General features: G+C 39.8%; 9 protein-coding genes across 10 annotated transcripts; 5 read left to right on the forward strand and 4 right to left on the reverse strand.

Annotated features, from left to right (window-relative positions):
- Window positions 1–1,634: 1,634 nt before the first annotated feature.
- Window positions 1,635–10,804, reverse strand: znf622 (zinc finger protein 622). Its single transcript, XM_038717245.1, has 7 exons — window positions 10,656–10,804; window positions 9,117–9,699; window positions 7,264–7,536; window positions 5,574–5,736; window positions 5,317–5,432; window positions 4,035–4,178; window positions 1,635–2,379 (listed from the first exon to the last, which is right to left on the reverse strand). Exons 2-7 carry the CDS (start codon window positions 9,691–9,693, stop codon window positions 2,249–2,251), a joined length of 1,404 nt encoding a protein of 467 aa, XP_038573173.1. The 5' UTR covers window positions 9,694–9,699; window positions 10,656–10,804; the 3' UTR covers window positions 1,635–2,248.
- A 1,155-nt stretch (window positions 10,805–11,959) lies between these two features.
- LOC119902945 (GTPase IMAP family member 8-like) lies at window positions 11,960–23,658 on the reverse strand. The gene is made up of 5 exons (XM_038719351.1): window positions 23,525–23,658; window positions 19,774–20,723; window positions 14,135–14,141; window positions 13,676–13,852; window positions 11,960–13,489 (listed from the first exon to the last, which is right to left on the reverse strand). Exons 1-5 carry the CDS (start codon window positions 23,547–23,549, stop codon window positions 12,543–12,545), a joined length of 2,106 nt encoding a protein of 701 aa, XP_038575279.1. The 5' UTR covers window positions 23,550–23,658; the 3' UTR covers window positions 11,960–12,542.
- Window positions 23,659–27,599: 3,941 nt separating this feature from the next.
- retreg1 (reticulophagy regulator 1) lies at window positions 27,600–59,921 on the reverse strand. The gene is made up of 9 exons (XM_038717246.1): window positions 59,164–59,921; window positions 57,744–57,850; window positions 53,864–53,894; window positions 36,021–36,138; window positions 35,321–35,405; window positions 34,524–34,646; window positions 33,980–34,050; window positions 32,383–32,506; window positions 27,600–31,956 (listed from the first exon to the last, which is right to left on the reverse strand). The coding sequence occupies exons 1-9, from the start codon at window positions 59,358–59,360 to the stop codon at window positions 31,430–31,432; spliced, it is 1,383 nt and encodes a 460-aa protein (XP_038573174.1). The 5' UTR covers window positions 59,361–59,921; the 3' UTR covers window positions 27,600–31,429.
- Window positions 59,922–63,510: 3,589 nt separating this feature from the next.
- On the forward strand, window positions 63,511–64,374 carry rnf182 (ring finger protein 182). The gene has a single exon (XM_038717248.1). It carries the CDS (start codon window positions 63,511–63,513, stop codon window positions 64,372–64,374), a length of 864 nt encoding a protein of 287 aa, XP_038573176.1.
- Window positions 64,375–72,688: 8,314 nt separating this feature from the next.
- Window positions 72,689–102,595, forward strand: ranbp9 (RAN binding protein 9). Of its 2 annotated transcripts, none has more exons than XM_038717240.1 (14): window positions 72,689–73,345; window positions 77,223–77,334; window positions 80,397–80,449; window positions 82,306–82,473; window positions 84,407–84,429; window positions 87,914–88,098; window positions 90,715–90,827; window positions 92,662–92,770; window positions 93,286–93,440; window positions 94,303–94,456; window positions 95,863–95,981; window positions 96,314–96,465; window positions 98,172–98,283; window positions 98,712–102,595. In XM_038717240.1, exons 1-14 carry the CDS (start codon window positions 73,129–73,131, stop codon window positions 98,840–98,842), a joined length of 1,803 nt encoding a protein of 600 aa, XP_038573168.1. In that variant the 5' UTR covers window positions 72,689–73,128; the 3' UTR covers window positions 98,843–102,595. The 2 variants fall into 2 exon arrangements, with proteins under 2 accessions (XP_038573168.1, XP_038573167.1); XM_038717239.1 differs by having other exon boundaries at window positions 72,690–73,345; window positions 95,860–95,981.
- A 1,033-nt stretch (window positions 102,596–103,628) lies between these two features.
- Window positions 103,629–109,013, reverse strand: nol7 (nucleolar protein 7). The gene is made up of 8 exons (XM_038717254.1): window positions 108,798–109,013; window positions 108,122–108,182; window positions 107,448–107,503; window positions 107,332–107,357; window positions 107,123–107,207; window positions 105,511–105,635; window positions 104,866–104,943; window positions 103,629–104,442 (listed from the first exon to the last, which is right to left on the reverse strand). Exons 1-8 carry the CDS (start codon window positions 108,980–108,982, stop codon window positions 104,369–104,371), a joined length of 690 nt encoding a protein of 229 aa, XP_038573182.1. The 5' UTR covers window positions 108,983–109,013; the 3' UTR covers window positions 103,629–104,368.
- An 880-nt stretch (window positions 109,014–109,893) lies between these two features.
- Window positions 109,894–114,637, forward strand: epdr1 (ependymin related 1). Its single transcript, XM_038717255.1, has 3 exons — window positions 109,894–110,278; window positions 111,328–111,536; window positions 113,630–114,637. Exons 1-3 carry the CDS (start codon window positions 110,043–110,045, stop codon window positions 113,821–113,823), a joined length of 639 nt encoding a protein of 212 aa, XP_038573183.1. The 5' UTR covers window positions 109,894–110,042; the 3' UTR covers window positions 113,824–114,637.
- Window positions 114,638–118,723: 4,086 nt separating this feature from the next.
- On the forward strand, window positions 118,724–120,380 carry LOC119902946 (tripartite motif-containing protein 16-like). Its single transcript, XM_038719352.1, has one exon. The coding sequence runs from the start codon at window positions 118,724–118,726 to the stop codon at window positions 119,804–119,806; it is 1,083 nt and encodes a 360-aa protein (XP_038575280.1). The 3' UTR covers window positions 119,807–120,380.
- A 4,513-nt stretch (window positions 120,381–124,893) lies between these two features.
- On the forward strand, window positions 124,894–125,943 carry LOC119902947 (tripartite motif-containing protein 16-like). Its single transcript, XM_038719353.1, has one exon. The coding sequence runs from the start codon at window positions 124,894–124,896 to the stop codon at window positions 125,878–125,880; it is 987 nt and encodes a 328-aa protein (XP_038575281.1). The 3' UTR covers window positions 125,881–125,943.
- The last annotated feature ends 8,306 nt before the right edge of the window (window positions 125,944–134,249 follow it).

Below are 134,249 nucleotides of genomic sequence, written 5' to 3' on the forward strand. Positions count from 1 at the left end.
TGTCTGCCAATTAGGAAGTGTGATGTAAATGTAGTCTTTAAATTAATCTAATCTGCCTTTAACTACATTTACTTGAAACATATCATGAACGGGAGTAGATGTGAAGGCAACAATATTAATACTGAAGGTATTAATACAAGTGAAGTAAATCAACAGGCTTGTGTCCAAAGTGGTCAGTATCTGCCTTCAGCATCGCTCAAACCATTCCAGTTGAAAGAATCACCTCCTCCCATGACTTCCACAGTGCTAATGCCTCTCTCAGCCTTCTGCCCTGTTTCTCTCTCCAAGTCCTGATCAATTAGTCTCCTTCTCGCCGTCGTCCTGTCTGCAGGGCCCCTCCCCCTCTCCGCTTTTCCTGTCGACTATGTCAAACAGTGGCGTACTGTACGGGCAGAGTGCCCTAAACCCCTGAAACCATCGCGCCACAAACACTCTCCCAGCCTGCAAAAGGAAGTGGAGAGGCTGCCAAAGATAAAGTGGAGGACCACAAACAAATGGAGTAACTGAGCTCATTAAAGGGGCGGTGTGGTGGGTCAGCATCCTGCTGAAGCCCGATCAGCTTTCCATGACATCATCTGCACGAGGCTGAGTCATTGATAAGTCTGACGTACCTGAAAAGAACTAGTGATGATGAAGATGAGCTAAAAAAAATAAAATAAAATCACTGTTTACTTAGTAAAAGTGAAGACATATTACCAGTAAAAAAGTACTCAAGTACCAAAAGTAAAGAGTACTCACTGTGAAGAAGAGTAGGGTGTAGTTTTGCTGGTGGTAATTAAAAATGTGTGAACTCCTGAGCTTTCAGATCAGGCAAGGAGGGAAAATAAGAAAGAAGGTTCAGGAAAGTCCTAACGTGAGAACAGAAAGGCCAGACCATCCTGGATTGTTTAGGTGATGAATATCTGACAGTTTAAAAAAATCTAATAACTACATTTTGGCCAGTTTGAATTTAACATGAACATTTTTGATAAATTTGGTTACGGTTATCAGGATGCACTAAGAGTGACATTTTAGGTAAAAACTGAAAAATAAAATGGACAGCCCTCACGGGTGGACAAACCTTTAATGAAGACACTGTTTCTTGATGACCTCAAATATATCTTTGGCATTTCTTTACTGCAATTTCTTGTTACTTATCAGAAAACATGCAGTTTTTACTACTAAACTTGGACGGTAATAAAAATCTACAATGACTTGATTGATCTTATCGGCTGAAAGCAGGAACAATCATTTAATTATATGCGCAATGTTTTCATGATGACGGGATTTGCCACCCATCATTGCCACGGCGGTTTGTCACGTCATAGGATTTTTACAAGAATCACTGGGACTAGTAAAGTAAAATCTAGGAGGTAAACAGTAGAAATTAGGCAAATCTACCAGGAAATGTGCTTTCATGCATTTGATTGGCCAACTCAGCTGGATTACGTTGTGTTGCTTTGCAAAAGATGCAAATTTAAACATTTCTGTGGGATGACACGCTGTTTTACAACGACACAGGACTGCTCAGTTTGAACGTAGCGTTACAGCCTCACAGGACAGTGTGGCTATAACCTCTCTGGCAGTTTTAGCACTGAATAAGCTTATTCCACCTGAAAACGTTTTTTATAATTATTAAGGAAGGAAGACTGGAATGTATTCCATAAAAATGAAACATTTATTTGGGTGATGTATTACGAATCCTGTCATCACTTAAAAAAAAATAATAATTATTTTACTGATTAGATTCCAAAAACTGTAAAACCACCTGATTAGTATTGATCTACTGTAGCTTTTACATGATCCATAGAGTTTCAAAATAATTTTTGAAATGTGATCATGCTGGTGATCTCCACCTGTGTGGTTGTTCATGAGACGACAGCGCTTCCACCTAGATTCTTATCGCAAGTCAATTTCAAACAGATTTACAGCGGACCAACCAACACTTTCCACACAGTGATGCAGCCGTCCAGAGATGAAACTTGGTTTCCTACTATGACTACATTTAATGTAACAGCTCATGAAAGATTTACAAGCAGCTGGTAAATATTCCTCCCCAGCAAGGTCTTTACTATAGTTATTAAACCTCAAATCAACATGACTGCATTTACTTAAAGCACAATACAGCGTCACCGACATGACGTGATTTTCCACCGTTTCTGCAGCTGTTCTTGATTCTGCATACAAAGTCTTGTTGGCTGGGAAACAGCAAAGCTCTTGTCAAGTCCATGTCACATTTCGTTCCTCGTTCGGTTCCTCCAGCTTGAGTTTAGAACATGACTTGGGCTCTGAAGTGCTTCTGCTTGGTGGCGTTGTGGCTCATGCCCATCTTTAGCATCCACTTTGACTTCATCATCTGTACGTACTGCATGTCTCTCGGTTTCTGAAAGAAGCTGTTCCCTAAGAGAGAGAAAGGGGAGAGGCAGCATGTGCATACAGTGTGTCATTATGTTGTTTAGAGAGGTTTTCTTGCAGTTTTTATGAGAATAATGAAAAGCGAACACAAGGGGGAGCCCTTTCTACACCACTCACCGTGGACTGGACACAGGACGGAAAATAAACAATACACATGTTGCGCTGCCCAAACAGACAAACTGCTCTACAGAGCGTGTTTCATTACAATGTTGAATACATTCAAAGAAGAAGACGACGACGATTGGTTTATTGGAATTAAGAAAAGAAGAGAAATCTGGACAAATATTGGACCACACTTATTTAGCACAAGAGCCGACAGAGCGCGTCAGCCACCGTAGCTTCTTCAGATGCGCTTTGCAGCCCTCACCACTAGATGCCACTAAAACTTACACACTGAACTAGTTTGACGTCTATCGTTTACAATTATCGTTTATATAGCTGTGTCGCAAATTCCACACTTTAACGTAATATTTTGGTGAGGGAACGGCACTTTGCATCGTGGTGAAGTTAGTTTGATGTTGGAATTTGACATCTATCAAATCTCCAACATAAAAAAAAAAAAAATCCAACTTTAATCTAACTTTACCGCGGTCCGTTCTTCCACACATTTGCAGGGAAGACATTTGCATTAAAAATAATGGACGAGCCACACCACACTATCCAGCAGTGCCAGCCATGATGTGTGTGTCAGTCAGGCAAAGTTAAATGTCTTGCGGACACTGTTGTGATGATAGCTGTAGTAGCAGCAGAGCTTCAAGTGTCGCTGTCTGGAGCTGCTGTGCTGCTCTGGGACCGTCTCATCCTCTCATGTTAGCTTTGCAGCAGCAAGTAGCGTCAGTTTGCTAACCCACACCCTAACTAACATTAGTTACATTACTTGCTGTGTCGTTGTTCACTCTAACTTCGTATTGACAGACACAACTAACTGCTCCTCAGCCAAAAACGATGTCCCAACATTCTTCATTCCCCAAGCTTTTTTAGGTAACCACCATAACTCTAAACTAGCGTAAGACACTAGTGCAGGGTGAGAAGCTCTGCACTAAAAAGTACTGAAACTCGAGTTCCATAAAAGGTTTCTACTGCCTTTTTGTGGATTGCTGGTAAAACAGAAAGTTACAAGGGCTTTCTGAGCTTTTTCATGCCATCGACAACTTGGTAAGTGCATTTTACATGCCTCATGTTAGTTTTTTCCTCCATTTCCATAGATGACAAATAACCCTACAGTATGACTTTAAACAAAAGAAGAAGCAGGAAAATTATGATTCTTAACTATTTTGTCAGCTGACTAACTTTTTCCATTATACCCATCTCAACAGCCACATACATGATAACAATCTCCACAACATGGTTGTGCAAGTTAAGCAGAGTCAAATTCCTGGCATAAGTTAATATGTTCTGTTAATTAGCACCTTTACTTAAAAGACTTACATCTCAAAGTGCTTTACAGTTGAGAAAAACAAGATGAATGCCTTAATAAATGAGAGGAAAGAGAAAATTTGAATGTTCAGGAGCCACTGTCAGACTGATGCAAACCCTGGTTCAGTTCTCTTAACCTTTTCTCTCTTAAAATGGTTAAATATTAACCAAATGGCTCCAAAGAACTATTCTATTGTTGTCTAAAGGTCCTGGTTGAATCTTACCTCCATCTCCTCCCCAGCCCAGAGCTTTGTACTGCCGGAGGACTCTGCCAACAGCGTTCTTATTGTGGGTCAGTGCCACCGCTCTCTCAGCTCCAAACCTCTGTTTGTAGTACCTCATGAGGGAGCGGTGACCGATCTTAGCGCCTGAACAAACACACAGCAAGGGCATGCATTCTGTTACAATATGAACACATTAAACATAAACGATGAAGCCACACTATTATATACATACACACACACACACACACACAAACAAGCCAATGAGAGCAGAGATCCAACAGAACCGTCTAGTAAGAGAGATTACAATTTAGCTGACGCTTTTTATTGAAAAGCGACTTCTCTACATATGTCAGAGGTCGCACGGCTCTGGAGCAACTAGGGGTTAAGTATCTCGCTCAGGGACACAATGGTGGATGTGTCACAGTGGGGAGTCAAACCCTGGTCTCTCACACCAGAGGCAGGTGTCTTATCCACTGTTCCATCACCACTCATACATACAGCGTAAATGCTGTATGTAGACCAACGCAGACAAACAAGCACAATTCAAACACACAATTAAATGTGTGAAAATGGATGATATAGTCCAATTACACAAAAATTTAATGACACAGTCCAGACACAAGTGGCATTTAATCTAGTTTTAGGTTTTTGCCATTTGTGAGAGTCAGGTTTAGCTGATCAGTGAACATACTGGATGCTGTACATCTGAAGTTAGATTGTATTGACTGTTTTGATGTGATCAGAGCACTAAGGAATTTATTTTCAAACAAGACAGTTGTCTAAAAAATTGGAGAATACTGGGCCGAATTTTCATGATCCATAAATCAATTGAGTTTTTCCCCCCAATTCATTGCTTAGTTAATAAAAATGTCAGAATATAATAAATTCCCTCAAAATGTCATCACATTGCTTGTTTTTGTCTGACAGACTGTCCAAAGCCCAAAAATATTACATTTACAATGATCTGAGAGATGATTAGAACCAGAGAATCTTAAGCATTTTTGTTGTTATAACAATTTATCAATTATGAAAATTGTCCATGATTCATTTTACATCAACAGACTATTCAATTTGTTAACTAATAATTTTTGCAATAACGGGATTATGAAGCACGCTGCATACCAACATCTCCAACGCATTGGAACCCTGCAGAAGATCCTGAGTGGCAATAAGGCAGAAATAAAGACCCTATATTACAGGAGCCCTATATTCTGTTCATTCAATTACTCTATTACACTATTGAGCGCTGCTGATTATAAAAACTAATTTCAAGTCAAGTCACCTGAAGGGAGAGTCAGCTCCAGCGTTTCGTCGTCATACTCCAGGGTCTTGTCATGGGGAAGCTCTTCTTCGTCCATTTCAGCATCCTCTCCCTCCTTCCTGTCAGGGTAGCTGCTCCTGTTGACAAAAACAAAATGTGACTCAGATGGACAAAGACTAAGCATTAATGCCTTCCTGTTGCCTTTAGATACTGATAACCGTCAACAACTGGTAACTACACAAGGAGATAGATCAGTAGGTCACAGAGTAATTTATTACCTGAAGTCGTAGAAGTCTGCAAACTCCAGGGCAGCGTCGCCGTCCGTGAAGAGTTTACAATGGCTTTTGTCTATCATGTGACTCTGTACTGCTTCTGCAGAGTAGAACGAACGGCCCTTCTCGTTACACCATAAACACACGTTCCCTGCACCGACTTTCTCTCCTGTAACACAATAAAGAAGAAGGGGTTGGAGAAACACATCTTTCACTCATAACAGGAGCACCGAGTAACAAATATCAACAAAAACTCTTTATATCAGGAAAGCTTAATACTGTTAATACTGTTGTGGTGAAGCTGGGAAAATCCTTAATCTGACATTTGGAATGAAGGCTGCATGTGGTGCAGTGATCGGATGAATCAGTCTGTCAGGTGTTCATATTACTTTGTCTGATATCACCGTGTTATTATACTGTAAGTCACTTTCACAAATCAGGCCCCAAATGTAGTCTCCCATCATGTTCTTGTTTTACTGTGTAATTGTAAATCTCGAGCGACTACTCACTTCTAAATCTTTTGTAGTCATCTTTGTATTACTTTAGTATAAATACATGTTCAATTGGATTCATATGTTGTTGTTTTTTGTCTGACTTTCTGTGAATGAAAAGACACAAATTTGCCCGTTTTCTCACTGGAGATAGGTACATTTCAAAATGTCACTGTCCTGGTCACAAAAGCAAAGTTTGTGGGTAATAATAGCGACTCAATACTTTTGAACACTTACTACCCAGGAACAAAAATTGTTATAGTGTATTCATAGACATAAAAACTAAATAGCAAGAGATCTTTAGATGTAGGGCTGCAGCTAACGATGATTTTAATGATTCATCGATGCGTCGTTTAAGAAGTACTTTTGCTTAGCAACGGGATCAGCTGTGTACGTTGATAGGTGATATTTATTCCTCCTTTTCGGGAAATTCATTGTGTGTCATACAGCAAACATCAGACCAACAACATCAACAGACCAATAAGCTGCTTTACAAACACAAACTTATTGCTATACAAGTTATACTAAAAGGTGCAGCTCCCCGACACCCAGTTAACTCTTGACATCCCAGACTTTGAACACTCGCTATTTTCTCTCTCTTCCTCCACTTTGCAAACAGCTCCATCATAACACGTCGTGTTCACAGCGTAAGCACGATGTGCAACAGGAATAAATGTCCGTGTGAAACACTGTGCTATATAGTTATATGGATTAAACGAAGCATCTTCGCATCGATGCATTTTAGTAATCGATTTAATCGATGAATTGTTTCAGCCCTATTTAGAGGTTTTCCAACATATAAAAAATATCAACAACTACAGCCTCAAAGCATCAGAGCTGAATCAACACCCCCAAAACAAGAAGATGTTTGGTACATATAAAATCAAAAGTATTAGATCGAGTTTTATCTAAAAACACAATCAGGACATCTCTAGAATAGACTGAAAACCTTTGACATTACACAGATAAACTGGAAGCTGTTTTTGGGAATGAAAAAATGACCATATCATTCACATTATGACACTGAAGTGGGACTATTTCCTCTCCTCACTACTTCCCGCAGGATTTTCATTCTCGACACAATACAGTTTGACAATACAGTAGATTGAGCATTGACAGATTAAAGTCTGAGCCTTGACTCTGTGCAGCTATAATCTGCCTGAATGGCCACGTGGAGTTTCCTCACATTTACACCACAAACTCACCGAGGTAGCGAATGAGGCCCTTGAGATCAACAAGGAACTCCACATCGGGGATGAAGAAGCCGTGGACTTTGGTCATGTGGGCGACGCTCTTCATGAGTGACTTGGAGTGGTGGGAGCAGAAGAGGCAGTCTGTGACGGGGATGGAGCCAGGCAGAGCAGCCAGCTGGGGGTCCGACGGAGCCGCAGAGTCACCACCCTCTTGATCCATCGTCTCCTCTTCATCTTCATCCTCCTCCATCTCATCATCATCCTCGCTAATGTCCTCCCACTCTTCTGAAAGATTTTAATTGGGACATGTCACTTTTTAACACATAAAAACAAAGATCTTAAAACTCTAATGAAAACGACCTGACATTCAGTACCTTTATCTTACAGCCTAGATAGATGGATAGATAATTCTGATTCCAAACTAACTAAAGAGGAACTGTTGTTGGAGTTTGTGTTCTTCAAATGTGAATAGTTTTGTTTGAAGTCTGATAATATTCTATATTCTTCTTCTCGTCAGCTAATTCCACGAAGAGACCAAAACAAACCATTAATGTGTCTACCAACAAGTATTCTCTGTGTATCACAGATATATCCTTCCTCTGAGCCACAGAGCCCTGCTGTTTAAATACCTCAGTGAGCCTCACTGTTGCACTGGGTGACATGTTCCTTCATCACCATGAACACACAGACTGTAGTTTATTCTGACTCAGTCCCACATACACCGTCCTGCCGCCCCAAATACTCACTAGAACAGTGGTTCTTAACCTGGGGGTCGGGACCCCCAGGACCAGGGGAATGCTGCTACTGACAAAAATAACTTAAAAATCACTAGATGGACTATAGTTGTGAATGGAATCACTTTGGGTGGACACTGTAAATATTTTGCACTGTTTAATCCAGCAGCTGGCGGTGATGCCAACTGCTATAAAACGACAAAGAAGCATCAGGCCCCGATCAGACATAAAGCGCTTTGCAGGTTCAAAAACGCGAGGCACACAGCAGCGGCTTTTTTGGTTGAATTTAGAAAAGCGCTGTGGTTTTTTAATGTTGCTAGGAATCAGCTGTCCTGTCAGTCTAATCAAAGATTATAGCTGGCCGATCTGTAATCTTTGGTTTGCCGCTAAGTAATAACGGTCATATTAGCAGAAACTTGATCACAACTCACAGGTCTGAGTCTTTTGTTGCTAAAAACATCCGTTCAAACGGAGGGCGCCTGCTCTGGCACTGTTTTGAGTGTGTGAGGAGTAAAAACACGCAGGAGACAGGGAAACTGAGATCCGTATGGGCACATGAGACCCTCAGAAAGGGGAGACACTGATGGTCCAGGAACTTCGTCTTAATGATGATCGGTTCAAGGTATATGTTAGGATGAGTCGGGGAGAGTCCGGACAATCCAAGCAACTGTAAACTTCCGTCAGCACAACTGAGGCCCGTCTCTCCATTCATTAGATTGGACAATGGGGAAAAAAAAAACACGAATGATGTCGGGCACGAGTTAAATTTTTTTCAACTCAGAGCGCTCATTCAAAAACACGGCGGCCAAAAGGTGATGCGCACAGGGCGCATTAACAGCGGGTAGAACTGCCAAAAGAAAACAATCTTAAATCCTCTCACTGCAAAAAACGCATTCTGTCTTGGGTCGCGAAATATTTTCTACTTCAAAAAGGGGTCGGACTGCCAGAAGGTTAAGAACCCCTGCACTAGAGCACCACATGTGGATTCCTCTAAGGCTGAAAACAGTCTCCAACAAATGCACTTTTTCCTCCTGCTCAACATTTCAATGATCAAGATGTGGCCCATTTGTAAATAACAAAACAATCACAGTAAGAAGTATATTCAGTGATGGTTTTATTCCTCCTCCTTACCTTCCGCAGCTGTGGCTCCCTCTTCTGTCTCTCTCCTCTTTGCTTGCTCCTCCAGCCACATCATCCTGGGAGGTTTCTCCAGCTTCTCCGTCCTCTGCCTTTTCGCTCCTTCTGAAGTCTGGGCCATCCCTTGGTTGGCTGGGCTCGACCTCTGCTGCTCTTTCAGGGCCTGCTGCAGGGCCTCGTTCCTAGCGTCGTGATCCACCTTCTCATCACCCAGTCCTTTCTCCAGGTTCTTCTCGTTCATCTTCTCCACTTTCCTCTGGGCGGCAGCCAGGGCCTGCTTCTCAGCCTGTTGGTGTTTGTGGGACTGCAGGTGGTTCTGGTAGGCGTTGGCGCTGGAGAACTTCTTGTTGCAAACGGCGCAGCTTTCGGTGGCCGCCGCCTCGCTCAGCTGCTGGTCGGCGGCCGCCCGCTGTGCCAGGACGCGCTCCTGGAAGTTTTCAGCAGTGACTGGTGGCATTTCAGCCACCTTGCGCTTCAGGTTGTAGCGGTGCCAGTCGGTCTTGTAGTGCGCTCTCTGCACCTCGCCGTCTGTGAAAGCCACTCTGCAGCTGATGCAGGTGTAGGAGGCCATGGCAGCCTGAAGGTAAGAGAAAGTCAAATTAAAAGTAATTTTATATATGGCTTAAAAACACAAATTTGTTTTAGAGGCCTTTACAACATACAAAACTCTCTCCTTATTCAGAACCCAAGTATGTGACATTCATTCAGGAAAGGAGAAAACAGACTCCTTTTAAAAAACTGCCAGTTTTATTTTACCTTTAGGTCTGCAACTAACAAATATGCCCAATATTGATAACACTGCATGTTATTTTCCAAATAATCAGTCTGAAATTTAAACTTTGTGAGATTTTATAGACCAAACAACAAAAAATAGACTAGTCGATAACAACAATAACCATTAGTTGCAGAAGTATACTATTCTACAGAGAGGTGTATCAAATATTGAATCCATCCCATTTGTATCAATGAATATAGAAAACACCTCTCAGTATAACAAAATACAAATTAACAGTAAGTTACCACAAACTACAGCCTCCAAAATGAACACCAATCAACAGAAACTGAGCAGTATAACTTCCAGGATGGTTGGATTTAGGAGCTACATGGAAGAGACATATCATTGTTTAGCTGTGATGTTAGTTAAAGTAGTGACTGGTTCTGGGATTCATGGCAGTAATTTATTCATTTCAAGTCTGGTTATTTGGTTAGCCTATCCTAGCCTACCTGCTACGCAGCAGCTAGCTGTCGGGTAGTTAAGGTCACTAACGTTAGCTAATAAAGCAGGTTGAACGCAGTACCTAACGTTACCAACGAAACATTTTAATATAAAATTAAAATAGACTGTAAAACTGTGTTGCTGCGTCAGTATGAGACAAACTATGCAAACGTCGGGTAGCAGCCAGATATCCAAAGTGCACACATTTGAGTGTAACGTTAACGTTAGATATCTGCTTATAACCGCTAAAAGTCTAGACAGACACACAACGACAAAAAAAGGTGACAACAGGCGACTGGTGTCTAATGTTTACTTACTTATTCAGTGAGCTGACTCCTGCGACAAAATGTGTTTTTATCTCTTTACTGGTAAAGTGTGCTCCTGTCTCACTCTTCTGTCCACACTACACGAGGGAACTTCCTGACTTCTTCTTCGTGTTCTTTTGCGGTTCGCAAACAGCTTTTCATTACCGCCACCTACTGCTTCCGAATATGTTCACCAGACACCTGCCAACGACAAAAAGTTTAGTACTTTTTAAAGGATAGGTTTATATTATGGATAAGTCTGTTTGGATAAAACGTACACTTGCTGTAAATATTCTTTGTGTTCATACTGGCCATGAAGTGATTCAAAATCTACAGTCCTCGTTCATATAAACAAACATATTCTAAAGTTCAGCTGAGGCAAAAATGAAACAGTCCGGTGAAGCACAAGAACTAAATATCTTACCAAAAACTTGAAAAACACATGCTTGATTTAAAGCCTAACTGTGACTGCTGAAACCTCATAGCTTACCTATGGCTAAATTTTAGTATAAAACCTTCACAAAATGAGGACTGTGGATAAAAGATTATAGCAATCAAAAACTCTTTCTCTGTCTGTACAGATAGGTATGTGAACTAAAAAATAAATATATATACAACCTGTTGTTTATGTAAACTGCGTTTGTGAGAATTATTAATTTAATTGTATTATTTTGAGTTAAAACTATACATAAATTCACATTTTTTACACATATTTTAAAAGTATTTAAAAAGAATTTTAATTTTAATTACTATTAGGCCAGGGCGACGCAGTGGTGCAGTGGTTAGCACTGTCGCCTCACAGCACAGGGGTTCAAACCCGGTTTCCCCGGCCTTTCTGTGTGGAGTTTGCATGTTCTCCCTGTGTCTGCGTGGGTTCTCTCCAGGTGCTCCGGCTTCCTCCCACCATCCAAAGACATGCAGGCTAGGGTAATTGTGACCCTAAATTGTCCTTAGGCGTGAGTGTGAGTGGTTGGTTGTCTATGTGTGGCCCTGCGATGGATTGGCAGCCTGTCCAGGGTGCCTTTCTCCCAATGGCAGCTGGGATTGGCTCCAGCCCCCCACAACCCTGTACGCAGGATAAGCGGTTGACGATGGATGGATATTTTCTCCTCCAATTAATTTCTCTGCAGCTTATCACTCACTGGCCAGTGGAGGGAGCTATTGTACAGTCTCTGTGTCCATGCAGTAGTGTAGCTTGGTGGCATCCATGGTGGATGAATAATTTTATTATATCATCACCTTATCAACATATTATTGACAATCAGTAGCACTGTTAAATATGAAAGGATCATGTTGTACAATTAACACAACAAACAAAAGTTTTGTTTGGTTTATTTGACATTATGAAGCAGAGGATATTCAACCACACACAAGAGAAGTTGTGATCCTTGATGTAAAGAGAGCAGGTGTCAGTTATTACATCATACACAACAAACCTACACGTTAAATGTGTAAATGATTAACAATAAAACCAAGTCAATCAGCAAAAGAAATGATATACAACTTCCATGGCAAGTTATATACATCTGTACTATACAATCCAATTTGATTGACATATTTATTAAAGTAACAATACTTGAGATATTACAGAAATCAAACCCTGTTTTTTATGTGGTCAGCATATTTTGAGTATTAGTGGAACACAGAACATTAGGTGAAATTTACAGACAAATTATAAACCAAGTCAAAAAAATAAAAGATAGACAAATTTTCCTGGGGCGGTGCAAACTATTATGTGGAGCACAATCGCAAGCTAAAGGATAGGTCCACATCGTGGAAGTAAATATCACACGTTAAAAATCTAAAGTAACCACAATTTTAATGTAATAAAATACTCAACACTATTATGATTACAAATAAGACCAGAAAACCAAAACCTGGAATGTGAATATTAACAAGTCAAAACTTAAATTTAGCTAATACTGACAAAACAAGAACAACAACTCCTAAAACTCCAGCTACTATTTCGAGTAATTTAGGGCTCTTCTCAGCTTTCCTTCTGGCCTCCTTGTTTTGCCTATATTTCAGTATTTTAATTCCCTCCTCCAGTTCTTTTTCACGAGCTGCCCTTAATTTCTCTATCCTCTCCTTGTCATCTTTCACCTCCCTCATTTGTTGCTCATACTTTCCCTTTATTGTCTTCTCCAGTTCCTCCTGCTCTTTGCGGATTGGCTCTTTATTCTCTAAAAGGATACGTTGTTTTTCCTCTTCAATCTTCTTCTCTGCCCTCTGGAACATTTCAGTGGTGTAATGGCTTCCTCCGTTCTTCTCGGTTATGTTTCTGATCTTCTTAAGCAGCTCACTTACCTGAGAACAATGTTTCAGGTCATTATTGAAGACATGGTACTGGCCGTTACATCTGCCCACAAGTGCCTGCAGGTCTTCACTGTCCCTCAAGAACTCCTCAATTGGTTCCCCTTTGAGCAGGTCACCATGGGTAAAGAGAACCATGCTGTATTTGTCTGCTTCCTCTCCAAATATTTCTTGAATTTTCTGCACCGTCTGCTTTTCTTCCTCTGTGTATCTGCCCAGTCTGATGACGACCAAGAAGATATGGGGTCCAGGAGACGCAAAAGAAAAGCACTGGGCAAAATCTTTAACTGTTTTCTCTTGATCACTCCTGGTGTCAAACAGACCCGGAGTGTCAATAACTGCAACTGTTTGTCCGTCCACCTCACCATCGGCCTTATCACAGTGTTCAGTTAAAGATTTAGGGGAGAACTTTGATTTGAAGTACTGTTTTCCCAGAATGGTGTTTCCTGTGGCGCTCTTCCCAACTCCAGTCTTCCCCACCATCACAATCCTGAGCTCCTCATTATTGTATCTGCACAGTTCAGATGGGATGGCTAAAAGAAATTAACATACAATTACCACTCTAGGTATTCATTTTTTTTCACATACATTTACTCATTTGGCAGACGCTTTTATAAGTAACAACAGATAATAGAAAGAGCGACAATATGTATAGGATTTGATATCTATAAATATTTTATCCATATAATTAAAATTATGAATGGTGTTTATCGACTTACCATTTCTGGTATTTTCGCTGGCCATCCTTGGGTTATGGAGGAAAGAGCAGGTCTGCTGCTGAGCTGAAGAACTAAGTCTGTCTGCAACAACACTATATAAGAACTTCATGTAATAAGCCACACCTACCAAACACTGTCCACCCCTCCCATCAGCATTTACAAGAAATGCTACTGGTTCTTTTAAAATGATGAATACAGTGCACATCTAGCGAGTTGCCAGCCCTTTGAATTGTAGTTCTCATGTTCACAACATGATGTCAGATGAACATGTGTGCTGCAAACCAAGTCACCAGTTCAACAGATGACTTTCACCAGATTGTAAGCTTTCAAAACAGTTTATACTGTTGGTCTGAGCTTTTGAATACATCAGCCCTATATGGTGCTGTTACTTTTAATCCCACAGATATAAAAGTGTCTGGTGCTGAAACAAGAAAACTGTACAGATTCTCTTCTACCAACCTGGTAGCTTGAATGCACAAAAGTGAGTTGTTATTAGTTTCAGATTTACATCTGTGACTGGTAAAAAATAGCATTTTGCTGCAGTTATACCAGTCTTTAAATGGAATTTTGGGATGCATTCATTTATGGATTACAATTAAGGCAAATGTCATCTTTCACAGACATGTTTTTGCATATTATATGAGTCTGAACAGTTCAATGCACTTCTTCATTCATCCATCATTTTAGGGGGGGTTCACTCCTTAAGCTCCAGTTCCTGAATGAAGCAATGTGAGGATGAAACATTGTTTCAATTTTCCAAAAGGTAAAAAGGCAAATGGTTCAGAATTGTCAACAAAAGCCATGTGGTTGAATGTTATTAGTCATATAATGGCAGCTTAAAAGACAAAAAACAAACAAATTACCTTCCTGGATGTCTTACATTACATTTTACATTACATTTATTCATTTAGCTGACGCTTTTGTCCAAAGCAATATACAATTGCTATATATGTTGGAGTTCGCATGCCGAGCAACTAGGGGTTAAATGTCTTGCTCAGGGACACATTGGCGGACGTCTCACAGAGTGAATGAACCCAGGTCTCCCACAACGAAGGTATGTGTCTTATCCACTGCTCACCACCCGTACATCATGGAGCACCATCATGTTCATGCCAGCAGACTAGAGAGGGTCATGCATGTGAAGATCTTGTAAGACAGCGGGTATTAAGTCATTTAATAATGCAGGCATTTTGAGAATGAAACTCTAAATGCGACCTAATCACAGATCATGCCACAACTTGTTTGCATTTGTCCTACAAAGTGGACCAGTATGTATGGGCCACAATTGCAAACATGCAAAAAAAGTCGCTCAAAATATGTGCATATTTGATCTGTCAGGTCCACTGCCTCTGCAGCCCTGTGAGCACACTTCTCTCTCCCTCCCCATGTATCTCTCTGTGTGAATGTACATGTAATGCTCTGTATTTGTACAGCGTCTTTCTAGTCTTTGTGATCAATTCATACACTGAGCCTAAATGCTCAAACAGAAACTAACATTCACTCAGTTCAGTATCTTTCCCAAGGACACACGCAGCCTGGAGGAGCCGGGGATTGAACCGCCAACCTTCCAATTAACAGGCAACCCACTCTTGCTCCTGAGCCCTGAGTGTGTCTGTGCTTCATTGCAGGAGTGGAGCCAGGAGCACAAGAGTCAGGTCCCAGCTGCTCCTCATCACAATCAAGTCCCCCCATGTATAGAGAGCCTAAGTCCCTCCCCTTCCGGTGGACTGCCATGGGACCTTACTTCAGAAAAAATATGTATGTAAAATGTGTACGTAAAACTGCTGAAGTATAAGACTGTGAAAATACATAACAACAAAGACCACAAACCCAAAAGTCGCTGAAAGAACTTACATGAGAGGACGATGTAATAAAAGCCGAGAGTTCAGGGGAGATATATTTCTGCATGGAACAACGCTAAGTTATCATGCTAGCAGCAACCAAGTAGTGAACGTTAGCTAGCATTACAGCGTTATTGTGCGAGACAAGAGATGTAGTTCAGTGAAAGGTTTTCTCACAAAACATCAAGCAATGTTACTGATTTACGACAAACTGCAACTTTCTTGACGGACAAAATTATCTTTTAAATTGACAAACATCATATGTGTTCATTCAGAGCACAGTTCAAACAGTATCAAAAAATAAGTTGTCTCTTGCCATTGACTACCATACATATGTTTTCCAAAATAAGGTAAGCGGAAGCAAGTGACTTAGGCTCTCTATAATCTCACAAGTGTTGTGCCGAATTCTGCACGCCTGCCGAGAATTGCATGCAGCTCGCAGGAGGCTGACAAAAGAGGTGGATGCAAATCTCGGCAGGTAGGCTTCACCATCTGTTTTGCTGAATTATGCATCCATCACCTCTCAAGGTCCTTTTCAGACACTTTGTTGTGCACATTTTGTTGAATCTCAAGGAATGGTACTTCTTCTATGTAATAAAGTATTTACGACTCTAAACGTTCATGACATTACATTTGTTCACACGCCTCTGGAGCAACTGTTGGTTAATTGTCTTGCTCAGGGACACATTGGTGGACGTGTCACAGTGGGTTATTGAATCCAGGTCTCACACCAAAGTTATGTGTCTTATCCACTGCACCATCACCACTCCTCATTAAACATATACTTCTAATCATTTATCACCATTGCTGAACCCCACAAAGAATATGATTTTAAAAGCAGTATTTGGAGGTGCATGCAATTCTCAGCAGGCCTGCAAAATTTGGCATAACACTGGTCATCCCTGCAACTTATGGCCAGATTGTAGACTATACTGCTCAGTCAGTCTCGCTTCTAGCCTGCATATTTTGTTCACTGCTCTCCATTGAAACCCTCGGGGTGGTTTGGCCCAGTAACATACTGTCTATGAATAAACCTTGTTACATCTTGCCATTTCCGCCTCTGTGTACTGAGTCTTGCATTTGAGTGCTGCTACTATTCCAACCTAACATTCACCAGCAAGGACCACACAATCAAAAGGTATGATTAAATGATTTATTGATGATCGAAACAGAAGATGTACGTCTTGCAGTTGGCGAGAGACATTTGAAAGCGTTGTGGGGAAGCTACGATAGGGAAATCAGCCGTAGCACCCGGGCACGACGGACCCCCTTATAATCCTATGGAGAGGAAAAAGATCAGGAGGCAGGACAGAGAAAGGGGTGGGGGGGAGGGATGCAGGATACGAGAGCGAAGGGGTGGAGTTAGGATGTGTGGGTATTTATGGTAATGCTGGCGATGACGTGGTTGATGTGTGGTCCTGAAACTCTGCTAAATAGCACCACTTAAATGGTTGCATTTGTAAGTTATTGCCTGGGAAAAGTAGTTGCTCTTAAACACTGCCCACTCAATCTACTGAGTCAGGGTACTAGTGAAGGGATAGATCATAAATGGTTTGCGAAGTGATTTCATGGCACCTAGGTAAAGTATATTTAGCAATTTTGAAATACAAAAATACAGCAGTTCAATTTGATACATGGGGTGGCTACTGTATTTTGTAGTTTATTTTTATACAAAATTATGGTATTTGGTATCTTATTTTAAAATACATTGTGCCCATCACTGCCAGTCAGTCTGTATAACTTCACATTTAATCCTCTTGTTTCTTAAAAACCTCAGAGTGAACATGACTCAGCTAATAACTAAAATGCAACAATCCAATGTTTTTCCCCCTGGTTAGCAGAAATGTAGCCCCAAACTCCTCCACTCTTCTTTACTTGCCTGCAGACATTCGTTTTTGTATCACTCTCTGGCCCTTCAGCAAACAACTGACTACTGCGGCCAAATGTTTAAAATTTTGACTAATCAGTCCAGAGAACATGCTGCCAGTAGATGGGTGTACCAGGGTCCCACTGTTTTCTGCAGCTCTGAGCTGATGGCACTGCCAGACATCTTCAGATTGTGAAGGGAAATAAGTATGATTTCATCTGCTGCAGTAAGTTTCCTTGGCCGACCATTGCCTCGTCCTCAACATTGCCTGTTTCTTTGTGCTTCTTCAAAACAGCTTGCCAATGCAGTTTAACTACCTTGTGTCTTGTTGCTGTGTTCTGTCTTGCCATTGCTTTATCCACTTTGTGCAATATATTATTATATATACTCTGCATAGTCTGTGTAGTATTTATTTTTGTATTAGTCCAATAGGACTACTTTTGTACAACTTTTATTCCACTTTTTTACTCGCAAAGTTTCTTTTTAGTATTGTATGGTTTCCCTTATGTATAGTGTCTTGTCTGTAGTGTTGTTATTTGTATCTGCCTTGTGTTCTATTTTATAGTCTGCAGCTGTAACTGATGCAATTTACAATTTAAGGTTTCTATCATCTATCTAACAATAAACTGAGACTGGAAAACGCTGCCTCTCCCCATGATGCAGGAGAACATGGTAGAGTCCAATTTTCCATCAACACTATTTAAGCATCAGATGATTCTACTAGGAGAGCTTTTGTTGACCAGCCAGACACTTCCGGCAGAAAACCCCAGGAACTGGTAAGGAAAATTTATTAATTTCACAGAAAATAATGAACAAAGACAATGAACCTAAAAAAATCAGCAAAATTGACAAGGAAAGTTGACTAAATGTGTGCACCACAAATAGATAACTTCCTTCAGAGATAGCTAATCTAACTGTGTGTTTATGAAACCAAAATATGTGTGCAGTCCAGTTATTTATATTTGCAGTGTGTGTAATGTGCTAAAACCAAAAAATGATTAGATTGAAAGGTTACCACCATGTGCTATTGTTTCCTTGTGTGGCTGCTAGTACGGACATCACACCCCTTGAGATGCACCATCTCATTTCTGATGGGTCCTAACATATATCACAATAACTACATAACAAAAGAGGAGTGAGACATAAATTTAAAAAATAGAAAAACTATTATCAAACCCAACTAACCAACCCACTAACAGACAACAATAAACTAAACTAATAATTAATGAAAACCTAGAAAGTATTACAACCAATAATAAGACAGCGTGGATCACCAAATTCAAATACATAAAGATTTATCTGCACAACTTTCTTTATTGAACAATAACATTTGTCTTTATAGACTCAATCTCTGAATGATGTCAGTAAAGAATTGCTCATTTATTATCAGTTTTATTTTATGATCACCATATCAACATATTCTTCACAATCTGTGGCACCACTAAACATTTATCACATACAATTATTAACACCTGTGAAATTTTAGGTTGGTTTATTAGATTACATTATGAAGCAGATGACATTAAACCTCTAACAAGATATTAAGGATGACACAAAGCCAAAGATGTATTTCAGTTGTGATCCATGCTGTAAAGAGAGCAGGTGTCCAGGTGACTGTAAGTGACATCCTATACCTTTGAAATTTTGAAAGTCAACTTTTTTTGGTTCTTTCGAAAGCAAACTGCTAACTAATTTATTTTAAAAGAAAGGTGAGCAAATAAGAAATGGTTTACGCTAGTTATTTAGATTGAAGGCAGTAAGCCAGGAACATGGGTTCACCTTAACCTATGAAAGTTTTTTTGAGAAAATCAAAGAATGTTGCTATGAATATTGTGCACCACACTGAGTTCTAGTTTAATTTTTGAATTTAGCTTTCAAAAGGTCAGCCAGCTGTTTGAATAGCTGTTTGCCAGCATGTGCTACTGGGTTTAAAGTCACCACAACCTCAACTTAGTTTTCTGTTTTTGTATCAGCCGTTTTAAGTTTTCATTGTTAGTGGTGTGGAGTCCACCTTTGCTGCATGCAATTCAAATTGCATTCACGCGCGCACACAGTGGATTCATTAAAAAAGATGCAGTTTGTTATCCAGCTCTCCTGCAGCGGTGTCAGAGGTGTGTTAAGTAGCTGCTCATGCAACCTGATCCTACAGCTACTGATTTACATTAAAAGCATTTAACTGGTGGAACAGTTGAAACTATGATGTGGAGAACATCAGCAAGTTCTTGAAAGGAGAGGACTACATCTTGTAAAAAGAATATTACACATAAAAATCTAACAGCAATTTGTATGTAATAAAATATGCATTATGTAACTGCTATTATTACAAATCAGGCCAAATGGGAAAAACAAAATTTGGAACGTGAACATTAATAGGTCACAGAAGCTAGTTATTTCAGGTATTTGACAGGAAAATTGCTGCCATAACACAATAACACTTGTTTAATAAGCTCAGCTAACAGTTCGAGTATTGAAGGGCTTTTCTCAGCTTCCTGTCTGGCCTGCCTTTCCCGCATGTCTTTTAGTTTTTTTATTTCCTCTTCCATTTTGTTTTCATGAGCTGCCCTTAATGTCTCCCTCTCCCTGTCAGCCTTAGCCTCCCTTATCTGTTTCTCATACATTACCTTTACCATCTTTTTCAGTTCCTCCAGCTCTCCGCTCATTTGTGCTTGTTTCTCTATAAGGTTTCGTTGTTTTTCCTCTTCAATCTTCTTCTCTGCCCTCTGGAACATTTCAGTGGTGTAATGACTTCCTCCGTTCTTCTCGGTTATGTTTCTGATCTTGTTGAGCAGCTCGCTGACCTGAGAACGATCCTTCGGGTCATTATTATTGAAGACATGGTACTGGCCATTACATCTGCCCACAAGTGCCTGCAGGTCTTCACTGTCTCTCATGAACTCCTCAATCTGTTCCCCTTTGAGCAGGTCACCATGGGTAAAGAGAACCATGCTGTATTTGTCTGCTTCCTCTCCAAATATTTCCTGTATCTTCTGCACTGTGTGCTTTTCTTCCTCTGTGTATCTGCCCAGTCTGATGACGACCAGGAAGATATGGGGTCCAGGAGACGCAAAAGAAATGCTCTGGGCAATATCTTTAACTCTTTTCTTTTCATCAATTCCGGTGTCAAACAGACCCGGAGTGTCGACAACAGCAACCTTTTGTCCATCAACCTCACCAAAGACCTTATCACATTTATCAGTCGAAGATTTAGCAGAGAAGTATGATTCAAAGACCTGTTTCCCCAGAATGGTGTTTCCTGTGGCGCTCTTCCCAGCGCCAGTTTTTCCCACCATCACAATCCTGAGCTCCTCATTATTGTAGGTTGTTCTAGGTTGAGGAAAGACTGAAAAACAAGAATACACAATTCATACTCTATGTATTTTGTTCAATGCAGTTCCACAGAAGACCTTTGTGGTTCTGTAAATGAATTAATAATTAGCCAATGCAGCGCTTGTTGGATCAGGTTTCCCAAACCTCTACTGGAGTACCCTGTGTCCTGCCTGTCTGACCTCCCTGCTCCAAAACCGCTCATTCAAATAATCATTATGATTATCAGATCTATCCATTAGTCCAGACCAAAACTTCTGGATGCAGATATGTTTAAATACCTTTAGAATGACTACAAATCCCAATCTACAATTTATACAGTATAAAACTCTCCATAGAACACACTATACTGGACAAAGGATGTTCAGAATGCACAAACTCATGCAGTCAAACATCTGCTGGAACTGCTCAGGTAACATATCTGATAGTTACATGCATGCTATGTAGCAATGTGCACCTGTTCAAAAGTTCTGGCAGAAGATATGTGAAGACCTATCGATATGGCTAAGTTACCCCGTCCAAAGTTCCCCATCACTCTGCGTGCTGGGGGACCTAAGTGACATTAGTATAGCGCTTGATACATCATAAATGCTTCTCACTGCCTTATGCATCGCCAAGAAAACTATCCTCATGAACTGGAAGGCCAAAAAGAATATAAGTATCACCCAATATCGGAATCACCTTATAGATCACATTAGCATGGAGAAAATGTCTGCTATAAAAAAAAAAAATTGACACAATTCCAATCTCTCTGGTTCCCCTTGATCAACTTTATCACTTAATGGGGGTGGCTGTGTACTGCCTTGCTGGTCAGGGTCCTGTGTGGCCGGTAGGTGTGTCGCAGCGGTCTGTGTGACGGCGGGAGCAGAGGACTCTGTGAGCCGGCGGCCTCACACGCTCCTCCTGCAGGTTGGCACAGGCTTCCCCCACAGCCTATTGCGGAGCTCCTCAACTCATTTTTGTTCCACCATCACTTCTCGTAAAAATGTCAATGTAAATCAGCTGTGAAGATTTCTAATCTACACAGCTGATTTAATGTAAAATTCATGTAATGTAAAATATAAAACTTTCTGTTACTCGCCTCTGTCTGGTGCAGCAGTGATGATGCAGTGAATAGTGAATATTCTCTCTGACCAATCAGCAGTCTGTCGTGTTTTCACGTTACATTTTAGTATCCCTCAGCTCGCTTGGAACCTCGATGGAGGTGAGGTGATACGAAAAAAAGTACCTGGAAGCAGGTACAGGTCCAACATTTCTACAAACCAAACAAAGGCGAGTCGAGCCAAAGGGCCTCTGCTCAGACTAGCTTGGTTTGAGGGCGTGGCTGACCCCGCTAGCCGCTTGGCAAGCTTATGACGCGTTTTCATTGTGATGTCACAAGTAAAGGAAGTGAAGGGCTGGACTACAAACGAGCTGTTTTCAAGCGGTTCAGAGCAGTGCTTTCTGTGGGAGATGGGAACTCCCTTTGGGCTGGACTTTGGGCTTTTTCACTTTGCAAACCTGTTACATGCACAAAAAAGAGAGATAACCCAATAAAGGAGAGGGGAAAAGCCAAAAAGCAGAATACCACCTCTTTAAAAGATTACCAGAAAAGAAGTCAGACAGCCAAACGTAACAACAATGATTGGTTATACAAAGCCACTGGAGATTTTTTCACCTAATTGGGAGAAGCTGCTTATTCAATATCACTTTATATCACACCAAGTCTTGTAACATTAATTTTGGTCTGTTGACAAGAGAAGATTTGACTAGCAGTTGGCTATGGCACACCAGCTAAAGTTCGCCCCTATGTGGGAAACTTATTTTCACCCCACCCAACTTCCACAATCAGTTCCTGATCAACAGGCCAGCTGGCAGCAGAGGGGGAAATCCCTTTGGATGGATGAAAGATATGCAAAGTGCTGAGATGAGAAACCCTGTTTACTCCTTTTGGATAACCACAAGCCTTATCTGTCCATTGATTGACTGAATTATGCAGAAATTTGCATAATTATGCTGTCGTTCCTACCCCACTGCTCACATCAGCTCCAACCATAAGAAATTAGTAATTGTGTTCTTAGTTTTTGACAATCCAGTGTGACAACTTACCAGCTGACAGGGCAAATTGTCACAGGTGCACACTCTCTATTGAGTATAAAACTCCATAATGAGATAAGATATGAAGATGAAATGAAAACAAAATACATGCCTTTCTTTTGATATGACATTTATACAATTGTGATGGATGGTGCCCAGTAAATGTTAGACAGTGTGAAAAGTATGACAACAGATACAATTTTGGTCCCATTACAAAAGACTTTATACCTATTTGTTCTTGACAATGTTAAATAAAAACAGGATCGACTCGTTATACTGTTCCTAAAGGTACCGAAAGCGTGTTACCTCTAACACATTATAACTCATTAGTAGGGCACATCATTCCCAGATGGGTGTAATGTGGTTCAAGTTTGTGCTTGAAAAATATAGCTTGTTTGTATTAAAATGCATTCGGAAGCCTTTATCATAAAATGCTGTTAACAGTCTTGAGAGGATCAGTATATTTAGCAATATGATCTAGGTCTCAAATGGAAACACAGTAAAAAATTAAAGCAACGAAATTATAAGGAAATAAATGGATGAAAAATACAAAACACCAAAGGCAGGTAAAAAATATGATAGCAAAACTGAGCACACAAAAGACTAAAAAAGAGTTTATAAATGAGGCTTGATTGGCATATAATGTGTAAAGGTGTAGTCTGCAAAAAGAAGCATACCTGGATGTCACTTGAGTCACCAATACATCAGGACTATTATAAATATAGCTGCATATTGACTTACCATATTCTGTACTTAGGCTTGCCATGTTTGGGTTGTAGAGAGCAAATGTGTTGCCTTATAGTGAAGTAAAGACCGAAAGTTAAGAGACTGAATGCAACAATGCTTCTTTCATTAAAGCTTCATGCAACAAACCACACCCATGAATACAATGACGACGTATTTTTGTGTTTAGTTCACAGGCTGTTTTATATAATCATCCTAAATGAGATAGTACTGACAGCACAGTTTGTGTCTTTGAGTCATTTGCTATCATTTGTATTAAATCCTGCTTTAATTCATAGAACAAGAGGAGCTTAAGGAGGAGTTTTTGCTCAACGTCCTGTTCTGGCCTGTTCACTTTTTCTAGTCAAGTCAGTTTGACTTTTTAGAGGTGGAGGAAGTATTCTGATACTTTTACTTAAGTAAAAGTACTAATGCTACACTTTAAAAAATACTTTTGTTACAAGAAAAAGTCCTGCTTTGAAAACGTTACTTGAGTTAAAGTACTGTATGTCAGTATTATCATGAAAATGTACTTAGTATTAAAAGTAACATACTTAATCCAGAAAAATGTCCACTCTATTCTGAAAAGGAATGCTACTAATGATTATTTTCAAAATTCAGAAATCAGTGAGAAATGTAGTCACCTGAGATGGAGACTCAATCGACTGAATCGTCATGTAGATGTATGCTTCTGAATGGAGTTTGTAGGTTACATCGATACACCTGGGACGTCTCCTACACACGCCGAAGGATACCTTTTGCGTGAAATAACTACTCTTTGTCAAACATGAGTATATGACACCTGAGATGAGATCAGGCTGATCAGACAGACACCTTCAAATTGAATTGTTGCATGCAACTGACAGTTACAGTCAGCTACAGCTTTCACCTCATTTTGCTCTGTGATAACTGCTGTTAAGTCAGTGTGGTGCTAATCCAGTCAGAACCTACTGTTGAGCCTCAACTTTGTGTTTCCTACAACAAGTTAGATAGATTTTTGCTTAAGGATTTTGTACAATTGTGTGTGAGCTGATTCTCTTTATTGGTTAATTTCACATGTTATGTTTTATTTCACCCATTCATTGATTGACTGAATGATCCACGCCCTTGATTGTCCCATTTTATTTTTATAACCTACCACATCTTGAATATCCAGTCCTCCTGCATGGTTTCATGGTTCAATATGTAAACAGCAAACCCTGTTTGCCATCCCATCTGCATTTACTAGAAATGCATTCAGTTATTTTAAATACAAATACAGTGCACATGGTGTTGCCTGCCCTTTGAATTGTGGTTCTAGTCTCTTTCTAAAACCTCAACAAACCATTTAGGAAATGTAATTCAGGCATCAGCTTCCTGTCTGGCCAACATTTCATACATTTCTTTCAGCTTTTTTATTTCCTTTTCCATTTCTCTTTCACAAGCTGCCCTTAATAGATTCTCCTTCATGTCATCCTCCACGTTCCTTATTAGTTGCTAATACTTTTCCCTTATTTTGTTACTTAGTTTCCTTAGCTCTTTGAAAAGTTGCTCTTGTTTCTCTGTAAGAATTTATTGTTTCCTCTCTTCTATCACCTTCTCTGCCCTCTGGAACATTTCAGTGGTGTAATGACTTCCTCCGTTCTTCTCTGTTATCTCTCTGATCTTTTTGAGCAGCTCACTGACCTGAGAATGATCCTTCAGATCATTATTATTGAAGACATGGTACTTGCTGATACATCTGTCCACAAGTTCCTGCAGGTCTTCATTGTCTCTCAGGAACACCACAATAGGCTTCCCTTTGAGCAGGTCACCAAGGGTAAGAGAACCATGCTGTATTTGTCTGCTTTCTCTCCAAAGATTTCTTTAATTTCTGCACTGTCTGCTTTTCTTCCTATGTGTATCTGCCCAGTCTGATGACAAACAGGCAGGACGATATGGGGTCCAGGAGAAGCAAAAGAAATGCTCTGGTCATTAAAGCTGCAAGCAGTGTTGGGCAGGCCCTCGTGCCGTGACGCGCGTTGGGGCGTGACATGCTGCGCTGCAGCGGCCGCAGGTCCAGAGGCGCACTGAATTGTCGCACGCATTGGAGTGGTCACGAAGGACTTAAACGTCACATCCTGTGTCCCCTGGGTGGCGCTTGACAACACCCGCTAATTATATTGTGCAGCAGTAGGAGTGTGGACCTTGCTGTGAAAATGCCATGTGAATCAAATGATTTTCAGTGGTCACTCTAATATTGTGTACATAAAATGTGTGTATATATATAAATGTATATAAACATAATAATAATAATAGAAAAAATGTCAATGGAAGGAATGTAAGAATTAAAGGGGTAGGAGTACATAAGTTTTACTTCTTCCTACTTCTTTTCACACAAGTGATGTATGTTAACACAGGAAAGAAGGGTACTGTCTCTTACATGTTCGAAATAAAGATTTCAATTCTAAAAATTCAATTCAAATTGTCAACACTAAGTGGCAACTTTCCTAGAACTGAAACTAGTTGAAGCTCTGATCCAAAATAATGCAGTTATTTCTTCCTTTGTGTTTGTTCACTGGCATATACAGTGAATGTGACCTGTCAGGTCCACATGTTGGTAACACCCATCTTAACTGTCAGATAATTGAACAAGAGAGAACAATAAAATACAGCAGAAAGGAGAGTGTTTATCAGGCTTTGTTTCATTCCAGAAAGATGACTGGCCTGGCAGAGACAGAGTCTTTATGCTTTGTTTACAATACGAAGTAAAACTCTTTCAAGATGATCGGTCAGAAAATGTCCTGTGTGCCTGGCACAGGAGATAGTTTTCATGCTTTGATGTGCAGAATAGGACAAATAAATATAGAAAAACACATTAACTTGGAAACACTTTTCACTCATTATTACTCATTAAACCATTTAGAAAAAGGTGTTGACCTCTTTACTGCTTGGCCCACCTTTTCAGGAGACAAATCTTTTTACTGCAAACAAATATATTTACCAGATGATGCTACTCAATTGCATTTATATGGTTTAGGTTTAGAAGTGAAGGTTTAGAAGCGTTGTTCTAGTACGGCATTGCCAGTCTGTCTGTTGCAGTCAGAAGGTCCGTTTCACCAAAGTGAATTATCTCAACTACTGAATGGATGCAGATGTGTTGGGTCCTTGAAATTCACAGCATGTGGACAGTTTGACTAGTTTGCATTTTAATGACTTGTGTAAAAGTAAAACATTTTTGAAAATCTTAATTATCAGTGATAAGTTTCTTTCAGCTGCTCCAATGTCAGGACCTATTATGAAACCCACTGAGCCAACTGCATGTGTGACTTAATTTTGGCCAGGTAGTGTGAATTGTAATTGGATAATATCATAGTTCTTTTATCTTAAATTATAGCACCCCCATGTGGCTGGTAAACAGTGGTGAAAGAAGTATTGAGAACTAGGCCTATAGAAGTATTATCAGGAAAATGTTCATAAACTACCAAAAGTCCTCAATAGATAAAAGAGTGACCCTTTGGTGGTTGATTATTATTATTATTATGCTTATTCATGCATTATTGTTTAAGCAGCACTTTAATGATGTCAACTACTTTACTATTTTATATCATGTTGGGTTGTTTTATCTAATAATATGTGTCTTATTTTATTTGATCACTTTTTGTATGCCGAATCTTAATCTGAAAAGTAAATAAAGAAAAATAGAGTAATCTAGTAATAAGTGTAGTAATAATAGTGGAGTAGTAAAGTGGAAAGTGGCAGAAAATGGAAGTACACAAGTAAAGACTGTACATGTAAATAAAATATTTTAATAAATGTACTTAGTTATCTTACTGCTTACTGCTAATAAATACAGACTGAGTTCATGTTGCCAGAGAATCATTACTTAAAGGGACATTGCAATGACTTAAATGTATTCCCTACTAATCCTGACCTATGCCTAACCCTAACCCTGACCTTAAATCAAGAATTAAAATGTAATAATTTAGGTTGTGGGGACCTGGATTTTCTCCCTAAAAGGTGCCAAAGTTGCACAATGTGACTGTGTACACAGGTTTATATTCCCATACCATATATGTTCACAATAGCTGAGTTCACAAACACACACTGAGGTCTAATAAAGGAAACTACAGACTGTGTTACAACATTTTATTGACATTCTTAAGTTTAATTACATAAATGCACATTTTGTTAAAGCATTTTGGTTGTGACCCAACAACATGTTTTTGAATCAAAGGATTTCTCACTTTTAGACAATGGCCTGGAAGCCACCATGATACAACCAGAATGTGAATGAAAAACGTGAATTTTATCAGTTTACTAAATATTTAAAAAGGTCTTTGCTTAGTAAACCTGCCTGAACTGTTATTCAACAGTTGGAGCATTTCTTTGTTTTATACAGTTATTACACGTGAGCTAGAAATGAACTGCAGCCACTACAAAGGCACTGATAAACAAATATTACTATCTTCTGTAGAGTTATGCTGATACAAGGCATTACATGATGAATTCAAGAGGATACATTTTACATTGCTCTGTGTCTTTATTATAAAATCACTGTATTTTAATGTACAAGGCATGTTGAAGAAACAGTTCAGTCAGTCTTCATCTTGATTCGTTGAATCCCTGACTGATGTCTGACAGCAGACTGTCCTATGTAGGTGCATCATTAAATAATAAAGCTAAATTTTACTTTGAGTCTAGTTTTGGATCATCCTACGACTTGGAGCAGAGGTCTCCATGGTTTAGCTTGGTTCCCAGCAGCAAAGACTTGACTAGGGACTTGAGTCGGGCTGGGTCCCAATTATATTCAGTCTAAACGGATCAGGTAGAATCCCGTTCTCTTGCTGCAGGTCTTGTCCAAGTGAATTTAAGACGACTCTCTCAGCTCAGATAATTTAGTATGTCATCATCACTGGAATGAAAACTGTGTTTTTAGAGGTTGAGTGTGAACTGTGAGGTGCAAAGTTGGTGTTCTCTGTTCAGGCTGTGCACATTTAGGATCAAGTCTGTTTCGGAGTCTGGCTGTCAAAGGTTGTTCAGGATGTTCATTCATGATTCATGCTCAGTGCTTCAACCACTGGGCCACCACGGCTACCTGAACCCTTATGTTTATTCAACATACAGTAGTTTTGTTTTGGCAATCGAGGCATTCAGGTATGTTGTGTTAGTCGCTGCAGCCATAAAGTTTAGTTTAGTTAAACCCCCTTGACCTAACAACAAAACATTTTAGCAGCACCACTTGTGACAATACCTACGGTGTATGGTGGATTTTTAGGTTTTTGGTAAGCTAAGTGGTCACTGGTTTGAAGAATCTTTCTGCCCCCTATGTGTCAACATTTGCTTAATGCAGCTTTAAGTAGGATATTTCACTTTCGTCTTAGTGATGAAGCCAGAAATAGCCGGGATTTTAAAATGAGATGCCCCTCAGGCTGGAACTCCTTTTTGTGAGTTTTGAGCAGTGGTGGAGCTCTAACTCTAACGCCTGAATCTGTTTATGTTGGGAGATATTTCTCTGAAAAACATCCACTGAATGTCGATTGAGCCTTTCGAACCAGCCACCAGCAAACTGTGAGTCTGCTGTGTTTTAGATTAGTGACCACATTTGACATATGAAAATCTAAATTTGGCTTGCAATTACGACAAATTAGCGGGTGATACGGATGCAAAGTCCTTTTTCTTTATGCCCACTGACGACCACAATGAGCAACGTGAAGTTTGTGAGCTTGAAGCACTGGAAGTTAAAATGTTTTAATGATTAAATATATTTATGTCTTAAAATGACATTTCCATGCATAGTATTTTGAAACCGGCATCATGTTGTAATAAAATAAAAGTCTCACAACTATATAAATGTTTCATGAAAAATAAAACATACATATAAAATTAAAAAAGGTTTTACTACTTTTCAATCCTTATAGTCAACAGTCCAACTAGTGTTATAGCAGTAACCAGTAGTATTTTGAGCATTAAAGTTGTTTTAATTGCCTAGTGATTGTCAATTCGATGTCTGTGGTGTTCTGGGTAATGTAGTTGAATGAATCAATCTAGCGTCAACATGAGTGTCAGATGTGTTTTGAGGTGTCTACATTACACATTACAACTAAAACCAATCATTTGTAATAAATATTTAATTTAATTAATAATATATAACAGGAAGTCTTATGGCTTGCTTTCCCCAAAATATCACCTCAGGTTACTGGTAAAATTGCATTTTGCTGCAGTTTTACCAGTAACCAATGCCTTTCAATACAATTTTGGGATGATGGTAATTTTGTTTTGGGGGATGTTTAAGTCTTAAGACATGTTTTTGTTTATATGAGTTTCATTTTTTTCTTGTTACTTATTGTCTTACTCTGAGGTTGTTGAGAAGATCAATTTCAGTTTTGAATACTTTATTTGGGAGGTTCAAGAACCCCATGTTGAGCATTTATTTATAAGCAACAAAATATAATTTAGATGGAAACAGATACTAAGGTAATTTTAAGTTTGAACATATATTATAATTAATAAAAACATAGTTCATGTAATCATGTAAAATATGTACTCATATTTATCTGAATACAAAGTATAAAATATGAATTATATTTACTCATTGTATGTCAATTAATTATATATCTTTATTATATTTACTAATTGTTAAATTAATTATATTTATTCAGTATATTCATTATTGTATATTCATTAATACTTTATTTACACTCTTTCCAACTGATCAAACTGCATCCGCCAAGATTTTAAGTAAGCAGACCTTGTGTTTTCTAAACACTTTTGAACGTGCCAGTGAGGATTTGCTCTTGTGTGTTATACTTCATCCACAACAGTTACAGATGCCAGTTAAAGCCATAGTTGTTCACAAATACATTAATAAACAAAAGTCCATAGTTGCTTCCAACTAAGTAATAGTGTGTTAATACCCCTATAAGTGTTTATATGCTGCTTATAAATGCAAAATTGTTCTCATCAATCAAATGTGATCAGGTGATAAAAATTGCTTTGAAAAGAAAACTGTAACCACAGTAATTGATTGAAACCAAGAGTAGGCCTTTAGTCCTTAAACCATCAACAACCCTTTATGCCAGGATCAGACTACACAATATGTCTAATAGCTTGCTTACACACAGTAGGTGATCAGTAAGGTGCCATGGACACAAGATTTAGCATCCTACATATCTTTAAAAAAAACATTTTAACAAATTTGCTAAACAGGAAGACATTTTTCATCTTCTGTCCAGAGTCCTGCATGACCCCAGTTTTGCAACCCCAAGCTAATTGACCCGTTACCTGCAATTATATCAAAATCAATTGAGGACCCGACCCAGCCTGGCACGTTAATATAACACCTGCGACCTGAGCAGTAGGCTACTCAAACATGCTCTGAGCTGGCTGCTGGGCAGCAGGCCTACAGGCAAAAACTTTTGAGGGCGCGCAAAAAGGAACCAAAAATAAGTAAATATTCAGACTGCACAAGCAAAAGCACACTCCATGTTTTCAGTTTCTGTATTTTCCTCATCGTCACAGGACATGTCGTTAGTGTTGTCTAACTCAGCGAGAGAAGGAATGATGCAGTTGTCTTTTGGTCAGGACGTTGTGAGTACTGGCGTCCCAGGTGCTGCATCAGTTGTCTATCACTATCACATGCTACACAGCATACAGCAAGCAACAGTGATACACAACGCTCATTTTCCGTTCCCACTTTCTGTGGGGTCAGGCTATTATCTGGGTTTTGTGTAGTCTGATCTCAACATTAGGTTAGGATGATTCTGACTAAAGGGAAATCACTTCCACTTCCATATCTGACAAACTGTTCTGAAAAGTTGATGTTAGCTTTACAGGAAAAAGATAAATGGAAACAATGTTTTCTTACAACCTCCAACAATCCTCTGTGACCTAGAACACCCCCATCTCCCTCCACATGTCCTGTGTAACCCATCCTCCTCCCCTGCCCATCGTACTTTTCATCAATCAGTGGCGTCTCAGGAGTGTGGACAAGAATCCAGAAGAGGCCGGCTTGTCACTCTTGGCCTGAGCCTTCTCTTTGGCCCTGGTCTTCTCCTCTCCCAGCCCCAGCTCCCCCTCCAGTTGCTCCAGCTCCGACTGGTCCAACAGCTCAAAGTCCTCCACCTCGCTGTCCGACTCCTCGTCCAGATCCAGCAGCCTGTTGGACTTCGGGAGTCTCGGCCCCTCCGAGTCTTCGCTCAGCGCCGTGAAGCCGACCGCTGCTTCTATTCTCTCCTGGATGGCGGCTGTGACAGCAGCGGCGATGACGTCGCCCGCCATCTGGTTTACTAACTCCAGGGCTTTGTCGGTGGCTTGGTCTTTGTGAGGAAACGTTGTATGCTTGGATTTGAATGGCTGCTGGGGCTGAGGTGGAGGCGAGGGAAGGCCGAGGCTGAGGTCATCGTCGTCGTCGTCGCCATTGGTTGTTGCGCCGTTGTCAAGCGAGGGGAAATCTGGAAGGCCCCCAGTGAACGCTTCTTCTCTGTCGAGGTCTGTGAGGTTGAGGTGACATGAAAGATAAGCTATGGTAAAATTGTAAATTAAAATGTTTCAAATTTAATAAGAAGAGGCCAAGATATAAAAAAGAAGCAAGCACAGCATCTGTCCAGTATAATGTATTATTGTTTCTCTGGAGTTCTAACACTGGGATTTCTAACGTTGATATAATATTTAATATATACTACATTACTGAATCTTGAGCAAATAAAAGTGAGGGAAAAAAGTGGGTATTGATAAAACAGAAACTAAAGCAGTGAGCTTATTGTCCTTCAAATCTGTACTGTTTAAGCGCAAAATTTCAAAAACAGCTGTTTATTCAGATGTGCCTGTATGTTTCTAAAGTCCATTCTAGACATCCAGCATCTTTATTTTCAAACCGCGTGTCCATCTGTAGGACGGTGTGGAGCTGACAAACCTACCCTCTGAGTTCTCAGTCTGTGGTGTGTGTCCCTCTGACAGGTTGAAAGTACCGTTGTCGGTCCACGTCACATCAGACACCTCTGTGTCCGATACAGACATTTCCTTACACACTGTGGAGTCGAGCTGTCGGAAGGAAACGCATGGAGACGTTTGATTTTAGAGAGCAAAACACAGACAGAGCTGCTCTGGCAGCAGAAATAATCTAATAATTTATGACCTGAGATAAACATTTCAAACTGCAGTAAATACGTATGTCGCACCCATTTGAACATTACTGTGTCGATGTGCTTATGAAAAAACAACTCATTAGGAAGAGAAAGGGGTTTAAATGCTCACTAAAACATTACTGATGTTTCTGAAATATATACATATAAATATATTTATATAATGAAGCTGTTGTGTCTGCTGTGCGCACTATTCTTGAAGGCCACAGGATACAAAACAGTGCTCAGAGAGTTTAACTTAACCAGTAAGCAGAGCTGTCTTTTTGGGGCAACTCTATGTGATGCGTCATAACAAAACTTTTGTTGAGCCTGAAGGTTCCTTAATGAGCTTGGAAATAGCAGTTTGACTTTTCACTTACAACTGCTAATGAATAACATAATACATAATAGGGGAGAGCCGGGTCGATTGAAACATGGGAAGAATGAAACACTGCGATTTTCTCCGAGCCTATACAAGTGTGATATGCCAAACTACCTCAGCACATTCAGTCCACAGTACTTACAGAACCGTGAAAAATCAGGTACGTCAGATACGTCACACATTCACAGAGTGATACGGAAAAAGCTGTTTTCAATCACGGAAAGTAAATTCACTCAAGCCGTCATTTTTTTTGAATGACGAGTTGTGTTTACTGTTTCATGTGCAATGGTCATGATCACATGAAAGATTAGTTAGTACTAAGTTTTTAATGTCAAAGTTTAACAGTATAGAAGCTAGTTAAGTTTAAAAGTCAGGAGTCACTGTCAGAACGATTGAAACAGGTGTTTCAATCGTTCTGACACGTAGCCATGCTACCTTATTTAGATACGGCAGGAGGGGGGCAAAGTCCGCTAGGCTGCAGGCTAGACCACCAGGATACTCAGCCAAATAATAGGATCTACACAGTGGATCAGGAAAACAGGCTGCAGATAACAATAAAAAGGGCAGCCGAGATCTAATCCGAATGCGCGTTAACCGGTTGATGTTCTAAAAGTTATATTTATTATGAATAAAACAATGCGCACCTTTTGTTTGAAGTCAAATCAAACCGATGTTGTTGCACATTTTTACAAGATAGCTCCTGGTATTGATAGTACACACGTGAGCTGTTGATCACAACAACAAATTATTTCTGTCTGTAACATTATCTTTTAAAATGACTTATATCTGAACAGTGTTTCAATTGTCCCGGCTCTCCCCTACTCGAGAACATTTCAAGTAACGTCATGTTTTTAGGGAGTCAAGTCTCACACTGCAGTCAAGTCCAAATCAAATCCTTTTGGCATTCACTCTGGCACAGGCCTTGATGCTGATGTGGATCATGTGTACTAAATTTCAATTAGCCTTAAATGGACCCTGAAAGTCAACAGAGGCATAATTAGATCAGCCAACCTTGGGAAACATGGAAGAGAGGTCTGACTCGATGCCCTCTTTCTCAGTCTGAGCCTGCATGATTCTCCTCTCTGAAAGAGAGGAAACATGAAATTGGTTGGTGTAGTTTTCTTGTCCAATACTGAATACAAAAAGTAAAAAATAAGCTGTCACATTATCGACTGAATCTAGTTTCTTTCTATATTGTTTATTAAAACAAATGTTATTTTTCTTTCTGCAGAGTAAATCTAGTAATTCTGTCTTCTAGACCCTCTGTAATGTAGTTATGCTGATAGCAGCAGAAGGTTGCTATGAAAGGATTAAAGAATTAAATAAATTATTCAGTTATTAACCTTTTTACTGAAATCTTAATATTATGAATGTTATGGACGTTGGAAAACAACTTTACATTACTATACAGGCATAATAATATTTTTATGTTATGTGAAATATCTGTAATGCTAGTATTGACGAGTGATAAAATGGATGAGAGTCTAACTGTATCCAGATCAAATGCAAATGATGCAGACAAAATGAAAACGTATAACATATTGACATATGTTACCATGGTTTTCTTTGATTTTCTGAAGGAACTCCCCGATGCCAAAGTCCAGCTTCTGCAGAACTGGCTCTAGCCACAAACCAACCTCATGAGATGAAATCAGAGGCCACAGGAAAAAACCGAGCACTGCAGAGAAAGGTCAAGAGAGAAAATCAGGGATAATCAGTTTGTTTCCAGAAAAAAAAACAATTAACCTACCTGCCATAAAAACACACTGGAATGTCACTTTAACTGTACTGCTGGGATACAGTTTTGATACTATTAATCACAATATATTACTGATAGGCTCAGAAGGTGGGTGGGTACATCTGGAACTGGCCACATTACTCATAGCTTTGATATCTCTCATCATTGTTGACATACAGCTACTGTATTTCTCTCATTTAAGTGTCATGACTCCATGACGCTAGACATTATTAATATGAGTACAAGGTTCATCAGGTGGGAAAAAGCATACATTGCTGCTGTCTATGAAGATACATTGCAATCATGTCTTGGCTGGTGGTGACTTGCCTATGATAAAAGTCAATCAATCTTTTTTTTTGCATTTACCAATACATCACTGCTACTGACCAAAAATATGAATATGAGTGAAGGAATTTTCTTTAAAGTAAAGGAGTGCCGACAATGAGCATAGCGAGCTACATGGTATAAGTGATATAAGTTTGTCCCTTAGCTACCACTAGAGGTCAGCAAGCAACCCTCCAGCCGTACTGAACATGCCAGTCTGAGCATATGAGTCATTTTATTTTAGCATGATAGAAATGGTTTCTTCATGTGCAAAACTTTGGTTCACTCACCTAAAATATATGAGATAACAATCCCTGGAATGTAGCGTCCTAAAACAGCAAAGAAGGTGCAAAAACTGCAAACCAGCAGGCAAAACTAGAAGAGAAAGAAAGCAAACAAGAAGAGTATGACACCAAACATTTCTACTGTCAGTTACAGTACACAGTAAGTGTCAGTTACTTACAGTGTAACTTACAGTTACATGTTACTCATTTTCTTGAGGAACTTTCATTAAAACCACAATATAATTTTCCTAATACGCATGGTCATCCTGGTCATGGAAGAATTGTTTTGTAAAAAAAAAAGCATCATGTAGTTCAACCAGTTGCTTCATTTTCTAATAAGCTATTAGATAAGAATTTGGGAAAACATAATTTTATGTATATTTAGACCCGATTAACGCTCATCACTGAATTTTGTGCACAAAATGTTTCACCATTTATCTTAATTTTAAACTGGAAGTGCATAGATTAATTAAATTTTTATTAATAACAGGCTTACTTGAACTATTTATTGCAGTTTAAAAGCAAGGACAGGTTCATTGTTTCCTGAATCTGCTCCATTATGTAAAGTCACAGTGATGAAATCTGAATGTTTCTGAACTGATAAAGTACTTCCAGAAAGCCTAATAACAACATGCATCTCCGCTTTATTGCAGTAACTCAGTTACAGTTGAGCTTAGTCCGGGGTCGTCGGCTGCCTCTGCCTCACCTTGCCTGGGTTTTGCTGTTTGAAAGCCGATGTCTCCTGGAGGAAGAGTTTGAGGGAGTCGCTGAGCTGAGGTCCAGTCCCAGACCGGCTGTCCTGGCCCGGGTCAATGATCTCCCAGCTACAAGCAAAGACAGGCAGAAGCAATGTCAGTCATCTTTATGATAACTCACATTGACAGCATATGCCACCACTAAAAGGGAGACGGTCAGGTGGATAGTTGAGCATACAAAGTGTCTGACACTGCTGGTCTGTCTTTATTCAACCAATGAGGGTACAAGATCACTCAAATAATCAATTTGTTATTTACAGGTTCATTAACTGATTGTGTGGCCGCTCAGATGCAGCAGAAACAAGCTGTAAACACTAAACTGGCATACTGTATGTGGGGAACAATTGCTTATTTACAAACCCAGCAGATACAGAGCACAGTTCCTGCCCACCTGATGAATGTAAGTCCACATTCAATCTTTGTATAGCTCTGATTGGCTCACTGATAACTTCTGAGAAATATATCTGGCTCTTAAGTTCCGCCGTGGCAGCTGGTTGCTAGACCAGAAACACTGTTGATGAAAGCGATAAGGTGTTGCTTCTGAAAACTACGCTGATGAGAGAGACCAAAACAGTAAAATTGCAGGTCATAAAACCTGACACCACTGTCAGGTTAAACTGGCTTAACAAGATTAACAATGGCTGAAGCACATTGACGCAATACAAACTCCAAAAAACAAGTCTTTCCTCTCGACACATAACCTGGAACAAATGTTGGTTTCTGTTTGTTGTCTCCTCCAGGACTCAGGGATCATCTGACCTGAAGCTGTTGGCACTTTCTTCATCTAGATTTTATAATCATATCTTAAAAATTTGAAGAGCAATTTGTTCCACTGGTGTTGTCTTTAAATGTGCTTTACAAATAAAGTGATTTGACTTGTTGGTATGTGGAGATGGTCAGCATGTAAGTAGGAGCCCCTTTTTACACAGCCTGTTCCAGGCGGGAATGTCACACCATTATTCCGCCTCAATGCTCAGTATAAAGCGTAAGCCGGCAACGGAGGTAGTGACAGAGCCAAATCAACGCCAGCAGGATGCAATTCCGACACTGATACATGTCACGCCTCCCTTGTTTCCAGAACGCCAGCATGCCAGCATTATTCCTCCGTTGTGTGATTCAGTGTAAAAAGCAAAGCCGGAGTAATCACAGATCTTCTCTACAGCACTATTGCAGGATCTCTGTTTAAAAAGGGCTACTGATACAATGTGCAGTGACTCAGCAGTATTGTGGGATCTCTGTTTAAAAAGGGCTACTGATACATTGTGCAGTGACTCTGCATTAAAAATAGTATCAACATTTGACATGACCAAGAAAGGGATTGAAGAGGTTTATTTGGAGGCTTAGAATTCTACTGGTTGAGGGTCATTGATGAAATTTTAAAAAGCCAGTCCAATGTAAATGGCATAGTCTAAATTAAGAAGCCTACAATAAAAGTGGCAAGATGATTAAACAGACAGGTGGCAGATGGGAACGGGAACGTGAGAGTGCTTTCCATGCTGTGGTACTGTTGGGAACTCAGGACCACCTGGTGAGGTATGAAACTTTCCCCTCCACAGCTTGGGGGATCCCAGAAATCATGTCCTGTTTAAGCTCTACTATCAGCCCTCGTGCTCACTTCATATAAAACAGCTATAAAAAGGCACACCTGTGGCTCATGTGTAAGTCATGTGCAAGAAATAGATAACGGTGCGAGGCAGCCAAACTCCTGCTCCCTCTCTTATTTAGCTTCAGTTCCACCAGCTTAGGCAGCTGTACCCAGCAGGTTGAGTCATTGTATCTACTACTGTAACAAAGATAAAACAAGAACAACATATAGGCCTACTGTGTTTATGAAGCATACCGATGGCTGATGCAAAAATCACCAGTCCAATCTCCACTGAATTAATCAAATTGATAATGTAACAGTGGGCTAGGTAATGGCCTCAACAGCTTTCATCAGATTAAATGACAATATACTAACTTTAAGTCCACCAGATGGAAACTAAATGCCCTGTGAAAGCAGCTGTTGTTAACAGTTAACACAGCGGTGAGGTTCCTGTGCTAATTGGAAATGGTGTCATTGTGGTCTTTCAGGGGTTATTAACACACTGAAGGAGTCAAATACAATGTGACTGTTTTAAAAAGAGCAGTTACTGTATCTTCCAAAATTAGTTATTCACTATTTCAGAAAAGGGGCAGAAGCCAGAGTGGTGCAATAAAATGTCATATTGCTTTTGTGCAGAGCCTAAACCTAACATATTGCCTGTATGGCTGGGAGTGCTTGCGAGTCGAGTCCGCGAGATTCACCAGAGACGTTTTGGAAACACACCCGAATTGAGGAGACGAAAGATAAAAGAGATTTCACATGACTTTTAATCAAGAATGTACAGATTTTTACATGTACATTCCTCCCACGGGCAGTTCAAAACCAGAATATCTCATAGATCTCCAATATGCTAGCTGGAGCTCAAGTTTCTCACTGAACAACAGAAAGTAGAAGTAGAAGTAGAAGAGGAGGCATTACAGCTGTTCATTTGTTATGATGTGTTGAGTGTTTATTATAAAATTGGTTAAGACTACACTTCATCACTTCTAGCTACACTTTTTATTACATTTTTTCTAAAAATTAGGCACTTTAATTTAGTTTACTTAAATTTAGAATTTATTATTTGAATAGTTATTATTTATTATCCCTCCAGTTTGGTGAATCAAATATTATTTGATTTGGAAGTCCGTTGTTGACTCAAAACATGTGTTGATACAACTATAGGTTATAGTACTGAATGATAACGTTCGTCGTTTTGATGTTCCGGACCTTTGCTTCAGGAAATTTTCTCTAACTAGACCTCTTTGAAATCTAATTGAATACCCCTGGTCTAAAGTTTGGGAGTATTTTAGACAGACACAACAATGTGCTGCTCTGTGAGCTCTGTGAGTTGGAAATAGCTTCACTGCAGCACAACTGCTGTCCACGAATACGTGCAGCAGCATGAACACGTGAAACGAAGGTATCCCGGCGCACTGAAGGCAGCTGAAGTATTTCTTCATTGCCTTCGTGTTAAAAGTAATTTCTGCCCCGCTGCTGTCATGGTAACGTAACGTTACACGGCGAGTCATATTTGAGCGGGAAAACAGCTGAAACTCACATTACAGACAACAGTAACAGTACAGTCTGTGAATGGTTTCAGTTGTCTTCTTTGCCCCACCCTGATGCAGAAATACATTTGATCATCATGCTACATTACTCAATATTGAAATAAATCCATGTCAGAAATATTTAAAGTTTTAAATAAAGTAGCCTAATTAATGTCTGTTATTGTTATTATCACAGCAGTGATTGGATTCATTTTAAGATCTGCTACTATCATTATTCTAATGTGTTTCATCAGGATGATTGAATAAAATATTGATTTATTGATTAGACATGTTTTTGATATTTATTTTGAATAAATTGGTATGGTAATTGAGTAATACGCAACTTTTTTTTCTTTAGAATACACAAAATTAGTTGTTAGATTAAAAATTAGATTAAAAATAATCATTATATACAGCCCGAGATACATGACTCAGCTCTCAAAATCTGGTCATAAACCCAATCATTTGTAATAATCCAAGCACTGCATGCACACAAATAAACACAGCAATAATCAGAGGTATCAATATAAATCAGTGTACCCAACACAAAGAAATAATGCCTTTCACAATCAGTAATTCAAAAACAAAATAAGGAGTCCATGGCTCAACAGAATCACTCAGTGGGAATTCAAAACCAAAATACCGCTCAACTTAAACCAGAGCAAAACCTTTTCTTAAAGATCTCTGGACATGTCAATACTCTTTCCCACAACAAAACTCTGTTGGAGTTACATCTTGACCCAGTCCTAATGCTCACCAGATTTGAGGGCCCGGGAGATGTTTCCGTTTGCCAAGGTGCCGGCTGTGGGAGCAGTTGTGTCAATGAAGACGAGCTCCTGGTAGTTCCCTGCTGCTGACTGCGGACTGTTAACGGGGCCAGAGTTGGGCCGTGGATGAGCTATACTGAACACACTGTTAGACGGACGCTGCCTCTTCTCCACTAGTGTAGAAGTAAGTGCCGCCATTTTGAAAACATGTCACCCTTTTTAAAAGGTAAAAGGGGCAGAAAACTCTGGTGAATGTCTGAATGTTAGTGGTCAGTAATGGGTGTGTGACTGGGGTGTGAAGTGAATGTTTTTAGTCCGTGTAAAATAATTATAATGGCACCACAATATGAAGCCAAACTGCACTGAGTAAGCCTGACCTGACCTAAGTCACCCTGGTACCATATAGCAAATTTAAACAGTGTTGAAGGGGGAGTTTATCGAATACAACCAGGTCAGCAGGTCAATCTTTACAAGCAGCTTGTAACATCCCTGCTCATGGTGACATGGTGGTTCAACAGCCATCATAGACCAGAGGCCACAGGTTTGATCCCAGTGAGTTTTTATTAAAGTTCATTTGAGAGACACAACCAAACCTGTACTTCTTTCTGAGTGCCACCTAACATAGAATTCAGTGTAAATGGTGAATAAATGACTGTGTAACAAGTGCTTCATTTACACAAATCTAATTTATTTTGGCATTTCTGACACATTGCAGGGGTTTATCCCTGCTGGCAGCTCTTAAGAAAAGGTTTTGGTATTCACTGTATTGCAAATTAGGATTGGCAGCCGCGAATCATGGAAATCCTGTTAAGAAATACTCTTCCCCTGGTCAGTTTTCTTTTCCACACACAGCTGTTTCACTCCATATTTACAATTATGTCACCGCCTTACAGACACCAAACTAAACTTTTTTACTTTTTTTGCCAACCAGGCTACCAATTGCAAACATTTTTAGAGTTAGCATTACACTCATGTAATACAGTCAGACTCACAATGGACAGTTTCATTCAATGCAGCAGAACCAGAGATGTCATCATCTTTTATTCTTCTTCCTTGTCAAATCCTGACATTACCCACAAAGCATCTGGACTCGATTAACTTGACTGCAAATCTTTGCAAATGTAGCCTCAAGTAGCTAAAGCCAGCAGCAGAAATGAGGAGCGGGTTACAGAGGTCTCATAAGCTCACGTTTTTCTAACTCCACACCACCACAACTTTAGACCCAACTGATGCTGACTTAAGTGACATCATTTTGAGACTTCATGCAGTGCCCTCTGGAGACTACAGACCCCTGAAGTCCCATAAGATTAATTTTTTATCTTGTGCCCACAAGTTATTAACTTGTGGGCACAAGATAATTGTTTTGTGGGAACAAGTTATTATCCTGTGAGAAAAAAAAGATAATGTCAAGATAATAACTACAAAATATCTTTTATTATCAAAATAGTCAAAATAGTGCATTTTCAGGATCCACATGGATGTCTGTATTTGTAATGTAATTTTGTGCCAATCAATCTAGTAGATGTTAAGATATTTCACTCGATAAGTGAAAAGTTTAACCTGCTAATGGCGTCAGAGGACAAGTCAAAGTATCAACAAAGTTATTACAATACATACTCTGTGGACCTTGAATGTGTTCACCAAATTTTATGGTAATCCAAAGATGAAAGTGGTGGACTGACTGACTCATTTAGCTATCCCTATAAAACCACACCTAACATGTGTAAAAAGTGTTTTTTATGTGAAAACACAGGCTACCAGCTTCAATCCAAAACACTGTAATGGTTTTAAAGACATTACATCAACTATATAAACTATATTATATATTAAAAATCCCTCCTAATATCTGCTGGGCTGCACAGAACAAGCAAGAGAAGCTACAGTATCTATCTACACTCACTAACCCTCCCACCTGACCCAAACATCCAGCCTGGTCTCACATATCTCTTATGACGAAAGGTCAACCCGCTGCTCCCATCTCGGCTTCCAGGCACATGGCCCAAGTAGGAGGCTGATTTCCAGGGAAACATGACGGGTTGAACATGTGACAGCAATGCTGTGAAGCAATAAAAGCAGTAAGGGATGGACAGGATGAGCATGTCTCTGTTCCGCGAAAGACAGACATCTTGCCGGAAAGACATGCAAGTATTTGTGGACAAGTAAGAGATTACATTTCACCACATCACAGATCACCTGGAAGAATAGTTTGTTACAGTTTGTTTTCCCACCAACGTGAAGAGAAACTCTTCTCTTGGAGGTGACAGGTTCAATGCCATGGGGGAGATTTTGGCAATGTTCAGAAATGAGAAAACCCCATTTAAAATGACTTCCAAAGCGTCCTTTTTGCAGTCAAATGCCTTAACAACTTTTAAATTAGTCCATATTTAACAGTTTAAAGGGAATACAGAAATGTCAATTTAGCGCCCAATCCTCTAGGGGGGCAAGCCATTTTGCATCTAAATGAAATCTAAAATCTTGACATTTCCTGTTAAGTTTTTAAACTGTCCGAACTCCACAGCTGACTAGTTTTGCCAGCCAAACTTAATGTGATGTTAGCAAGAAACTTTGTACAGGAAATGCCACTAATATTATGCTTCACATCTACTTTTTCTTACATAAGGACATCTCATCATGCATTATGGCTCTAAACGGACCAGTATAAACTCATGTTAAAGGAACTGACCCTTTGCTAAGCCACCCCCCTTAGTTACTGTTGCTGTCGGACCTGTCGGACTTTTATCACGGGCTGCCACAGTCTATTACTGCACTCGCTGGAAAAATATTGTGTAATTTTTGGAAAAAAGCGATCTCAGAAAGAAGCAGGCAGTTTTGCAGTTAAATTGTGCATTTGAAGGCTGTATTCAGGCTGTCAAACAGACTCAAACTGATGTGAAAAAAATAAAGACAGAAGCTAAATCCTACCAATAACAGAGTAAAAGTGAACCACCATATTACCTAACTACTGACAAAGAGGAAACAATATCTAAGGATCAACACTGTTCCTGTACAGCTGGGTAGGGCGCTATTCGCTATTACAATCATTAAAAAGCAGAACAGTCGGGCTTTATAACATTATATTCAGTAGTAAGTTAGCTAGCGTTAGCTAACTAACATTACATTAGGAACAATACACAGCCTACATTTTTCTGGATTTATTTTAGGTTTTGGAAAGAGAATAAATCGTACTTCTCCTTTTAACCTCTCTGGGTAGCGACTGTAAATATTATAAGTGCAATATTACAACTGTATGACCTACGAGATGATCTAAAATGTCATCCATTGTTAAGTTTGCTTGTTCAGTTCAATCCATGGCAAGTTTAGTTCTAACAGGGAGAATTCTCTGTTAACATAAAGCGAACTACTGTCTGAATCTCTGTGACTAAACTGTTGACTAGAACTTTGTATCTCTTTGTATCGTTAATAGTTTTTTATTTCTGAAAGGCAGAAATAAGGACTTTAACATCTGTTAAAATTCAAATGTTGTGTAGAGTGGATAAATATTCTAATCCCTCTCCTTTTCACTGCCTCTGACCTCAGAGACTTTTCAGTGAATGGCATCTCACTAATTTAAATCCAGAAGAATTTTACAACTTCAGAAAAATAACTTGCTCCAGATCATTACAGACCACCACTGACCTACACCGTCGTGTCAATCGATCAGTCAAGGAGAAAAATGTCTCACTTTTAACAGAGAACCTGTCACATCAGATTACTCCAGGTGGGGAAGGAGGGCGACGGCACCACATGAGCAGCTGTTGGGCAGATATCACTTTTTACCCCATCAGTAATCTCTGAAACAACACTGGGAGCAGCATGTCTGAGCCTCTAACAAGCCCAGTGACGGCGCTTTAAAAATAGAGCGAGACAAACAATGCGAGGAATGGCAGCAAATACATCCCACCTCTTCACTTCTGATTAGGAAGGGTGGGGGTGGGTGTAAATATGTTTACCCACCTGTCTGTGTGGGTATACCACAGAATGCCTTACTCTGACACAACTAATACCTGTTTATGTTCTGCATACAGCCACATATACATTAAGCTGACATTAATGGAGTGAGAAAAGTCCAAGCTGATCGAGTTTACCGTTAATGCCTTTGCAGAAGGTTAGTCAGCATGTCTGTACAAGACCGAAGCCAAAAGCTACAAGTAATATAAGACGCAAGTGTTTTGGACAAATAGGGAGCAATGACGCAATGATGTGTACTGCTGTCCAAGTACGTCTACACTGTGTTGTTCGTGTTCTTAATCTAGTTAGACTGAAATTGAGACCTAAATATGGCAAGAAAAAAAAACTTTGTCATGAGTTGTGGTCATAAAAGCCTTAAAGGTCCAGTTCACCAAAAACAAACAAAAAAAAAATCTGAGAAGCATTTTATCACTTACCACTTCTCGTTTCAGAGCTATTTCTTCAGTTAAAAGTAAGCAGTGGTAACTGAGACATTGTTGTAGAAAGACGTGTTGCTGTGCAGAGTTTGAAAATGTTCAATTCTTTAAGCACCACAAACAAATTTCCCTTTACCTCCATTGTTTTGGGGGAGAAGAAATCTCCATGGCCTAAATTTCAAAACCATCTGCATGATACTACAAGAGGTGAGTGAGTAAATGGATACAAGAAACACAAGAAACAAGCATTACTCTTTAACCCCCCTCATACCTCAGTCCAGCCCCACGATCATCAGGAGACATCTCAAGAGCTTCAGGTACCTTCAGAAGATTTGACTTTACAATTAAAGGCAGCCAATTACTGGATAGTCGAGATGAGACAAGAAGCTAGAGACAGATAGAACTTGTCTTTGCAGTAAAAAAAAAAAAAAAACACCAGCACAAACTCAGGTTCAAGCCAAAGTCAAGTTTTACGTGCTGCACGGCACAAGAGGAGATTGTGTTTATCTTCAATGAAGCCCCGGTTGGAGTATTTCAAGCTGCCTTGTCTAAAAATAACTTGGTCACACTACATTCCAACTGGCAGCCATCAGGAGGACAGAGAATTGGGGGAGTGGTGGTGGGGGGAATAGCAACAACCTCCACCACCACCAACACTACCAACCCAACACCATCAGTCTCCCAAACACGCCTCCTCTTGTGTCAGTGACATGGCACTAACAGCCAGACGAGCCGTGTGACTGGCACACTGTTGTTTGAATGTGGAAGACAGTATTTCCTAAACATCCTACGCTTATTTGAAGGAAATGTTTGACATTTTGGGAAATAGCGTTAGATTAGCGAGAGTAAGATGAGGAGACCAATACCATTCTAATATCAGTATGACAAATGTTAAGCTACTGCCAGCAGCCCAACTAATTTAGCTTAGCATAACACTGTCCTGGCTGTGTGCAAAGCTAAATCCATCTGTCCAGGGGGGCTCTAACTATGTCTTGATTGTGACCCCTAGCAGTAGCGCTAGCTTCATATTAAGCATACAGACATCCGAGTGGTATTTATCTTCTTAACTCTCAGCCAGTAAGAGTATTTCCCAAAATGTTAAATCAGAAATGAGTCAACAAAAGAAAGGAAAAGTTATGTTGTACACATGTTGGTCATTACATGTATCATTGTAAAACAAGAGATAGTTTACTTTGTGACAAAGTTGTGGTTGTGTTGTGTTGTGTTGTGTTGGTTTGGTGTTTGTGTGTTCCAGGGTGTCTGTAGGCGGAGCCAAGGCCAGGGTCATCAGGAGATGTGTCTCACCTGTTCGGCCCATAGACTGTATATTACTGGATGAAGCCACCCCGCGGGTTTGAATGGTACTACTACAGGGCTACTTCCTGTTGGCACCAGGGTCTACTGCGCAGCATAAACATGGTTTCATGACGTAGAGCAACGGCAGAAACAACAAAAGTCTTCTGGCTCAGTGTGTCGGTCTGACTCGGATCATCACTGTTTAATCCGCCCACCTACAAGGCTCATCTGCCAAACACCAACGCAGCATCACTGATGGCTGAAAGGTTTTTTTTTAGATTCACTGAGAGTTTATAATCTAACCAATACGGTTACATCTCTCATGTGCATCTCAGGGTTGTGACGTAATTTTGGAACCCTCCATGCAGGCTTTGGTTAGCTTCACTGTTTGAACTCTCACTTATGATCTCAGCCTGGCTTAGATCATCAACCATTTTATCAGCTACTTTCTGTCTGACTTAACTTAACTTAACTTAATTACTTAAAAAGTGAAAAGTCTGCCAGTGCAGTAACCTGCTACCAAAAATAAAATAAAAGTACTAGATTTTCTAAAATATTTGAAACATTTTGAATCATTGACATGATTAAGTCGTGATGATGGTACAGTATGATGGTACAGTAGGTGGACGTTACTACACATAATAAAGTTGTAGTTCTCAGTTGCTGCACAGATGGTCCAGATGGTTAGTTTTATGGTAAACAGGACATAAGAGATGTTGTGGTAAAACAGTAGGTAAACTGATATAGAATTTGGGATTAGCATAAGAGAACTAGCCAAACGGTTAGCTGATATTTCGAAATCATTTGTCGTCACCACTTCAGTCAGCAGTTGCCAATACACACAGTACAGAACCTGGTTAGGTCAATAGACAAGTTAGTCATTCTGTCTACTTAGGATGAAACATTACAGCAAGTGTGATGCGTCAGTGTTTTTCAGATGCAGAAAAAAATAAATTATTATGCTAAAAGAATAAAATAAAAAGTGTTTATTGGATTACAACAGAATATAAAACAGCTCAATGAAAGGCCACAGCAGAACGATGCAGTGATATGAGCGTCTCTAAACCGTGATTGAAATATTTATAAGACTGTATTTAAAGCTTTAACACTAAAATGTTAATTAGTTAAAACTATATTTCAGTGAATAAGTAGTTACATGTTGTATGGCTTTATTTTGTTGAAACTTACAATGTAAAGATATTTGTATGTATATGTTCTAATAATTATTGCTAGCATAACAAGGTTAGAACCTTTATTATTCAAATTTTAAAGAGTCATATTGTTACATATATTACAACAATAAAACTTTGCGAGTAATAAATGTGCAAGTACTTAAAGATTTTGACACCATGACTCTTGTTTACGTGTGACGTGATCACATCATTTGACTGTGATGAAACACTCATGGCTGGTTTGTTGCGTTGTTTTCCCACCAGTCAGCCTCCGTCCAATCAGAGGGTTCGCTCTACAGCACACCCTCTCTTTCTCAAGTGATCTGATTGGCTAGACTGCTTCATGTCTTCATGTCATCTGAATCAGTTCCATTAATGGAGAAACAGCTGAGTCACACACACACACACACACACACACAGCAATCATCCACATACTGCGCTCAGGTTTCACAACTCTTAAGACACATTATGTTTGTTGTGGTAACAAACAGCAGCAGGCGAGTCTTTCCTCAAAGCAACAAAAACAAAATCCATTTAAAGTCACATGACATTTGTTGACATGTAAGAATGACATGTCTTTTCATAGTCACAGTAAAAGATGATGGTCATGCTCTATAAGTTTTCAATGATGCAGTTTAAATAGTAGCAGTAATAGTAAGTTGTGGTAATGTTTTAGTTACTTATTTCGGTCACTGTCACTCACAATCCAACGAGTCAAATTTATATAACAAAATACTTCCAGAGGACAATATGAGCATTTTCTTATCTGATCACCTGCCTCCAAAATCAGATACAAATGATAAGAAAAGTAAGAAAGAAAAGTGATTAAACTTATATGGTTAAGGTTTAGTTATGTACAGAAACTACTGGAACAAAAGAGAAAGAATAGTGACTGTACATATATATATATATAAACAAGTTTATTAAATAGAATAAACCCCTTGAGATGAACCATCTCATTTTCGAGGGGGTCCTAACATAAAATACAACACATTAAACAAGAGAAGAATCAAAGACATAATTATAGTAAAGTCAAAAACAAAACAACAATCAACAATTCAACAGAAACTCTACAACTAGAACAAATATGTGCCCAGCAAAACATAATAGAGAATAACAACTACTGAATATCTAGTGAATTATCTGAAACGTGAACACTTTATCTCAAAATAAGAAGACAAACCATTTTAAACATGTGAAGTGATATAGAGGATTGTATGTCTGAAGGTAAGTTATTTCACTCTGAAGGAGCCATAAATATAAATGCTCTCTTTCCCACACACACACACACATATATATATATATATATGTAAATATGTAAGATATGTTTAGCTCAGTTATGGAAAGAAAGATAATAGACAAAAAAAACAGTAACGGAAAAGTACAATATTTGTCTGTTCAGAGAATCTGTGTTTGCTCAGTATGAGGCTGATGATATGTGGACTCAACCAAAACTGACTACATTTATGATGATAAAATATGAAAATAGTAAGTAAAGAATAATGTTGTGTAACAAGTGTAATGAGATAACTTGTGTAATTTGCGCAATATAAATAAAACTGAATTGAATTGAGTATAATTTATCTTAAAAGCAAAGATCTTTATGTGCCCAGAGATGTTATTAACCACTTATGGTTGAAACTGGATGGTTTGTCAGCCTGAAGGAAGTACAGTGGATCTGTTCAATGTGTTTTTTAACAGAGATTAACAAAGACAGAGATTAACAAAGACATTTTTTTTTTGTTTTATATTGCCCTCTTTACTGAGGACAGTGAAATGCTTTGTTCTGCGTAATGCTTTTCTCAGTACGATAAAAAGAGATACTGATTTTCTAAATATGGAGGATGATGCACAAATATTGAGATGGAAACATTTACACTAGGTAGTTACTTGGAGAAATCCTGGGAGATAAGATTTATTTCTGTGTCATGCCAAACATCTGGTCCTGGTACTTCCAGTGATATAAAAACATCCAGTGAAATGATTACCACATGATAAAGTACTTCTATATAAATACTGTATATACTATATTTATATTAACCACACACACACTCACAACAGGAAGGGACACTGTTGGTTCAAACATCCCAGCTGTCAGCTCGCATTTTGGGTCAGCAGCTAATCTCCCACCAGCCTTTGCCTCAGACTTGCTCTGAGCCTGATGTACAGTTACCCACAAGACACCTCTGACAGACAACAACAGGTGACAACAACACAATCCCACCCTGCTGGCCAAATGTCACAGACACAGAGGGGGCGGGGGAAGCAGAGGGTTAAGAGAGATATTTAGAGGTAGAAATGCAAATTTGGACAGAAGGAACCTGTAATAAATCAAACTGTTTCCTCAGTGCGAGAAAAAAACATCAACCAGATAAATGAAGGGTACTTAGGATTGTATGAGTTACAGGGTGTCACAGCGGTAAAGGGGCTGAGGTGCATGCCCCATAAACCCTAACATCCTCTGTCTGAATCTGATCAGGGACCATGACCAGGGTGCATGTCACCCACCTCTCTCTCTTTCCCAACATTTCCTGCCTGCCTCTCAACTTTAAACTTAGTGGCCATTTTATTAGGTGCACCTGTATGATCTAATGCAATAAAACTGTTCTGCCTAGGGATGCACCGAAATGAAAATTCTTGGCCGAAGCCGAAGCCGAATATAATGAAAGATTTTGCTGAATACCAAATACCAAACAAGTACATTCACATTTTTGCCATTTTTTTTACCATTGCATACATTAAATAGTCGAAATGTACTTTTTACTCCCACAGTGTTTCCCACAGGATTTGGAGAGACTATGGTGGGTCTTAATGTTCTGTTTGTACAGATTGCATTAGATTGTACAGGTAGCTACTACCTTATCAATAAAAATCAGAAATGCCCAAAACATAGCTCTGGTCAACAAATCCATCTCCATGACGACTGAGGAAACTTCATCCACTGACAAACTCCAGTTCAATCTTGTAAATGGACCTTGAGCTGGAATTGTTTGTCATTTTGACATGGCATCATTACATTTCCCTTAAAAAGAATTTTGCCAAACCTCCATCTGAATGTACCTGGGAGGAGACCATGCTGCAGATCTTCTCATTGCTGACTGCATTTTTGGTTCAGTTTTCCACATTGCAATCTAACTCTGACTATAGATATGGTTGTGAGATAGAGTCCCGGCTCATAAGATTTGTGTGTCTTTACCCGGAAAACCTTTTTGAGTCGTCCCTAACCTGGACTCACCCAACTATCAGTTATATAACTCAGATGTGTTGCATCCAGCCTGGCGCCCATAAATCCCTGACACCTCCGCTGAATCCCACAGAGCCTTCAGGGCTGCCAGCTGCATCGTGTAACAGACAAACACCCCACCCCCACCCCAACCACACACAATCACTTTCAAAATGAGGGCAGGAGTGTGAACCATGTGACTACACACCCCACCACCTCCACCACTCAGTCACAAACCAGACTGTCGGCCAAAGTTAACAGGGACCGTTTTACGAAGCACAAAAGTAACATATTCATTTACTTACATCAAATTGTGACTGATCAGGTTTTTGTGTATCTGTTTTTATAAGAAAATACTCAAAACATGATTACAAAGAGGTTTTTACACAATAAGATATGGTTTGTGTGATACAATTCTTCTCCTCTCACTATGCATGTAGGTGCACAACTACACAGCAAGCTAAACATTTCTATTAAACGGTAGAATGCCTTACAGTTTTTACTGGAAGCAACTGTGAAACAGTGTTAGAAAACAAGTTCAGTGGTAGTGATTACAAATCAGAAAACGATGATTCCATAAACAAGAGTTTGACCAAAGGTATTGTAGAAATGAGTTAGTGTAAGTGGAGGAAAGTGACTAGCTGCCAAGTTAGTAACATTGAGCTTCATGTCAGGAAGAAACAAAGTGTCCACTTTATGTTTTTATTGGAAGTACAACGTAGTTATTAATCTAGTAAACATACATAAGGTACATACATAAACAGAAGGTATCCCAATTGTAGCTTCATTAAACAGTTACAGCTGTGGCTAGCTTGGAAAGCTAAATTACAGATCAGCTTTAATTAAAGGAGTAGCCTACCTACAAAAATGATTAGGTATAATTATATAATATATAATATTATAAGGGTACTTGGGGAGTAGATAAAAGATGCCTGTCAATATTTGCTTAAAGACAGACACAATCGAGACTTATAGTATCATAGTCTCTTATTCTGGTCTTCAAGCTAGTAAGCTAGTATGAATCTAGTAAGCTAGCTTGAAGACGAGACATTTTTTTTGTATTTCAGAAAAGAACTGCTTATGAACAAAACATTACACTATATAAAATAACTGGCATTTTGATCCTGCATCGTTACTCTACAGTCTCTTATGTGTGGACTGTAAAGTTTCATATTGTCACCCGAACATACTGTGCTCAGGCCATGGTATAAACACGTTATCCATCATAATTAACACAGAAAAAGTAAAAACTTGGAACAATCGGACTGAAAATAAGTTCATACATATATAAAAGCTGCTGCAGCATGTGTGAAACTAAATCAGAAGAGATAAGTGATCCATGTAACCTATTTATAAAAAGCATATTTATGTTTGAAAAGTACAAACAAACGTGGCATCAACATATTTCTAGCTATCTATTTTACATGCTGTAAACTCAATATAAATTCTAAACAAAACGTCCCATGGTTTGGAAAAGAGGGAGCTGTTTAAAGGCATGAACGCAGCACTGCTCATAGTATGTACAGTTATATAAACTAGGGCAACAGCTAATGACTGTTTAATTACTGTTTATTGACTATTCTCCTTGACAATAGTTCCATGCAAAGCTTCCAACGGCTTACTGTATTTTGACAGTCAAAAACATTAAGATTAACTTAAAAAAAAAATACAAAGAGATTAGGTTTACAATAATAAAAGTAAGACTAGAATAAAGCTAATGTGTGATGAGACACTTTCGGAACAAATGCTGTTATAGTTAGTCAAGCTTAAGATAAGATTGGATTGCAAATAATAGCATTTCCTGAGTTTCTATTTTTACTTGCTAGACACTTGTGTTCCCCCTCGCTAGGCTCTTCCACAGGTGTCCGGGGAGCCGTCTGTGGACAGACACTAAGCTCTGTTTGGGATCCAGAATGCTTCCCACTGGAAAGATTAAGGAAAGGTGTGTGCGCGAGCAGGGGAAGTTGTGTGCAAGCCGCACAAAAGTTTGATATATATCGGAAGTGTTTTCATCAAGCACGAAGACATAGCGGTTGGTTTGGCGAATGTACGTCTTGTTATTGTCTTCCCTGCCCTCGTTCAAAAAGTAGGGCACCGCTTACCTAATCTTTTTGCTCACTCTGAAAGTGTCTGTCAGTGTAGTGGAGCGTGTCAGTAAATGAGATACTAGCCTCTCAACAGAGAGCAGAAACGTTTATTCCCAGCATACGGTAGACAGGTCAATTTGGAGTCATATCATTTTCAGAAAGTCATAAAGCACCCTGGGATTAATCACTTTTGATGCCTTGACTGCGCTCTTTGGCTCAGGCGTATAGCTCCGGCTGTTGCTTCAAGACATGTTATTCGTACATCACCTGTCAGATTTTAAGATTTGGTATTATTCTCATGCTGTGTTGTCACAGGGATGAAAGGGAAACGGCTGGACTACAAACGAGCTGTTTTCAGGCAGTTCAGAGCAGAGCTTTCTGTGGGAGATGGGAACTCCCTTTGGGCTGGACTATGGGCTTTTTCACTTTGCAAACCTGTTACATGCACAAAAAAGATATATAACTCAATAAAGGAGAGGGGAAAAGCCAAAAAGCAGAATACCACCTCTTTAATTTCAATATGTTAATAATTTGCTAACAAAGTGCTTACTGGTGAAACTTGGCTTGGCACTGACAGACTCCTCTCACCTGTTTACTTTGACAGAGTAATAAAATCTTTTAATATTACAACTTTATTCACAATCTCAAATTATTATTTTCCCCCTACAGTGTCCCTAATAATGGACTAATCTTTCAGGTTAACACTGTATCACAAGGTGAGTATGTGATTTGTGGCTTGAAACTGTGCGTTAGAGCCGTCACATGGTTGAGTCTGAAGATTAGATTAGACGGTCATGTGTGACCAATCAGCTCTGCTGGGTTGCAGCTGTAGATTTTAAGATAAGTGTACTCTCGGAGAGGATGTTGTACTGTATGTTCAACACATCTGTGCGTTCAGTTTGACAGGACACACATTTCTGGTGAAGGAAGCTGTAGACTGTATCAGCAAGGCATGGTTCACATTTAGAGGAATAATTTTTTTAAAAATTTAATTTAAAAGTCACTAGTATGTAGTGGATCAGAGTTTAAGAAACATTTCACATAGCCAGAGTTGATCTCAAGGCAAAAATAATCTCATTGTTCATATTAAGCATGAGTGGGTGGGGCCACAGAACCACACCTTTACTTGCTAATAAAGCAACAAAGAGAAGAGAGGTGTTTTTATTTTTCACTATTAATATGCATCAGTATTGTTTGTGAGAAATCATGTTTTTTTTCATCAGTTTTAGAGGCTCAAAATACTACAATATCCAGACAACTCAGCAGGTATTGCCAACACTGCAGCATAGCTGCTGAATTTATCCCAAACTGACCCAGAATCTCTCTCTCAAGAGCGTAATCTTTAGCTTCAGCTTACCGTTTGTGGTACATTTAACAGACTTTTGAGCTCAGTGACTGGATGTTTCTTACTGAAATGCACAGAATGGAATTTTTCTATCCATTTCCACGGGCTTGTACCTTTGACTTTTTATCAACAAAACCCAGATACAGTTTTTTCACAGTTTTTCATCTTTAACCCAGGTGACTCAAACCAGAGAATTCCTTGTCCATCCAAGTGTTTCAACTGTCAGTCAATGACAGTCAGTGTCTATTAGGAAATTATTTTGAAGCTTAGAACCCTGGGTTTTTTGATATTTCCTTCCTCTTCACTGCTGTACACTTCTCAAACAACAAATATATAAAAGCTATAATAAGTTAACACACACAGACACAAACAAACATCCACTTAAGATGCACTTCAGGGTCCTACCTTGCAGTCATGCTGTGCCATAAGTGAGCTCCTGTGGAAGAGAAGATATCTATTATTCAGCATCGCTGAGTAGGTCATATAATTGGAAAATACCATAACAATGAGTGTTAAATGGCTAATAAAAGATTTTTTTCTGTATTGGACACTTTCCCAATGAAACATTTTGGCATTTGTGGTGAAAAGTTGTCACTCCTAAAATTGCCAACTGGCATCTACCATTGAGTTATTTTCATTGGATCAAATTACAATTACACTTTACTTTAACCCTCCCTATTTAGCATTTACAAGCAGAAAATAACTATGTGAAAACAGTTTATAATACACTTCTTTCTACATCTGTAAGCAGATGTAGGTGGAGACAGCTGTATACACAGATAATGAATGACAACAAAAAGGAAGTTGTAATTTTATAAAATGTGCCTTCATAGGATATGTTACAATTACTGACAAAGTAAAGTACATTAGGTCACTGTCATGTAAAAACAGGAAACGGACAAACACAAAATTGTAAGCATTGTCTAAATTACCATTGTCTGCTGCAGCATTAAGATTTTCTTTCATTAGAACTAAGCCATTAAAAACAGCTCCTGAGCAAAATTATGTGGACAGGAAGGCATCTTGTACTTCATAGCACAGTAGGCACAAGATTGTTATGTAGAAATATATCTTATCAGCCTGAAGGACAAAATGCGGCAGAGAAACATGTCTCATGCTGAGATGCTGTAGATTAAAGCTAGACGTAGAGCTGTGGCTGCAACGTTATCTGATCTGCTCAGTTGCTTTGTGCCTCTTATATCATAGAGCATCATTCTTTACCAAATTATGTTTGAGGTTACCAGCCCCTTTTACTGTTATATATATACACAGTATATATATATATATATATACACACAGTATATATATATATATATATATACACAGTATATATATATATATATATATATATATATATATATATATATATATATATATATATATATATATATATACACACACACAGTATATATATATATATATATATATATACATACATACAGTATATATACACACACACACACATCTTTGAGTGTATATCTGTAAGTGTTAAAGTGAACTGGAAGAACATATGGGAGAAAGAGGCATTCAACAACAGCAATGCTCAGTGTCTAGTGGATCTAAGAACAGATCACAGCAATCTCCCAGAACAAGATCCAGTAACCATTACAACGGCAGACATCCAAGATAGAGTGGCAGGTATGAAGAGCTGGACAGCACCAGGCCCTGACATGATCCACACCTACTGGCTGAAGAAACTAACGCCTGGCAGCACAAATGAACCAACTGCTGATGGATGGGACCCACCCAGAATGGTTAACCCAAGGACGGACAGTCCTGATCATGAAGGACCCCCAGAAGGGAACAATCCCATCCAACTACCGGCCAATAACCTGCCTCTGCACAACATGGAAGCTCCTGTCAGGCATCATAGCGGCTAAGATTAATAGGCACATGGCTCAATACATGGACAGGGCCCAGAAGGGAATGGGTAGTAATACCAGGGGAGCCAAGCACCAGCTACTGGTTGATAGAGCAGTCACTCGAGACTGCAAGAGCAGGCAGACTGGATTGACTACAAGAAAGCCTACGACTCAATGCCACATACATGGATACTGGAATGCTTGGAAATGTACAAGATCAACAAGACACTAATAGCCTTCGTGAAGAACTCAATGGGGCTGTGGAAGACAAGTCTGGAAGCCAACTCAAAGCCAATTGCACAAGTCACCATCAAGTGCGGCATGTACTAAGGTGATGCACTATCCCCGCTGCTGTTCTGCATAGGCCTGAACCCCCTCAGCCAGATCATCACAAAGACTGGCTACGGATACCTGTTCCGAAGTGGAACAACCATCAGTCACCTCCTCTACATGGATGACATCAAGCTGTATGCCAGAAATTGACTCACTGATCCACACTACCAGGATCTACAGCAACGACATTGGAATGTCGTTCGGACTGGACAAGTGTGGTCGCATGGTATCAAAAAGAGGGAAGATGATCAGAACCGAGGGGATTGAACTACCAGAGGGCCACATTTCAGATGTTCAGGACAGCTACAATTAGCTTGGGGTGGCGCAGGCTAACAGAAACCATGAAGAGGCAGCAAGGAAGTCCGCCACAGCTAAATACCTACAGAGAGTAAGGCAGGTCCTAAAAAGTCCGCTGAATGGGAAGAACAAGATTCCGAGCCATCAACACATACTCCCTGCCAGTCATCAGATACCCTGCTGGTATAATAAACTGGCCAAGGGAGGAAATAGATGCTACTGACATTAAGACAAGAAAGCTCCTCACAATGCATGGACGGTTTCACCCCAAATCCAGCACCCTGAGACTGTACATCAAGCGTAGCGAGGGAGGCTGAGGACTAGTGAGTGTCAAGACCACTGTTCAGGATGAAACGCCAAAGATCCAGGAGTACATCAGGAAGATGGCCCCCAAAGATGAAGGGCTTAGTGAATACCTCAGGCAGCAGAAAGGAGAAGGTGAGGACAAGGAAGATGAAGAACCTTCATGGAAGGACAAGCCGCTGCACAACATGTACCACAGACAAATAGAAGAAGTGGCTGATATCAAGAAATCCTACCAGTGGCTGGAAAAAGCTGGACTAAAGGACAGCACAGAAAAACTAATCATGGCGGAACAAGAACAGGCACTCAGTACAAGATCAATAGAGGCTGGGGTCTACCACACCAGGCAGGACCCCAGGTGCAGACTGTGCAAGGATGCACCAGAGACAGTACAGCACATAACAGCAGGGTGTAAGATGCAGGTAAGAAGTGCGTACATGGAACGCCATAACCAGGTAGCCGTCATAGTGTACAGGAACATCTGCCATCAGTATGGGCTGGAAGTCCCAAGGTCAAAATGGAAGACACCTCACACATTTTAATTTTGCTTATGAAAACATCACTGACATTACGGATACATGCGTCTAAATCGGAGTGCAATGGTGAGCAACCGATGAGAGACCATGTGTGTCTCATCCTCATCTCAGACTCATCTGGGTAATGAGTCGCCATCCGGGTGAAATCATCTGAGAATGTGAGCTGGATGAACTGCTGGCAGTGTTATTCAGTTAGACAATATTTTCATAACTGATTAATCTGTAGTAAGTAAGTAAAGAAATTGGCATAAGGTCTTGTTCCTGGTTATAAAACGAGTCTGGTTGTTTCAAACCAGTAGGACTTCTTTTTAACAATGCGACCTTGTTCCCAGATTTTATCTCATAACTTGGTGAGTACAATTAGCCTACTGATAAGAATTATGGTCAAAACTACAAAAAGAAAACCCAAGCTGTGATGAGCCGCAATTATCTTTTAAGCTGTTTGTGTCCTTTGACAAATACTATTTGTTCCTTCAGGTACAGAACAGTTCCTGCACTACTGTACCTAATGTTTTAAAAACTAAAGTTGCAAATAATGATTATTGTCATTATCTGCCTGTTATTTTCTAATTTAATCAATTAATCATTTGGTCTATAAAGTGTATAAAGCCAAAGGTGACGTATTCAAATTTATATTTTTGTTCAACCAAAACTCAAAGATATTCAGTTCAGTGTGCACTATCACATAAGATAAAGAGAAGAAGCAAATGATCACATTTAAGAAGCTGAAACGAGACAATGTTTGGCTCTTTTGCTTGAAAAATGACTCAAAGAACTAATCAATTATCAAAATAGTGTCTGATTCATTTCCTGTCGATGAACTAATAGTTTCTTTTTTCAGGAAAAGTCATTATCCACGACATTACAAATGTTTCATATTTTGAAGTTGATTTGCATTTAATGAGTTTTACTGCCCTGCTCCCGGCATGTCTAAGAAGGTGTTTTTCGTGTCACCTGTGGATCTGGACCGAGCGATGTCTCTGGTGGTCACCGTGACGACCAGCAGAGCCAGCAGGGCGGCCACGAGGCTGTAGGCTCGGAGAGGGCTGAAGGCCACAAACCTGCAGAGAAACAAAACAAAGGTTTCCCTTGCATCAGACACCCCTGCATCATGTCGCATCAGTGACGTTGATCCGCTGATGTGGCGAAGGCTAACGCTGATATTTGTGAAGCTGAAGCGGCCCAAATTCTTTTTAGATTTTAATAATCTGGTTTTAGAGTTTGTCATTGCTGTTGGATGCTTGTAGCAATGAAGGAACTGTGTTGACTGACTAATTTCTCTCAACATCTTATACTATGATTTCTAGAATTTTCTTCTTTACTTACTCATAACAACCTGTCAGTATCAGAATGATGTGGGATTACAAAGACCTTTCTTGTGATACAAAAGACCCTTTATTGGCACATTATTTCCCTTTGCGTACTTCATGGAGAAGTACTGTAGTAATACTGGGATAGTAATTTTACAAAAACATTTGGTATGGCAAGAACATCCCCTTTGTTGTCTCTGAGGTTTTGAGGGGTTTAAACTGAGGAGTTTCCAAAATACACAAAGTCTATGTCTATATATGTTATTTGTATTAAATGAACTGATTGATTGATCACAGTATTTCTAAATTCCTTGCTGAGGCACTGTCACAAAGAAATAATGTAATATACCACAGCTACCACCGAGGACACTGAGGTCATGTCCTCTATTATTTCTGGGAATAGCAGCCTGAGGGAGTTTACACACTCCAGTATTTAAAAGACAAACAAATAGTGAATATTTTATAGTCAGATTCCAGTGTTTTTAGACTCAACGCATTTTAATTTGACTAATTTGATTATTTTTAAGTATCTTCCCACTATTACTGGCAGTGTGGAGAAATATATAACTTAGGCATCTAAACTAAATAAAGTAAATAAATACAAAAAAATCCAAATAATGACAACATCTAAAACTATTTTGTCATATTTATTGCGTTTTTGGGAGCAGGAGGACTTTAGAGGAGGGGGGCTAATAAAATCCTGGCTATGGCACTGAGAATTAAATATAATATAAGAAACTATAAGAAATGTATAAAACAATTTCAAACAAACACATTAATCAATACAAACCTATGATTTTCAATGTCATAGGGATATTATAGAAACACCATATAAAGAATACTGTTTGCCCTTATTTATTATTGAAGCAGCCTATTATAGTAATTCTGAAGGAAAATGGGATTTAAAGAAATAAAGATAATGTAAACTTAAGTCAATCCATATAAATATAGTGATGTTTTACTGAGGTTTGGGAAGTCCTAATTATATTTCCTCTAATTAACAGGAGCTCAGTGTAACCAGAAAGGGAGTCTGTGTGCTGATATCCCTGCGTCATGATGCCTACCAGATCATCGTGTTGGCTGCAGCAAACAGGGCTGAAGTCCTGCACGGTCTCTGCTTCCAGTTGACCAGGCCGGTGAGACGATACCCAAGTCGGCCGGGAGGCGTCTCCTCCCCTCGGTGTGCCCGGCCCAGCGGCCCCGGCGGTCCGGCAGCCGCCTCCCCGCCGCCCTCGGTTCCTGTTTCCCGGCTCCCCAGCATTGGAAAACGACCACAGGGCCCCTCCGCTCTGCCGCTCCGCTCCTCCAGCAGAGATCGGTATCAAGATAACCGGATGGTTTACGATAGCGGTTCCGGTGTTGGGTTTTCAAAATAAACGTCCCCGCGTTTGGAACGAAAAGTGGGCTGTGTCAGTTGGACAATAAAGGACACTGTTATGTGCTTACTTAGGTATAACTATAGCGTTAAAATGTGAACCTAAATTAGAGAGTTAGAGGTATAAACATAATGCATTTTTTAAATTTAAAGTTGTAATGATAACTTGAAGTAGGCAGTGGACAGGAAAGCAGTAGCCCTGCAGTGGAAGGGACTCATGAAAGGGGTTAGGGTCTGGGGGGTTAGCCTACAATATGATAAATGGGATAGAAGGAAATAAAAATGTATTTCTTTCACACAAAATCATATTTATTTTTCTGACTTTACTTCTTGTAAAATACTGGATAGTTTTACCTTTTCAGGGTTATCATTAGGCTACATTACATTACATTTTATTCATTTAGCAGACACTTTTATCCAAAGTGACTTACAATTGCTATATATATGTCAGAGGTCGCACACCTCTGGAGCAACTAAGGGTTAAGTGTCTGAAAGAAATATAAATATGAAGACATTAAATATTTGTTTTGTTAAAGAATATCGTAAACTTTTTCTGAATTCTAAAGTACAACATTGTAAAAATTTATTAACTTTGTAATGGCGTGATGACTGAGATATAATTTGTAAATGTGACTTGAAGCTCACGATCAGTCTTTAGGTCATAAATGCTCTGCAGTGTAAGTCCAAGTCTGGTTGACACCCTGGTAAAGTTTAGGCTACACCTAAAGGGGAATGGTAACTGCTGGAATTTCATTGTATATAATTTCAGTAACTGTTATGGTCTTTTATTATGAAAGACAGAATCGCCACACTTCCTGTTTTGTGTTGTGTTTTTTCTTGAAGCCGCTCCAGACTTCTGCTTGTTTTGTTTTGGTTCAGGACATTGATGTCAGGAGTGTGTGTGTGTGTGTGTGTGTGTGTGTGTGTGTGTGTGTGTGTGTGTGTATACTGTTATCAATACATATTACAGTCTAGCTGTGTAAAATATGGAAAGAAGTAAATGAATACTAGAATTAATATTATGGACGCATCCATGTGATTTAGTGTCTTTTAGCTCATACTTTTGCTTAGCACTAAACAGCAGACAGACAAAATTGAGGACTAGCTATTGAAGAAAGACAAATAGCTAATAGATATTTTTCTCCAGATTTTATGGAGACCAAACCACAGCTAACAAGTCAGTGGATACTGCCCTCACATTCATCAGATGGACGTTAATATGACACCAAGATGGCATCATAATGGTAACTAAGGACTGTTTGTTATTCTGCCCCCTAGTGGTCAAAAAAGCTTTAAATAGAATTAACAAATCAAATATGAATATATATAAACTATTTTAATAATACTGTAATTATGCATTTACCAATATACTACATTTATGTTACTGTATTGTACAGCCATTTGTTGAGTTCACCACGTTATCAATGTCTTTAACAAAGAAATAATTGAGCTAACTGTTGTTTGTGAAGTTTCACTCCTGGGATTTCTCATGAAGCAACAATCAAGCAAAGTTGGCTGTGAGAGACCGAATATCATTCTGTTGGTAGAAGAAACGGCTGGTTGGAGCCAAAAAGTGATTGTGCCTGATTCGTCACACAATGCAGGACAGAGTACACAACTGCTACACAGGATGTGTCAGGCAGGAGCAGTGACCAATGCCGTGTCAGCATTTTTCACAAGATTGTCTGGTCAGCCTGCACACACTATAACAACTGAAGCCAAGTACTAAAGTATGCATCATTTTGAACACAAACCTGGCATTTTGCATGTGCCAATTTTCCATATTTCAATTAAATTTGCAGTATAAAAACACCATAATGGTCTTACCATAAACACAAACATACCTGCAGTCACAGAAACCATAAAATTAATTTAGTCATAAACACTGAGGTCGTCGCATAACAGTATTGTGACTTGTTATGGGCAGTTGCCGTTTTCTTTGACAGTTTATAGACCAAATGATTAATGAGACAAACAAAATAATAGCTCGATGGATCCAGCCTGTGTGAGGGAGATGCTGTATGACAGATAACAGACTGGGCCACTCGCCACACATGACAGAGTCAGAATGAACTTGTCTAGGGGAGTAACGGGGAAGCTAAGAACTACAAAGAGTTGAAGACCCATTTTACATTGCCGCCTGCACTGTTCTGGATCCGAATCAAGACCAGAGCTCAGTGCCAAACCGTGATCTCCAACAATGACCAGCTCCACTCTCCAGTGGTGGGGCAACTCCTTTACTCCACGCCAGTCCACCAAGCTACTCTCCTCAAAGCAGATTCCAACGCATACACACATCTATTGATCTATACATCTATAACTGGCCAGTGGGTGTTAAGTTTGATTGTCAGCTTAGGAAAGTTATTGAAATTCTTGGACACAGCTGCACTCTTCCCCCAAATCCGTCATGGGAAAGGTATGAGATGCAGAGTTTCCGACTAATTCCGCTATTCAACCGTCTAACAAGCAGCTCTGATGTAGTGTACTGGCAGCTTAACTGACCCAAATCTTAACCGGGTTGGTGTGACAGCAAATGCTATGAATAGCAAATCTTTCATTCATATGTTATGGATAAAAAGTCTATTAGTTTTCATGTGAACAGATGTGGTTCTTTATGAATCCATACAAAAAGAAAGTTCACAAATCCAAAACAGGCACTGACAACACTGAACAAAACTCAGGAATCAACCGTGAAAATAACAAGCCCTCATACATAAACGATAAAACATGTATCCACGGACTGTGTATACATATAACAGTTTCAAAATGACCCATGTGTTAGGGTTTGGTTAAGTTTAGGTAACTAGAGATTCTGGTTAAGGTTTGGGAAAGATTGCCACGAAACCACGAAAAAACAACCAATGCTGCTGTTTCTCTGGTGAAGACAGTCTCCATGATAATGGCCTCTCAGTAGGTGGATCACAAGGAGGTCGATGAGTTTTCAACAGGTTTGGAAAAGTACCAGAAATACCTTTCACGTCCCTGTCAAATTTCCAGTTTTATTAAACATTTAGGGTTTTCAACAGTTATAATTGAGAGTTTGAAAATGTTGGGATGACTCTTTTGATATCTTTTGATTGTACTACATATATTATAAAAAATACAGAAATGTACAGGAAGTCCCATATTGTTAAAAGATGTATGGCAAAATAGGCATAGTTAAATGTATTTATCTTCAGAAATAAATGTTTTATGAAGAAAGATCTTCTGACAGAGGGATACAAAACACATTCACACACACACACACACACACACACACACGTTGCACCCATTCATTCATGTGTGTTGAGCATTTACACACAGAGAAACTCATACACATATAGTAAAAAATACACACTGATTTACACACAAGCCTTTGTACACACAAGTTTGTATACAAACTTAAACATTATCATCATGTTGTGCATGCACACCCACACACCATTAATAGAGAGTGTGTGTGTGTGTGTGTGTGTGTGTGTGTGTGTGTGTGTGTGTGTGTGTGTGTGTGTGTGTGTGTGTGTGTGTGTGTGAGCCACTAATTGGACTGAATTTCACTGAGCAACAAAAGATCAGGCTCGAAAATTCCAGTTCTGGTTTGTACAGGCTTTGCTTTGTTGTCCCTTTGCCTCTGTTTGTTCTCTTCTAATGCTGTGTTAACAGTTATCTCTCTCCCTCTCTCTTTCTTTCAGTCTCTCTCATTTTCTCTCTTTTTTTCGTGTGGCCCATGAAAGGCTTTTTGGCCCCAAACGAAGCACCGTTACTCCAACTGCTCAGAAGCAGGCAAACCCCAGAGGCCAGAACTCAACGAGGGACTTCCCACATCAACTCCTAAATCTCTCTCTCTCTCTCTCTCTCACACACACACACACAAACTCACACATACACAGCAGAAGCCTGCTGGACAGCCACAATGAACCCTAGACCTTCAGTAGAGTGGACCGTTGTCACCATCTCCATATGTGGGAAACATTCGCTTGGTGCCGAGCCTGGACCCGAGCTTTTGGTTGGATTTTTCTTTTGATCTTGAGGCAGGATAGAGTTTGGGTGTAGGATGATGATTGATCTGCAAAGCACAGAGGATGGTGGAGGTGGTTGTGGCCACGTGGACATATTGAGCACAGAGGAGCTAGAGTGTAAGATCTGCTACTGTGTGTACAACCTGGGGAGTCGCAGGCCGAAGGTGCTCGAGTGCTGCCACCGTCTGTGCGCCAAATGCCTCACTAAGATTCTGGACTTGGGTGAGTCACCTCCTAACGCTGTTGTGTGCCCCTTCTGCCGCTACCTTACCAAACTGCCAGGAGAGGCAGTGAGCAGCCTGCCAGATGACTGCAATCTGGTGGCGGCGCTGGCCGTCCAAAGCAGAAATCAGAGGAACTTCCACTTCCACCAGGAGGCGGCCACAGAACTGCTCCTCAGCCCCAGGCGCCTGAGCTCACTGATGGGTAGCAACCCACCTGTGACATCCCCTTCCTCCTCCTCCTCTTCCTCCACTTCTTCCTCCACCAGCTACTCCTCCATCCGTGGCTCCCCTAACTTTGTGGTTATTACCATCATGGAGCCTCCCCCGGTGCCTGCATCCATCCAAGACCACCATCTTTACTACCAGCCAAGTGGATCCCACACATCAAACCGGGGCTACCGCTCATCCAGTCTAGACTCCATGACATCTATCACGCAGAGGTGGACGGTGTGGAACTGTGCAGCTCTCCTGTGCCAGACCTCGGCCCGGGCGCTGGTGTGGGTGCTGGGGCTGCTGTACTTCAGCTCTCTGCCCATGGGGGTTTACCTGCTCATCATGCAGAGGACAATTCTCGGGGTGCTGCTAGTGAGCCTGGTTCCTGCCAGCCTCGTCATGATCATGGTCTATGGGTTCTGCCAGTGTATCTGCCATGAGTTGTGGGACTGCATACCGCCATAATGGGACCAGATGAATGGGCAATGGTTTGCTTTGAATGTGCTTGACAATGGATCTCCAGAATTCACTAATGGGGATGTTACTGTGTAACTGACCATGTGAACGCTTTAATAGGAGAAAAAATGCTCCTTTTTACTGAAGAAGAGAGCAAGAACATTATGCACATTACAAATGGAGCTCACAGTTTGGGGGTTTTCATTATTATACATGTTAATGTGTGCTTTCTTTAGCTTGGTAGCCAAGTAATTACCTATTAGAGCTCAAAGTGTCAGATTTAGCTAAAAGTGTAATGCCAATTCTGGTGGAATTATACCTTACTGTGAAACAAGAAGGTGTTATTAATAACTCTCTGACACCTCTGGCTCTAATTTGTTAACTAATAGTGGTGCTCAGCCTTTTCAGATTGTGTCCCAGCATCAAATGCATCAAACATGAACATTAACATCACAAAGTCCTGACAGTTCTTGAAATCACCATGAACAGTACTGAATACCTTCTATCCACCAAAAAAGGGATATCATATATTTTCTCACCATGACAGAATTACAGGGGGGAGTCAACAACAGGATATACAATAGTTTGATCCTGAAATAAAATGGTTACCAGTTAAAGCTCGCTAAAGATAATTTTTGTTAAAGCTACAGAGGCCCTTTTTACATTTCTTGCTTCTAGGAGGGTTTGCTGGTAGAGTGGAAGTCCATCAACTTTTCTCAAATGTTTTGTTCTTTATGTCGTGATTTGTAAATGTAGTGAATTTGGGATTTTTTAGTTTGTTTGTATTTTGGAGGGGCTCTTGACACCACTACAGCTAACTTGCTCTCACAAAATGTACCAGGTGCAGCCATGGGGGTCAGGAAAAGTAAAATTACATTCATGCTCACCCATGTTCAACCCGTGGCAGCCAGAAATTAGCATTAGTCACTCCTACAGAATGTTCCAGTTGATTGTGTGGATGAAAAAAAAATCAGTTGGTTCCCCCAAATCAAATATTGCACATATTTGCATAAAATAAATTAGATTTATCTTTTGCAAGCTATTCACTTTGTGAATATATTTAGTTTTGGGGGTATTACTGTTGCCCCGCGACCCTGTACGCAGGATAAGCGGTTGACAATGGATGGAAGTTGCAAATAGGTAAAAGAGATAATACTGAAAAAGATAGATAAAAAAGACAATTCAAGACAACTAAAAAAATTCAAATAAAATCAGGAAATGTTCTTTGACAAAGGTATGTTTTAGGCGAATTAAAAGATGACACTAAATCATCCAGCCTTATTTCCTCAGACGAGCAAACTATCCTGTATAGCTTTAAGTCGGGCCTCTGGAACACAGGAAAGACTTTAGATCAAACTAAGTATACAGTGTATGAAAGTTTGCAAAGCATTGAAGAGCCTTTAAAGAAAACAATAATATCTTAAAATCTATTCTAAAAGACGCCAGCAGTCAGCAGTGTTAGGAGGCTAAAACAGGTGTGATAAATGGGTCTGTATGAATGAAAATTACAATGAGAGAAAAAAACTGAAATAAATTAAAGCATATTTCTTCTTTGGATTCTTTATTATGTTGAGTTCTGTCTACACTGCAGTGTATTGTTTATCACTCTTATCTCATTCTCTGTGGTGAGGTCAAGCCTGAACCACCAGATGGTGCTGTGACAGCTCCCCACACCTGCCCCAGTTTGTCTGTGTTTGTATTTAACAGAGACTGGAAAAAGTCTGATGACTGATGATCCCCTACACCCTCACCAGATTCAAAACAGAAACTTCAGTTTAGTTTAAATCGTTGAATCAAAGGCTGCAGGAGTGTTTACACAAAGAATCTGAAAGTCAGATGAAACTGTCATGCTGGTTACCTGGTTATGTACCTGATTCTGTCTCACCTGCAGAAGTCAGGGCCAGAAGAAGCCTGTAAAGTTTTCTTGTATGTATCTTTGAGGTCTAACGTACATGCATCGTTCCTCGTAATATATTTGCATGTATATTTGCATTTCCATGACGCTACTGGTGGTCAGAAACTTCACAGGGTACCTTTAAAGACACTGTAACTGATGGTTTTCGAGAATTGGCAGAAGTAATTAGCACACCGCTGAGTCAAGAACAACTTTGTTTTACAAACTTTTATTCATTTATTTCTTTTATTTTCTTTTTCTTTTATTACTCTATATTTTTGTAACACCCAAATCTCTGCCAGATTTTGCAGAATAACATTTAGCATGTAAAAACAGCATAAAGATCACATTTCAAATAGATTTCCTTAGTAATGAATACATGTATTCTTGATATTTTAATGTAAATAAAAATATTTTAATGTAAATAAAAATTTTAAAAAGCATCAAGATCCTTGCTTCAATTAAATGTCCCAGAACTTTAATGTATAAATACTCTATTACAAGCTCCAGTGCATTAAAAATCTTGATATTGATGCATCATTGTGTCAGCAGCATTTTTAAATGGAACCATGTCAGACGTTAAAGGTTCAGTGTGTAATATTTAGGAGGATCTGTTGACAAAAATGCAATGTAATATACTAACTATGTTTTCAGTGGTGTACAAAGACCTTACATAATGAACGGTTCTGTTTTTATTACCTTAGAACGAGCCATTTCTTTCTACATACACCGTGGGAAGTCGCCATGTTGCGCCGCCATGTTTTTATATTAGCCCAAAATGAACAGACGGTGCTACAGAACGCGTTTCTTCACTACGGTGAATACATACAAGAAGAAGAAGTATTTGTAGTAGTAGTCATCTGCTTTGTTAGAAGTAAGAAAAGAAAAGAAATTTGGACAAATGGAGACCCACAAGTATTATTTAGCACAACAGCCAACAGAGTGTGTCGGCCACATAGACAGTATATTATTGGAGGATGCCACCCACAGATTTGAGTGGAGAGCAGTGAAGCCAGTTTTGGACTTACAACATACAATAACAGGGCTACTTCCAGTTGCCACCAGTGTCTACTGTTCATGATAGCCCAGTATTAGCGTGGTTTAATGACGTAAAGCAACGGCCAAAAAAATGTTTCATGGCTCAGACTCGGATCGTCACTTTTTAATCAGCCCACCTACAAGGCTCATCTCCCAAACAACAACGCAGCAGCGTCACTGATGGCCGAATAGTTGTGGGGGGGGGGTTATTGCAAAAAGGGGGTTACAATTCAGATGTGACTTATCAGATATCAGTATACAAATACATATATAAAACACAGACAAAATTATATAAAGCTTTGCCAGTGGAAGCTTATAGGCTATTACAAAGAGAAAGAGGACCATATGTTGACCATATGTTGCTTTTTGTTGTTGGAGACAGAAATCAAATTAATAATAAAGCAGAACTTCATGGAGAAAAAGTACAAAATTAGGTTTTTAGCGCTGAATTTACATTTATGAATGTGGAATTTTGCCAACAGAATTAATACATTTATAATGAAGTACAACTTTTCTTTACTTTGACTTCTATAAAAGCAAAATACAACATTCTTCCACAATAAGGCAAAGTCTATATAGATATGGTCAATGATAAATCTGCAGAGGTTTTGCCAAAATGTTCTGGTGTGTGAGCAATACCAAAAGAGGTGCAAAACAGTTTCTGGGTGGTCTTCACAAAAAGAACTGTTTGTATTGATGTCTCTTTTAAATTTAACCATGTAATGATTAGCAGGGTAACATCTGTGAATTATTCTAAACGACACTTCCTTCACCTTGTTTACTATCTAGTATCTGTGAGGAATCATCCAAAACTTTTTCCAGTCAATGTCATTTACAAATCGGTTCGAATAAAATGTAACATTTGGAATAGAAACAATTTCTTTCTGAAATAAATCACATAAATTCTTATTATTTTGAGGAAGTTGGGAAAAACAGATTTTACCTACTGGTGATTCAGCCACATCGGGGAGGGAGGCAGAAGTAGGTGGAAGTCTGCCAGTATATCTAAAAAGCATGATTGTGCCTGATGGAATGTCGTCAAATACAATTGCAAATTCTATTGGCGTAACTGGAATGTTATATGTTGATAAAAAAGTCGCCCCTCTCCATTAAATAGCTGGTCCACCATCAGAATCTGATTGAGAAGTGGATAGTTTTACAGGGAGTTTGTCCACACTGTAGTTACAGTTTAGAATAAAGCCCAGACCACCAAAGCGAGAGAATATATAGGGGGGAATAAAATTCCAAATCAAGACAGGGTTTTTAAGGAAATGCTTAGCCCAATTAATCTTAAAAGTATTATTTAGAGTATTGAAGTCCAAAAAGTTGAGCCCACCAGATTTTTTGATATAATGGGTACAGTTTTTCCAGAAGAAGTCAAAAAGCATTCTATTAATATCTTTACAAGTTTTGCTGTCCAGGTGTAAAGAGAGAGCTGCGTCTGTAAGCCAGGATATCTCTTCAGCCTTAGTAAGTAACACTCTGCCTTTTATAGATAAGTCCATTTGAGTATTTTTAATGATTGGTGAGAAATTTAATGGACATCTCACTTTCTGATCTTTAGAGATAATAATACCTAAGTATGTAACTTCTTCCTTGATTGGAATGTTGCAAATAGTTTGTATGTCACAATCTTTTAAAGGCAACAGTTCACATTTATTAATTGTTAGGCACAGACCAGAGGCCTCTGAAAACTGCTTAATTACTTGAATGGCAACAGGTATCTGGTTTGCGTTTATTTAAAAGATTGTGGTATTGTCAGCAAGCTGACTGATGATGATATCTCTGCCCGCAATAGAAATTCCTTGTTGTGAGAATCTGTGTACAGAGTAAGAACAGATAAGGGGAAATCGGGCATCCCTGACGAATGCCCAGTTTCAGATTAAATCTATGGGAAGTTCCTTGTTTCAGCTTGATAGAACTGTTGCCATCAACACATAAGGTTTTAATTGCTTTCCAGAAAAAATCCCCAAAACCAAATTTTTCTAGAGACAGAAAAATAAATTGGTGTTCTATTGTATCAAAAGCCTTAGAGAAATCTAAGAAGAGGATGAAGCCATCTTCAGATATAAAGTCAGAGTAGTCAAGAATATCTAATACTAATAATATTGTTAGAGATGTGCCTATTCCTCATAAAGCCTTATTGTGTCTCATCTATAATTGTGTCCAGAGTTTTTTTAATTCTCCTGGCAAATATTGTCGCCATAATTTTGTAATCATTGTTTAGCAGACAAATGGGTCTCCAGCTATCAATAAAAAGCACATCTTTTCTAGGTTTGGGAATCAATGTGACCAGCCCTTGAGTGAGGCTAGGAGGAAGGGCATCATTCTCTACATGGAACCGTCAATGCAGGCTTTGGTTGCTTACCCCCTTGGTTGGCCACCATAGCTTCCCCTACACGCTTGGAAACGGAGGAGTGAGTGATGACTGATGGTGCATTCAAGTACTGTCGGAATAATCAGAATCTTTTTTTCCTCCTTAAAACTTTATTGCAAAAAGAGAAATAAAGTGTACATGGGACATAAAGAACGGGGTTGGGAGGGTTACTTTAAAAATGTAATCTGGTACAATTACAAATTACTTAATGTAATCCAAGCACCACAAAATAAAAGTAATGTAATCTGATTACTTTTAGTTACTTTTGGATTACTTAAATGCCAAATAGGCAAATGAAGAAAAGAGAAGTATCAATGATGCGTTTTCTGCTCAGTGTATTTTTAGAGAAACCCTGAGAATAGTATACAGTATAAAAGTAGGCTACAGTGTAAAAGTATACAGAACTTTTATTTGTGCAAAATCACGTATAGCATATCCATATTTTGCAAACATATCATTTGTAATATGGTTGTAATGGTTAATTTGCTGTCAGTGTAGAGTGAACTAGATGTCTGCATGTTGTTTATATGCTCTGATAATGTTAATCCAAAACATCGTTGTAGTAGCGTCCATGTTGATTCCACAAACACAATTCGTAAGAAGGACTTCACCACTCAGGAAATGGGAGAAGCATGTGAATACACCGTGAGCCATTGGTTGCAATTCACAACCCTCACCACTAGATGCCACTAAAGCTTACACACTGAACCTTTAAAGTGGGAATTACTCAAACAAGTCATAGACATCTGATGGTAGGGGGTCCCTTTGTGTTCCATTTGATATGCTTGTCATATTTATATAAATACTTAAACTGAAAAGTAACTAGTAGCTGTCAAATAAATGTAGTGGAGTAAACAGTAAAACAATTATAAAGTTGCATTAAATAGAAATACTCAAGTAAAGTACCTCAAACTTGTACTTGAGGTTTTGAATCCAAAACTTTCACCTGTACTGCAGTGACATTAAGTAATCATTTTCATCTTACTCCATGTGTTTAAGTATTCGCTCCTTCGCTGTCAAGATGCTGTTAAACTCCACCTGACCAGTCGTCCAAGCAGGATATAAAACAAACAGTGAGGATATTTTCCCAGAACAGTTTGTCCCCATTCTGCTTCAGCAACAGACGTCTTGCTGATGATAAACAGTCCAGGCCTTCTACCATTTGTGTTTTCCAGTGGACAACAAGTGCAGCAAGTGCTTCCCTACAGGGAGTGTAACATCATTTCAGATTCCTTTTTAGTGATGCAATGAACATTCCCACATGTTGGTGTGAGGGACTTTCACAGGCTGTGCAAGCTAAACGGAAAAAAAAACAAAAAACCTTCTCTTCCTCTTGGGGTTTGTAATCTACTTCTGATCAGAGCTACTAACAAAAACAACATGACAAAACTTGATGGCAATAATGAATAATATATTACTGTACCATTTGTTAAATGATGATGTATTTTAGTTACAATGTAGTTTGTTAGGTTGTTACCTAACAAGCAAGGCTGGATTACCAAATGGCCAACTTTACCAAGGCTTAGACCATCAGGGATTCCAAAGGGCATATGTGCAGTGTGTGTCAATTAGTTTGGTGTAATGTGATCAATGGTAAATTTGTATTGTAGTGTGCTCTATAGCACAATGTTAGCTGAAAAGATAAGGACATTTAAGGTGGCTCCTCACCAATCCTGAGAAACTGTCTTTGTGGAGCGGCCTTGTGTCAATATCTGGTTTACTGTTATTTCAGTTCATATGCTGAAAGTAACTGATGACACGCAACAAAGTTGGGGACAGGTAGTATTCCTTCCAGCACAGGAACGATTGGTTTCTGCAACCTCATCTTCTAGAAATGACATTTATACATCACTATTTTGTTTAGCCAGTTACAGTTTAAGGGAAACGTTATGTCTGAGGATTATGTTTTGTGGGAATGCTTTTTTCTGGAAGGAAGTGCTACAACTATACTGAACAAAATTATAAACGCAACACTTTTGTTTTTGCCCCCATTCATCATGAGCTGAAGATTTTGTCTATGTACACAAAAGGCCTATTTCCCCAAATATTGTTCACAAATCTGTCAAAATCTGTGTTAGTGAGCACTTCTGCTTTGCCGAGATAATCCATCCACCTCACAGGTGTGGCATATCAAGATGCTGATCAGACAGCATGGGGATTGCACAGGTGTGCCTTAGGCTGGCCACAATAAAAGGCCACTCCAGAATGTGCAGCGCAACACATATCCTTCACATAGAGTTGATCAGGTTGTCTCTGAAACGCCTAGAGACTGCTTATGGTAGAGAAATGAACATTCAATTCACGGGCAACAGCTCTGCTGGACATTCCTGCAGTCAGCATGCCAATTGCATGTTCCCTCAAAACTTGCGACATCTGTGGCATTGTGCTGTGTGATGTAACTAGAAGCACTGGTACCACTTGGAGAGTTCAAGTCCCTGGTTACAGATGTCATTAAGGACTGTAGATTTTCCCATAGGCTGGATTCTTTAAATGTATGTATAGCTGTCTTGGAAGATATTTTAATGTATTTTATTGCCATATGAGTTGTCAGTGTCACTTTAAATGTTGTTTTGCTGCCTTTCTTGGCAAGGTCTCCCTTGAAAAAGAGTTTATATCTCAGTGGGCTTTCCCCCCACAAAGGTTAAATAATAAAAGCTATATAGGCTAATGTACAGCAAGCTGCTTGGATATTAAAATAGAATTAAGTGTACATTGAATAAATGTAGCCTACTCACAGAGGTTTGTTTTGTATAAATCAAGAGTTAAGATGTAGCATAATAGATACAAATGACTTTATAATAATAATAAAATAAATAATACTTATGAATAGATGATGAATACATAATACTGATGTTGATGACGACTCGCCGACTATGTCCACCTTCTAAACCGAGTGATAAGTTAGTTCTAATCCTGTGTTAACACAACGCCGTCTATCTGCTGTACATTCACTGGTCATTCTGTGTATGTATTTCACATTCCCAAAGGAAGTGAGTGGAGCTGCTCTCAGCCAATCAGATTTGCGGATAACGCTCCGACAACAAACAAAAGATCGAGGCTAGCTGAGCTCATTATACTTTGTCGATCCGTCTACCCTAACGTTAGTTGTTACTTTGTTCACAACAACAACCGTCTCCTCTGTCTTTTAACTACTTTCTTTTGAGCCTGCGTGGCAGACAGTCTTCTTCTGGCGTCTCTATTTGTGGCTTTGTGTCAGCTAATGTCAACCTGAGCCATTTCAGCGATCGCTTTGCCTTTGCTGGCCAAGCTAAACGCGTTAGCCAGGTTAGCTACTCGGCTAACCAGCTCTGGCTGCCTCTCTACAACCAGCAAAGCCAGTTAGCTTAGCCTGCTAGCTAGCTAGCTTTGCTAAACCTCCCTTTAAAACTTGACTGACACAAGTGTCTCTGGCTTGTTGCTGACAAGCCAATTTACTAAAACTCGTGTCGTAGCTATGTCTGGACAGTCATCGGGCTGTGGGTTTCTCATGTCGGTTGTTGTCCACGGAGACTCGGCTCTGAACGAGCAGGAAAAGGAGCTCAACCAGCGACTCCGACTTCTCTATCCAGCCGTTAATGAAAATGAGACTCCGCTTCCTCGGTCCTGGAGCCCGAAGGACAAGTTTAGCTACATCGGACTGTCTCAGAACAACCTCCGTGTACACTATAAAGGTATGACACAAAGACACACTCAAGTTTAGCACTTTATTGCCCAATGCTAACGCCAACTTTGCTAACCTTAGCTTAGCTTGACGGTTAGCTGATCAAAGCCAGCTGCCGTTGGGGCTAAAAACAAACTAGGCTAGGCTAGTGGCTTCATCAACAACAAGATCGAGGACATCTTGCAACCCGACCAGCTGGCGAGGTGTATCCAGAGCCAACACTGACCTACTAGCTCGTTAGCTTCCCTGCTACCCTGTTAACCAGTTTGCCTGCGATCTTAGCTGGCACTATGAAGCTTTCAAGGCGGATGATCTGTCAGGCCATCTTTTGAAATATAACAAATTACACGTAGATGTACAATCATCCATTAACACATCTCACTTATTAATGGTAGCCAAAATAGACAAGGGCTAGACAGCAATTTTGGTAGGCTAATGTAGCGTCATTAGGTAATTAAATGACAGGAAATACACTGTCGAATGTCATGTCTAACGTTAGTCTAAATTACTCCAGTGAGGTAACGTTAGTTATTGATGACAGGGTAGACCTAGGTAGTTCTTTGCTGCTGAAGGTTTAATATCAAGTGTCTTGTCTGACATTCAGGTTGACTAGTTGCTTAGCAAATCTATCAAGGGGGGTTGGTGCAGGCCTACAAGAAAAGGCAAGACAAAAAAAAAAAGAAAAGGTGTAACTGTGCTTCCTGGGTGTGTTCTACTATTCTGGGTCTGACCGGCTCTCTGCACGCACTTTTTCTTGTTACAACTAGAAGGTTCTGGCTCTCTTCAACATTCACCTGCATCTCTTATTATAGCAGGTATGTAGATGCTGAGTAACTTAAACATTCAATGGAAACTTTTACATAAACCACCACCAGGGCCGATAACCACTTGAAACAGTCACACTTTTTGTATTGCCACAGCAGTGTTAAGCTGAAAATCTCAGGCCATCTGTTACTAACTAGGTTTTGCTATGTCAAATGTCCTAGTGTTTTGGCACTCATGGGATGGAATCTGAATCATGTTGACATAAATGAACTGAAAATGGAGAACAGTTGTTATCTACTATCATCTACAAGTATCCATCATTAAATGCCTTGTTATGTCATGGCCACTTAACAAATGTCACTTGCCTAAAATGTTATAATACAGTCATAGGAACTAGAGCAGAAATTATTGCTTGATAATGATTGGTTGATTGATCTGCACCGACTTTCATAAGCAATAAACCGCTTATGTCACTTTTTAAACAAAAATGCCAAATATTCACTGGTTCCAGCTACTGAAAATAAAGTGAATAACTTTGGGTTTGGGAATGTTTGTTTGGCAAAACAAGATTTGAATATGTCAGTTGTGCTTTGGGAAACTGTGACAAGCATTTTCGCTATTTTCCAGTTATCATTATCAGTCCTGAATTTTGAAACATTTGTTTTTAGAAAAGAACAACAGTTGTTTGCAATGATGTCACACATCTGCCAGGTGCACGTGGTGATATAGTTCACATTTCTAGAGAACATATCTGAAGAGCGAATAAGCAATGCAATATCTTGTAAAATATTGTATGGGAGAAAGTAGGAAAAAGTATTATAATGACAATATCAGATTAACATATACCAAGAGCGTTTGGGATTGCAGATGAAGTCTAAATAAGACAATAACACAGTAACTGCACTACCTTATTCATCATGAGACTTCACAATGACTGAGGATCAAGTAGTCAAATCAATCAAATTTATTTGTCACATGTATTCATATAAGGTGCTATCACAGTTAAACAATTGATCGATTACTTGACACAATCGTTAACAATTAATTATTTCTCTTTTTTTTTTTTTTTTTTTTTTTTTTTTTAATCAAGCTAAAATGACAAACATTTGTAGGTTCCAGCTTCTCAAAAGTTGGAAATAATTTGCTGCTTTCTTGGTTTCTTTTGTAAGTTTGAACGTCTTTTAGGGTTGAGACTGTTGGTTGGACATGACATGGGCATTTTATATATTAAACTTATAAAACAGTATTATATTAACTGAAAATGAAATTAATGATGTTGCAACCTTAGTTTTGAGTAGGCCTGCAAGTTCTGTGGGTGAGACTGTATTTGTGTTTTCCTCACCTGAAAGGTGGTCTGGCAACCATTTTGTCACAAGAACAAATGTAAAATGGATGTGACATGTTGCGTTTTAGTCTATTTACATCTATTAATTTAACCGATTTTTTTTTTACTAGAGTTTTTATTTTTGTAGATATGTTTGTATCTAACATAATCGCAAAATGATCTTTCCCAAAACAATCAGATAAAGGGATGCAGTTGCTGACAGATTAGGTCACATTTGTTAAGATATTATCATTGTTATACATGACATTACTTGGTATTTCCAACTATAATCAACATGACATGTAGAACTTCATTAAAACTAGCAACGTAGTTCTCCACTTATTTGTAATAACTACAAATTGCTGCTAAGTAGCATCCAACAGTGTAAGCTAAACATTTCTGATATGACCACTAATAATGCTGTTGACAGCTGTGTATTAAAGCTGCTTGAGCTACAACGTTAGCTTTACACAATGACAGGACAAGTTACTTCATAGCCCAGAACCCAGGAGGTCCACATTCAGAGCGTTTAAGGTGATAATATTATGACCACTGACACTTCTTGTGATCAAGGGTATGCATAAATATGCCATGGCATATTTTGGCATCACTAAGCCTTTATTTTATTTTTTTTAACTTATACTTATTTTAAAGTCCCTCCCCACATTATATTCTACCCCAACACTGTTTCATGTGGAAATTAGTCAGACCAAAAACCAGGTATGAAATTAGCAGTAAATTATGCAATTATTGTGCACAAAGAGCTACTAAATAGACTTTTTCCTGGAAAAGTAATGGGACAAGCACTCATTTGGCTTCATGTTGTTTTCTTTTTACAACACAACTTAGGTTGTAAAATGTTTTTGGTATAGAGTCTCTGAAGAAGTCCCACCTTTTGTCTGACTTAAGCCTAGTTCACACGACACGATTTAAAGCCAGATTTGCCGGTCGACGAGCTCGGTGACAGTCAGGCTGTAATCAGTGGTAAGTCAGCAATTGATCGGCGGCCGCCAGTCGCTATGTGTGAACTACTCAACGACGCATCAAAATGGCTCCCTGAAACATCGCTGACGCCAGCCAGAAATCTAGCATGCCAAATATCTGATATCTGGAGGAGTCGGCCGATTCGACATCCACATCCAGCCAATGAGAGCAGACAGCTACTTTTTCACTGCAAAACACTTCTTACTCTCTGTAGCACAGACAATCCCTGCTACCTGCATGTGCTAATCCATTCTTTCACCAATATTCTTTGTATTTTTAATTGCTATCTTTATAATAACAAACAACAGCTGTTTTGCGTTTACATTCATGCCATTTCCCGCTTCACTTTTTTTTTTTTTTCTTGACAAAACGTGCTTTGGAGACCAGCCATCGGGTGACACAGCCGTTGTCAGCTCATGTAGTGTGTGACCCCCTGTCACCGATCAGTCATTTAGTGTGAACGTCACAATGACTTTGAGACTCCCGTCACCAGACGGCAAGTTGTGTAGTGTGAACAGAATGGCCATCGTCCGACGTTGAAAGTTATGTAGTCTGCACAAACCTTTAATCTGCTCAGACTAGTACTGGAGGGAAATAACTGCAGGGTATGGTCAACAGTCCCCTTGGTTTAAAACTTCAAAAACAAGTATGACGAGGAAATTGAAAACACAAGGGAAATTCAAATTGGTGATAATCAGCCGAAGCAGCTGTAGAACAGCATTTCTATCCCTGTATTATTAAATAATTATCCAGTATCTATTTGTAGTGACCACACCATGTTGCTCTTGTGTCTGTGTTTTACTCTCACCTGAAGGTCATGGCAAAACCCCTAAAGATGCAGCATCTGTACGGGCCACTCATCCCATCCCAGCAGCCTGTGGGGTCTATTACTTCGAGGTGAAGATCATCAGCAAAGGCCGAGATGGGTAAGGACAGAACATACCCAAACACTTTTAGCCACGTTAGCGGTGTGGCTCAAGGTAGGGCAGTGTCTATCTGACTTGAGTCCAAAGTAAAATATCTATTAAATTAACTATTAAAGTGATTGCCATGAAATCTGGATGAATTGCAAAGAATTCGTTGGCATCATTAGTGCCTCCGGCAGGTCAACAATTCACCTGGCTATCGCTTCACTATATAACTGCATTCCTGTAAATATTGGTCTATGTTAGCATGCTAACATGCTAAATATTTATGTAAACTTTTGTTATGTTCAGCAACAGGTTGCATGTTTGTTGTAATAATAAACTTGCCTTGCCTAATGTAAGCTAAAACCATGTATGTTTTTGTTTCTATCTTTTATGATTTTGTATTTTGTTGCTTCTTATAATCTGAAATAAACAATATTGCCTAAAATGTTATATGCTAAATGTTAGAATATTAACCTGCTATCTGTAGGCATATTGGCACGCTAACATGCTAATTCCAAGATGCTAATCATTAGAATGTTAGGGGCTGTGTTTGAAACGGAAGGCCGTTGCCTCGATACCGTAATAGACAGCTGCCTTAGAAGGCATCACTTTCAAGTGATGGCAGCTCTGTTTTACATTAGTTTCGAACAGCCTTTTAGGGCAGCACTTACGCCCTAGCTAGCCATAGCATCAGCTAACTAGCTATTGAAAAGCCAAACGGCTATCAGACGCCTCAGAAATCATACTGAACAAATTTGGTTGGTTACAGTCACGGGCTGATATTATAGTTCAGTGTTTATTTCTCGCTAGATTTCCAAAAATCAAAGCGAGAAAACTACTAAAAACTTTTAAAAACATATATTAGTCATCTCCTTTTGACGACAATCATCATCTTGACCAGTTTTCGAAAGCTCCGGCGGCCGCGCTGCTTTATGGGTAATAGTCAGCATCAAGTCACCATCGATGCTGCCTTCAAAACTGGCTGTTACTGGGGCAGCTTGAAGGCATCTCAGGAGACCGGAAGAGATCGTTGGAGCCGTTTCGAACAGCACTCGATGCCTCGCTGTCCTGTTAAACACCTTCTAAGACAGCAGTTTAGCCTGTTCGAACACAGCCAACATGTTGCCCTGCTAAATATCAACATGTGAACATGCCGATGTAGATCATGCTAATGTTAGCACTCATCTTATAGTACAGTTGAGATGTACGCTGATTGAGCCAAAGTTACAGCCACACTAACAAAATGGATGAAAGAAAAGTGGAGGGACAACTTTTCTACAGTTTTCTGGTGTATGATAAACTTGAGCTTCATGGGGCCACTAGCGAGGTAATGGACTTTAAATATTGTTAATCCTATAAATGGCCTACAAACTCAACTATCATTACTAATAAGCTGCTTGTACGCAGGATGATATGCAATTTTTCACAAGGTTGAGAGTTGCTCCAAGCTTAATTTTGGTAACAATGAAAGGCCAAACAAACTACTGGTCTAATCTAATCTGGATTTATATGCACTGTAACCCTGCAGCATTGTGACTCTCATTGTAGCTGCTTGTTACTTAAGACATAACTTACCAGCAATTTTACCAAATCTACATGCATATATTTACTTACTGCCGTAAAGTGTTGAGTAATCGATGTTATGAATTTGGTCCTTTGAATTCGGGGGAGGTAGTTTGGAGTGGATCTCCTGTAGAAAGCCCCGATTTAATCATCAGGTTGATCAGAAATCATCTAAAGAAAAGAGGATGGCCCACTGGAGATTAGTCATATTCATATTCTCTTCATACTAGAGTTCTAATAAAATGTCTTTGAGCATGCTGTCCATGTCTGTCTGTCAGTCTATACATGGATAGATATAATCGTTTGGATAGGCATTGTTTGGGAGTCAGAAGTCAGGTTTATTCCATGCCCTGTGTAGCAATAAGGCTTTTAGAAATTCATACGGGAGACTGCATGACCCACACAAATGTCATGAAGTGAAAGCATTCTCACAGGGCTATAGGTCAATTTGTAATCCCAAATTGAGACTTCAGTCATCTAAAGGGCCTCATTTTACAGTATAACAACCAGTCACATGAATTCCCTGGTTGGTTTAAACCAGTTGACCCCCCTTGACCCAAGATGTCTGAATACTTTTGATAGTCCAAAAAATGTCCCCATATTTAATTGGATTCTGCTGGTTGTGATGTTAGATGGTTAGGAAACAGGACGTCAAACTATCTGATTCAAAAGTTTAATTAAATATTGAGCAGTTTTCAGCCACACTAGCAGCTTGGCTCTAGGGATTGTAATGTCAGTTGGTCTGTCAGTCTGGAACTTAACCCCGAGAGAAATGCATGTAAAATACAAATATTCATGCTCCCAAGAGAATCACTGTGGTGATCCCCCTGACTTTTCATTTAACACCTCCAGCAGGTCAAAATGTCTAAGTCATTAGACTGTCACTGAGATATATGACGGAATTCCTGTCAGCCTCAGATGTACTCAGTGGTTAAAGCGTTGTCTGTGCTTGCGAAAGACAACATGGTGCAGGCCTCCACAGAGCTAGGTGAGCTATGGTTGGTGTATGAAGCTTTCTTTAAAATACAAAGTATAGACAAAATCAAGATTACATCAAGATTTTTCTACCTGAAGAATACACAAAACACAGCATTCTTCATTGTCTTGCAGCATGGCCTTCTGTCGCACCTGGCCCACTGGGCACATGGAAATCACTTTCTGCGTGTGCACCTTACCTTCTGGGTCACTGTGTCTTTCATAAACAAAGTTTAATTACTACACAATATGCTAAATTGAGCTTGCTAAATACTGCATGACAAATCTGCTAACTGTTAGCACCGCTGGTGAAGACGATATATGAATTGCAGCGTTGTTGTCTCTGTTTTCTTCTCATCCAGCCAACATTTTTCCCTTTTGGATGAGTAACCTCACAGGCTGTCAGCGTGGCCGTGGACAATTATGGAAGATGACGAGCATGTTTATCAGCAAGATTGGTGGCTGATCAGTTGCTGGTCACTTTTTTTTTTCTTTAATTTTAAATAAATAAAAGAGATTGTCATTTGTGTGTCCCACAGGTACATGGGCATCGGCCTCTCAGCTCAGGGTGTAAACATGAACAGACTCCCTGGTAAGATGTCACTTTGTGCATTTGCTTTGTCTCAGTATTCATTGCCACTGCCTTTTGGGTGTGGTGAGAAGAATTTCTTTCACTGTCTGTATCTACTGTATATTATACTTTGAAACTGTATTTGAGTGGGTGTTATTTTGTCTGTGAACATATTGTCTGGTAGAGATTAGACTTGGCTGTACTGGGTGTAGGTGAGACTGAGTGAGAGACTGTTCATTTCTATGTATTCTGTATGAATGATCTGTTTGCATATTCATGTTTTCTTATTGTTGGAGAAGCTGATGTACAGGATTTCTACACACGTGTGAAAAGCCTGTAGAGGTCAGAAAAATTAATGTGGTAGAGTCATTTAGTGAAGGTGTTCTCCCTCCTACCACGTGCATATAGGTACACTATTTATAAAAAAATAAAAATAAAAAAAATCAGTGTAGCAAACAAAAAAAAACAAAGCTAAAAAATCAGTTAATCTGTAAAATTGAGATAGCAAACTAACTATTTTGTATATTGAAGGGACATTTTTGAACTTTAGAGGAGTAAAGTAGCTTACATTTTCCTGGTTATATCGAAGTACATATTAGAAACAAAAATCCAGTCAACAAACTGAGTAATTGAGAGAATTATGATGTGGATCATATTTATTATGATCCACAAATACTGGAAACTGGGGGAAAGCAGCTAGCTTGGCTCTGTCCTAAAAATTTTTTTCCTCCAGATGTTTTTGTACTTCCATTAAATAAATGTGGTCTAAAGGTGCTTTAAGAAGGCAAAAAAAGATTACAAAGAAAATCCATTTCAAAACTGGTATCAACCACTTCAGTATGCAACGATTTCTGCAGCCTAGGAGCTGCTGCTGTTTCTTTTCTTTGCCATGGCATGGTACCATTAAGATGGTGTTGGTAGATGTCAGCTCTGCGCTCCACAGAGGTTATCAGGCCACACAGGAGCCCAGACACCCCCTCACCAGTCTGAGAACTGGACCCGCCCAGGAGCCGCAGTCATTTTCGTACAACGATAACAGGAGGCACAGAGCAAACTGCAGTCCCAGCTGATGCATAGATGCTGATGAAAACTCACTAATAGTGAGGAACTGATGCCAAACTGGTTCAGAGTAGACTGCTCTCTTCCAGTGATGAATATGGCAATGGCAGAATTAAGTCAGCAGTTGCTCACAGGACCCTGCCACTTAGAAACAGCCCTTAGGCCATCCATGCTGCAGCAGAGGCTGCAGCATGGATGGCCGAGAAATAAAGCCCAAACACATGAAATTGCCGGTGTGTTTAATTCTCTTGAAATTTTACAATATTAGTATGTTGCACCTATTTAATATGCAAATTAAAAAAAAATACTCTGTTAATAAATGGGTATCAAAGGCATGATCTTTACACACTTTTCAGACAATTCAACAGTGAAAAACATTGGAACTGTTGTATTTTATGCTCATAAAAATTTCAAAAGAATTGCACATTTCCCCCCAAAATATGGTTAAAACAATCAGCACACAGCAGGCATTTTGGTTGACATTTTTCTCTAGTCAAGCCATTTCTTTTGGTTATTTGAGGAGGCAGTGTAAGTTTGTTGAAAGTCATTATTCTTCATAATCTGTTTATTCACGCTGCATTTTAATGATTTTGCATGCGTGGTTACAGCTGTGTTTCATGGTATGGGTGGGGCATGTAGTTGTGATGTTAAGGATATGATAAGGGGCTAGGCAATTATGTCAATGCGATGTCCCCACGGGGATAACAAACATCTGTGTGTTGTTTTTTTTTAAATGTAGTCAATGAATGAACCATCTGTAGCGTTATCACACACACCTACACACCTTTTCACCGCCTGGACAATTCTACATCCCTCAGGTTGGGACAAGCACTCATACGGTTACCACGGAGATGATGGACACTCCTTCTGCTCATCTGGCACCGGGCAACCCTACGGACCAACGTTTACAACAGGCGACGTGATTGGCTGCTGCGTTAACCTCATCAACAACACCTGCTTCTACACAAAGAATGGCCACAGCTTAGGTAAGGAGAAACTGAAAGCCAAATACATAATGCTGCTGTTCTGTTGTGTCAACCTGTGGAAAATTGTACACAGTCATGATGATGTATTGGTGCTTACTACTCGGTACTAAAAAACTGTAAATAACTTAAATAAATTTAAGAAGAGGTCATTTCTATGAAATAATGCGAATAACTTAAAAGTCCAACTGAAATTGAATTGAATTTGTCTGCTACAGCATACATATCCACCTAAACATTGATGGTGCTCCAATTTTTACATTGATTTGACTGAAAACCATTAGTAGGACCTTATTTTGATATAGCCAATCAAATCCTGCATAAAACCGTAACAGCAGACAGCAGCTAAGCGCCACAAGAGAGCCACAAACTCTGAACAACAACCAACATTAGCTTTCCTGCTAAAGTCTCATATGAGCACACGTCTTGTTCTGCACTTTAGCTTGTTGAACGAGCCATCAAACAAGCATTTACTTGGGAGTGCACTGCTGACATCAGTTTGCAGGCTACTTGAACAATTAGCTGCTCAGCTGCACCACATTAAACATACAAATGTACCTGCAGATGTCACTTGGGTCTGGTTAGATGCAGGTTAGATCCGACCTCAAAGCGTTTCAGGTGCATTGTGGTGCATTGCGGTGCATGACTCTAAAATGTAAACAATAAACATGGCTGACCATGACTTTGGCAAGTGTCTGCACGGTTAACCACACAGCAGTGCACTTGGTGTTAATTTAAAGGATGGCCATTTTATTAAAAACAAGTGATAAATATATGTTACTCGTTAACTGAGTCACCTTCTAACTACATCAGTTGGTAATCCTCAAAAGTTGTAGGCTATATTTCAAAATGTTTTCACATTTCTGGGCATTTTTTAACATTTTCCTGAATAACTTTTGAGTAGAGAAGATGACTTTCAGAGATTCTTTACAGTAACCAGCTACCTAAATGACATTGACAAAATATTTCTGCATCAATTTACACACAGAACAAGTTTTACTATTTGATACTGGTATGTATCATTTTAATTTAATTCTTTACTTTGCCTTTTGTGGTTTACCATTTACAATGTGTGCTTACATGGGAGCTGCCATTGTTGTGACGTCATTCGGCTGTAAAGATTACTACCGTAATGCCCCTGCCCCGCCTCGCCGCTATCCGTTCAAAATATAGTCAGGATTGCCCAGCAACATTGCTCAAAAAGGTGCCCTGTATATCATCAGCTTTACTCTTCACTACCACCAACAACAATATCTGCCCGTGGCTTGAAGCTACAGTGCAAGTGTGCGTTTTCTCTGGCTCCCTGCTGACACTGAGCCTACTGACTGCTGTCAATCAAAAACAGACACTTAAAAGTTCCCATCAGCTGGCTGAGACAAAAAGGAACATTTCCCCAAATACCGTTTTTTCTTCTTCCTTTTTAATAATACAAAACCATTAACAATAAATTTAAAACCCCAAGTGCCCCAGTTAAGGCAACAAAGAATTAATTCTAGACCTAAAAGGATTCAGGGACCTTCATGCTCACAAGAAGCCATGTTATTGGGAGAAATAAAGTTAGGACAGGGAACCAGAATTTGTTTATGTGCACTGCTGTACAGGTTGCCTGGCTACAGGTTAACCTACCTGTTTACATAGAGCTGGTCAGTCATCACATATCCTCTCCGCTGCCTGCCATACTGACTTCAGCTGAAGTTCCAGTGAGAAAGACCAAACTTTTTACTTCCTGTTCAAATGTATTTGGATGTTGCATATAACCTACTGTTCAACTGCAGAAACTGACATGTAGACTAAGATTAGATTTATTTTGAATACAGGGGCACACTGCTTACAGTCACCATCTTTTCTTTTGTTTCTCTACACTGTAAAAATTCTACCTTTCACTTTTCTATGTGCTGCTACTCAACATGCTGACACTTTCTGTCTTCCTCTGCAGGTATTGCCTTCACAGACCTACCAGTAAGTACCCACATTTTGTTCACTCCTGTGCTGTAATTTCTTTTAGTTTCCATAATAATCAGAACTGAGGAGATGGAAGATAGGAATGAAATGTTTCATTCAGAATGTTGGCTTGAAGGCTGGAAAACACCTGAGCTTCAGATGTTGATCGGGTTCTTTAGATACCAAAATTGGGGCGAAACAAGTTTGGACACATTTTACCCCCTCACACCTGAAAGTGAGAAATTGTAAATGATTGTAACTGTGACACATAATTTGAGGTGCTATGTTCAGCATTCAGTGGGTAAGTTGTTCACCCTGTATCCTGTCTGCTTTACTAAGAGATGGTTGAACCTAAAGTCCTTGAAATTTTTATGTCACTTCTATACTGATTATGGTGTTAGTGTTATTCACTTTCTTTGTCTATATCCAGTCAAAAACAGGCAAGTTCTTTAAGTTTATTCTTCTTTTCATTTTGAAATCAGTCTTTTACTCAAATCTGCTCTAATCGTTATTTTATGCAGCCAATAACGTGTATTTTATTGTGGTTTTTAACTCACAGGTCTGATACAGAATATTCTTTTATATATAATTCTTAGAGTCCTGTGGATTTATTTTTTCCCACCAACTGATACATTTGTTATATCAGCAAAACACGTCAATTTGATAAGCCATAGAATTAATAAATCTTTTTTTTTTTTTAGTCATCTAACTACGATCAGCCAAAACTTTAAGGAAAGGTGTCAGCAATCTGTGACTGCAACATAAAGGGAAATGATGACTATTACCTTTTCAGCTATAATGCAACTGTTCTGACAAATGGACAGATAAAGATGCAACTAGCTGGTGAAGGAAGTGGAACATTTGGCAGCTAAAGGGCCAGATATTTTTCTCAGGACTTGGTGGAGGCCCAAAAAGGAGATTGAATGTTGACTTCATCAGGTCACAGAAACGCGACTCCTAATGCTCCTAATGTGTCTGCTGGATGTGTGATGAGGCAACTGTTAACTAACATGTTTACAGAGTGTTTCCACTGCCCTTAAGTTGCCAAAAAATAGTTAAATATGACTTAAATAAAATTTGTAACTACTGTTTGCGTCTGAACAGAACATCACTTGTGTTGCTTAGCGCAGTTGTTGAGCCTCTTTCCCGTCAGCTCCCATGCTTCAGCATGCAAACAACTCCTACACCAAATGGCCATCCCATTCTAATGGGATTCATGTATGTATTAACCACAGATGTGAAAGAGCTTGGTAGCAAATGAAACCCGCGGGCTGTTTTTGAGGGAGAAGGAAATAAGAGTCTTAGCCACAACAATAATCCATTGAGCAGCAAAACACGCTTGGCTGTGAGCCAGACATTCATGTTCCTCCAGTGCAGTGAAGTGCGTCACCACAGCACAGCTGACCTTTGTGGTTATTGGACCCTGACAAAGGCAACTCTAAGAGACACACACACCTTTTGTACTGCTGTACTTATGGGGACTTCAAAATCGACAATATTTATTCCCTTAACCTACTCCTAACTTTTCTTTTGCTGTGAAATCATTAAAATATCTCGGAAATCTAAGACTTGACCTAGCCCCATTTCTTTTTAAGACTAGTCCTAATTCTAAACTTACCTTACTACGTCATATGATTAACTTTTTTTCGCCATACATGTACTCATGAACGCCTGGTGTCAGTCACCACGTCTTCTGATCAAATCGAGACTGATTAAATTGCCAGGATGGCAGAACACTGCACCCATACATGCCTCCTCACCTCTGTCCTCATCCCGTCGACACAGATAAGCAGAATGACAAATTTACATGTACTTAACCTTCAGCCATTGGCATGCAACATTTCGTGTTCCTGTCTAGTGTGTAGCTGTCAGAACACAGTTGTACTATTCCTTTATATGAGGAAGCATGTCATAAAACAATATGTTATTAGCTAAATGCTTACAGAAATGCCTGTAAAATCTGTTTTAGAGTGATGTTTGGGTCAGACTTTCTTGTCTTTCTTGAAAGTTTTGATGCGTTATTACCAAGAGCCTGGCTGCTGTTTAGCTAAGTGTCTGTTTGGATTTTGTCAGATGGTGCCTGTAGCCTTTAAAGGATGATGCTGGCAATATTCTGTATGGTCATATTTCCATGAAACGGCCAAATCCAACCGTGTGTGTGTATGATATCTTCCTCCACTGAGCAATACAGCGCTGTTGTTGTCCGCAGACATCAATGAGCCACACTGTTGCACTGGGTGACATGTTCATTGTCATGAATCCCACATACTCATTCCCACGAATTGCTGCCCACCTAAATAATTTTTCCAGTGACTTGCATAGATGTGGTATTGTGATCATTCACCGCTGTTTTCTTGATTGGAACAATAAACAAGCCAACCAGAGCTTTTAAAGTGAGCTTAAGAATGGAAATATCATAAATGGTGATGAGCATTGCTGAGATTGACACAGCCATACAAGTTGGAGAAATAACTCTAAAATCGGCATTTGTTTTGAAGTACAACGACAAACAATACGTTCTCCCAGCAACATCAACTGCTTCTGTGTGGACTGAAAAAAGGCAGGCAGGACAGATATGTTGGTCACTTCAGATTGTTTAATAATAAAGAACAATTGAATAATAAAGGGAAAAAGAAATTGATATTTGGTCTGCTTGTTTATTAATGTACTCCACCCTGGTGCAAAAAATACATGGTAGAGCACCAAATGTGGAATAATCCGCAGGTGAAAATAGTCCCCAACAAATGTTTGCTAGAAACTACAGTGGCCAGCTGATTTAGGAAGTGACTAAGGCTTTTCTAAACATAAAACTATATATTTATGAGATGTTTTTAAAGATCGTCATTGGGAACTTGGGATTGGAGTCAGACTGAAAAGGCCAGTTTCATGGAATCTTTTGACAATAAGAAAAATATAGAATAGTGCTATAGTATAGCTAATAGTATTGAGTAATTAAAACTATCCTTACCCAACTAAATCTAAGTCCTACTGATTCATTATTCCCTGAAGGACACACATCTGGAGGTATGGAGGTTATAGTGACTTGGAGTTCCGTTAAACAGAAGATTGGGAAGTTGAGTGCCCATACGATGCGGGCTAGAAAGTGAGGCAGAGAGTCAAAACATCTCCGCACCAGCAATATAATCACTGAGTCATTGGTTCTGAAGAACAAAAAGTACATTGATCAGCTTGATAGATGTATTATGGTATGATCTGCGCAATAAATATCTTACTTGCAGTCCCTTCGATGTAACAGGAGTTTTAACCCTGCCTCTCATGTTTAAAGATGACCTGTCAGCCAATTTCCTTGTAGAATCTTTGTCAGCTAGTAAAATCCAGTTTTAAGGGGTAATTGTAGACAAAAGCTTATTTCCTGAGATTTTCTGTTTCCTGTTTTTTCCTCTCGTTGTTTCCGGTTTTGATTTATTGTCCAGATTACATTCCCAAACTCCCTTTCCTCTATCATCCTATTTCTTTACTCTCTCATCTCTCTCTGCTGCAGCCTAACTTGTACCCGACCGTGGGCCTTCAGACTCCAGGGGAGGTGGTGGACGCAAACTTCGGCCAGCACCCCTTCGTGTTCGACATTGAAGACTACATGCGTGAGTGGAGGACAAAGATCCAGGCCCAGATAGACCGCTTCCCCATTGGAGAGCGTGAGGGCGAATGGCAGTCCATGATCCAGAAGTAAGTTCACTGTGGAATAATGTGGTTGAGAATATAAACAATTTTGGCAACTGATTTTGTTTTAGTTTTATTCTTTTGACAAAAATACTTTTAAGGTTTAGTTTCATTTTAGTCATTTGATTAGTTACTTGTAGTCTAGTTTTACTCAACAAAAGCTCAAAAAATTTAAGTTTTGTATTTGTCTAAAGAATTTGTCATTATTTGTTTGTTTTTTGACCTAAACTTTACTGAAATGCAACACACTGCTTATAAGTGCGGAATGTCGAGCAGGTAAATGAACTTTGATTTGATTTTTAGGTATCTAGAACCTGTTACAATTTGGAACTGATACCAAATTTCCAAGAACCATTGATTCCTTAAAACCCATACATTTGGATTCTGCTTATCTGTTCCTAACTTTCTGCAAATTTCAGTGGCACTCCAGATACAACTGCAGTGAGCTATTTACAGTCCATAAAAGTTCCCCATGTCTGCCAGGAGCTGCTTGGTGAAGAACAGAGTCCTTCTGTTTCCATTCCTAGACCATTACAAACCATTTTTTTTACTAAAAAAGAGATGACACAGCAAAATGCAGCACCAGCAGTAAGGAGGTTTGGTGCGATGGAGGAAGCAGCTCCAGCACGACGAAGCATTTACGTCAACACGGTGTGAATCTGAAGGAACGCACCGTGTTCAGTGTGTCAGTAGCAACGTCTCGCGCTCAAGTACAAAACCCTTTTTATACTGAAGGGAAATGAACGATGTCTAAAATGATTCCAAAATATATTTTTCTTAGAGACAAGTCCCCAGAGACGCCCCTCTTGTACAGAGACTCCTTTCACAGAGACTCCTTTCACTTTAGCCATGAAGAGGAAGAGGAGGAAGAGGATGAAGGTCACTAAGTGCTGACAAGATCTGTGGTGAAAGGGTTGGAATCAGAACCAAGATTTGATAAGAACTGGATTCCATAAGTAGAATCAATATCGATAATTTTTGTTAACACTGAAAACTAATTGGTAATTTCATATTAATATGTTGAACATGTTAAATAAATTCAGTTGGAAGACTGCACCAACTTCAGGCTCATTCTAAGCTAACTGGAGGTTTTAGATTTACTGCATGTAATTTGTTACGTATTTTTGGAATACAGCTCCTTCCTTTTGCTCGCTCTTAGATCAGTGCTCATCCTATATTAGTTGGATCCTGTAGGTGAAATTACAGCTGACATAACGAGGATAAAGGTATAGATGGACCACTTCCCCATCAGAAAGCAGGAGCTGGGATCCAGAAGTAAAAGCTGTGCCACTCGGTTTCCCTTTATACTGTGTCCTGATGGGATTAGCTCTCTGTTGCTATGATTACTTGTCCTGAATGCATTTAAATCTCCATTTGATGGAGAGGTTGAGGGAGACAGGGTGGGTGGAGTGGAGGGAGCCATTGCCTTTATCCATGAAAGTTGCCCCACGGCCTTACTATAGTATTCCGGTTTTATGAAACTTGGGTCTTTGTAGTGCTGGACATCATTTGTATTTGTAATAATATTTTATATTATTAATATTTTACTCTCAAATGTAATTTGTCAGATTTGGGGCAATCAGAACAGCTGAGCCACAGACATGAAAACAATAGGACGGTACAATTATTACCCTAACTGTCCTAAAAACACAGTTTACAAAGCAACTCCCTGGTTCAACCCTGACCTTCTGTATTTAACACAGTTGTGTGCACACGGTTGTCCTGTACAATATGCTCACTTTAAGTTTTACCTTTTTAAATAAACTGAAAAGCAAACTGTTCATATTGTTTACGTACTGTCTGACCACAGATCTCAGTAATTAACGTAGTGAGTTCAGTGTAACTGAAAGAAATGATGGGGGGGGGGGGGGGGACATTACAAAAAGATAATCCCAGTAGAGTTTAAAAGTTCACTCTTGACAAAACGGTCTGACTCCACAGCCCATTTAGCAGGTGTTCTGCAGCTTTCGGCCGTATCAGATGGTCAGCAGACTGAGTTCACTCACTTGCTGTGATCGAAGTTGTGATAAACCAAAATTAACCTTCAACTGAAGTTCTGGGTTTTGAGTGTGATCCGGACTACATCTGCACTCAAATACTCAAAGTGAACAGCTATATCACTATTTACAGCAGCATTAGCCCTCTTCTGCCTGTCTGTGTCAGATTTCTTTGATAATTTAGTATGCACAGGAAAAGCATGGTTAAGTATTGTTTGTGCTTGTTCTAGTTCCACTTAAATCAACATATCATATTTACTGAACTGTTACAAACAAATTACGGGAACGGAAGTAAACAAAAATCTAAATCTACGTTAAGCTTGAGTCTCTACCAGATATTTAAAAAGTTGACATTGTTTTTAACTACAGTAGCTACATCAGTGTTTGAACATGTTTTTAATCAAGAACAGTTCAATTTGACGGAACACATACAATCTAGCTATCAATTTAACTATCTGTAATACATTATACACAAAAACACGACTGCTAATCGGATGTATCTATGATCAACTGATTAGGTATGTGTGACCAGATGGAGAGAGGCTCTTTTCTGTTAACTGTAATGGTCTGTGTGACTTCTGCTGCTGCGTCTCATCACTGACTGTGTTTTTGTATTTCTTGTCAGGATGGTGGCTTCCTACCTGGTGCACCACAGCTATTGTGCAACGGCTGAAGCCTTTGCCAAATCCACAGACCAGGCCGTGCACGAGGAGCTGGCCTCCATCAAAAACAGACAGAGTGAGTCCTTCTCTGTTTGCGTTTGTAAATAATGCCGGTACCAGGTTACAGATGGGGACAATCTCTGAGCTGTCAAACTCAGAGTTTCCGGTTTCAGAACAGGTGTTTAAAATTAGTTCAGTCAACTCTGAGTATGTTGAACATGCTGGAAGCTCGTGCGTGGGGATGAAAAAAAGCCATCATCAATGGAGCTCTGATACTACGAGTCACCATGGCAAAGGGTAAATAAAGGCAGAGCCTCCATTTTAATCGGGTGGAGCTAGAAATATGAATGCTGCCAACGCGGACCATGATTGGCTCTAAAACGCAGGAGTGGAGGAAGGATGCGCTACCATTAGTACTTTTTATACAGTGTTGCACATTCATCATTTACCAAACTGGAATTTCCTTAATGAATGATAAAGAGCTGGAATTCTCCTGCACTAAATGCCGGTGGCAGTAACTGAAGATGAAAATATTAATCAAACCGATTAGACACAGTTTAGGCTCCTCATGGACCAGTCATTGTAAAGTGTAAAGTGACAGTCCGGCTATTAATGATTTTTTTTTTTTTTGCAATCTAAAATGTGTCTAGGCTCAAACTGACAGTGAAGTTAGACATTTAGGTTACATTAATAAAATTACTACAATATGAAAGGTTACTGTTCATTGATCAGTTTTATACAGATGAGTTTAAACAGTATACTGCAGCACTGTAGTGCACTGTAAGTGTTTATGTTCAACTGTTGCCAACCTGATATATAGCTGCCTTAATGTCCACAGAATCACTGTGTTATAAAGGACAGTGTAGCTTATATATTTGATTCTGTTCTGAGGATAAATTTATGATGTCCAAAGATAACTCTCTGTCCATTCATGCTCTGCAGGAGGGGAGGAGTCAGAGAGAAACTCTGCGTTAGTTGAATTAAACCTCCTCTCGAGCAGGTTAGGTTCACAGCATAAATTGCCGGGGTTACAGACCTAGAGTTTATCTGATCTCGCTCTCTGAAACCGAAAACCCAGAGTTTCCCTCATCTCGGGCTCAATTTACTCAGTTTTCACTAAACCCGCTTTCTGAAACAGGCCTCAGGAGTTTTCCCAACATTTTGCCGTTTTGTAGAAATAAAATAAGGTATTGTCACCAGAGGGGGTATATACTGCTGAAATGGTATTTACTAACAAAAAGTGCAGCAGAGGGACCAGGGTGACTTTATCAGCACAGTTAAGATAACTATTTTAAATTTACTGGCTGTCGGTTATGTTCATACAATGCAGAGACATTCTGAAGTTGCAGTTTCCTTTGCATGACTGATGTATTGCATCATATCATGTTAAATATAAAATGGCAATGAAAGTTGATTTCTTGTAAACCAACTGCAAAAACACATACTGTAATGAGTTGTTTATAATACATACTGTACACCTACTAGTATGGCATTAGGACACAGCTTTTTTCTTTCTTCTTGCACAGTCTTTGGTGCTAAAGTCACCTGTCAATCACACTCGTAGAAGTAGCAGTGTGGGTGTAAATTGTCACCAACAGATGATAAAGAAAATCCATGCACTTACTTAACAAATGTGATGATCTTACATTAGAAAGTGAAATATTTAATCCCACCTGCAATGTTTGTGTTTTTGGAGGGGGTGAAATCTACATCACAGAATGCTGCAGTTTCTCTCTGACATGCAAAGATGTGTAAAATGTTTTTATATATATGCCAGTAAACATATAGAAATAATAGAAATAAGAACAAATTAAATTTGGTGCCTGGACAGCACACTAACGGTATCACCTTTGGGGAAAAACATGGAATAAATATTATCTCTCCTAAATGTGTTTGCTGTTGGTTTGCAGAGATCCAGAAGCTGGTGTTGTCAGGTAGAATGGGCGAGGCTATCGAGACCACACAGCAGCTCTACCCCAACCTCCTGGAGAGGAACCCAGACCTTCTCTTCATGCTCAAGTAAGACCACGGCCGCATTGGAATGGGGTTTGTTTTCACAGTTGATTGAACTAAATCACATACTTGATAATTGGATGTCTCTTATTACTTATGTTTCCTAAAATAAAGACCATATTTCAAGGAAATCCTGCTGCTTAGGTTGCAAAAAGCTGCCTGTCCCCTTTCTGGGGGTTTATCGAAACTGATGTGTGCCATGATTCACAATGATGATATTTAATAAAAATTACATTTAAAGAAATAGGGATTGTTTGTTTTCTCATTCAAGTGTTTGCCTTATTACCTTAATATTCATTTTATAATTCAATTATTTTCCACCTTGTCTCTTTTTCTGTCTTGTTCAATCCTCTTTTCTTTACATCTTTTTGTTTATTGCTCCCTCCCTTCTGTTGTTTGTTTCTTCTTCTGTCTCTCCTCTTTCTGCTTTTTATCTTGATAATTCTTGCTTTGTTGCGGGCTTCTGTTTTCTTCCAACTTCTTCATTTCCCACTCTCCCCTTCCTGCTTCCACGTCCTCAGGGTGAGACAGTTCATAGAGATGGTGAATGGGACAGACAGTGAGGTGAGATGTCTGGGAGGTCGCAGCCCAAAGTCTCAGGACAGTTACCCCGGCTCCCCCCGGCCCTTCAGCAGCCCCAGCCACAAAGCCAGCAGCTCCCAGCCCTACATCCCAGGTACAGTCCAGCTGTGCTCAGCGCATTCACATCTGGAGATTAGAACAGGCCTCAAGTCCATCCTGAGTACAAATAATGCTCCATTTTACATCCAGCGACTGCAGTTACCTTTGTACAGCCTCAATATCTGCTCTGCAAAGTGTGTTTAGTATGGTTACAACCAGATTTAACAGATTGATATCTTACACTTTTTTTTCTTTTTTTCTTTTTTTTTTTTTTGTGGTTTTGTTACACAGAACCATCTAAGAAGTCCTCCTTGGAAACACTTTGGAAAAGAAAAAAAAATAAAAAATACATCGCAATGATCACTCTGCCACAAGCTGACTTCAACCAGTCGCATAAACAAACCATTTAGCGTAGTAGGATAGCCAAATGAAAACCTCTTTTCCATTGAGAGAACCTTTCAGTGGTGTTCTTTGCTCTTTTTTTAATGAATACATTCTCTACAGTTCTGATATGACTGATGCTATAGCAGCATCGACGCTAACCTCTTTAGGAGCTGCCATTGTTGTTTTCGAACAAACCGTTGCTTTGCTTTTCACTGCCACCCCACCTAAACCACACCCGTAGCTGCTAGTAGTCCTTCAAAGGATACGGATTTGTCTAAACCACTGTGGTTCAGGCCACAAAGCATTACAGATTCTCGCGTGATCTCGCAAATCCAGCTGCCTCGCAAGGTAAAGAAAAAAGAGCTGGCCCTTTTTTTTTTTTTTTTTTTTTTTATTTATTTATTTTATTAAATAAAGTGAGAAACACTTCATCATGTTAAGTTTAAGAAGACCCCTCAGTATTTCTGTGGGTAAGTCACTTGTTAAGAGTTAAACGTCCATCTTTTACTCTGTTGTTGTTGTTGTTTCTTTAGGGTTTGACAGCAACTGCTGTAATGGTGTGACATCTAATAAGAGCCACAGCTCCTCCCCTCACAGTCACAAGCCCTGCCCCCCAGGTTCTGGCTCCACCCTCCCAGCGTCTGACATTAGCCTCAACGGGAGCCGCAGCCAACAGCCCATAACCAGGTACTGAGAAAAAACACATCAACACAACAGCATTTCATTTGCTTATAAAGCTGAATTTATGCTTCAGAACGGGCTGTGCAATACCAGCATCTCGTAGAAACTGCAACACCCTGACAAAGAAACTTGGATTACTGTAAATTCAGTAAGAATTCTCTTACCTTATTTAGGTGCAGATAATCTAACTGAGATAGACTCCTGTCTGAGCAAATACAGAAAAAACTGCTGTGTACTTAACTGTATCATAAATTGTCTTTTAACAAAGTGTAAACTTAAAGAACAATTTAACGGCAGCTTAACTATCTAGTGGTCTATCTCCACCTTGCCGCTGTGATGTAGAAGTGTACGCCAGTAGTTTTGGATTTTTCATTAGTTTTTATTTCATTTTGACTTTTTTCAATTTCAGTTTAGTTTTTAACGTGGGTTTGCTAGTTTGGTTTAGCTTTTATTTTTTGAAAATGCTTAGTTTTAGTTTAGTTTTGATTAGTTTCAGTGTTAGTTTTAGTCTTTGTCGCTGCAGGATGCCAAGCTCAGTCCGGTTTAGTTTTTTTCAGAAAACATGAAAATACAAGTACAATCATTAGAAATAATGATTTGTGAAAAGGGACACCTTTTTTAAGCTATCTGAAGCTTGTATGTAGGGGCCCAAACACAAGAAAATATTTGAAGTACTAACACATTGTCTAAATAAATGCTATAAATAAATGAAGCACATGGAACCTACAGTATAATTTTGAACCTACATACAGAAAACCAAGAACTACCCTAATCCTACTACCCAGTGGTCCCAAGAAATTCATTATAAATTCATTCCCTGACCCCGGAAAGCTCTTGATGCGGAGGAGAAAAGCATAACACACCCGCGGCTCACCAACAGGTGCCTGTTGGCTAATCACCGCTGAGCTGCCTGTCCGGCCCATAGGTCTGGCCAGACCAACTGTCCCCCAACATCAGTTCCACTGGCTTCATATCCACTCGAAATGTAGGCTTATTGGGTCCAAATAAATAAATAAAAAAACTAAGGACATTTACTCTTTCATTTTAGTTAGTTTTACAAACCTACAATACAGTTTTAGTTATCGTTTTTTTGTAAAGTTTATTTTATTTCAGTTAACGATAACGTTTTTTTCACATCTAGTTTTTGTTATTTCATTCGTCTTCATTAACGGTTATAACCTTGGTCAGTTGGTCAGTACACCATGACGTCACTGTTTTGGGTGGTTACAGTTAATTTGCATTATCGTGACACAAAATCAGACGACTCGGTGGAAAAGAAAGTGTTTCACGTGAGATAATCGTCAGCGACATTATGAAGGCAGCCTTTACAGAGAAGGAATTACTGGACTTCCTCTGAGCTGTCACTCACACTGACTGACTGTTTCTCTGTCGTTCTCCTCGTGTCTCAGTAGCGATGTGGATATGGAGGTTGACCACTTCACTAACGGAGTGACAGAGTCTTCCTCCAATGGTTTCCTCAACGGCAGCTCCAAACACACCACCGAACCCGACGACTGTGATGCAGACATGGGTGGGTAGAGTGTGTGTGTGGGCAGAGGTATTTGGTCTGTTCTAGCAGCCTCTTGAGCAGAAGCTCTTTTCTAACATCTGTTTGGCTGTAAGAATCCGGGGATGAATTACTGGTGAGAAACTTCTGCCCTGCCTTTTTCTGTAAGATATTAGTCTTGTATAAAATTTTTTGAGCACTTGGGTATAATCAAGGATTGAAGGCTTATTCTTCTGTTGCTGTCATTGTAAGCTTCTGGGTAAGGGCTCCGGCTAAATCCCTGTAAATGTACCATCACATTCATTCCACATTTAAACATGCCCGTTTTGTGTGCCGGACTTGTTGTGGCTCTGCAGAGGTGGAGTCCGCTCAGTCCAAGAGGCAGCTGTGCGGCGGGAGCCAGGCGGCCATTGAGAGAATGATCCATTTCGGCAGGGAGCTCCAGAGCATGAGCGAACACCTCCGCCGCGAGTGTGGCAAGAACTCGGCCAACAAGAAGATGCTTAAGGTAACACAGAAATCCGTGAGCTTACCTGAGCCATGCTGTGTGAACTTACTTACCTCTGTTTGTGTTATGACTACATACATTTCAGCATTTCAGGTATTTGCTATTTACTTTGTTTATTTGCAAAATATACTGAAAGTCGACAAATTCCTTTTAACAAAAAATGTTTGCTTCGTAACGTTCAATATAGATTTATTGACGTTTTACAGATACTCAGGTACGCAGCTTCTCTACCTCTCTGTCACTGTAACTTACGTGACCCACATAATATGCAATACTGCAACATAGCAGCGCTGGACACCAACACAGTGGAAGAGCCATCCACATCCAATACAGTAACATTTCTTACTGCGGTCTAACTGTTATAAAGTGTGGCAACAATCTCATTTATAATATTCAGTCCAGCTCACTAACCGTTTCGTTATCACCCAATACATTTAGCTGTGCTCACAATGCTGAGCCGCAGGTGAAAGATATACAAACAGTAATGTTAGTTACGGAAAAGCCGGCCTGCGAGCTGACACTGATGAATCACGTCGGCTAAATGCAGTCAGGTTACATTATCATATAACGAGCATGGATTAGTTCAACCTCAGGCTGGTAAAAACATTACTGTAACGTTGCAGTGGGATTTTACTTGAGTTTCCAGCATGTTGTGTGAAGCTGTCTCTGGCGTTTTGGTGTGTTCGACTTGCTCATGAGTTCGAGCGCATGCACAAGAACACACTCTGGAAAGGTAGTAGTTGCAATCTGAAGAGACCGCTGAAAACTACATATAGCCCTACATAAGTGTACTCGAGGGATTTATGATTGCACTTCCTATATAGTTGTGGGACTAGCAAGAGTCAGAATTTTAAAAAAGAATGAAAACTGATGCAGCAGAAGCTGAGATATCCTGACTTTTAAGATAATAAAACATTGGTTTTTCCTTAATGCAACATTGTCCTTATCTAAGACCTCCTTGCCTTTTGTAAACATCTACCTCAAGTTAGCTGCTGGGAGGAGTTGCCAGATAAACAGGAAGTCACTGGCTCCGTCCAAGAAATAGTCCGGCACATTACCCACCTTAAAACTCAATTGTCAGTTGTAAACTTCGGTTTTTGAATTAAACTAAAGTAGGGCTGGATGATACAGCCAAAAATGTTTTTTTATTATCACAATGAATGTCAAATCATTATTTCTTTCACTGTAATGTAAATATCTTTAAAAATGAAAAATTAAGTGCTAATTTATTTGTGATTCAGATGAATTAAATCAAACAATTGTTACATTGTTATTGAGCAAGATTTATCACGATAATGATCATTATTGTTTGAGATGGTAATGAATTAGCTTTAGAGGTTCCCTTAGGTGGCTTTTGTTACCTTTTTGGAGGTGAAGTAGGCTAACTGATTCCAGTCTTTGTGCTAAGCTAAGCTAATCGGTGGCTGGTGGTAGCGTAATACTTGCTGTGTACAGACACATTAGTGGGATCAATCTTTTTACCTGACTCTGATCAAGAAATGATATTTCCTATGTTGAACTATTTTAAATGTAAAGGCTACAACAAGATAGAAAAATGCACAACCTGTGATGAAAAGGTAACTATAGGACTGTACAGAACTGATCGTCGTTGAAGGAATTGCATCATAGTGTGGGAACATGTGTGGAAGAGAAGATGAAGCGGTGTGTTGTGATCTGGATCTGTTGTTGTTTGTCTCCTGCTGCAGGATGCGTTCAGCCTGCTGGCCTACTCGGACCCCTGGAGCAGCCCAGTCGGCTACCAGCTGGACGCCATTCAGAGAGAGCCGGTCTGCTCCACTCTCAACAGTGCAATATTAGGTAGGTCAGCTGTCCACGCTGTCAATATTATAGGTTTACATTTGACCAGCATAACCTTCAGAATATAAGATCATCACTGAGCACCCTGAACTCTACACTCCAGCTTTTTGAATCCTGTAACCAGTTTTGTTTCATGCGGTTGAAAGCGCCAGACAACACTAGTAAGTGGACCTTGAGTGTTTACATGCACTTAAGTAATCAGGTTAAAGTTGGCTCTCTCCAGTAGTCTGATATTTTAAATGTCATTTACACAAGCACAATCAGGGTAGGGGACTGGAGAAACCAGATTCTCCCAGTTTCAAATTGGTATGCACGATCAGGATGAAAGACTGCAGACAGGGGAAGGGAAATATTTGCTAAATTGTGACGTCAGAAAGGTGTGAAGTCATGACGTTGTTGATCCTCCTCTCCTTCTTTTTTCTCTTCAGAGACTCACAACCTGCCCAAGCAGCCCCCCCTGGCCCAGGCCGTAGGTCAGGCTGCCCAGTGCCTCGCCATCATGGCACGAACTGGCAGCGGCTCCTGCGCCTTCGCCTCTGTGGACGATTACCTGCACTAGCCCTGTGTACACGCACACGCGCACACACACACACACACACACACATTCACTCTCACTCTCTCTGAGGACTTGTCCAGAAATTTCTCCCTCCACCTCCTCCATCAGTGTAGTCATATTGGCTGAGGAGAGGCTTCTCTGCGCGATAAGAAGTAGAAAGTCAACCACCTCACTCGCTTCTTGTTCGGCTTTCACCGATCGACACAAACACCTCTGAGGACCCGGAGTAATTTCTGGACAGATCTTTAGATTGCCGACACATACCCAGACACACACATTTAAAACACACAGACACACACCTCCCTCTCCATCGTAAATATGAAACTACACCTCCTACATGGTTGGCCTCACAAGCCCCCTCCTCCAGCCCTCCGAGGCTGCATCTGCATCATACTGACTGACCGCGGGGACACCAGCCATGAGTAGCCGACTTGAAAATACTCGGAGAACTCTTATGGACTCGCTGCAGATACAAAGCCCCCGTATACGTGGGGGCATCAAGCCGGGGCGGACAGACTGATCAACCCCTGGTCAAACATAAATGGAAAACTTAAGACAAAAACAACGAGAAAAGAAAGCCGACGTGTGACCGCCATGGCCGACCTGGTGCACCAGACAAACGTGCGCACACACACACAAAACACACGCAAACACAGAGGCAGGCTGATGCTAAAAACAGGATTGAAAAGCCCATCTCCACCGAGGCTTGTGGAGTCCTCAAACTCCAGCCAACGCAGGGCTCCATTAGGGACAGACAGACTACCCCCCCCCCCCCCCCTTCACCCACTTCACCCCCTGCACTGCCTCCCCCCCCCCCCCCCCCACACACACACACACTCACTTCAGGACATCGGCGGAGATTTGTGTGACGCATGTGGAGTTGGGACTTTGAAGAAGCCAGAGAATCTACAGTCTCGACTCAATGTTCCCTGTTTTTAATCTTTTGTTTTGTTTTTTCGTGGGGTGGGGGGGTTACCTGGCTCTTGATTTGGTTTTTAGTTTTTCCAGGTTTACAAGGCATGGCGCAGATGACGATGATTATTATTATTATTATTATGATCATCCTAATTATCATTATATTAATTATTGTTACTTGCATTCACAGTATATTTGTTGAGCGCCAGCAAGAGCAAGTTCCACCAAGTTATTATAATAAAGGTCCCGATTCCACCGATTACCAGTGACGAGCGTGTGTACGTGTTAACGTTTATATATGAATTTAACAAAATGGAATTATATCAATAGAGTGAGATATTTAGTTATCAAATGAAAGGAAATCATTGAAAAAAAAAAAAAAAAAACAACACAATCCTTTAATGATTTGTACTGACACCAGTGATCCTGAAGCGTGCTGGTTGTTCCTAGACTGTACAAGTTTTTATGTTCCCGTTTTGTTGCCTCCAGGGTTCCTATGCAGGTGGAAAGCTGATATATTTGACCTTTTCTGGGTGTTAAATTTTGGAAAACACAACTGCCCTGTAGTCCTGAAACAGAGCTTTAGAACTTTCATTACACACATTGTGGCAATTACCATGAAGTAATTTTGGCTACAGCCTTGCTAAATTTTGGCACTTATGAAATTCCTGAAATGGAAACCCTGTGTAGGAATCCTGATTTACTTGTTACCCCCCTAAACCCCCAGCTGCACAGCCGGTTTGATGCAAACATTGTGAATCTTTATTTTCGTATTGATGTCTATGCTTGTCCTTAACCCACAAAGAACTCAGGAGCCAAAATGTCCCTCTGTTCCTCCTCGGTTTAAAACAGGAAGGTCCAACGAAGCAGCCGTCTGGCCCCGGGCCTCGATTATAGGTGGACTCGCGTTTTTTTTTTAGCGACTCCGCAGCGGGCTTTTCAGACTTGAACTCAGACCGGAAAACAAGCAACAGTAAAACTGAGCTGCAACCTCTAAATGAGCTCTGCGTCTGATTTAATGTTGGAACTGAAATTTGAATTCTTCTCACTTTTGTGTAAGAAAAGATAATTATGCAGCTATTCACATATTTTTTTATTTCAATAGAGGATAAGTGTTTTATGGACATATTTGTGGCAACGGTGTCTAAACTTCAAGCCCCTGAGTGGACGTTTTCTCTCTTTAACAACTGAGAGCTGGCATTGCTAGTGTTGTCCGGCATTGACTCTCAGAGGAGGAGCGCTGGCTAACGTTGCCTGTCTCTATATCATGGTTCCCGCAATGGTGATTGGTAAAATGCTAAATGACCACACCACAACGCATCGCAAATGAGTTACTGAGATTCCAATCTCGCAGTTACACACAGTCAACATGGCGGGTGCTCAAACCACAGATGGGTCTAAGCCAGTGGTTCCCAAACTTTTTTAAACTCCAACACCTCTTCAAAGCAACTTTTTAGCTTTCACTGATTTTAGTGTTTTGTTATTTTTTTTTGTTCAGCTCAGGTTCAGTCAGATGTATCAGCATTTCTTTAAGCTCTGTTTACAGGGACAAAGCTTTTATTTATATTTCAGTTGACACTTTTTTTTTGTTCTAGAAACTGTGAGCTTTTGTCACCAGCATAACTTGTGTGCAATTAGACAGATTAAAAAATGGAAATGTATCCCGCGGCACTCTTGGCCTGTCCACACCTTTAGGGTGTCTTTGTACCCATTTTGGGAACCACTGGACAAAAAAAAACAAGTCCCCCCCCCCAAAAAAAAGCTGTTTAACCTGCCTGTGTTATGGTTATTGTCAAATTACCAGGACTGACATCAATAGTCTGTACCGAACATCGACTCCCCGCAGAGAACAGTAATGTAGGGGGCACTATCATTGCAGAAAAATAAGTAAAACTTAAAATTTCTTATTTTTGGGGAATTATTTAAATTTGAGTTAATGCTTTAATGTTGGATAGCGGAAGTGAAATGTGTTGCTTGTTTTGTTTTAAGTTGACCAGATAATTTAAGTCAAACTAGCTCGGATGCTGGTTTACCTTCAGTAAACCTCGACTTTGCGTTACTCCCTGGTAGCATTTTGCTGTCTTGTTATTTTTTTCTAAAGCTGCTGCTGCATTCAGGTATGAAAAACCCTCAAGTCCACTTGTCTCAAACTACCCATCATCCCCCAGAGGCGAGCTTCCTCTGCCCACTAGATTTCAGTTCTGTTACCAGATCCTTCTCTGGCCCCTTGTTTGTCAGTGCTCAAAGCATCGACAAGGAAAATACAACAGGAAAACCATTTAAAAAAAAAAAAAAAAAACATCCAGTATTTTCAACTGCACTGTGGCTACCACATTTACAAAATAAAGAACCAAATACTTTGAGAAGATGACATCGCAGCTGTGTGTTTTAAGCTCGCTTTTTGCAGAGAAACAGGACTGCCTAGGCTTTCTCTAGACACCACATCCATCTTTTCCTTTAGTTTTTCCAAGGGGAGCCCGGAGTTGACTCTTCTTCTCACAGTGAAACCGAGCTTTTCTGTACCTTGTTTCATATCTCTTTTTTTTTTTTTTTTTCCAGATCGCAAGCAGTCATGGCATCGTTTAGAAAACTTCTTAGACAAAGTGTCTGTTGTCTCTTTCTGAGTAAGGTCTGAAACCTATGCATGCCATAGTAAAGTGGTGGTAAGATCAAGTTAGATGTCTCTTATTTTATTCTTTTTTGTTTCTCCTTCTTTTAGCCAGTTCAGTGTATAAGGAAGATGTCAACCAGTAAGTTGTCCACTGCTGTGTCCGTTTGGAGAAAAAAAAGTGCAATTTGTGTGAGGGTGAAAAGATTTATATTAAAAATGACAAATGATGATGGCACTTGTCTGGATGCTGCATGACATGGACTCTGTGACCCGCTGGGTCTGAATGTTCGGTCCTATATGACACGTCCGAAGATCATCCTGCAAGTTTGTTTTTTTTTTTCATTCTGAACACACGAACCCAAAGGCTGAAAGGAAAACTCCACCTAAATACCCAGTAGCTGATTATTGATGTAGTTTCTGGTCCTTTTTTAAATAACTAAACAAACATGGATAAAATGATAAAATTGATCTATCTGTCCACACAGTGACGTCTTCAAATGAAAGCCGGACGGATACTTACACTGATTTGGGGCCAAAACTTGATTGAGCATTCAAAAACTCACAATACCTCTGCCAATATTAGTTGTGTTTTTATTAATTGCATCTCTCACCATAAATCTGCTCAAATGCACTGAACAGAGCCTTTTACAGTTCAAAATAAACGTGTCTGTTCTCTGGTGGACAAATTGCCAGTTTCTAAATAACCACCCACATAACTTTGATTCACTTCTGCACAGCAAGTCTGTCTGTTATATATCGGCTATAACATGTTTGCCAATGCTGATATTTCATTGATGAGCTAATATCAGTCAGGCGCTACTTCAGATAGCATTCTTTTTGTCCAACCATCAGTATAGAAACCAAAGACATTTCATGTAAGATGATTTACAACAAAAGCTCTGGGTTAAATCACTCTTCGGTGCTTACTGCTCACAATTAATGTCAACTTGTGACAAGTTACCATTCCTTCACTTTTGGTAGCACAAGTCAGAAGGTTGAGAATCGCTTAAATGATCATCAACTTTGTTTGCAATACGTTTTCCATTGACTTTCTGTGCTGCAATTTAAGGTCATTTTGATTGTTCAATCTATAAAGTGTCAAAAATTGGGGGGGCAACTTTTAATTTACAGTCTTCAAAATGCTTGACCAACAATAGATGTTTCATTAAGTCTCATAAGAAAAGAACAGCTAATCCTGAACGTTGGAGTCTGAAACCCACAAATGTTTGGCATCTTTACTTGGAAAAAGGCTGAAACAATTGGTTATCAAAATAGTTGTTCATTTTATTGTCAACTGATTAATCCATACAGTAAAATCAATGTAAGACTGAAATGCGGCCGGAGCTCAGAAAAAACTTATAGGTAGGTGTGTTTAGAATGAGCCATCACGCTCAGTTTACCATTGATGTGATTATTTTTTGTGCCATCGTCATTTAGTAGCCGTTCATTTGAAGCAATTAAGCTGTGAAGAGCGATGTAGATGTGTTTAAAAAAATATTTAAAGATGCAGGTACAAGACTTTAATGATTTTACAAAAAACAGAGCATGTCATCTGATTCTTGGCTCTCAGCAATGAACTAGAGTATAAAGTTATTACAGAAAAATCCTTATTAAACAAACTATCTTCACATGTTCTGCTCTTTAACACAGCTGACTGTAGATATATGGGGGAAGGGAGAACCTCGTTCCAAAGAACATTAAGGATATTAAGTTCCGGTTGGGCGAAATCCATTTATAGATTGTTAAGCAGTGAAAAAGACTTCTTATTTTGATGCAATCTCACTTCCACATTGTAGTCCTTTCTATGAACTAAGGGATTCAAACTGCTGCCATGTGCGCATCAAGTCAGTATAATTTGTTGTCCTGAGCCTAAATGGCGTCTCCTCCGTGTTTCTGACAGCCGGCCATGACTGGTGTCTTTTTAAAGTCGGCGTGCAGAAGGAGCAGCGACGGTTTGCTGGCCGTAGTCGAGGTTTCTGGAGATGCTCAGTCGGTCTGACCGGTCAGCAGGAAGGAATCTGCTGCTTGTGGAGCCACCTCTTCTTCAGCTTCTCTGCTTTGGCTTTTTCCTTAGAAGCTGGAGGATCAAACGAGAGACAAGTGATCAAAGACCAACTGATTATAAATTAACATGAACGCTTAACAAACATTTTTGAATGAATCCTTTAAATTAGGTTATAAAAAATGTTCAAGTCTGTAGCAGTGCTTTGATGCAAACATGTTGATATCTAAAAGATATAAAGGTAATTACACTATGTTCACTCTTAGTTTAGTGTGTTAGCATGTCAACATTTGCTAATATGCATTAAAGTACAGCTGAGGCTGATGGGTATGCCATTAGTTTTGCAGGTTTTTTTTTTTTTTTTTTTACAAACCAAAGTAGTGGAAAGGGGGAAATTGCATTCTGGGATACAAATTAGCAAAATCAACAGTTGTGGAATTAAAGACACAGCTCACATTTGTAGTACTCATGATAAATAGTTTGTTTTACTGCACTTACCCCAGTCTTTCTTGACAAACTGCACTGCGGCACTTTTATTTCTCCCCTTCTTATTCTGAAGGGAGAGCAGCTCGTTACCTGAAAGCAGAAGGACAAAGTGTAAATACGTTCTGCCAGATGACGGGCTGAAAAGCAGACTGAAATGTGTAAATGTCTCCGTCATCTCCACAGCTGGTGTCCCGTGAGAGCGGACGCCACAGTGGGACGAGACGGATGTCACTGTAGCAAAGCTCAAATTGAGACAGATCATAGTCTTTACAGACTTCTGCCACAGAGTGTAGCTTGCAATTATTTTTTTTTACATCCTAACAACATACCTGGTTTCTTTTTTATTTATAAAAGCTCAGTAATTTCCTAAAACAGCTGTTCACTGTGTTTTTAGCAAACATTACACAAACAGAAGTAAATTGTTGTTGGCGGATGAATCCACATGTGGTGCTCTAGTGAGTATTTGGGGCAGCAGGAAGGTGTATGTGGGACTGATTCAGAATAAACTACAGTGTGTGTTCATGGTGATGAAGGAGCATGTCACCCAGTGCAGCAGTGAAGCTCACTGATGGGTTTAAATAGTTTTTGGACAACAGTGGAGCTCTACGGCTCAGAGAAAGAGAATATATCAGGCTGTACTAAAACACTCCTTCTTACTAGTGGTCCTGCAGCTTCCTGGTCCGTACAATCTGGACTGGATAAAATCCTCGGCCGTCTGCTGCTGGAAGGACGCTACTGCTGCTGGCTCCTTCACCGTCGTCACTGTGTAGTTTCCCTTCAGACTGACAAACAGGAACAAACCAATCCAAAATCTTGAGGCTCTTAGTTCAAAACTTTTAAAGTGATCATTTTATATTAGCGATGTGAAATGATCTAAAGATTAACTGGGAGAATGTTTCTCCTGAAAGCTGACATGAAGTGGTCAGCTGGAGGAGTCTCTCTCAGTCAGAGTTGAAGGAACTACAAAAACACTCCTGAATGTGGTGTTACACAGACTGGCGCTTCTTACCACACAAATGACCTTTGGCTGAGCTCAGTCATCAAACAAGTCAAGTTAAATTTGTTCACAGCTGACATGACCTGCCGCTAGTGACGCTTCTCATTTCAACAGGCTAAAAATGAGAAGCTACTCGCTGTGTTGCAATGTTTCGCACACTGATCTTTGCTAATGAGACAGAGAGAGGAACAACAGATTTATTAGCATTGGAGTTTAGCAAACTCATTTATTTTGCCAGAGTGTCGGAACTCAGAGTCACTTGCACCTTGCAACTTCATTTTTCATATTCACACACATTGTCACTTGCATAGGAAGCAAAATGTAGGCCGTGTTCAAGGAGAGCAACGCTGCAACACCAGCAGGCTGAGGTGGAAAACACACAGTATTGGCATTTGATTGGCTTTATTTTGGTCGATACCAATCTATAACAATATAACCTGTAGGGTTGCTGATGGGGCAGTGTATAAGACACATGCCTTTGGTGAGAGACCCGGGTTCAACTCTGTGTCTGTGAACAAGATACTTAACCCCTACTTGCTCCAGAGGCGTGCGATAAAAAGCTTCAGATAAAAGAATAACTAATGTAAAGGAAATGTAATTTCCTGATCCTTAGAGGCATCTCCAGTAACGGAAAGTTTTCCCATCTCTGGAACTAAGAGGCCCCTGTCCAAACCTGGAAAAAGAGCCCCAATCCGCGTGATGCGTCTCACCCCCACAAGATCTTAGTTGGGAGCTGCACATGCACAGTTTGTAGTTAAGGACTATGTAGACAATGGTAGATGGGTCACAGTGGGGAATTGAGGCATGTGTCTTGTCCACTGCGCCATCACCACCATCTTTCATCCATAAAGTTTTAACTGAGCTCTGTCTCTACATCACAGGAACAACTTTATGTCCACTGACTGCCTGGCGGGTAGCTAGTGTTTGGAAGGGAGAGGAGAGGTGTGTGCTGCAGCTGTGTGTTTTTTCCACCGTTTTTTTTGAGGGCGTGTCGGACTAGCTGCTTGGCAAGCGTTATGACACGCATTTTGCTGTGATGTCACAAGAAAGGGAAGTAAAGGCTGGACTACAAACGAGCTGTTTTCAGGCAGTTCAGAGCAGAGTTTTCTGTGGGAGATGGGAACTCCCTTTTTTGCTGGACTTTGGGCTTTTACACTTTGCAAACTGTTACATCCACAAAAAAGATAACTCAATAAAAGGAGAGGGGAAAAGCCAAAAATGTCCTCTTTAAATTAAACCGCTGACAAAAACAATGAAAACGTATTTACATACTTTCGGGCATGTGCCAGTTTGCCGCCACTCTTCTTTTTCTTCTTCCTCGTCTCATCCTCTGCTACATCCTGCTGCTCCTCTTCAGCTGGGTGAGGACAGGTTGGCAGAAAACAAGTCATACTGAAGCTTTCTCAGCAGCGTCCATCCTTCCTAACAAGATCGACAGCTAAATGGTTAAAATCTGACAAAAGGGTGGGAAGCTTCTTTACCTTCATCTTCAGACTGTTTTTGCTTCCTGGAAAATAAAGCAGATTTGTTAGTTAACTAATCTGAGGAGGAGGAAATGTTTGAAAATAAAGAGAAGGAGTCGGACCAGTAAACTTACTTTGAGGGTGCCGAGTCGATTTCCTCCAACACGCCAGCCGGTAAGAGCTTTCTCTTCTGTGGGAAACCGCAGAGTGAAGGAAGCTTTACTTAACAATAAAAAAATCACATGGATAATCTGTTTGTCTGCTGCATCCAGTGACAGGATGGACGTATCACCTGACATGAAACTACATACACTCAAAATAATCTCAGGGCGGGAAGGATCTTCAGAAATGATGATGTAAAAATAAATTTTAGTAACAATTCATAATTAAAAGTCACACTTCATAAATTCTAGTTTAAAACAAAAGCAGCATTACTTGACAGTTAGGGTTGTAGTATTGAAATTTTTACCTATATGCTGTTATGTAATTACGGGGGGGGGTCGCAATATTTTCCATGGCAATATTGTATCAATACATGGAGGTCAAGTATCGATCTTTTATTATATAAATTCTACATGAGAATTTTACTTTTTGGTACTATAATAATAAAGTCAATTGCTTTTTCAGTCCACAAGAAAAAGAGTTTTCCTTTGGGGACAAAATTGAAGTTGGAAAAAAAGTAATAAATTGCGACATATCCCACTATGTTTAAAATCGCATTGATGTCACATATCGTGGGGCCTCTGGTGATTCCCACCTCTATTGTCTATAAAATGCTGTAACAAGACATTTAACAAAACACACTGACCTTCTGTTCCTGGAACAGCTCCTGTCTCTTCCTTCTCTTCTCTTTCAGCAGCTCTTTTTCTCTGCAAACATCGATAAGACGCAAACACTCAAATGTGATCCAAGACTGCAGTTATTCCGATTCTTGTCTGGACAGATCTGCACCGCAAACTTCATTTAACAATTGTCAAATATGACGTATCTTGCTCACGCGATAATACAACTCCAATTTTAACCTTAGGAACTGTAGGGAGACGCTCCTCATATCGCCAGTCATACAGTCCAAAAACAGAGCCTCATTTAAAATCTCCGAGTCTTTCGGCTTTTCTGCCGTTTCAACTAACCTAATGCTAAGCAATGTGTTAACGTTAGGAGTTCAGTTGTGCAACAATTAAACATATTTTATTTACATTTATTCATTTAGCTGACGCTTTTATCCAAAGCGGCTTACAATTGCTATACACGTCAGAGGTCGCACACCTCTGGAGCAACTAGGGGTTAAGTAGTTATTACATAAGGAGTTGCTCAGTGCTGGAAGCGCTGATGTGAAAATCGTCCCCGGAGAAATGAGATTATGTGGTAAATTACTCATTATGGCGTATTTATTCTGCCCATCAGCAAGAAAACACATTAAGGCGGATTGTTTTGAATGGAGTTTGGTTTAACGGTCTCTCCGTCCACAAGCCCCAGTTAGCTACCTCCTGTCTGCGTCCAGCGCCTGTTTCATGCTCCGTATAGCCTCGGCCTTTGAGTCTTCAAATGTCACCTCTTCGGGCGCCTCATCATCACTGGACGCAAGCACTAAACTGAAGTGTTCTGTCTGTTTTTCAATATCTGACGTCTTTGTAGACGAAGCTGCTTTCCCACGTTGTTTCTTCGCCATGTTGGCTTGTGAGTAGACGTCATCGTGCCGCGCCACACAGTGACGCTAAAAGAATGGGCCGGTGGGAACGTGCGCTTTCTGATGAAAAAAAAAAACAACTGAGAAAAAAGGTTTGTTTTCTAGCTGCAGAGAGGAGAACCACATCCAAAGAAATGTTTGAAATGTAATTATTTATACATTGGGCAATTATCTCGAAACTTTTTTATTAATACGTAAAAAAAAAAAAAAAATACGACGAAAAAGTCTTTTACTGTTTTATTCTAGTTGTTTTGACAGTTATCTAGATGTCTTCCAGTATTTTTTATTTTCTCTATGGTAAAGTCGAACCAACAAATATAAATAAGACATTATCGGCATCCCTCACACAACTATACTATATAACTATTTTGGTCAACATTTATTACCCAATTTATTTACCCAATTAGTTTTTAGGCTAAATAATTTCGAGGTTTGGACTGTTTGAAAACAAGCTTTGTGAAGGTGTCACTTTGGGCTCTGGGTAATTGTGATGGCATTTCTCACTATTTTCAGATTTTTTATAAACCAAACAATCAATCGATTAATGGAGAACATAATCAGCACATTAATACCAAAGAATTATTGTGAATCCCTATAATTATTATTGGCAAACTTGCACAATCATCTTTAATAAGTTCGATCATGTCTTACATTTACAACATAACTTTTACTTCAGAATATTAAAAAGCAGAAAACCTGCAAACATAGCCTATATAATATTTTCAGTATTAAACGGTTTCTCTTCCCCTTTCCTCTGTATTTTTTAATGTGTGTTTTGTTTTATTATTTGGCCTCTGCCATTTTGAATATTTAGGTTTTCTGTAGTACTTGTTTTTATACTAGACTTAGCCCAATTAAAGTTCTGGGGGGCAAAGGATTGATTCATTAACATTTTCGAAAGGATCATACACGCTTTTATTTTGGTAATCACAACCGGAAAGCATTGTACGTGTGGCTCCAGCGAGCTTGTCAGCAGGTGCAGCCCGCTATCAACACCAAAACAAGTGGATCAGTTAACGGGACTCCGGTTCTTCCAGGCGCAATGCACCGACTATTGTTCGTGTTTCTGGCCGCGCTCGGGGCGTCTGTTCTCGGCCTCCCCGGGCTGGATGTCTCCCCGGCGGCCGGGCCCTGCACCGCCCCGCTGCAGTGGGAGGGCAGGTGGGTGCTGTACGACCACAGCACCGGGAGGAACAGCCGAGCCGCCGTCTCCTACGACGGCCTGAACCAGAGGATCCGAGTCCTGCAGCAGAACAAGAAACACACCCCGTGTCAGAGGTAGGATCATAGGTTAAGATGTAACATGGTGTAATAGTAATAATATGGGCTTTTATCAGCCTGTTGTTTTCCTTCAGTGTATCCACATTATTGAAAACATCTATGTTGAAATATTAGAAAATAATGTCTCCCACCCCATCAAACCCTGCCAGTAATTACATGAAACGAAGTATGTTAAATTGCATAAAAACGTTCCAAAATACAGAGATAAAACACAAACAAATAATTTGAAATTAAAGATATAGGCACATAAAAATGCAAACGTATTTCCAATAAATAATAAGCATATTAAGAAGAAGAAATTCCTAACGGTTACCACTCTCTAATAAGGCACATTTTTATAGTTGATGAGTGCTTTATTAATGTTATATACAGCCTACTTTACTAAAGATTTATATATCTGTTATTAACCAATAATAAGAACAACCTTTGGTTTGCCAGATTGACAAAAAACGTTTATCCTTACCTGTTGATAGAAATATTGGTATTAGCATTAATAAATGCTTAATAAGTTATTAATAAATAGATGTTCTGAATCCTCTGCAGCCCTGTTCCAGAAAGTGAGTAGCAAAGATGCTACTGGCATGGACGTTGTTTGTAGTAATTGCTTATAAACTGTGAAGCTTCATTATAAAAAAAGTACAACTGCATATATAACAACAACAATACTATCAATAACACCACACAAATGCATTTAAGTATAACACATAGAGAGAGCAGAGAATAATTTCCAGCTCTACGCAGCCCTTCAGACACTTTCAGCTTACATGTTTGGTTTTACAGTTCATGTACTGTCTTGTTAAGTCTCACCGTGTTTCCAGCAGCAGCTGTTTTCAGCAAATAAGCTGCTACCAAACAGTAGCTGGTGAAGAACATTTAGCTAAAAGCAGAGTGAATATTAGATGGACATTTGTCAGGTGCTAATAGATTCACCAAAATAACTTTACAGTGATAATGTCAGACATTGTGTTTTTATTCTGCTGCCCCCAAGTCACAAAATAATCAATAAATGCAGCTTAAAATTCTTCTCCTCCCTGTATCTGCTCCAGGTTTTTTGAGTACATCTACTTGTACCAGAGCATGGTGCTGTTCCAGATTGACCAGAAGACCAAGGACTGCTCAAAGATCGCTCTGACGGAGGCCTGGGATCCCTTTGACATCCCAGACAACTCTACCTTCGAGGACCAGTACTTCATCGGCGGCCCCGGGGACAACGTGGAGGTTCAGGAGTGGTCAGACAGGAAGCCGGCACGCCAACGTAAGTCTGTTTTTTGATGTACCGCCTGTGGCCTTGTGCGTTGTGGAGCATTTTTTATTCCAAATTACATAAAGCAAGAGATGCTGCTGGAAGATTTATTATATAATAAATTTAGATTGTATTTTATTTTTAAATAAATATAGATTTTACACAAAAAAGCATACATGAATGATGAAAGTCCATTTTCAAGTCCTGTTAGTTCTGGTTTGGTCTCCACTAACGCTCAAAAAACATGGTAGTGGTATGGTAATAACTGTCTGTTTTACACTACGAGCGATGCCTTTCACATTATATATACAGTGAGGAAAATAAGTATTTGAACACCCTGCTATTTTGCAAGTTCTCCCACTTAGAAATCATGGAGGGGTCTGAAATTGTCATCGTAGGTGCATGTCCACTGTGAGAGACATAATCAAAAAAATAAAATCCAGAAATCACAATGTATGATTTTATAACTATTTATTTGTATGATACAGCTGCAAATAAGTATTTGAACACCTGTCTATCAGCTAGAATTCTGACTCTCAAAGACCTGTTAGTCTGCCTTCAAAATGTCCACCTCCACTCCATTTATTATCCTAAATTAGATGCACCTGTTTGAGGTCGTTAGCTGCATAAAGACACCTGTCCACCCCATACAATCAGTAAGAATCCAACTACTAACATGGCCAAGACCAAAGAGCTGTCCAAAGACACTAGAGACAAAATTGTACACCTCCACAAGGCTGGAAAGGGCTACGGGGAAATTGCCAAGCAGCTTGGTGAAAAAAGGTCCACTGTTGGAGCAATCATTAGAAAATGGAAGAAGCTAAACATGACTGTCAATCTCCCTCGGACCGGGGCTCCATGCAAGATCTCACCTCGTGGGGTCTCAATGATCCTAAGAAAGGTGAGAAATCAGCCCAGAACTACACGGGAGGAGCCGGTCAATGACCTGAAAAGAGCCAGGACCACCGTTTCCAAGGTTACTGTTGGTAATACACCAAGACGTCATGGTTTGAAAGGTTCCCCTGCTTAAACCAGCACATGTCAAGGCCCGTCTTCAGTTTGCCAATGACCATTTGGATGATCCAGAGGAGTCATGGGAGAAAGTCATGTGGTCAGATGAGACCAAAATAGAACTTTTTGGTCATAATTCCACTAACCGTGTTTGGAGGAAGAAGAATGATGAGTACCATCCCAAGAACACCATCCCTACTGTGAAGCATGGGGGTGGTAGCATCATGCTTTGGGGGTGTTTTTCTGCACATGGGACAGGGCGACTGCACTGTATTAAGGAGAGGATGACCGGGGCCATGTATTGCCAGATTTTGGGGAACAACCTCCTTCCCTCAGTTAGAGCATTGAAGATGGGTCGAGGCCGGGTCTTCCAACATGACAATGACCCGAAGCACACAGCCAGGATAACCAAGGAGTGGCTCTGTAAGAAGCATATCAAGGTTCTGGCGTGGCCTAGCCAGTCTCCAGACCTAAACCCAATAGAGAATCTTTGGAGGGAGCTCGAACTCCGTGTTTCTCAGCGACAGCCCAGAAACCTGACTGCTCTAGAGAAGATCTGTGTGGAGGAGTGGGCCAAAATCCCTCCTGCAGTGTGTGCAAACCTGGTGAAAAACTACAGGAAACATTTGACCTCTGTAATTGCAAACAAAGGCTACAGTACCAAATATTAACATTGATTTTCTCAGGTGTTCAAATACTTATTTGCAGCTGTATCATACAAATAAATGGTTAAAAAAAATCATACATTGTGATTTCTGGAATTGTTTTTTTTTTTTTTGACTATGTCTCTCACAGTGGACATGCACCTACGATGACAATTTCAGACCCCTCCATGATTTCTAAGTGGGAGAACTTAGCAAAATAGCAGGGTGTTCAAATACTTATTTTCCTCACTGTAGTCCTTGTCCCATTGTTGAAATAAATTTAGTGCAGCTTTAAGCCAGTGTTAGTCTACATTCAACACTTCCTGCAGCAGCTTCACAATAAAAATTCATGCCAGGCAGGTTTGATCATATTTGATCAGATTTAAAGAGCAGCTAGCTGTGGAATAAAACCTCCTCTTCCTCTCTGAGCTGTCATAATCTCTCCACCAGATGAGACCTGGGTGGGCGTTTACACCCTGAAGGACTGCTACCCGGTACAGGAGACCTACGCCAGGAACAGCAGCGTCACCACCTCCACCCGCTTCTTCAGCCTCCAGCTTGGCATCAGTGACCCCGACGTCTTCACCCCGCCCAGCACCTGTCAATCGGCTCGGCCAGACAGGATGGCTGAGTCCGTCTGCTGAGGCCTCACCAGCCCTCACCTTTGACCTTAACAGCTTTCTGTGGCTGTGTCCGAAATCGCTCCCTCATTCAATCGTTCACATAATAGACAGTCCGTAGTTCACTCATAGTGAGCAGTAAACTGAGATGTTTCCCACTTATTCATCGTATTTCTGCGTCAACACTTACAGGTGTAGTTTCACCTGACTGTAACATTTAGCATCTGTAAAATCTGACGCATTGCATTTTGGGATTACTAGCAGAAAGTAGTGGACATTGCTTTTTTTATTTAATGGTGTGAATTTTTTTGGCACTCTATAGGCTAGTGCATACATTTCGCACTCAGAATTCAGAACTTAAATAAAATTGCGTAGGGTAAATATAATGGAATATATAGTAAAAACGGAGTAATTTCGGACACAATCTTTCTTGTTTTATAGAAGTGAAGTGTTTGTTTGCCGCTAATCTGCTAAAACCGATTAGCTTCATGCTAAAAAGTGACTTTAAGTGTTGTTGGCACTCTTTATTGCAAGCAGTTGATAAAAATAATTTGAAGCATACCAGGCTAGCATACAACGGTTTCAGTGAAGCATTCTGACTACATGCTAACTAGCTAGTTAATACATGAAGTCTAGATCACAGGCGTTGTGGTTCTAGGCTTATTTTCTCAGACATGCAGTGATCTCTGAGCGATCTGTTTGAGGTTTGAAAGATGTTTTTCCCAATTACACAAATACTTTTGCACACAACCGGGGGGCAGAAACTATCTGCCACAATGTCATGATAGTTTATGGACATTTTCTCCATTTTAGCAATAAAGCAACTGGCTGGAAACCACTAAAATCACTGTCCTCACATGTCCACACAGCAAACACTGATAGACATCTGCTGGCTCTGGCTAGCTAACACAAGACACAAAATTACAGTGCCTTGCGAAAGTATTCGGCCCCCTTGAACTTTGACCTTTTGCCACATTTTAGGCTTCAAACATAAAGATATAAAACTGTAATTTTTTGTGAAGAACCAACAACAAGTGGGACACAATCATGAAGTGGAACGAAATTTATTGCTGTCATTTAGGTCAACATTGGATCATTCAGAGATCCTCACTGAACTTCTGGAGAGAGTTTGCTGCACTGAAAGTAAAGGGGCTGAATAATTTTGCACGCCCAATTTTTCAGTTTTTTATTTGTTAAAAAGGTTTGAAATATCCAATAAATTTCGTTCCACTTCATAATTGTGTCCCACTTGTTGTTAGCTGTAGCTAGCTGGTTGCAGTGACAATGCAAACCCAGCATTAGCAGCAGTGTGGGTTAAAAGCACAGAAGCTTCCCCTCACATAATTTAAGTAATGTTAGCATAACATCATAGATAAATATAATCCCTGCTGTTTGCCTGCTGCATAAGTTAAGAGCACAGAAAGCGCCTTATTCTGGATATTAATACTTATAGATAATATAATAATATATATAATATGTATGTAGTATAAAAATTCAGAAATAATTCATATAATTTCAGATATTATTCCTTATTATTATTATTATATCCTTATTCTTGATTTTAGCATCAAACTACATCAGATACCAGACACTGTATATGTCCAGGTGTCTTACATTAGCCTACTTATTAAATCCTACTTAGCTTTTATACACTGCAGTCTTCTACTTCTAATTCGAGTACAATTAATCTGCCACACATGATCATGAAGGGACTCTGCATACGTATTTGTGATTTTCTTTCCTCTGAAATATGCTGTCAGCTGTCACCAAGTCCCACACTGAAACTCTGAATGCACTTTAAACTGATCACCAAAGCATTGACCACAGAGCCTGACAAACCACAAACACACTGTATGAGCTGTCTTACCTTAAAGAAAGTGTTTCTTCCTCACCAAGTTCTGTGCAAAACTATCCACCACCTTCTAAAACTCAAGGGGCCCTGACAAGATCACTAGATGCTAACAGCTAATTCTTCCCTCTGTACTGAAAGAGAGGATTCCTTCTTGGGATATTAAACATTTTCCACCCATTACTTTTGTGATTTGTGCAGTCTATGGCATATAAACTCACATAAGCTCACAGTCATTCAAATTTGTTTTCTCAGATAACGCTGCTGCGTTCAAAACTAAGACCAGGGGCGAGTTCAGTTTCAAAACGTCGGCCTGAACACCCTGCTGTGTACGCAAGCGCACTGCATTTTCCTGACTTTTTAACACCGTTGTGTTTACAAACTTATTGCAGCTGATTGGGTAACACCTGTAACACGCCCACCAAACGGGAGAAAACATACCTCAAAGCCCGTTTCAGAACGTTGCACAATGTTGCAAGGAAACTCGTTCAACCCGAAAACGCAAACCGGTACAGAACGTTTTGAGATTGAACTCGGCCATGGTTCTGAGGTTTTGGTGTTTGTGTTTCAGTGTTTCCTGTTTTACTTTGTTGTTTTGTCTGCCTCTAGTGTCTTTGTCTTGTTTTACTTCCTGTCCTTGTGTTTTTAGGTTGACTTTTTGCACCTGCCCTTATGTGTTCCACCTGCCTCGTTATCTCCACCCCCCTGGGCTATTTAAGTCTCAGCCTCACTATGTCTACTTGCCAGTTCATTGTGCCCTATCAGTGAGTTCCCCAGCTTTCTAGTGTCTCGTGTTTCCTGATTGGTCCAACATTCACATGTCTGGTCAAAAATATTGTAAAATAATTTTATTTACTTTCTTAACCAAGGATGTGCATCATGTGTAAGTTAAACTGTGGAGAAGTGCAGCTCTGCCTGAGGAGGCAAATTATACAACAAGACTGCACGCACATTGTAGATATGGAAATATAGTATATAGTATAATAATGTAGAAGGAAGATACAAACATGATTAAAGCATCTTGTGACTTATTTTGTTTTGGGACATAACCTCCTGTATCAATAAAACTACAAACTTACAATCTCAGTTGGTGACATTTGTCTCCAACAGCGATGATTTGGGTCACTTACCATTACGGGTAAAACTACTGCACTATTTATATTACACAAATACAGTATTTGTGTAATATAAGTTGTGGCCAAACTATGACCCGCATGCCAACTGCAGCACACTGCCTGATTTCAAATGGTCCAGAGTACTTAAAAAAACAAAAACAAAACTAGAACATTGTTTTAGCTTTTCCTGTTAAACTGCACACACAGCAAGTCTTGAGCTACGACTAGCAAGCCCTGTCATTGCACTTGATAGTTTGAACACTAGAGGTGCTGCCGTTTTGAACAACTCCTTCACCTACAATGATGGATTACTTCTTGAAAACATTTACTTCAGAAAAGAAAAGATGGAAGATAGTGAGTGAATGCTGAAAATTTCTTATATTTCTGTATATGGCCCACAATCAAATGTTTGGCCACCCCTGCTGTAACAAGAAGTGTATCTTAATACTAATAGCTATATGTAATGCTGCTTTCACTGAATAAATATCAGATGGACTTGATGTCCAAAAGCAACAGTTCCAGAGTTGTTTTCTGAATATTCCATCATCCAGTGAGTTGCACAGCTTTTACAACAGCCAAATATTTTAATGTCACTGATGTGAAATATGTGCAGCCTTTTGAATCGCGTCAGGGTTGTTTAAGAAGACAGATTTTGAAGTGGAGAGACCATTCTTTACATGTTGTGAGAAGTATTTCCATGTCGGTCGATTGCAATTCAAAAAAGTCAAACTGAATTCACATTTGAATAAGATTTTCTTTTCTACCATATTTGTCGTTGGACTTTAAAGCAGCTTATCTTTCTGGTCTGACTGGGCAGTGTGGGGTGTGTGAATCTCTCTTGATGTTGTCTGAAGCTGCCAAAGGCTCAGTGAAGTTTTCACTTGTCTTCCTGCAGGTTAACAACTGAAATGTTAAAACTGAAAATACAAGAGGGTGCTGTCATCCTGCTGAAACATGTTTTTAAGCTGATAACATATATAATAAAAATACAAGGTCTAATTCAGTTCATCATGGTTAGTGGTGTGAGTTAATCTTTAAGATAAAGTGGATAAAGTATTGCATGTCGTTCTTCTTCTGATTTTATGTAATAGTTTGCTCTAGTTGTATCTTGTGCTTCCAGTTCCTAAAGTTCAGGTTCCCTACAGTATGTTTGGGTTGTGTGAGAAGGTTGTTTTAATGTTAAGTATTTGGTGTGAATCATTTTACTGATAGAAATCAGTAAAGCTTAAAAGAGTTGCAACAAGTAACTGATTTTTTTATTTATATGCATCTAATGTTAAAACACAAATTTTAGTTAAAATTATGCTCTTAATTTAACCTGTTTTCTTCAAAATACTTATGACTTCTTATAACAATTCAACAGTCTTCTACAGTCATTAATTTCTCTATTTTCATGTAGGCCTACTGTATTTGAGTTTTTGGTAAGGATTAAAGACTTAAATCAATTTTGAGAGGTGGAAAAAAAAGTTAATTCTGAAATAGACAGTGTTTTTAAATGAGAAATTAGGTCTATTTTATACATTTTAAACAAATGTTAAACACACAGTATCTCTCTCAAACTCTTTCTGAAATGAGTCACAGCTTGATAACCCCTCCCTCTTCTTCCTGCTCTCTGACACAGCGAGCTCCTCTCTGTCCATAACTTATATTTCCTTGTTCCCTCCCCTCCAGACCGTCAGTTTTAAGAGGGGTGTAACCAACCTGTGGTGAAGTGCAGGAGCTGACAGACCTCATTCACTGCAGAAACACATGCTGTTTGAATCAGAGCTCAAACTAGTTTCACTTCTAAGAAAGTGAAACTTAAGACAGTCGTTGCCACTGAGAGGTGAAATGGCGCAGAAAGGAGTTCAGCTGGACGAGGACACAATTTCTTGTTCCATCTGTCTGGATGTACTGAAGGATCCGGTGACTATTCCCTGTGGACACAGCTACTGCATGAACTGTATTAAAACCCACTGGGATGAAGAGGAGGAGTCGACAAAACATCCAGCAGAGAATCCAGGACAGAGAGAAAGATGTGACGGTGCTTCAGCAGGAGGTGGAGGCTATCAATCACTCTGCTGATGAAGCAGTGGAGGACAGTGAGAAGATCTTCACCGAGCTGATCCGTCTCATGGAGAAAAGACGCTCTGATGTGAAGCAGCAGGTCAGATCCCAGCAGGAAACTGAAGTGAGTCGAGTCAAAGAGCTTCAGGAGAAGCTGGAGCAGGAGATCACTGAGCTGAAGAGGAAAGACGCTGAGCTGAAGCAGCTCTCACACACAGAGGATCACAACCAGTTTCTACACAACTACCCCTCAGTGTCAGCACTCAGTGAATCTACAGACTCATCCAGCATCAAGAAACGTCCTCTGCGCTACTTTGAGGATGTGACAGCGGCTGTGTCAGAAGTCAGAGATAAACTACAGGACGCGCTGAGTGAGAAATGGACAAACATCTCACTGACAGGGAGAAAAGTGGATGTTTTACTGCCACAACCAGAGCCCAAGACCAGAGCTGAGTTCTTAAAATATTCACATGAAATAACACTGGACCCAAACACAGCACACACGTATCTGTTATTATCTAAAGGGAACAGAAAAGCAACAATAATCACACAAGAACAGTCTTATTCTAGTGACCGAGGGAGATTCGCTCATTGGTGTCAGGTCCTGAGTAGAGAGAGTCTGACTGGACGTTGTTACTGGGAGGTGAAGTGGAGGGAAGAAGGAGTTTATGTAGCAGTCGCATACAAGAATATCAGCAGAGATGGGAGGTCAATTGAATGTAGATTTGGAAACAATGACAAATCTTGGGCATTAAGATATGACAAAAACGGTGATAAATTTTGGTACAACAATGTCCAAACTCCCGTCTCAGGTCCTCGGTCCTCCAGAGTAGGAGTGTACCTGGATCACAGTGCAGGTATTCTGTCCTTCTACAGCGTCTCTGAAACCATGACTCTCCTCCACAGAGTCCAGACCACATTCACTCAGCCTCTCTATGCTGGACTTTCATTTCCTTATACTTGTGGAAACACTGCTGAGTTCTGTAAACTGAAATAGTCAGAAGTCATCTAAGGGACAGAGGGTTAAAATCTGTTTTAATCCTTAAACTTATTTTCTCTTCATGTTTGTTGCTGAGAGCTGATTGTTGTGGCATTTCGTCACTGCACAGAGATCACCTGTGATAGTAAACTAATGAAAACATACTCATGAATGTTATATTTAATTTCTGCCATATTCTGTAAATAGATGCTGCTAAATGTTAAACACTGGACTTTGAGAGCCATCTTATAGTGTGGTTTGAGCCACCTTAGCTTGCTGTGAGTAGGTAAATGTGAGTAGAACAGTTTTGATTTGGTTTGAATGGGTTTGTTTGTAGTGGTGCTTTATTCATAATGTGCTTCATATTTTGTGACAATTTCATCTTTTTATGCATAACTCTACACTTGCCTCCCTGGTAGTGCAGTCTTTATAAAATAAACAATATGGGGTATTGTTTATTTTATTGATTTAATGTTTGATTATTAACTGTACAATCCCTTATTATGGCCTGCATTTAGAAACTCCCTTGATGCAAGTTGAATAGTCTTTTATTTCATGCATTGTAAATAAAATCCAAATATTGGTACAGTAATCTCTGGTTCAATTTTATTCTGGGTCTTTTGTTGTGAATATGACCGTCAGACATTATTTTTCTTCAGATTCACCATAGGAGGGGAGCGGTCTCTATGCATGTTATGCTGGGATGAACCCCTTCAACTGCCACTGGCTCACTGAAAATGTGCAGGTGTAGAGTCAGTGTGTTTTAGTTCATTTTGGTGAACTTTCTCACATTTATTCATTTAGCTGACGCTTTTATCCAAAGCAACTTACAATTGTTATACACGCCTCTCTAGAAACTAGAGGTGTCAACAAGTGTCTTGCTCAGGGACACAATGGTGGATGGGTCACAGTGGGGAATTGAACCCAGGTCTCTCACACCAAAGGCATAGTCTTATCCATTGCGCCATCACCATCTCAAAATGTAACTTTTTGTAATATTCTTTTAGATTTAGAAATAGCTGTTCTGGCCTGTCAGTTTTCCGTTTGCATAAATACAACATTTTACTCAAAATGATACAGATGCACTGAATGTTGTCAGGTGACTCGAATTACTTCAAATGGTGGATATCACTGCTGCCTCCCAGCAAGAAGGTCGCGGGTTCAAACCCTGGTTGCCCCGGCCTTTCTGGGTGGTGTTTGCATGTTCTCCCCATGTGGCTCTGTTTGGGCCTTTCTCATTTCTGTCTCCTCGCCCCTCGATGTGCATTTTAAGAATTGAGATGTCCTTCAAGATGGCGTGCTGAGATTGACTTCCGGGTCACACGCTTGAGGATCGAGGAGTTGAGGAGACAGAAATTTGGGAAATGAGAAAGGCCCTATTGTCTGTGTGCCCTGCGATAGACTGGCGACCTGTCCAGGGTGTACCCCGCCTTTTGCCCAATTTCAGCTAGGATTGGCTCCAGCCCCCCCTGTAGGCAGGGTGAGTGGTTGACGATGGATGGATGGTCGGTCTTCCTCAGAAACATACCATCTGTAATGAAATCACAAGTCATCATCATCTCCTGATTAGAAATACACCAGGATATTTATTCATCAAGTGTGATTACGAATCAAAATAAAAATGGTTTTCTTGTTTTCTGATATTAAATTATGATTTGGCAAACAAATCAAATTAGGGGATAATGCTGTGATGTTTAATAACTTATTGCCTATTAATGCACGAGTGTTCACATCTTCACTTTTACCTGAGGAAGCTCTTCTGTTGAAACAGTCTCATCCACATGAAATAAGAGTAGTTTGTCTTGTTTGTGTGTGCATAATCTGGCCTGTCTTCATCAGGCTACACCAAAGAGCATGACTAGTTAAATGCAGACTGCTCTACATCATTAGCTTGAATATTTCCACTAAGGCAGAAAGCAGGAGGAGTTTTAAAGCATGATATATACTGTGTGTAGCTATTTATAATTAAACATATTAGCATTAACTCAACAGACACTGCGCTCTGTCAGCTCGGCGAAGCCTGTTGACTTCACAACCGAAACCAACACGGTCTCATCCCGGGGCGTCAGATAGCGACGCTTTGAGAAAGCCTGACAAAGCCTGAGATGGGATGAGACGGGGCTGGCTGTACGTTGCGCTAAATTTTAATCTGTAGCCTTAATATTAGCTGCTGGTACCATCTGAAAGCCAAACGACCATGCTGTAGCCATTATTCAGTTCTCACAGTGTCATGTGGATGCGTGACTGCGGTAAATAAATAAGTAGCGTGATGAATGTCTCCAAACGTAGCGAGTAAAAGTAATGATTTTTCTCTTAAAAACTACTCAAGTTAGAGTAAATGTATGATGCATTAAAACTACTCTGACAAGTAGCCAACAATTTACTCAAAAATATCTATCAGAGTAAATGTAACTCATTACCCACCTCTGCTTTTAAGTAGGCTCTGTACATTTTTGAAAGCAAATACGCAAAAAACGCACTTTTTGTACAAAAATAACTAAAGTATAGCAGGACAATATCAGCAGAGCAAAGTTAGAAGCTAAGAGGAGCACTGCATGTCCAAAAGGAGCAACTTCAAAGAAGCCTTGAACAGCAGCAGGGAGATAACGTACAAAACACAGTCCAAGTCCATGTGAGATGAAACACACATCCAGTCCACAATCAGTGCAATGGAGGGAGCACTAATGTCCGCAATCCATTTAGTTATTGTTCTACCCAACCTAGATCTTCTTAAAACTAAACGTTAAAATAAGCAGGATAAAAGAAGAAATAAAAATTGTTTAAACCTTCATTTAACCAGGCAGGACACACAACTTCTTATTTACATGGACGTCCTGGCAAGAGGGGAGCTGCCTCTTGAGGGGAGGCGGGATACAAGTTTAGACAGACAGCATTCAGTGTTAAGGAACAGACAAGGCAATAACATACAGAGGTAAAAGATTAAAAAGAGAAAGTGAGGGTATAAACAATGAAATAGCCTACAATAAAAAAATAAATAAACAGGCAGCTCAGAAATCAGGATATACTTTCTGATAAGAGTGCATTTTTTGAGGAGTCTTAGAAGACACTGACTCTGACATGCTCATTTCCTCCGCCAGGTCTTCCAGAGCATCGGGGCTCTGACTGCAAAATCTCTGCCCCCCCTTGGTTTTCAGCCTGTACTCAGGAAACAGATGGCCCCTGGCCGAAGATCTCAAACTATGCAAAGGCTTATACTGAGTTAAAAGATCCACAATAGAATCTGGAGCCAGTTTATTGTGAGCCTTAAAAGTAATCAATAATATCTTTATATCAATCCCTGAACAAACAGGAAGCCATTGTAAAAAGGGTTAAAACAATTGTTTATGGATACCTCTCCACCCCTTTACAGACAGGAACCAGTTTCATCCGACAGCCCCCCTGCCCTCCACAGTCGTTGGAGCTGAACACACATTTACATGCATGGAGGGAACTGTCTTTCATTTCTTCATTAAAGGCAATACGGGAGCAATACTTTCATGTCTTGTGGGATTCAGTGTTGAGCAAGTAACCTATTTTATTTATTCATTAAAATGCATGTAACATTAAAACACACATTTTTTTTCTTAAAAAAAAAGGAGCCAGTTCGTTTACGTCCCTGAGGACCATATCACTAGTAGCAGTTTCATCTTCTTTAAAGCAGTGATTGGTGTATCTGTGTTTCGTGTACTATATTTAAACTACAGGATAACTCAGTAAAACTGATACTATGTTTTTGGACAGTTTGAAATAAAGACTTTTTAAAAAGGATGTGTGCTCTGTTTTTGTCACAAAGGTTTCCACAGTCATCCAGCTGAATTTGTGAGGGCTGTTCATTAGCACAATCTTTATACAAACGTACAGAAAATGTTTGGAAGTAATGCAGTCACCCAAGTTTTATATTTATATAATTTTATTCTCTTTTTTTTTTCAAAGAGAGTGATACCAAATGAGTTTCGGGAGCATTGGAGTAAGGTATTGATCTGCCCATCCCTAGTCTCCACCCAGACAGTGGGGAGTCCTCAGATTGTATAAAGTCACGTTTTTTTCCTCATCAGACTAAAGTTCTGGCTGAGGAAACATCACCTCATCACTCTCCTGGTTATTTCTCCAGGTTTTTCAGGTAAGTTGTGGATCTTAAACAGAGTTACTGTGGCTGTAATAACTTGCTAACATGCCAAGAGTGTAAAAACAATGTTATTGTCACATTTAGAGGAAGTTGAGTGTTGTGGAGAGTGTTGTGGAGAGTAGAAACTGTTAAAGTGAGTCCCCACTTGGTAACAGAAGAACCAGTGGTGGCAGAAGTACTCAGACTTTAACTTATACTGATACCACACTGTGAAAATACTCTACATACTGTTGGGTGGTTTATTCTACAGCAGTGCATCGTATTCTCTAAGTAGCTTCAGTGTCCTGTGAGAACCACGTATCTCTATCTCTAAAATGAGCTATGAAAAACAGTTTCAGCTTTGTGACAATGCGTTTTCAAGTTAATCCAAGGGTTTTTAAATTGCTTATTTATGGCGAGATATAGTTGATCAGAACCCCCCCACCACCACCACCAAATTTGGAGATACGTGGTTATCAATGGACAGTGAGGGGATGAAAACATTATCTGAAAGGTATCTTGTAGGCCTAACTAAAGCTGTCAGACAAATTTAGAGGAGGAAACATACTGTATTTGCCTCCATGATATATAGTTAAAGTGGGCTACCTTGAATGTGTACTTAATTACAGCATTTCAGTATATGTATGTATGTTTGTGACAAGGGTGAATTTCCATGCACACATATTGTAATATGTTACACTGTTACCTGTATAATATTTCATTCACCTAAGTGAGTTTTGTGAGAGTTTACTAAGCTTATGCTACAGAAAAAGTAGGCCTAAATACTATGAATGTATTGTTAGGGAATGTACTCTACTTTCCTGTACATATCTTTTATTTGTAAATTGACTAAAGTTCCTACTGAGGGAAAATCACCTCATCACTCTCTTGATAATTTCTTCCAATTTTTCAGAGGGTTAATGCTCTCACAGTGAACACCACTCTGGCTCACTCTAACTTACATTTCCTTGTTCCCTCCACGTCAGATCTACAGTTTGAAATGACGCAGAAAGGAGTTCAGCTGGACAGGGAAACCTTCTCTTGTTCCATCTGTCTGGATCTCCTGAAGGATCCGGTGACTACTCCCTGTGGACACAGCTACTGCATGAACTGTATTAAAACCCACTGGGATGAAGAGGAGGAGAAGAGAATCCACAGCTGTCCTCAGTGTAGGCAGACCTTCACACCGAGGCCTGTCCTGGGGAAAAACACCATGTTAGCAGTTTTAGTGGAGGAACTGAAGAAGACTGGACTCCAAGCTGCTCCTGCTGATCACTGCTATGCTGGACCTTTAAGGGTGCTTCAGCAGGAGGTGGAGACTGTCAATCACACTGCTGATAAACTACAGGATGCTCTGAGTGAAAAATGGACAAACATCTCACTGACTGTGACTGAAGTGGATGTTTTACTGCCACAACCAGAGCCCAAGACCAGAGCTGAGTTCTTAAAATATTCACGTGAAATCACACTGGATCCAAACACAGCGCAAAGAAAGCTGTTATTGTCTGAGGGGAACAGAAAGGCAACAATAATGATTAACCGACAGTCTTATTCTCGTCACCCAGACAGATTTACTGAATGCTGTCAGGTCCTGAGTAAAGAGAGTCTGACTGGACGTTGCTACTGGGAGGTGGAGTGGAGAGGAGGAGGAGTTTATGTAGCAGTCGCATACAAGACTATTAACAGAGATGGGTGGTCGAATGAATGTGAATTTGGACTCAATGACAAATCTTGGGCGTTAGATTTTGACAAAAAAAGTTGTAACTTTTTGTACAAAAACATCAAAACTTCCGTCTCAGGTCCGCAGTCCTCCAGAGTAGGAGTGTACCTGGATCACACTGCAGGTATTCTGTCCTTCTATAGTGTCTCTGAAACCATGACTCTCCTCCACAGAGTCCAGACCACATTCACTCAGCCTCTCTATGCTGGACTTCGGCTCCGTTACTATTCTTGTGGAAACACTGCTGAGTTCTATCCGTTGAAATAGTCAGAAGTCATCTAAGGGACAGAGGGTTAAATTCTGTTTTAATCCTTAAACTTGTTTTGTCTTGTTTTGTCTTGTTTTGTTCATGTTTGTTGCTGAGAGCTGGTTGTGAGATCACCTGTCAATCAAACATTATGGGCGGTACTTCATCTTCTCCTCAGCTGTTGTGTAAATGTTTGAGTTTCTTTAGGTGGAGTTCCTTCCTGTGTCTGTTTAGCCATGGAGGCTATCACTGCTCATGATGACTGTTGTTTACCTGAACCGACATTTCTCACTGTAATTTTCTTCATCATAAGGAGGTCATTCTTTATTGTCTTTGACATAGCTGAGATTCTGGTCAAACACACTGATGGATGAAGTGAATCTGTACCTGAAATCATTGAACAAGAGTCATTTAACAGACTTTACTGATGGATGTGTAAACACACTGAAGGTTTACTACATGATGAATAAACAAACATGAACAAAGTCTTTTCTTCTTGTCTTCATTCCAGGGTACTGTTTTGTCACTTTGCTTTTCACATCCACCATTTTGTTTGTGCTTAGTCAATGAACAGGATTTATTACACAGACTTTAAAAAGTGGAAAAACAGTCAGAATTAATTTGGTCAATTTGGGTGTGAAGAAGTTTAGTTGAGTCCTGACTCTCAACAGATATTGTGTAGTTCTGGACTTGGGCCCCTTTTGATATATTGTGTTGATTTTCATGAAGATGACACTTCAGAATGAGCCTGTCATGTTAGTTCACTGTTTGGCATTGTCACCTCACAGCCAGACGATCCTAGGTTGTAAAGTCTGAATCCAGAACTGATTACACTTGCCCGCTGTAGCAGCCATATTTTGTTACTGTTCGTGTGTGTTTCCGGTATGCTAAGCAGGCTGTGCAATCCCTGGCTGAGGATTGGTTTGCACGAGGTTGGAAAATTTGTTGGAGATAAACTCAGAGATGTTCGGTCCATCAAAATAACAAGGAGTGGGATGGTTATCATTGACTGTGTGTCAAGGCATTGGAGAGAGCAAGCTTTGAGGATTAAGATGTATGCAGATTACAGCAGTGTGAAATGCTTCCCACTCGGGGCAGAATACAAAAAGAAAGGAGTAATAAGTGGGGTACCGCTGTCAGTGGAAGACGAGGAGTTTCGGGGCATTGAAGGAGTCAGTGAGGCGAGAAGACTGCCAAGATTCCGTCAAGGAGAAAGGGAGCAAAGTAATTCCGTGTGTTTGACTTTTGTGGGAGATTTGGAGGAATGTGAAGAGAAACAAGAAAAATGCATTCACTGTGCGGGGAATCACCATGCGCAGTGTCTGGGAAAAAACAAACAAATAAAAGTGAGTAAAATCAGAGCAGAAGAGGGGCTAACATACGCCGAAGCTACCAAGAGACTGGAAAGAAAGCAGGATTTATACCATCTCAGACCATTGAGTCTGAGACATAGAACGGACAATGCATTGAATGGGAGCACTTTAGGGTGGTCACTGTAAATATACTGCACTGGGAAAACTATTTAATACAGTAGGTGGCGGTAATGCAACATTTTGGATGCCAACTGCCATAAAACCTCAAAGAAGAAGAAGGAAAAAGGGCTGTCTGTCATTTACTGTTTTGCCTCTGTGCTGACCACGACCGACCGACATGACCGACCAACCAAGCAGGCTCACTCCTGTGGCCTGCTGCTAGTACTGAGAGTAAGTGTTTCTGTTAAGAGTAGTCTTTGTGTTAGCTGTTTAGCTAAAGACTTTGTACCCCTATTGCAGCAGTTTATTTCATTACTGGGAGTCAGAAAGTGGTTATTTTTGTTAAGAGACACACTTGAGTTAGTTGTGTTTAAACCGTGTGTCTGCTGAGTTGGGCTAGGATTTAGAGCCAATACTGACCCCCACTCTACATGCTTAGGATTTCCCTTCGTTTAGCACATTAGGATTAGGCGTGCTGTGCTCGCTGTGTTTTGATTTTGAGACACCCAAGATAGAGAGTTTTTGTTTTCATTTTGATTTCAAAGTTAGTTAGCTCTTTTGGTTATCTTGTGTTTATGTTTTCACAGCACCCACTTGCCCAACTCCCAGTCATATTAATACTCACATTCCTCAAGGCACAGGCCGAGGAGGTGGAGTTGCAGCTATCTTCGACTCTAGCCTACTAATCAGCTCTAAACCTAAACTAAACTATAACTCATTTGAAAGCCTTGTTCTTGGTCTTTCGCACCCAAGTTGGAAATCACTGCAACCAATTCTTTTTGTTATAGTGTACCGAGCACCTGGTCCGTACTCTGAATTCTGATCTGAATTTGCAGAGTTTTTATCAACTTTAGTCCTTAAAACGGACAAAGTTATTATTGTAGGGGATTTTAATATTCATGTGGACGTTGAGAATGACCCCTTCAGTATTGCGTTTATCTCTCTGTTAGATTCCATTGGCTTCTCTCAGTGTTCATGAATCGACTCACTGTTTTAACCACACCCTCGACCTTGTTTTGGTGTATGGTATTGAAATTGAAGTGGTGTACCAACAAAATCCCTCTTTATCTGACCACTGTTTGATAACTTTTGAGTTTGTATTGCTGAACTACACGCCATTGGGCAAAAATTTCTATACAAGATGTCTGTCTGAAAGTGCTATAGCTACATTTAAGGATGCGATTCCATCAGCTCTAAATACATTATCTAGTCACAAAGTAACAGAGGACTCCTATGCTAATTTCAGTCCCTCCCAAATCGATCATCTTGTTGGCAGTGCTGCAGGCTCGCTGCGAATGACACTCGACTCTGTAGCCCCTCTAAAAAAGAAAATACTACAACAAAGACGGTTAGCTCAATGGTATAACACTGAAACTCGCAAATTAAAGCAAATATCGCGGAAACTTGAGGGGAATTGGCGTTCCACCAAAGTGGAAAATTCTCATTTAATTTGGCAAGATAGTCTTAAAACTTATAGGAAGGTCCTCCGTAATGCCAGAGCAGCGTACTACTCGTCATTAATAGAGGAAAATAGGAACAATCCCAGGTTTCTTTTCAGCACTGTAGCCAGGCTGACAGAGAGTCACAGCTCTATTGAGCCAAGTATTCCCATAGCTCTCAGTAGTTACGACTTCATGAGCTTCTTTAATGATAAAATTCTAACTATTAGAAACAAAATTCACCAAGACCTGCCCTCAACTGGCACCAACTTATCTCTTAACTCAGGAACCTTAGAAACAGCTGTAAAACCAGATATATGTTTAGACTGTTTTGCTTCCCTCAATCTTTACCAACTAACTTCAATAATTTCTTCATCTAAACCATCAACCTGCCTCTTAGACCCCATCCCGACTAGCCAAGATGTTTTACCCTTAGTCAGCACTTCTATACTAGATATGATCAATCTATCTTTATCAACAGGCTATGTACCACAGTACTTTAAAGTAGCTATAATTAAACCTCTTCTGAAAAAGCCCAAACTTGATCCGGATGTTTTAGCCGACTTTCTACAGAGCAATAGTTTATTTGAGGATTTTCAGTCAGGATTTATAGCTCATCATAGCACAGAGACAGCACTGGTGAAAATTACTAACGACCTCCTTATTGCATCAGACAACTGGTTTTATTAGATCTTAGTGCTGCATTTGATACCATCGACCATCAGATCCTATTGCAGAGACTGGAACATTTCATTGGCATTAAAGGAACCGCTCTAAGCTGGTTTAAGTCCTATTTATCAGATCGATTTCAGTTTGTACATGTTAACGATGAGTCCTCCATGCATGCCAAAGTTAGTCATGGAGTTCCACAAGGATCTGTCCTCGGACCAATCCTCTTCACTTTGAGTATCATCTGCATAACAATGAAAGCTTATGGAATATTTCCTGATAATATTGCCTAAAGGAAGCATATATAGTTATATCTATTGATCAAGCCTGTTGAAACTCATCAGTTAGCTAAACTTCAAATGTGCCTTCAGGATGTTAAAACCTGGATGACCTGTAATTTTCTAATGTTAAACTCAGATAAAACTGAAGTTACTGTTCTGGGGCCTAAGCACCTCCGTGACGCATTATCTAAAGATATAGTTTCCCTTGATGGCATCGCCCTGGCCTCCAGCACCACTGTGAGGAATCTTGGTGTTATCTTTGATCAGGACATGTCGTTTAAGTCTCACATTAAGAAAATTTCAAGGACCTCCTTTTTTCACCTACATAATATTCGAAAATCAGGAACATCCTGTCTAAAAATGATGCAGAAAAACTAGTCCATGCATTTGTTACTTCTAGGCTGGATTACTGCAATTCCATATTATCAGGCTGCTCAAAAAAGTCCATTAAGACTCTTCAGCTGATTCAGAATGCTGTAGCATGTGTTCTGACAGGAACCAGGAAAAGAGATCATATTTCTCCTGTTTTAGCTTCTTTGCATTGGCTTCCAGTAAAATCCAGAATAGAATTTAAAATCATTCTTCTTACCCACAAAGCTCTTAATGGTCAGGCACCATCTTATCTTAAAGAGCTCATAGTACCTTACTACCCCACCAGAGCACTGCGCTCCCAGAATGCAGGGTTACTTGTGGTTCCTAGAGTCTCCAAAAGTAGAATGGGAGCCAGAGCGTTCAGCTATCAAGTTCCTCTCCTGTGGAACCAGGTTCCAGTTTGGGTTCAGGAGGCAGACACCATCTCCACATTTAAGAGTAGGCTTAAGACTTTCCTCTTTGATAAAGCTTATAGTTAGGGCTGGCTCAGGTGAGTCCTGAACCATCCCTTAGTTATGCTGCTATAGGCCTAGACTGCCGGGGGATTTCCCATGATGCACTGAGCTCCTCTCTCCTCTACTTTCTCTCCCTCTGTATGCAACCTCATCCATTATTGCATGTTACTAACACAACTTCTCCCCTTTCTGGTAGTCTTGTGCTTCTCGTCCCTCTCCTCTCTCCTATCACTTCCTGCAGGTGTTTCTGGCTCTGGAGCTGTGGAGTCTGGATCTGTGGTTGCGGGTCACCTGCTGCCCCCGTGTTCCTGCTCGACACCCTCTGCTACAACGACTATTGTTACTAGTCCTATTATTGTTATTATAATCATTAACATTGCGATTGTTATCATTAACACTACTATAAATATCTGTACCATTTTTCATTTAGTAATTTAGTCTATAGCAACATCACCTTAACTGTGTGTGTGTATATTGTGTAGGCCCTCCCTCCCCTCTCTCTCCTTCCATCCCTCTCTTTTTCTCTCTGTTCCTCTCTTTTGCCCCCCCCCCCCTCTCTCTCCTTCACCCCCAACCGGTCGAGGCAGATGGCCGCCCACCCTGAGCCATGGTTCTGCTCGAGGTTTCTGCCTCTTAAAAGCAAGTTTTTCCTTGCCTCTGTCGCCTAGTGCTTGCTCTTGGTGGGAACTGTTGGGCTTCTGTAAATAACATCATAGAGTATGGTCTAGACCTGCTCTTCCGCTGTGAGATAACTGTTGTTGTGATTTGGTGCTATATAAATAAAATTTAATTGAAATTGAATTGAATATTTATTTAAACCTTGTAAACTCTCTTGTGTGAATAAATAACTTTTCCACCATACCAAGTACATCTGGTTTATGTGTATGTCCCCTTTCCCCTAGTGAGCTGGGACGTAACAACTTCAGTAGGTTTTCTAATTGATCCTCAGTTATCAACAAAGAAATGCATCTAAAACAGTCATGATTAGGGTTCCTGACAACTGAACATGGGGAACAATATGAACACCAAATTATTATGATTGGAAAGCTACTCAAACCATATGAACCAAACCAAAATATCCCGGACCATGTATTAATGTAAATATATAAACCAAGATGATTTATTTTGAATTTGATCAACGTGCTACGTACGGCAAGTTCTAGTTAGGCTTTCCTAACATAACCTCTAATATCTGAGATAGAATAGGACACAGGCATGAGTTTAGGAATTGCTTCTGTAAGAGGGAGGTAGTCCTATAGCATTTGTCCTATTGTTGAAACTGTGGTTGGAAATGATCGTCCACTTCTCCCCAACAGCATTTTTCAAGTTTCAAAATCTTTTGTTAATAGGAATAAAAATTTTGTTTCTCCCATATCCTTTTGTTTCTCTGCCATTTACATCATTCATTGAAATAGTCCTTTTACTTGGATAGTTGGGAGTTCGGGACAGACCAACAGCTGCCCTATAGATTGACAATGTTCTTTATATAGGAGTTATTTGCCTGTGGAGTTATTTATCTCTCCATCCTCTACTCTTTGTTCTCTCTCACCCCTGTGAAACACTTCCTGTCCCTTTGTCTGTGACTCCTCAATTGTCTTTCCGGCCAAATGACATTAAAAATTATTTTGTAAAATTATACACACCTTTTGTATTTCATCTTTGTGTTTGAGTTTGCATCATTTTGGATTTTTATTGTATAAATACTTCTCAAATTGTACATACACATGGGTAAAATTATACAAAAATATTTTTATAATATGTAGTATTATTATACTATACTAGGTGTTTGTGTAAATTGAGCCTATAGGTTCCACTGTAACTACCAAAGAACATATATATCTCATATAGGCTATATCAACATTGTTTGAATTGGATCAGGTCAGTTTGTGTTTGTGTTGAACATCACATGCACATAATGCTATTCCTATCCTGGGCACATCAAAATCATGGTTTTAGTTATTGTTCTACCCAACCTACAACTTCTTTGTCTTCAACCCCATAAAGCACTCAGACATTAGCATCCTGATGGCCATCCTCAGGTCACAATAGCTGAACTATTTGTATGGATACACATTCACACCTGTACAGATAACCAGTTTCTCCAGACTGTCCCCCTCCTCCTTGCATTCAAATCGTGTATTCAGCTCCAACAATTGTGGCAACAATTGCCAGTTCCTGCCAACTGGGATTAATTTATTGCACCTGACTGTTATTTTTTTGGGTTTTAGTTTAGTTGTTTCCTGTTTTATTTTGTAAGAGTCTTTCCTTATATATCTTGGGTTACTTTATTTCCTGCCTTTGTGTGTTTGCCCCGCCCTGATTAATTTCACCTGTGTCTAGTTAGCGTTACCACACTAGTGTATTTAGTTTGTGTGTTCTTTTGTTTCTGTGCCAGTTCATCTATGTCCCTGTGTCAAGTGTGCCTTTCATTTTGTTTTTTGTTTGTTTTGCTTTTTTGATATTTATTTCCCTGGACTACCTATTATTGAATTTGTTAGCCTGTTTGAACTGCCTTCTTGGGTTTTGAAGTCTGTCTCTATCACCATCCTGTAAGCCTTTCTTATTCTTATTTTGACATTAAATTGTTAAACTGCTACCACTCAGCCTTACAGTCTGCAAGGGTTAAATTAGGGTTAAATTCCTGAACTTGTCATTATCCTGCTAAAAAAACAGACATGAACTCAGCAGACGAAGATTCTTTGATCTGTATGACCTGATTTCTGACCTTCTGTGCCTCAAAGAAATTTGCAGGAATGGCAATAGTAACCAGCCCTGTCATTTGCACACAAGAAACCTTGGCTGAGGAGCTCCATACCTGTGTGGGACAAAGACTTTCTCAGCACCCACAAGCCTCAGCCCAAGCTTGCATCCCTGCACACTAGCATTCAGCCCCCTTGCTTCCAGCCTGCTAACCGTAGACTTTATTCCAGCCTGTTAGCCAATAGCCTTCACTTTGGCCTGCCAGCTCCCAGCCTGCAGTCCAGCCTGCTAGCAACCGTCTGCTCTCCAGTCCACTAGGCTTGGGTTTATGAACCTGCAGCCTTCCTTTCCTGTATTAGATTAACCTTAGTGTTTGACATTATGGTGATAATGCTTTGGAAAAAAAGGCGTGTGTGAAGTTGTAAAGTAAAGGCTCAGCTCTGTTAGCTGATGTTGAGTTACCAATAAGCTTTACAAACGGGCAATGTTAGATTTATCTACGTACTGTAATGAAGTCACTGTTCAGTTAGATACCATTATAAGTGGCTGGACCTGAACCGGAGGGACATGAAGGGTTTAAAGGCAGAGAGCCGAGGCGGCTGCAGAGTTCTGCCTGCTCGCCTGTACTGTTCAAAAACGATAACGTTATACTATTCTTTGTGGAGTTCATCTGTGGGGATGATTGATTCAAAGTAAATATTGAAGGACGTTTAGAGTCGTCAATAAGTTATTACACTTAGTTCTGAGGAGATAACTGTGCTTGATCAGCGACGTTTCTGATAAGGAGCTTAAGAGGTGGATGCATAATTTGGCAGAACAGATGTTGTAGGCTAGCTGCAGAGATTTGCATTCGCCTTTTTTTGTCAGCATATAATAAGCATTATGCCTGCAGACAGGTAGATGGGCTGTAACTAGGGCAATGGTTTAGTTAGGGCGAGAAATACGAGTACAGTTCAATAAGAAATATAAAATTTCCTAAGATCCTGATAAGATCTGACTTG

The sequence above is a fragment of the Micropterus salmoides genome, unplaced genomic scaffold, assembly GCF_014851395.1.
Source record: "Micropterus salmoides isolate LMB-PRFRI ecotype aquatic unplaced genomic scaffold, ASM1485139v1 Ms_hic_scaffold_14, whole genome shotgun sequence".
NCBI classification, from domain to species: domain Eukaryota; kingdom Metazoa; phylum Chordata; class Actinopteri; order Centrarchiformes; family Centrarchidae; genus Micropterus; species Micropterus salmoides.

Excerpts from the sequence above, each read along its gene's own strand:
- LOC119902945 (XM_038719351.1), bottom strand. The coding sequence starts at position 23,549 with ATGGCAAGCCTAAGTACAGAATATG. Across the intron at positions 20,724-23,524 it reads AAGCCTAAGTACAGAATATG|TCTTTCCTCAACCTAGAACA; the intron begins GTAAGTCAATAT and ends CTTGTTTTTCAG. Across the intron at positions 13,490-13,675 it reads CAGCGAAAATACCAGAAATG|CCATCCCATCTGAACTGTGC; the intron begins GTAAGTCGATAA and ends AATTTCTTTTAG.
- rnf182 (XM_038717248.1), top strand. The coding sequence starts at position 63,511 with ATGATTGATCTGCAAAGCACAGAGGATGGTGGAGGTGGTTGTGGCCAC.
- LOC119902946 (XM_038719352.1), top strand. The coding sequence starts at position 118,724 with ATGAAGAGGAGGAGTCGACAAAACATCCAGCAGAGAATCCAGGACAGA.
- retreg1 (XM_038717246.1), bottom strand. The coding sequence starts at position 59,360 with ATGCTGGGGAGCCGGGAAACAGGAACCGAGGGCGGCGGGGAGGCGGCT. Across the intron at positions 57,851-59,163 it reads GCAGCCAACACGATGATCTG|GTTTGTGGCCTTCAGCCCTC; the intron begins GTAGGCATCATG and ends GTTTCTCTGCAG. Across the intron at positions 34,051-34,523 it reads GAAAATCAAAGAAAACCATG|AGAGGAGAATCATGCAGGCT; the intron begins GTAACATATGTC and ends CCTCTCTTTCAG.
- nol7 (XM_038717254.1), bottom strand. The coding sequence starts at position 108,982 with ATGGCGAAGAAACAACGTGGGAAAGCAGCTTCGTCTACAAAGACGTCA. Across the intron at positions 107,358-107,447 it reads ATCGACTCGGCACCCTCAAA|GAAGCAAAAACAGTCTGAAG; the intron begins GTAAGTTTACTG and ends TTTATTTTCCAG. Across the intron at positions 107,208-107,331 it reads AAAACAGTCTGAAGATGAAG|CTGAAGAGGAGCAGCAGGAT; the intron begins GTAAAGAAGCTT and ends GTCCTCACCCAG.
- znf622 (XM_038717245.1), bottom strand. The coding sequence starts at position 9,693 with ATGGCCTCCTACACCTGCATCAGCTGCAGAGTGGCTTTCACAGACGGC. Across the intron at positions 5,737-7,263 it reads GGGCCTCATTCGCTACCTCG|GAGAGAAAGTCGGTGCAGGG; the intron begins GTGAGTTTGTGG and ends ATTGTGTTACAG. Across the intron at positions 5,433-5,573 it reads GCAGACTTCTACGACTTCAG|GAGCAGCTACCCTGACAGGA; the intron begins GTAATAAATTAC and ends TTTTGTCAACAG.
- ranbp9 (XM_038717239.1), top strand. The coding sequence starts at position 73,129 with ATGTCTGGACAGTCATCGGGCTGTGGGTTTCTCATGTCGGTTGTTGTC. Across the intron at positions 77,335-80,396 it reads ATCAGCAAAGGCCGAGATGG|GTACATGGGCATCGGCCTCT; the intron begins GTAAGGACAGAA and ends TGTGTCCCACAG. Across the intron at positions 88,099-90,714 it reads TGGCAGTCCATGATCCAGAA|GATGGTGGCTTCCTACCTGG; the intron begins GTAAGTTCACTG and ends ATTTCTTGTCAG.
- LOC119902947 (XM_038719353.1), top strand. The coding sequence starts at position 124,894 with ATGACGCAGAAAGGAGTTCAGCTGGACAGGGAAACCTTCTCTTGTTCC.
- epdr1 (XM_038717255.1), top strand. The coding sequence starts at position 110,043 with ATGCACCGACTATTGTTCGTGTTTCTGGCCGCGCTCGGGGCGTCTGTT. Across the intron at positions 110,279-111,327 it reads AAACACACCCCGTGTCAGAG|GTTTTTTGAGTACATCTACT; the intron begins GTAGGATCATAG and ends TATCTGCTCCAG. Across the intron at positions 111,537-113,629 it reads CAGGAAGCCGGCACGCCAAC|ATGAGACCTGGGTGGGCGTT; the intron begins GTAAGTCTGTTT and ends TCTCTCCACCAG.